The sequence below is a fragment of the Vipera ursinii genome (genome assembly GCF_947247035.1).
Source record: "Vipera ursinii genome assembly, chromosome: 7".
In the NCBI taxonomy this organism is placed as follows: domain Eukaryota; kingdom Metazoa; phylum Chordata; class Lepidosauria; order Squamata; family Viperidae; genus Vipera; species Vipera ursinii.
Window position 1 is genome coordinate 70,884,055 of NC_139521.1, and position 125,344 is coordinate 71,009,398.

At 44.9% G+C, this 125,344-nt stretch overlaps 3 protein-coding genes across 3 annotated transcripts; 1 reads left to right on the forward strand and 2 right to left on the reverse strand.

The window, feature by feature from the left end:
- Positions 1–7,057: 7,057 nt before the first annotated feature.
- CCDC158 (coiled-coil domain containing 158) lies at positions 7,058–76,201 on the forward strand (the record flags this gene model as incomplete). Its single annotated transcript, XM_083368038.1, has 23 exons — positions 7,058–7,083; positions 7,776–7,891; positions 10,349–10,596; positions 11,721–11,830; positions 12,825–13,152; positions 17,222–17,298; positions 18,747–18,857; positions 22,595–22,709; positions 26,066–26,185; positions 30,442–30,639; positions 34,187–34,744; positions 37,024–37,213; positions 43,389–43,541; positions 45,962–46,074; positions 47,080–47,238; positions 54,877–54,969; positions 56,584–56,700; positions 58,511–58,659; positions 64,283–64,342; positions 66,210–66,277; positions 66,596–66,793; positions 72,070–72,171; positions 76,125–76,201. 23 exons carry the CDS (start codon positions 7,058–7,060, stop codon positions 76,199–76,201), a joined length of 3,486 nt encoding a protein of 1,161 aa, XP_083224164.1.
- Positions 76,202–84,540: 8,339 nt separating this feature from the next.
- STBD1 (starch binding domain 1) lies at positions 84,541–90,900 on the reverse strand. The gene is made up of 2 exons (XM_083367987.1): positions 90,618–90,900; positions 84,541–85,671 (listed from the first exon to the last, which is right to left on the reverse strand). The coding sequence occupies exons 1-2, from the start codon at positions 90,802–90,804 to the stop codon at positions 84,926–84,928; spliced, it is 933 nt and encodes a 310-aa protein (XP_083224113.1). The 5' UTR covers positions 90,805–90,900; the 3' UTR covers positions 84,541–84,925.
- Positions 90,901–96,682: 5,782 nt separating this feature from the next.
- On the reverse strand, positions 96,683–121,656 carry LOC310643566 (protein FAM47E-like; the record flags this gene model as incomplete). The annotated part of the gene is made up of 8 exons (XM_083368039.1): positions 96,683–97,370; positions 111,515–111,598; positions 112,793–112,945; positions 113,901–114,074; positions 117,380–117,530; positions 117,942–118,096; positions 121,091–121,523; positions 121,646–121,656. 8 exons carry the CDS (start codon positions 121,654–121,656, stop codon positions 97,245–97,247), a joined length of 1,287 nt encoding a protein of 428 aa, XP_083224165.1. The 3' UTR covers positions 96,683–97,244.
- Positions 121,657–125,344: the final 3,688 nt, after the last annotated feature.

Below are 125,344 nucleotides of genomic sequence, written 5' to 3' on the forward strand. Positions count from 1 at the left end.
GGTTTCCATTCCTAAGATGGAACTAGAACTCACTGTCTCCTGATCATTGGCCCAAAGTCAAAATGAATTTAAAAAAGAAAAAAGAATGTAGCTGTCAAGCTGTGAAGATCACTTATGCTGTTTCAGCATTATTGCTTCTTAGCTTGCCTACAGACTCAAGGGGGGAGGGGGAATGTGGATTGCAGGTGCCAAATGGACAGGCCACGAGAACCAAGTTTACTCAAATATTGTTTACAAGAACTGGAGACTTTCCCTCATGACAACTGTCTGAAGCTTATTTGGACAACGTGACCTGCACTATTAGGAGTGGGGAGTTTCTATACTTTTAATATACTGATTTTGGCACCAATTAGTCAGAGCTAGTTTTCCATTCATCTGTGCCAAAACGCTGTACTCAATAAAGTTTTGCATCACAGAGTGAATCGTCTCAGCTGTGCTTGCTTTGTTGGGTTCGCCAGTCGGAACCATGACAGTAGCTCTCATGAGAGAGAACTGCATTCCAGGAGGGGTGATTAAAAAGTCAAGTTGGCGACCACAGTGCCCATACAAATTGAGTGGAGCTTCAATCTGCCTTTGTGAAAACAGGAGACCATTTGCCTGAGTCCAGCAACTATAATTTGCTTCACCATTATTTGTTGAACGCCACAGTTCCCACCCAATTAGCTATGCCGACTTCAAACGTCGACAATAGGAGTTAACATCATGAAGGAAAATATTCTTTTTCCTCTGGAGGCCTTCCATGCTGAGGATGTTAAGAGTGGTCACCCCAAAACAGCTGGAAGGTGCCAGGTCAGAGAAGGCTATCTTGGAGCCAGTGTCTCCTTATACACTCCTGAGGTTGATAAGATGGGGAAACAGATTGTTTTTCAATCTTGGCCAGTCCCAGAATTCCCCACTTAGCCATGGGGAATGGCAGCTAAACCAGTCTGGTTTAGTGTTTAAGGCAGGGGTCTTCAAACTTGGCCCTTTTATGACTTGTGGACGTCAACTCCCAGAATTCCTCAGCCAGGCATGCTGGCAGAGGAATTCTGAGAGTTGAAGTCCACAAGTCATAAAAGGGCCAAGTTTGAAGACCCCTGGTTTAAGGCATAGGCAAGAAACCAGGAGGCGATGCGTTCTAGTCCCACCTTAGGCATGAAACATGGCTGGGTGACTTTGGGTCAATCACCAGAAGACAGTGAGCTCTAGTGCTGCCTTAAGCGTGAAAATCAGTCCCGTGACTTTAAGCCAATCGTTAGGAGAGGGTGAGTTCTAGTCCTCTCTTAGGCATGGAAGCCAGCTGTGTGACATTGGGTAAATTTCCCAGCCCGACCCACCTCACAGGGTTGTTATGGGGAAAATAGGAAAAGGAAGGCATACAGCATGTGTTTGCCACCTTGAGTTATTTGTAAAAATAATAAAGATGTTACTTAAATAAATACATTAAAAATAAATAAATTAAAGATGCCAGAGCTGAGACTGAACTAACTATAACTGTATTAGCCATAACCAACTATACTGAGGCGTCCTTGGTGCTCTCTGAGCTGGCTTGTTTTCTTGCAGACGTTCCATGACCCTAACTACGTAACATCATCAAGGACTAGCAGTGATGATGTTACCTAGTTAGGGTCATGAAACGTCTGCAAGAAAACAAGCCAGCTCAGAGAGCACCAAGGACCCCTCATTTCAACCCTGAGCTACAATTATTGTTCTTCATGGGCTAACCATCTTGAGCTAGGCTCGAATAAACACACCTTGGAAGCCTAATCGGACCATCTTTTCCTTCCAATGTGTACTCCAGAAAATCAGGGAGGAAAGTCTTTTGCTTAGCCTTTCCTTGTTTCCCAGGCTCAATGCATTTTTTTTTGGTCAGAAGTTGTTGAAACAACTTTGCATGATTCCTCCATGTTATTCTATCTTGGCTGTCAAGCCAGTCCCTGCAGTACCACCTCCCAACAGCAGAGGCCACTGTGGTTTTGCAGGCCCTGATGATCTGTCCAGTCTGTTACTTTCCCCACTGGTCCTTCGCAGGTGAGTTGCCAGGGGGCGGGGCAACCTGCAGCAGGTGGGACACACCTTGGGCCTCGGGGAGCAGGTTCTCCCCAGTGTCCCCCATATCCTTGTTCCTCCGAGGTGGCCAAGCCTCTGGCTGAGTTGAAGGGAGATACTGTCAAGGTGGGGCAAGCCAGCCTCACCTGGGCGTCATGGGTAGTCCAAGCCATCCCCCAGTATCAGAGACCGACTGAGCCCTTTGAAGGGGTTGGACCCCACGGTGCCATCCAGGCCTGGCAGACTGCTCCAGCAGATGGGTGAAGCTTTCCAGGTGCCCACCGTCTTAGCGGGAAAAGCTCCGAAGGGCTCCTAGCTGGGATTTGAAAGGAGAAGACCTGGGAGTCCGACGGATCGCCCTCCGTAAGTCGGGATTTTGTACGAGATCTTCATTTTTCCATAGATAAACAAATACATTTTAATTGCCGAAGCGTAGCAAACCAAGCAAAATTCATATAGCAGCGAGTGGTAAACAAAATCGATATTCGTAACAGTGATGGATACAGAGAGAATATAAAGGGGGTGGGTGGGGTGGATATCGAAGGAAAAGAGAAAATCTAAGGAAAAGAGAAAATCTAAGATACAATTCAGTCCTTCTGTTGACCCCTGAATCAAGGCCATGTTGCTTCTCATTTTTAGAATACCAAGATCTTCTAAAGCAGGTGGCTTTAACCCTGGACAGCTAATAATCCGGCCCCACATGATCCCATAAAACATAAAAAAGAAATAAAGGAAGTGTGTTATTTGTATACATCAACTATATTTTATATGCAGCCCAAGACAATTTCTCTTCACTCAGCGCAGCCCAGGCAAGCCAAAAGGTTGACAGACATGCCGATTGATGAAAAAAAACACAAATAAGAATATTCTTAAAGTCAGAATAGGTTTCTTCCCCTCTTGGTTCCCTTAGCTGAGCCCCAATAATCAGAATAACAGAGTTGGAAGGGACCTGGTAGGTCATCTAGTCCAACCCCCCACCCAAGCAGGAGACCCGGCGCCATTTCTGACAGATGGCTCCTGTTATGAATAGCTGAGTGTCTCAGAGGCTTTGATTCACAAACAAGCCAATGTCATTTTGGTGTAGCTGAGTTTGGATGCCAGCTTACGTGGTTAACTTACAATTCAGTGTGTTGTGAGAAGCTAGAGAACTGAGTAGACCTAAGGTAAGTGTTCCATGAGACTAAAATTGTGAGATACAATAGCAGCCCAAAGTCGCCTTATAGAGGAGAAGAATGGCATAAAAATGTAATAAATAAATAAAGGGGAATCTGGAATGGTTGCCAGCCTTCCTTCTAACACCCAACACCAGCACATTAGCACCTCTGAATGGGTACACCTATTCATTGTTAATAGGTGATGCCTTGAAAACTGACTTTCTGAAATTAGAAACTGCCTTCAAATGACTAGACTAACATGCTCTTCTTTCCAGATAGCAGCTAAACAATCTGACACAAACTCAGCCATTTCTGCTACCACCTTAGATACCAACTCCTGGGATCACCTTTCTCCTCCTTGACCAATCACAGCCACTTTCATCATTCACCCCCTACTGTTCAATTACCATTTTCTATTATTACTATTATTATTACTATTATTATTACTATTACTACTACTACTACTACTATTATTATTATTATCATTATTATTATTATTATTATTATTATTATTATTATTATTATTATTATTATATTTTTATTTATTTAAATTTATTATAGCCTCCACTCCCATAGATTCTGGGCGCTTACAAATACCAAAAAAACCCCTCTCCCTTTTTCTTGTTTCCGATTTCCTGGCTTTATATGTAGGGTATCTATTCATTTATTGACGCACAACATCTCAGTCACTGAAGTAACCCTAGGCAATAATGTGAAAATTCATATACAGAAGTGAACGTAAGCTAGGAAAAGAGGGCCAACCCAGTGTCTTTCTATTGCACAGTGCCGTATTAATGATTAAAAGAGTGCTTGAAAGTTTCATGGTTAATGATTGTTCTGCTGTGGCACAGAGATGCTTAAAAGTGTAAGGAGCTTTTGTAAGTTCCCAGTGATGTCTTTGGATAACAGGAATACCAGGTTTCATCATGCTTTGCTTCATTGTGCTTCAGAGACCCTTCGCCAGCACAAAGATTGCAACTCGCTGAAAACTCAGATGGTTATTAGCATTTTTTTTAGCATTTAGTATTATTTAATTAAGGCATTTACACTGTCTTTTTAGACATAAAAAGTCTTAGTTGCCACGGGGGCACAATGGTTAGAATGCAGTATTCAGGCAAAAAACTCTTTCCACTGTCTGAAGTTCCATCCTGATGGGGGCTCAAGGTTGACTCGCCCTTCCGAGGCCGATAAAACGAGGACCCAGATTGTTGGGGATCCACATGCTGACATTTGTAAACTGCCCAGAGGTTGCTCTAAAGCAGGGGTCTTCAAACTCAGCCCTTTTATGACTCATGGACTTCAACTCCCAGAATTCCTCAGCCAGTGTGCCTGGCTCAGGAATTCTGGGAGTTGAAGTCCATGAGTCATAAAAGGGCCGAGTTTGAAGACCTCTGCTCTAAAGTGCTGTGGAGCGGTTTAATGGTGGTCCTCGAGTTACAACAGTTCATTTAGTGACTGTTCAAAGTTACCATGCCACTGAAAAAAGTGACTTACGACAGTTGCAGTCGTTTGATGAATTTCGCCACATTTTATGACCTTTCTTGCCGCCAGTTGTTAAGGGAATCCCTGCGGCCATTAAGCTAGTATCACGGTTGTTGAGTGAATCTGGCTTCCCCGCTGACTTGGCTTGTCAAAAGTGACCCATGATTCTGGGACCCTGGAACTGTCACTAATACGAGTCAGTTGCCAAGCCTCTGAATTTTGATCACGTGACCGTAGGGGTGCTGTGATGTCGTAAGTGTGAAAGCTGGTCGTAAGTCCCTTTTTTCGATGCCTTTGTAATTTTAAACAGACACTAAGTGAACGGTTGTAAGTGGAGAACTATCTGTCTATGGAAAATGCAAGGCCTGTGGTCATTGGGAACTGTGCAAATGATTCATAGAAATAGAGGAACTGTGCTATATTCTGGTGCCTGTGAAGTTTGGTGTCCGTAGCTGTATATTTTCGTTTATAGTGGGACTTGTGTCATGAACATCCCCCTATGTCTTTAAAAACTTTGTTCCTGAACAAAGAGATTCCTCAGGGGTAGGCAACCTTGGCTCTTTTAGGACTCATGGACTTCAACTCCCAGAATTCCTGAGCCAGCCATGCTGAGGGGAAAGGGAGAGGTTTCCAAGCTGAGCTGTGCTGGCTCAGGAATTCTGGGAGTTGAAGTCCACGAGTCATAAAAGAGCCAAGGTAGCATACCTTGCTCTAGTTCACAGGTCTGCAACCCGCGGCTCCAGAGCCGCATGCGGCTCTTTCAGCCGTCTCTCGCGGCTCCCGGTCCTCTGTCATGTGCAGTCCAAAAAAAAAAAAAGTGGGACTAAAAAAGTTCAACCAATCAATTCAAATATGCAGGGTAGGTGCATATCTCGCCTTGGCTCCACTCTTCAGTCAAACCCTGTTGTGCGCATGCGCGCATGTACGCGCATGCTCACATATTTTTTGCGGCTCCCAGTTTTTCCTTTTGTGAGGGAACCGGTTCCCAGTGGCTCTTTCACTGTTTCAGGTTGCTGACCCCTGCTCTAGTTCAATGTCTCTCTCAGCCTTTACAACTTTAAGATGTGTGGACTTCAATTCCCAGAATTCTTCAGCCAGGCTGGCTGTATTAATTAGAGCAGGGGTCTTCAAACTTGGCCCTTTTATGACTTGTGGACTTCAACTCCCAGAATTCCTTCAGCCAGCGTGCCTGGCTGAGGAATTCTGGGAGTTGAAGTCCACAAGCCATAAAAGGTCCAAGTTTGGAGACCCCTGAATTAGAGGATAGAACTTTGTGCGCCCCCTAACTTGCCAATGGAATCTGTGACAAACTGTGATAGCCACAGATGACACGTGTTTGATGGCACCGTCACTCAAATGCTGCTTTTGCATATGTGTATCCCACACCTCCTGGTTCTTCTATTTGCTACTTGTTGGTTTTAATACTTTCTTTAAAAAGAAAACAAAAGGTTACCAGTGTTTAAAATGAGAATCAGGGTGAGCCTTTGCCAAAATTTGTCTTGTGCGCCAGTTGCTCCTGTTCCTGCTTATGGTTACTCACCTTAGTTACCTCCCAATTGGGTTACAGGTAGCCCTTGACTTACAAAAGTTCGCTTAGTGACCCTTCAAAGTTAAAATGGCACTGAAAAAAGTGACTTATGGCCATTTTCCCCACACTTTCTGCTGGTTGCCAATCACACAAAGGCAGCAATTGTAATTTCTACAACAGGCCATAAGTAGCTTTTTAAAAGTATCCTAATTTTGAATGGATAATAATAATAATAATAATAATAATAATAATAATAATAATAATAATAATAATAATAATAATAATAATAATAATAGTAGTAGTAGTAGTAGTAGTAGTGGTAGTAGTAGTAGTAGTAGTAGAGTTGGAAGGGACCTTGGAGGTCATCTAGTCCAACCCCCTGCTCAGGGAGGAAACCCTGTACCATTTCAGACAATGGCTGTCCAGTCTCTTCTTGAAAACTTCCAGTGTTGGAGCACCCACAACTTCTGGAGGCAGGTTGTTCCACTGGTTAATTGTTCTAGCTGTCAGGAAGTTTCCACTTAGTTCTAGGTTGTTTCTCTCTTTGATTAGATTCCATCCATTGCTTCTTAGTTGTTAAATGGTCAGTCATAAGTTGAGGACTACCTGTATTGGTTCCTTACACTGTATTTATTGTGGATGGTTTTTGTCTTCAATGCTGCCCAACGTCGTTTTATTTGAATTGCTCAGCCAGTTAAATGTTATTAATAAATAATTAGCATTTAACAAGTATGACTTCTACCATAAAATATAAACCACAAGTATTGTAATATCTTTTTATTGACATGATTTGTCAAAACATTTATGAACTTGATTTATAATGTTGCAATAAAATAATTGTTATTTTTTTGCAGGTTTTACAAAAATGAGTAAGAATATTAACGAACTAAGGTAGTACCTGGTTTTATACTATTACAGACATTTCAATTATGATTTGCCATTAACTTTTTACTCAACATTTTTACCATGATAAGTGGGACATTAGAATAACAAAACATTTTCTCTGAACAATGAGAAACCTCCCGGACATCTTTTAAGTTTGAAATGCATTGATGCTTTTCACATTCACTTTGCATTTAGGAAACGTGTTAACGACAGTACTGTAGAGAGGTGCTCATTTTGAAAACTATTCAGAGGGATTAATTCAGAATTGGAATTTGCATGAATATAGCACCTCTCTGCTGCTCATTAAAATAGCCACATTTATTCTTAGACTCCCGTGTGTTTGAAAAAAGATGTACTTGCTTTAATAAGACAAATTTTATTTATTTATTTATTTATTTATTTTAATTCCATTTATATCCCGCCCTTCTCCGAAGACTCAGGGCGGCTTACAAGCTTAGCAGTAGCCTTCATTCTATGTATATGCCTGCTTATTAGGGCAGCTGTGTCTTTAATGCAAATCGGTCACAACTCTTTTTCCTAGTCTTACACTAAAGTTTGGGGGGAAAGACATGGCTGCTTTAATAAGGAGCAAAGAGGTGCTGTGCCGCATGAGTACGAAGTAGCTCTTCCAAATCGATTCTGCACAGTGCTAGAATCTAGTTCCTGTCCCATTTACAGTCTACCGCTTCATTGTACAGGGAAGCATTGCAAAAACAAACACAAGAAACCTTGAAACTCCAGGAAGAAGCAACCAAATTCTCTTCGGAATCCACCGGACGTCGAGAAGGAAGGTCCTCTCCTTCCAGTGCCATAGGTATGTTTAATTTGCACATATGCAAATTACACTTGGCCTTTTTTCTGCAATATTTTTTAGATTGTTGAGACTGAAACCTGGCTCACCTGAAGCAACCAAATCTCTTTGAAGATACAACACAATTTTATTTGCATGCATATAGTATATACTGGACCGCTAGCAACGTTTTGGCATTTTGTGAACAAACCTTGAGCAAAAGCAGAGCCAGAGCTTATATATCTTTAGTCTATTACCTTTCAAAGACAAAAAAAAGGCAGACATGGGAAATCACAGCATGATGTTGGAATGTTTTAGATAAACCCCTCCCTGTGACCTTATTATTTACCCCTAATTACAAGGTCAGCATGCCAGCCATACCATCTCTGGGACCTTCTTATTATTTACCCCTAATTACAAGGTCAAAAGGGACGCTGTGGCTCAGTGGTTTAGGATGCTGAGCTTGTCCGCGTAACAGCGTGAGCGCCTGTTACTCGTCCCAGCTTCTGCCAACCTAGCAGTTTGAAAGCACGTAAAAATGCAAGTAGAAAAATAGGGACCACTACGGTGGGAAGGTAACAGTATTCCGTGTGCCTTTGGCGTCTAGTCATGCTGGCCACATGTCCATGGAGACGTCCTCGGACAAGTGCTGGCTCTTCGGCTTTGAAACGGAGATGAGCACTGGCCCCTAGAGTTGGAAACGACTAGCACGCATGTGCGGGGGAACCTTTACCTTAATTACAAGGTCAGCATGCCAGCCATACCATCTCTGAGATACAGTCAGTGAATACTGTAGAAACAATTTGGTTTACTGGGGTGCAGGTTCCTGATGGGCTCTTCTCCTTGTTGCTAGTTAGGATAATTTCAACTGGCTACAAATGTTTTCTTAGAAGGGCATCTTCAGCTTTTCATAGGTTTGCTAGTGAATGCCGCTTACGTGTATGAGCGGGATACCACAAGATCATGTTACCCCCCAGAAACATTGAGTTAAATCTAGGCAATCTCTCTGTATTCCACATCAAATCTCTGTCTTTCAGACCAATTTCTTCTATAAAAAAAGCTAATAGTGATGTACCTTGCAGGATTATTTTTATCTATAGAGCGAAAAGGTGGTAAAGAATGGTCCTTACTTTATAGTAGAAATGTTGAAACCTTTTGTAAAGAGACCCTAGAATAACTTGATCATAGTATATTTTCTGAGAATTGAGTTCTATGCATAGTGCCTTGCTTATTTAGTGATACAAATATAGGCAGCCCTCACTTACTGACTGCCTCATTCAGCAATTGTTCAAATTTATGATGGTGCTGGAAAAAAAATAACTTCACGACCAATTTCCTCATTAATTGCCATTACAATCAGCACACAATAGCCTGTGCTTGACCTAGATTTTTTTTCTTCCCCCCCCCTCCTTGCAGAGTGGAGAGATTGGAGAGAAAGGGATTACAAGAGGATAGGCAGGCACACAATGGGAGAGACATCAAAAGCAATGGGGTAGTCCCAAGCATGCCTGTGGCTGGGAGCCATGAGCACATGATGCAAACAGCTCAATGTATTCCCTGCCATGTGCCTGCATATTCTCTTGTGATCCCTTTCTCTCCAATGAATGTAAGTAGAAACCTTAATCCTGTTTTTGCTAATTATTCCCACGTTGGGGTGAGCATTCTCAAGGAAAACACAACTGAGGCCAGGTAATTTCCCACTTGGCGACCACTTCTCAGTGGTGGTCCCTAAACAAGGACTACCTGTAAATGCAGTTTTCTGGTGCTTTATTAGTTGCTATGGGCTATGGTTCTGAGACTTTCACTGTTTAAGGAGTGTTAATTCCTCATTATGGCAAAAAGGAAAAAAATCTTGACGTGTGTGTGTGTGTGTGTGTGTGTGTGTAGAGAAGCTGTTATGAGCAGTTATCCCCTATCTTATCAGGTGTCGTGGTTGTGAGTATTGATTAGAACAGTAAGTAATCACTATGATTTTTTTTCATGTATTCATTAAATTTATATTTATATGCTGCCTGTCTGACTGTTGGAGTGACTCTGAGAGGCATACAGAATAATGAAAAAGCTAAATATAAAAACAGCTAATAAGAATTTAATAGAGTTTGGCATTCCCCCACCGTTATATTATTCTGTGTTTTCTTCAGTCCCTGTCAAATATAAGAGCCTTGGTGGAGCAGTGGGCTAATGCCTCCTTAAGTAACACCAGCTGCCTGCAATTAGTGCAGGTTCGAGTCCCACCAGGCTCAAGGTTGACTCAGCCTTCCATCCTTCAGAGGTAGGTAAAATGAGGACCCAGATTGTTGGGGGCAATTAAGCTGACTTTGTAATAATGCCGCTTGGGGGGGGTGTATGAAAGCCCTAATAAGCAGGCATATACATAGAATGAAGGCTACTGCTAAGCTTGTAAGCCGCCCTGAGTCTTCGGAGAAGGGCGGGATATAAATGGAATTTAAAAAAAAATTCTGGTCCATATGTTTGTTTTAGGAGTTCACATTATGACCAGCCCCAAATCATCGTCGAGTTCAAACAAGCACAGCAGTACAGACCTGGACAACACCTCGTTCAATATTCCTAGTTCATACAGTAGCCCTCCTAAGACCCAGCCTTCCAAATATGAACTGGAGATCGGGAGCCCGAGAAAATCAAGTAGTTTTTCTGGAAAAGAGCAGGTGGAGAACATCTTGGAAGAATATGCACAACAAGTCAGAGACTTGCAGAAGAAGCTAAGTGAAGTCAGTATCATGTTTGTCCCGATATCTTTGCCTGAATATATTACCTGTACCTGAATATTCTCAGGCAACTAGAGAGAACAGATGTTACTGTCCAGATTGGGACTTTTGTATGTTATAAAAAGGGGGGGGGGAACAGGGAAAAAACAGAAACGAAACAGCAGTTCAACATCTGTGCCAAGAAAAGCTGGATTGTTCTGCATATAGATAGGCCATATGTACATTTAATTTACCTTTGTTTTGTTTCTGCTATTGGGGAGAGAAACTGTATCTCAAAGATCTGCCAATTAAAGCAAAAAGCATCTTTCCTCCTTAATAGATTTTTTTTTGGTGATTAGAAAAAAATGTGAGGGTAAAAAATGGTCATGTCAGCTGCTACCTTATGCTTTCTTGTGCTTTGCTGCCCTGTGGTGACAGACTGCCATGAACTGTGGGGAAGGGAAATGAAGTGGGGAATGCTTGGGGAAGTAAAAGTAAGTGCTGTATCTCCTCGAGATGCTGCCTCAAGGTCACCCATCTGGGAGAAAGAGGGGGCCACATACTAAACTGCGCTTGGACTGACCATTGTGAAAACATTTTGATGATATTGGGACAGGTAATGAGAGATAGTTAAGGGAGGGAAAAGTAAAACTTAGGGGTTTCAGTGCGCAATTCTCAGTTCTGGCTTTGCAATAGTACAATACACTTGATCTCCAATACCTTTCTCAACAAATGGAGCCAAGGTCCGTTTCTATTTATGTAGTGGCAGGTCTGACAGGTCACGTCACCGATTTCATTGCCGTTGTAACTGCAGTCACTCAACAAGTGGTTGTAAGTTGAGGACAACCCGTAGCAGGAAAGCTCCAAGTCAGAGGTCTCCAACCGTGGCCATTTTATGACTTGTGGACTTCAACTCCCAGAATTCCTCAGCCAGCCATGGCTGGCTGAGGAATTCTGGGAGTTGAAGTCCACAAGTCATAAAATGGCCACGGTTTGGGGACCCCTGCTCCAAGTGAATTAGTTTCCTAAGGAATGTGTTCTTTCCATTTCTGTGATGCAGAAAAATCTCTCCCCTGCGTCTGTCTCTGTGGTTTCCTTTGCCCCATTCTTCCAGCCTTTATTTAATTTCCTTATTTCATCTCCTGTAGAACACAGAACAACATGAGCAACAGAAATTCGCTTTACGGCAGTCGGTTTTCGAGCTGCAGACGAATCTGGAAAATGCGATGAGAGAGAAAGATTCCCTTAATGAGTTAAGGTGAGTACTCTCATAACCCGAACCGAACAGAGTCACCATTCCCAGGTAAATCTTTCTTGCGATTACTTTTTTCTGGGTTGGCTCCAAAATGATTTAAATGGGAATTGGTGAAACGATTTTCAAGGAAGGCGAGTCTCTCTTTTTTGCTCACCTTCCCGGACAGAGAACAATAAATACTGTGGCACAGCTTCTCCTTAGCCTTGCGTCGCGGAATGTCCCAAAGGCAGCGATTGCTGGTGGAGTTTTTCACGTCGAGGAGGTTGTGGGGAGCTTTTTGTGGGATTGCTCATAGCTCTTGAACTTGTATTGAACGACAGAATAACAGGGCCCTGGTGACGCAGTGGTTAGAATGCGGTATTGCAGGCTGATTCTGCCGACTGCCAGGAGTTCGATCCTGACTGGCTCAAGGTTGACTCAGCCTTCCAAGGTCGGTAAAATGAGGACCCAGATTGTTGGGAGTGGTGGTGGTCAATAGGCTGACACTATAAACCGCTTGGAGAGTGCTGTAAAGTGCTACGGGGCGGTATATAAATCTCAGTGCTATTGCTATAACATGGAAGGGACCTTGGAGGTCTTCTAGTCCAACCCCCTGTTCAAGCAGAAACTCACAAATGGCTGTCCGGTCTCTTCTTAAAAACCTCCAGTGATGGAGCACCCACAATTTCTGGAGGCCAGTCGTTCCACTGGTTTATTGTTCTCATTGTCAGGAAATTTCTCATTTCTAGGTTGCTCCTCTCCATCCGTTTCTTCTTGTCCTGCCTTCAGGTGCTTCAAAGAATAGGTTGGCAAAAAAAACAAACTCCGCCCCTCTTCTTTGTGGCAGCCCCTTAGATACTGCAACACTGCTACCATGTCGCTTCTAGTCCTCCTTTTCATTAAACTAGACATGCCCAATTCCCGCAACCGTTCTTTGTATGTTTAAGCCTCCAACCATCTAATCCTGTTCGTTGCTCTTCTCTGCACTCTTTCTTGGTTTGAATTCTTTGATAAGCAGACGAAAGGAATCTCAATCACAAGAAGGTCAGAACAGCAGGCTGAGGGCCACGGTGGACGAGTTGCAGACTGCCAGCATGCTTCAGGAGGAAATGCTGAAGGAATCCAGTAGCCAGATTGAATATCTGAAAAAGTTGGTCCAGGGCCACGACGAGGTCTTCGAACAGCTCCGCAATCTTCTCCTGCATTACGAAGGTGGCCCAGACCAGAAGACGTATGGCTACGAAAGCTTTGCCAATATCCGCATCTCCTATCTGCCCGCTGCTTTTGCCAGGATTCTCCAGGACTTTGAAAGAGAGATACTGCATGTGAAAACCAAGTTTGCTCCAGTACGTGATTTGCCCTCTTAAGTTGCTGATCTTCACCCCAAATTTGGAAATGTACAGGTAGTCCTCGACGTATGACCGCAGCTCAGCCCAACATTTCTGTTGCTGTGCGAGACAGTTATTAAGTGAATTTGTCCCGTTTGATGACCTTTGTTGTCACAGTTGTTAACTTCATATTTGTAGCTCATCCTATTTGAACTGTGGGGTCTTTAGTGCTCTCTGAGGCTGGGTGGTTTTCTTGCAGACGTTTCATTACCAAACTAGTCAACATCATCAGCGTTACCACATGACTGATGACGTCATCTAGTTTGATAATGAAACCTCTGCAAGAAAACCACCAAACTCAGAGAGCACCAAGGCCTCATGGACCAAACTCCACAATCAGAACCACATTAATGGTAGGAAAGTAAAGCCTATCTATATACTTACTCACCACATTAGAGTCCTGCTTCAGATGAGAGATCACTATGCCTTAATTTAAAAAAAACAACAGTAACGTAAGTGGCAAGTATGTGATTCACATTCTTAACCAGTTTCATTCTGCTTCCCCTTTTGGGCAATGAAAACTATTTCCAATTTATATATATATATATATATATATATATATATATATATATATATATATATATATATATATATAGTATAACATGCCTCTTGGTCCTCCTACCATCTTGCAGAAAATGATGATATAATTAAGGCATCTCTGTTGTAAAGAAGAATGTCAGAGAAATCTCTTATATTCTTGTTGACATTTTTCTATATATAGTCTCAGAAAAATCCTTTTTGCCTGCCTGCTGACAGATGACTTTGTTATGACTAGTAAACCTCTATCTCAGACATGTCAAACACAAGGCCCAGGGGCCAGATCCGGCCCGCGAAGTGGTTTCATGTGTCCCACAAAGCCATACTGAAAACAGTGAGGGAATGGCCCCCAATGCCTTGGCCCTGGCCCAGAGACCCTCCTCCTGCTAGAGACCCTCAGATCTGTCCCACTCCTGCCCAGGCCCCCATAGGCACCCTTGATGCGAACGATGTAGAGTTGGCCATGCCCACCCAGTAGGCCATACGCACTCTAGCCACGCCCATCCAGTAGGCCACACCCACCCAGGCCACGCCCACCCGCCCCCCTGAGGGCAACCACAATGCTGATGTGGCCCTCAATGAAATTGAGTTTGACACCCCTGCTCTATCTAGTCTTAGATTCCCCCACTAAATATTTTGTAACTTCTTAGGAATCCCAGAGGCCGTGAGAAATTCCATCCCTGGGACTTTTGGAAGTCACAGCAAATAAACTTTTTATTTATTTTTATTTATTCAAATTTAGAAATGGCCCACCTCCTTCAGAAAGAGAATACAGCCCAGCTTATCAGTGGCTGTAGGTTTCAGTCCAAAGGACAGTCAACCTTCCAGAACAGAACAGTAGAGAATGATGAGGAAGATGAGTTTGACAAGTCTTTGGGACTAAAACACAGCGATATGACATGAAAAACAAATAAATAAGTAAATGAAAGCCTTCTTCAGGTTGAGTTCAAGTTCAAGTCAAGACTTCAGGAACACAACCCTGTCGTTTTCTTGGCCACGATAAAAAAATAGTTTGTCCTTGTTTTCCTCAGAGACTTCCACCCCCAATTTTCTTGCCCAGCCTTATAGCTGTGGAAGTTTCTCATTCAAATCAGAATCAGGCCCCCTTCTGTCTGGTTGATTGAGATCAACCCAGATAAACTAGAGATTGCCTGCTAGCGCCGTGGTGGCGAACCTATGGCACGCATGCCACAGGTGGCACGCAGAGCCCCTCTCGGTGGGCATGCGCGCCATCACCCCAGTCCTAGGCCTTCAAGCTGGGTTTTATAAAACCTTTTCGCTTTAGTCCTCCGCCATCGTGTGCAAAAAAAAAAGGTTCAATCCATCAATCAATTTCAACTTCTCGCGGGGGAAAATAAAAGATCTGGCAAAGTTGGAATTGATTGATTGAACTTTTTAGTCCCACCCAGTCTGCCGTTACACCGCAGCCACGCCCACCCAATGGGACACGCCCACCCAATGGGTCATGCCCACCCGGCACCCGACAATACATAAGTGGATTTTGGGTTGCCGTTTGGGCACTCTGTCTCTAAAAGGTTTGCCATCACTGTCCTAGCTGATTGATGCAAGGAAAAACAAACGGACAAAAATACGCCAGTTTAATCACCGATGTCTCTCCCTGAAGCACTTTTTGTAAGCCGAGAGCTGAAAAACTCCAGAACCCAGGCATTTCCACAGAAAACTGACCAGCCAGCAAAAGAAAAAAAATGATCTGATTCAGTTTTGGAGAATGTTGCGCCATTATTAAGTTCTATGATGCAGGACTATGAGGTCAAGAGTAGACACCCTAGGGCAGTGGTGGTGAACCTAAGGCACGCGTGCCAGCGGCGGCACTCAGAGCCCTCTCTGTGGGCACTTGTGCCGTCGCCCCAGCCCTGCCTCCCCCTGAGGCCCCCTCCTCACCAGCAACCCCGGAAGAGAGTTGCCCCTGAGAGTCGCCCCTGAGCGCGGCCCACACAGAGCAGTGCAGCCAAGGACATGGCAGCCAGGCAGCAGAGACAAGACTCCACCCTCGCACCCTGTCACGCGCAGTTGATGCTGCAGGGTGCGGGCGGAGGGCATGGCTACCACAGTGCTGCTGGGCCACCTGGGCAATCTGCAGCGGGCCGTGGAGGCGGTGGGTGGCCCTGCAGGCGGGCGAGGAGGGGCACCGGGCAGGGCGGGCCCAGCTTTTGGGCACTCGGTCGCTACAAGATCCGCCATCACTGCCCTAGGGACTTGAGGATGCTACAAATCTTAGCATCCTTTGCCAATAGAAATTGAATGATGGCTCAGCCACATCTGGGCAGCTGTTGGAAGCTGATAGTTAAAATGATGTCCTGCCAGACCAGTGGTGGTGAACCTATGGCACGGGTGCCAGAGGCGGCACTCAGAGCCCTCTCTGTGGGTACCCGCGCCATGCCCCGGAGGTGGCAACTGCCCCTCTTCAACCAACCGCCTGCTAATTTGCCGAGGTCCCACGTGGCTGAATGCATCCCGGCACGGCTGGTTTCCCTCCCCCCCAATCCCGTCCCTCCTGGCCTCGCATGCTCTCCTTTTCCCAGGCACGACCCACTGCGTCACCTCCTCAGCTGTCGGCCGACCATCTCGGAGGCGGCTTCTTTGAACTGCTGGTGACTGGCTGCGGAGCCACAGAGTGCGCCAGTCGAGGGGACGGCAGGCTGTGGCTACTGACGGACACCGTCGGCCCCCATGCGCTCACTGGCTTCTGTGGGGGGGGCAATGGTGTCAGGCAGCAGCTGCCCCAGCCCTTGCCTTGCCCCATGGCAATGGCACCCCTGCCCTGCCTCGCCTCACCCCACAGGATGAGTCTCCTGCCTACCGCCCCACCTGCCAGAGACCTCCTGGAGCTCCCTCCACCCTGCCCACCCCCCACAGGTGTCCCTCCCCACGAGCAACATGGAGGTGACCACACCCACCTTGGCCACACCCACCCAATCTTCCATGACCACCACAACCACACCCACCCAGTGGGCCACGCCCACCTGGCACCCAGCGATAAATAAATGGGTTTGGGGTTGCCGTTTGGGCACTCGGTCTCTAAAAGGTTCGCCACCACTGTGATAGACTGTGCAACAGCTTAGGCAATCGGGGGAAGTCTTCAGCAAGCAAGCAAAATCCTTGAATTTTCTAACCACTATTATCTAAGTAGTGTTTGCTATGCTGGCTAAGAATTTGGAGAGGTTGCTGTTTGGAAATAAATGCACATGGCCCAAGGAAATGGGGGTAAGAGGCCATCTTGTGCTATCTTATGGAAAGGCAGACGGAATTCCTCAAAATCACATTATCAGCCCAAGCAGTAAGATAAAAGAAATATTGACCAAGGCAGCCTGAAAATGATTGGGCATCCCAGTGTGAAAACAGTCCACAGATAGTCCCTTGTTTCATAAATGGGCCACAAAGCTTTGATTGCCGAGGAAAATATCGTACTACATAATTGTCTGTATTGGAATACTTGTCTAATTAACAACAACTTGTGACATTTTATTAGCTGGAAGAGCAAATAGATATGCTGCAAAGAGAATCACAGTCGAAAACCGAAATTTTGCTTCAGCAGCATCAGGACAGGTGCGCTGTTTCCGGTTTCTTAATCCTTAAATGCATTTTAGATTGTTTTCGTACCACTCATCCAGAATGTTCCCACAGCAGATTACAGGTAGTCCTTGATTTAAAAAATCACAGCTTGGACCAGAATGACCATTGCCAAGAAAGGCAGTCGTTGCAACCTTTTTTTTCCCCCTCCATGGTTGTTAAGTGAATCATTGCAGTTGTTGAGGGAACTGCACTGTCATTAAGTGAATCTAACTTTCCCCACTGACTCTGCTTGTCAGAAGCTGGCTGGGAAGGCCACACAAGGGACAGTGCGACGGTCATAAATACATGCCAAGCACCCAAATTTTGATCACCTGACATTTGGGGATGGTGCAGCGGTCGTAAGTGCGAGGACGGTTCACTAATCACTTTTTCTCAGTGCGTTGTAACTTCCAAGGGTCACGAAATGAACAGGACCTGTATTATGAAAAAGAAAACGTTTCATACACCAAACCATGAAATCCGAAGCAGTAAGTCAAAAGCAGAATCAAACCAGAAAGTTGAAGCTGTTATAAAACAGAAACTTAGAAGCAGGAAACAGGAAGGGGACTTGATGGCCACAGGAAGTTTTAATCAACTGATAGCTAAAAGCAGCACGGAATTTATTTATTTATTTTTTAAAATTTCCTGGTGGAAATTAGAAAAAGCCCTAAAGGGCATCTCTTGAAAAAGTTCCCAGGCCATCAGAATTGCTCCCGAGAAAGATCTGATAGAGGCCAAGCTAGACCTCATAAGAGATGGGACTTAGAAGCTCATCAAAAATTTGGGGGGATCAGGGGAGCTGTGTCGTAAAAGATAGTCAGTTCCTAGGTTGCTTAATAAAATTAAGAACCAGAGGTTTCCCCAAAGAGACCGATTATTCAATTACTATTATTAATTATTGTTATTTAGATTATTCTAGTGAAGGCGTGAACACCAGACATTCATTGTTAGAAGAGAAAGGAAGGAGGGACAGTTGTAGATCAGGGGTGTCCAACCTTGGCAACTTTAAGACTTGTGGACTTCAACTCCCAGAATTCCCCAGCCATCCATGCTGGCTGGGGAATTCTGGGAGATGAAGTCCACAGGTCTTAAAGTTGCCAAGGTAGGACACCCCTGTTTTAGAACAACACTGGGAGGGAACTATATTCTCATGGCAAATTATATCTGTTCCTATTTGCCCTATTTTGGCCTAGATTTCTAACTTGATCCTGCTAAAGCTTGGTGAGAGATAATCCACACATTAGACCACAGATGACTTATTGCTATTACTTTATGGCAGGGGTCTTCAAACCTGGCCCTTTTATGACTTGTGGGCTTCAACTCCCAGAATTTCTCAGCCAGCGTGTCTGGCTGAGGAATTCTGGGAGTTGAAGTCCACAAGTCATAAAAGAGCCAGGTTCGAAGACACCTGCTTTATTATTTGTTTCTTTTTTTAATAACAGCATTGAGAGGCTGATCGGTGACCACGAACAGGATTTGGAAGTACTGAGGGAGGCAGCGAAGGCTTCCCACAGCCACGCCAACAATATACAAAGCCAGATGGAAATCATTCAGTAAGTAATACTCTTCCGAAGAGCATCCCAGCAAATGTTCTCAAGCAGCGTTTCTCAAAAACCTGGCAACTTTAAGAGCTGTGGACTTCAACTCCCAGAATTCCTCAACCAGCACATCTAAAGCAAATGTCCCAACGCAGGGGTCTGCAACCCTGACAACTTTAAGACTTTGTGGACTTCAGCTCCCAGAATTCCTCAGCCGGCACCGCCTGAGGAATTCTGGGAGCTGAAGTCCACAAGTCTTAAAGCTGTCAAGGTTGCAGACCCCTGTCCCAAAGGACTTTTTTTTTTTCTAAAAGGCAACTAGACTTTTTGGGTTGTTGTTTTTTTTTTTCTTTGAAAATGTTTCATTTCTCATCCAGGAAGCTTCTTCACTTCCAGCTCCAGCAAAACGTTTTCAAAGGGGGGGAAAAAACACCAAGAAAATTCAGTTGCCTTTTGGAAAAAGCATCTTTGGGACAATCATGACCTGGGTAATTGAGAATCTCCATAGAAATCTAAAGCAAATGTTTTCAGGGAATTATTGCAATTGATTTGGATGGATTATGTTACTACCGGTATGAGGGTTTGACTTCTTACTAACGTTGTCTCATTAACTTTGATTGAGAGAGATCTGGACGGGGAACAGGGTTTTTTTTTCATTCTGCCTTCCCAACTTGGGTTAAAAAGAAAGTCTATATATTCTAGGGGTACATACGAATTCTGGGAGGAGAGTTCCACACATCTTGAAGTTACCAAGTTTGAAAAATACTACACTGGTGTTAGGATTTCAAGGTGGCACTTGGCTCCATCTGCAGCAGAAGCAATCTGGCTGCATGCGTTGTAATAATGTATTTATTTGTTAGTATAGTTTAGTTTAGTTTTATTATATTTATATACCGCCCTTCTCCCGAAGGACTCAGGGCGGTATATAAATATAATAAAACTAAACTAAACTAAATTTCTATGCCACCCATCTGACTGTTACAGCAACTCTGGGTGGTTGACACAGAGCATAATAAAAATATAGAAAGGCAATACAAGAGAACTTAAAATTATAGAATAGAATAGAATAGAATAGAATAGAATAGAATAGAATAGAATAGAATAGAATAGAATAGAATAGAATAGAATAGAATAGAATAATAGAATAGAATAGAATAGAGCTGGAAGGGACCTTGGAGGTCTTCTAGTCCAGCCCCCCGCTCAAGCAGGAGAACCTATACCATCTCAGACAGGTGATTGTCCAGTCTCTTTTTTAAAACTTCCAGCGATGGAGCTCCCACGATTTCTAGAGGCAAACTGTTCCACTGGTTGATTGTCCTCACTGTCAGGAAGTTTCTCCTTAATTCCAGGTTGCTTCTCTCCTTGACCAGTTTCCAACCATTGTTTCTCGTCTTTCCCTCTGGTGCTCTGGTGAACAACCTGGCCCCCTCTGCCTTGTGGCAGCCCCTCAGATACTGGAATACTGCTATCATGTCTCCCCCATTTCTTCTTTTCTTTAGACTGGCAAACCCAAGTCCTTTAGCCGTTCTTCGTATGTTCTGGTCTCCAGGCCTTTGATCATCTTATTTGCTCTAAAAGAAATTTTATATAATGACTAAAAAACTAAGAGAATGGGTGTCCTGAAGATGGGGATCTTCTCCTTACCACATCAGTCACCCCCAGCATAGACCACCCTTATTGGGGGCCCAGGCCAGCCATCAGAGTCAAGTTTTAAGGCTCTTCCTGAAGACCAGGAGTGTGAGGACGGGAGCCACAGCAGAAAAGGCTCTTGGCTACATCCAGGCACCCGGACTCTACACCGAATCAGGGGTTGTAAAAAGGAAAAAAAAAGTATGTATGTATGTTTGTAAATGTTTGTGTGTGCAGAGAGGGTTTCATTGCTGCTAATAAGCCAACATCTTCATCAATCCTGGCTTATTGTTTATGCATTTCACTGCCATTCCAGTAAGTCACTTTCAGCTATTCTGTTAGGCTCGCTGAGAGACCTCGAGACAGGTCTTTGATTTCAAAAAGGAAATAGAGAATTATTTCAAAGTCTCATGGCAGGCTGGACAAGAAGAGCTATCATTTTGCATCAGTTGAGAATCTCCAAGGTGCTTTTTCCCAAAGGCAACTGGAGGGTTTTGGTTTTTTGTTTAATTTGACAACGTTTCGCTTCTCATCCAGGAAGCTTCTTCAGTTCTGAAGGAAGTCCAGTTGCCTTTGGGAAAAAGCACCTTTGGGAGAAGCGTGACTTGGATGATTGACAATCTCCCTAGACATCAGCGGAGAATGTAAGAGTCCCAGTCTGCTCATTGGAACTCTTGCTTCAGGGATTCCAGCCAACGAATTAAAGAGAAAGCCTCACGCAGAGCGTGGTGACCTTTCTTCTGATACTTTGTCCCATGCTCCTGCCACTCGGAGGCATAAAGGACACAATGCACAATGATAGCCTGTACGAACTGACATCGAACCGTTTCCCGCTCCCCAAACGTTTATCCAGCTCTTCAGATTGCACACACATATATAATATCATATATATATCACATATACTGTATCATATCACTGGCAAAAATGCAGTCACTGCAAAACATCTATATCTCTATCTATATATCTATATCTATATCTATATCTGTATCTATATCTATATCTATATCTATAAAGGTAGGTAGGTTCCCCCGCACACGCGTGCTAGTCATTTCCGACTCTAGGGGCCGGTGCTCATCTCCGTTTCAAAGCCGAAGAGCCAGCGCTTGTCCAAGGACGTCTCCGTGGTCATGTGGCCGGCATGACTAGACGCCGAAGGTGCACTGAACGCGGTTACCTTATCTATATCTATATCTATATCTATATCTATATCTATATCTATATCTATATCTATATCTATATCTATATCTATATCTATATCTATATCTATATCTATATCTATATCTATATCTATATCTATATCTATATCTATATATCTATATCTTGAACTATGGTGCTGGAGAAGACAACAAAAGTGCGTATAGTCAAGGCCATGGTCTTCCCAGTTGCAATGTATGGCAGTGAAAGTTGGACCATAAGAAAGGCTGAGCGCCAAAGAATTGAAGCCTTTGAACTATGGTGCTGGAGAAGACTCCTGTGAGTCCCTTGGACTGCAAGGCGATCAAACCGGTCAGTCCTAGAGGAGATCAACCTGACTGCTCTTTAGAAGGCCAGATCCTGAAGTTGAAACTCAAATCCTTTGGTCACCTAATGAGAAGGAAGGACTCACTGGAGAAGAGCCTCATGATGGGAAAGGTTGAGGGCAATAGAAGAAGGGGACGACAGAGAAGGAGGTGGCTGGATGGAGTCACTGAAGCAGGAGGCGTGAGCTTAAAGGGACTCCAGAAGATGGTAGAGGACAGGAAGGCCTGAAGGAACGTTGTCCATGGGGTCGCGATGGGTCAGACACGGCTTTGCAACTAACAATAAAATATCTATATATCTATATATATCTATATATCTATACCTATGTCTATGTCTGTCTGTCTGTCTGTCTGTCTGTCTATCTATCTGTCTGTCTGTCTATCTATGCCAAAAATAGCAATAGCATTTAGAGATATATATATGCAATTTGAAGAGCTGGATAAATGTTTGGGCAGGGTAAACAGGTTTGTCAGCTTATATGTATTTTTCAAACCTCCTTGACTGCTTAGTTTGCAGCCGTTATTCTCACCTGCATCACCCCGCTGTCTGCTCCAGGATATTTTAGATTCTCATCTGGGTTTATTTCCTCTTTTTATCCTCAGAGAACAAGCCAAAAATCAGAAGTCTTTGTATTTGCGTCAGATCAGCCAGCTGGAAGGCACAATATCCCAACTGCGCTCTGAGCTACGGGAAGCAACGAGGATGTCCCAGGATAAGGTAAAGCACAACAAAAGTGTTGGTGACCTTTGAAATTTGGGTGAATTTTACCTTGCGGATTCTAAATGCAGCTCGTTTGCTAACTTACAACGGTTCATTTAGCGACTGTTGAAAGTTACAACCGCCCTCAAAAAAAGTGACTTTTGACTGTTCTTCACATTTACGACCGTTGCAGCACCCACCCACCCCAAGGTCACATGATCCGAATTCAGAGGCTTGGCGGTTGCAGTGCCCCGGGGTCACGTGATCCCCTTTTGTGAGCTTCTGACAAGCAAAGACAACAGGGAAAGCCAGATTCACCCTACAAACTTTTTACTAACTTAGCAACCGCAAGGGATTCGCTTAACAGCTGGGGCAAGAAAGGTCATAAAAAGGGACAAAATTCACGTAACAATTTTGGGCTGAACTGTGGTTGTAAGATGAGGACTACGTGTACTCTAAGACACCATAAAAATCGTCGACTTAGGACGAGTAGCTTAACAATTGTTTGAAATTTCTACGGATCTACCTGTTTGCGGGTGTGTGTGTGTGTGTTTCAAAGTTCACCTGGGAGAAAAGACAGATCTTAATGGCTTTCCAGAAGCCCATGAGAATCAGGGGTGCTCTGAATTTCCTGCAGAAACAAACAACGAAGACCTTTTGATGGTAGCTGGTTTTTCTTTTTTCTCTTTTCCGGACCTCGCTTCATATTTTGTAGAGTTATTTCCAGCTTCGCTCCTATCAAAAAGAGCGCAGAGTCTCGCTACTTGCATTCTACCTCTCAAGTGGCTTTTAACTGACATAGTAAAGGTAAAGCTTCCCCTGCACACGCGTGCTAGTCGTTTCCGACTCCAGGGGCCGGTGCTTATCTCTGTTTCAAAGCCGAAGAGCCAGCGCTTGTCCGAGGACGTCTCCATGGTCATGTGGTCAGCATGACTAGACGCCAAAGGCGCACTGAACACTGTTACCTTCCCACGGTAGTGGTCCCTATTTTTCTACTTGCATTTTTTACGTGCTTTTGAACTGCTAGGTTGGCAGAAGCTGGGACAAGTAACAGGCGCTCACTCTGTTACGCGGCACTCGGGATTCGACCCGCCAAACTGCCGACCTTCTGATCGACAAGCTCAGCGTTCTAACCCACTGAGACACCGCATCCCTTTTAACTGTCATATCAAGATGCAAATACATCCAGGACTGAATATTTTCTAAAAACGGAAGGTGTACTCTGCATCCCAGAGAATGCAAGCTGAATTCTTTTAACAGCTGCTCTGCTTCTCCACAGCTTCCCAAAGGCTGAATCTAGACACTGTGCTGTGGTGGGATTCAAATAGGTGAACAACCGGTTCTCTGTGTGGATCCCGCTTCCGGAAGTCCATTCTGGGCCTGGGCAACAAAAAAAATTAGCTACCAGTTCTGCCGAAGTGGTGCGAACCGGCTGAATCCCACCGCTGACTCTGTGACTTTAACACCAGCCACAGTTTCTCTTACCATTTTAGCAGCCTAGCTTGGTGCCGGGATTAGAAAAACAAAGGCTCCAAGGACAGCAAACATGACCTTAGGACAGAGGTCACCAACCTTTCTTGGGGAAGGGAAAGCATTTTATGCATGTGTGCCCGCGCCTGCACAGGGCCGCAAGCATACACGTGATGCAAACGGGGCGGGGCTAGCGTTTGCATGATACTCGCTAGCCCTGCCCCATTTTTGTGCACAGCGCCCTGTTTCTGCGTCCCGAGGCGCAGTAGCATCCCATTTTCACACCCTGAGGTGCAGCGTGGGCCTATTTTTGCACAGCGTGGCGGTGCGTCACCGTTTTCATGCCCTGCAGTGCGGCGGCCAGTTTTTGCACCCCAAGGTCCGGCGGCATCCCATTTTCGTGCCCTGAAGTGCGACAGCGGCCTGGTTTTGCACCCCGCGGCCATGGCGCTAGCACAAGTGGGTGTGTGAACGTTCACACATGTGCGCACTGGCCAGCCTGTGGCCCACAGGTTGGGGACATCTGCTTTAGGACACAACAGGATTAACCTGCCACCATTAGAATACCAAAATGGCACACTCAAGCTCAAGTCAAAGTACATTGCCACAGGAACAGGAAGAACCTCAATTACAAGACCCAAGAAGGTATAAAAAACCCCCACCCACTCTCAACTCCATTTTGTCAGCCACCCCAGAAAGATGCTGTGTCACTGAAGTTTCTGGCAACTAAATAATCAAGAACCGTCTTTCCCAAGCAGCCTCCATTTTTTATTTCCAGCATCTTAGCCTCCATTTTATTGACTCCCGGCTTGGACTGGACCTGAAGATTTTTCTTTCAACAGGTTGAAGGTGAAAGTCCTCCAAGTTGTGCTTGATTTGTGATGTCTTCAAAGGCGTGGCCAACTACACAAAAGTAGTTTGCAGTTGCGGCTTTCTCTAGGGCTGTGGTGGCAAACCTATGGAACGGGTGCCCAAGGCGGCACTCAGAGCCCTCTCTGTGGGCACCCACGCCATGCCCCGGAGGTGGCAACTGCCCCTCTTCAACCAACTGCCTGCTAATTTGCCAAGGTCCCACGTGGCTGAATGCATCCCAGCACAGCTGGTTTCCCTCCCCCCAATCCCATCCCTCCTGGCCTCACATGCTCTCCTTTTCCCAGGCACGACCCACTGCGTCACCTCCTCAGCTGTCGGCCGACCATCCATCTCGGAGGCGGCTTCTTTGAACTGCTGACGACTGGCTGCGGAGCCACAGAGTGCGCCAGTCGAGGGGACGGCAGGCTGTGGCTACTGACGGACACCGTCGGCCCCCATGCGCTCGCTGGCCTCTGTGTGCGGGGACCGATGGTGTCAGGCAGCAGCTGCCCCAGCCCTTGCCTTGCCCCATGGCAATGGCACTCCCGCCCTGCCTCGCCTCACCCCACAGGATGAGTCTCCTGCCTACTGCCCCACCTGCCAGAGATCTCCTGGAGCTCCCGCAACCCTGCCCACCCCCAACAGGTGTCCCTCCCCACGAGCGACATGGAGGTGACCACACCCACCTTGGCCACACCCACCCAATCTTCCATGACCACCACAGCCACACCCACCCAGTGGGCCACGCCCACCTGGCACCCAGCGATAAATAAGTGGGTTTTGGATTGCCGTTTGGGCACTTGGTCTCTAAAAGGTTCGCCACCACTGCGCTAGGGTATTTTTCCTGGCGATCTCTCAGCCAGCTCTGAACTAGATCTGGCCAGGCTTAGCTTTTTTTTTTTTTGAAATCCGCAAAGGGCAGCTAAGCGGCTCCACCTCCTTGAGCTAGGCTTTGAAGTTAAGTAAAACGAAAACTCGGAGATTCTTAGGACTCTGCATTCTGTGCCCCTCCGAGGGTGGTTTCTGAGTGTGTTTTTGTGTTAATACTTTAGATAGAAGATCTGGAGAAGCAGCTGCATCTGGTTCACTCTGAGATGACAGAAGCTCAGATTGAAAGGGATCAATACAGCCAAGAATCTGGAAACTTAGATGATGAGGTTCAGCAACTGTTGGTAGGAATCTGACACAGGAGCGCCTCAATAAAAGCGGCTTTTGTGAATCTCGGGGTTCATAATCTAGCTAAGTGGCTCAAATCTCATTGACTCTATGAGGAATTCAGAGTGTTAGATCCTACGGTAGAAGGCCAAACTCATCTTCGTGATACACGTCGTGCATTCACATTTCCAACTTCAGCGGCACTTGCTCTTGAGCCCCTCGTAGGCTACTGACCAAGTGTCGGTGGGGTGTAGGTAACGAGTTGGAAATTTACTCTCCCACTCCTCTTTGTCACACTGCTTACTAAGAGATTACTAAACTTGAATTGCTTTTTTCCACCTTTCTTCCCTGGCACACATGCAGAGAGTACATGTTCTTGACATTTATTCATTCATTCATTCATTCATTTAATCTATCGAACTTGTATGGTGCCCATCTCATTGAAGGGAACTATACATGCACCTCTTGGTATGATATATCTACTTACCGGTAGATACTTTGTTTATCTCTATAGTGGATGTTGTTAAATAAATCTTATTGGTGTTAATTGGTCAATGTTGTGTGTTTGTGTGTGTGTGTGTGTGTGTTTGTAGGATTGTTCAGGACAGATTCCTGTTCACGGGATCATTTTCATGTACCTTCTCCTAAACTCAGTAAGGGGTTTAAAAAAAAATCCATCAGGTTCAATGAGACAAATGTTGAGAATATTTCAAGTTTGCAATGTGATTTTGGGACAAGGACTCACTTGTATTCAGTCCATCAGATATTCATGTGAAAAGGAAGATAGACAGACAGACAGACAGATAGATAGATAGATAGAATAGAAAGAAAGAAAAAGAAGGAAGGAAGAAGGAAGAGAGAGAGAGAAAGAAAGAAAGAAAGAAAAAATAAAAAAGAAAGAGAAAAGAAAGAGAAAAAGAAAGAAAAAAGAAGGAAGGAAGGAAGGAAGGAAGGAAGGAAGGAAGGAAGGAAGGAAGGAAGGAAGGAAGGAAGATGTGTGAATGGGAGAGGGAGGGAGGGAAGAAGAGGAAGGAAGGAAGGAAGGAAGGAAGGAAGGAAGGAAGGAAGGAAGGAAGGAAGGTGTGTGAATGGGAGAGGGAGGGAGGGAAGAAGAGGAAAGAAGGAAGGAAGGAAGGAAGGAAGGAAGGAAGGAAGGAAGGAAGGAAGGAAGGAAGGAAGATGTGTGAATGGGAGAGGGAGGGAGGGAAGAAGAGGAAGGAAGGAAGGAAGGAAGGAAGGAAGGTGTGTGAATGGGAGAGGGAGGGAGGGAAGAAGAGGAAAGAAGGAAGGAAGGAAGGAAGGAAGGAAGGAAGGAAGGAAGGAAGGAAGGAAGGAAGGAAGGAAGGTGTGTGAATGGGAGAGGGAGGGAGGGAAGAAGAGGAAAGAAGGAAGGAAGGAAGGAAGGAAGGAAGGAAGGAAGGAAGGAAGGAAGATGTGTGAATGGGAGAGGGAGGGAGGGAAGAAGAGGAAGGAAGGAAGGAAGGAAGGAAGGAAGGAAGGAAGGAAGGAAGGTGTGTGAATGGGAGAGGGAGGGAGGGAAGAAGAGGAAAGAAGGAAGGAAGGAAGGAAGGAAGGAAGGAAGGAAGGAAGGAAGGAAGGAAGGAAGGAAGGTGTGTGAATGGGAGAGGGAGGGAGGGAAGAAGAGGAAAGAAGGAAGGAAGGAAGGAAGGAAGGAAGGAAAGAAGGAAGGAAGGAAGGAAGGAAGATGTGTGAATGGGAGAGGGAGGGAGGGAAGAAGAGGAAAGAAAGGAAGGAAGGAAGGAAGGAAGGAAGGAAGGAAGGAAGGAAGGAAGGAAGGAAGGAAGGAAGAAAGGAAGGAAGATGTGTGAAAGGGAGAGGGAGGGAGGGAAGAAGAGGAAAGAAGGAAGGAAGGAAGGAAGGAAGGAAGGAAGGAAGGTGTGTGAATGGGAGAGGGAGGGAGGGAAGAAGAGGAAAGAAGGAAGGAAGGAAGGAAGGAAGGAAAGAAGGAAGGAAGGAAGGAAGATGTGTGAATGGGAGAGGGAGGGAGGGAAGAAGAGGAAAGAAGGAAGGAAGGAAGGAAGGAAGGAAGGAAGGAAGGAAGGAAGGAAGGAAGGAAGGAAGGAAGGAAGGAAGATGTGTGAATGGGAGAGGGAAGGAGGGAAGAAGAGGAAGGAAGGAAGGAAGGAAGGAAGGAAGGAAGGAAGGTGTGTGAATGGGAGAGGGAGGGAGGGAAGAAGAGGAAAGAAGGAAGGAAGGAAGGAAGGAAGGAAGGAAGGAAGGAAGGAAGGAAGGAAGGAAGGAAGGAAGATGTGTGAATGGGAGAGGGAGGGAGGGAAGAAGAGGAAGGAAGGAAGGAAGGAAGGAAGGAAGGAAGGAAGGAAGGAAGGAAGGAAGGAAGGAAGGAAGGTGTGTGAATGGGAGAGGGAGGGAGGGAAGAAGAGGAAAGAAGGAAGGAAGGAAGGAAGGAAGGAAGGAAGGAAGGAAGGAAGGAAGGAAGATGTGTGAATGGGAGAGGGAAGGAGGGAAGAAGAGGAAGGAAGGAAGGAAGGAAGGAAGGAAGGAAGATGTGTGAATGGGAGAGGGAGGGAGGGAAGAAGAGGAAGGAAGGAAGGAAGGAAGGAAGGAAGGAAGGAAGATGTGTGAATGGGAGAGGGAGGGAGGGAAGAAGAGGAAGGAAGGAAGGAAGGAAGGAAGGAAGGAAGGAAGGAAGGAAGGAAGGAAGGAAGATGTGTGAATGGGAGAGGGAGGGAGGGAAGAAGAGGAAGGAAGGAAGGAAGAAGAGGAAGGAAGGAAGGAAGGAAGGAAGGAAGGAAGGAAGGAAGGAAGGAAGGAAGGAAGGAAGGTCAACCTGCAGTCTGAAGCAAAAGCCCAGTTTGGGACATGAAAAGGAAGATGGTAAAAGAGATGAGCAGCAAGAGAGAAAGAGGAACCTGTTCTCTTTACATCTTTCCTGCCAAAAACATCTTTCCTCACGTCTTTTGCCGGGAACCGTCGTCTATTGTTATTTCCAGCATGGGAAAAAAGGCGTAAAAATTTAAGCAATGCAGCTCAGCCCAATCTCATATTGGGTTTGTGGCTTCAGAAGCTTCATTTTGGAGAGAAGAGAATCCCCAGGAGAAAAAGACACCCTGGATCTAATCCAGGGGTCTTCAAGCTTGGCCCTTTTACGACTTGTGGACTTCAACTCCCAGAATTCCTCAGCCTGGCTGAGGAATTCTGGGAGTTGAAGTCCACAAGTCGTAAAAGGGCCAAGCTTGAAGACCCCTGATCTAATCCCAGGAGACGGCCGTGTTTCTGGCGTTACCAGCTTCTGCCTCCCAGACTAGGCAGACCGTTAGATATTTTGCTTAGCAGATTATAAATCAGACTAATTTTTCCTTTCAGCTTTATTTCCTTGGCTGAGCTTAACTTGAGAGTGAACATGTTTCGTTTGCTTAGGACTGGGCAGCTCCTAGGGGACAGGTGGTCCTCGACTTACAACAGGTCATTCAGCGACCATTCGAAATTACGACGGCATGGAAAAAAAGTGACCGATGACCCTTTTTCACAGTTGCGACCATTGCAGCATCCCCATAGTCATCCAGAATTCAGACGTTTGGCAACCGACTCGTATTTATGACGGCTGCCATGTCTTGGGGAATCATGGGTCCCCCCCTTTTTTTTGAGGCGTTCTGACGAGCAAAGTCTATGGGGAAGCCAGATTCACTTAACTGTGACTCATTTAACAACGGGAGAGTCACTTAACGGTGGCAAGAAACTTTGTAAAATGGGAAACAAAAAGCCGCTTAACCAGCATCTCATTTAACAACAGAAACACTGGGCTCCCTTGCGGTCGTAAGTCGAGGGCTACCTGTACGTCTTTCCTCCCTTTAAAAAGGGTTTTGTCAACTATTTTGTAATGAAATAAGGGAAATTTGGGTTACCTGACATCTAAATACTATGGATGTTAAAGGCTAAATTGGAACACTGTAATTGAAATTAGGTAAAATTTAAAAACAGGACGTGGATATGTATAAGTAAAAATATATTGGTAAATGTTTTAACCGATCGAGTTATAATTAGAAATGCATCAATTTGAATGTGATAGAATAAGGGACATAGAGAGGGCATTTTTTTGATGATGTGACCTGAGACATGTACGAAAGATCTTGTTACTGGACTATTGATTACCCAATCACCACGCTGCTCCCTAAATATTTGGATGTAAAACTGGAAAATTAATAAAACTTGTTTAAAAAAGGGGGGGTTGGTTTTTTTCCCCCCACCTTCAGAAACTATGAAGCTTTGCTTAACGGGCTGCTTTGCCTTGTAGGCCGAGCTCCACAAGAAAGACGTAGAGCTGAATCTGGAAAAGGAGCAGAACAAGAGGCTCTGGGATCGAGACACGGGGAGCAGCATCACCATCGACAATCTGCGGAGGGAGCTGGACAACAAAAACATGGAGCTGCAGCGCCTGGACTCCATCGTGAGGTCCTTGCAGATGGAGTGTGAGGGGCAAATTCAACGTCAGGTCAGAAAAGAAAGACGGTTCCCCACCAGAACTGAAGCTTTTCCCGAACTTCTAGAATATTCTATTTGGCCAAATTATGATTAGACACACAAGGGATTTGTCTCCGGTGCAGAAGTTCTCGGTGTAACATGCAAAGCCACAGAGTAATGATAACTACAATCATGATACCAGTAAGAGCTTGAAAACAATGGCGCAGGCCTGCCCTAGGTCAGGGTAGGCAACCTCGGCTCTTTTATGACTCATGGACTTCAACTCCCAGAATTCCTGAGTCAGCGAGGGAGAGGATTGAATTTTGCCAGATGGAAATATTGTGACTTGCCACATAATCCTTCAATCGCGTGGTTTCAGGCTCGCAAGTAGGCAGGCAAATCGGAGCATGCGCGGGGATTGTGTACCCTTCTCTCTGAAGCAAGAGCATCACTTATCTCGACGTTCTAGAACAGCGATGGCGAACCTTTTAGAGGCCGAGTGCCCAAACTGCAACCCAAAACCCACTTGTGTATCACTGGGTGCCGGGTGGGCGTGGCCCATTGGGTGGGTGTGGCTCCATTGGGTGGGAGTGGCCCATTGGGTGGGCATGGCTGCAGTCGTTAACGGCAGACTGGGTGGGACTAAAAAGTTCAATCAATCCCAACTTTGCGAGATCTTTTTTCCCGCGAGAAGTTGAAATTGATTGATTGATTGAATCTTTTTTTTTTCCACACGGCGGCGGAGGCCTAAAGCAAAAAGGTTTTATAAAACCCAGCTGAAGGCCTAGGACTGGGGCGAGGGCGCACGTGCCCACAGAGAGGGCTCTGCGTGCCACCTGTGGCACGCGTGCCATAGGTTCGGCACCACGGTTCTAGAACATAGAACAGACATGTCAAACTCGTGCGACGTATCGGAGTCCACGAATCATAAAAGAGCCAAGGTTGCCTACCCCTGGTATAGGGTTTCCTACCTGAGCAGGGGGTTGGACTAGAAGACCTCCAAGGTCCCTTCCAACTCTTATTCCATTCCATTCCATTCCATTATTATTCTATTCTATTCTATTCTATTCTATTCTATTCTATTCTATTCTATTCTATTCTATTCTATTCTATTCTAATTCTAATTCTAATTCTATTCTACAAGGAATGGCAACAACAGTCAGTCAAAAGCCAGTCAATCAACAGATGGCAGCAGTTACAAAACAGCTGCAGTATAGATAGTCCTTGACCTACGAACAGTCGCTTAGTGACCATCCAAAGTTACAATGCATCCCCCGATAGGGGTCTAGGGACGACTCGTCACAGCTGAATCACCCCAGTCATCTCACTCTGGCAGATTTGCTGCAGCCACTTCGCTGTGGGACAACTCATCATGAGGCAATTCAGCATGGGATAACTCAAGAGAAGGACAAGTGAACTGCAGTGGGCCTCGTCTCGCTTTAGATTTGAACCTTCTCTATTTAGAAGTCCTGAAGACCGGGCGCAATTCATTTGTCCTTCTCTTGAATTGTCCTGCGTTGAATTGTCCCGTGACGAGTTGGCTGTGGCGAGCTGTTCCATTCTGCCCAAAAGGTACTTACGATCCGGTTCTGAAGTTCCAGCAGCCAGGATGTTGCCCCCTCCGTTCCCCGCAGTCATGTGAACTCATTTCAGGCAGTTGGCCACCGGCCCAAATTTATAGCTATTTGTGACATCTCGTGATCACAGGACCACAATTTACAATTTTTATTTTTATTTTTTGGCCAAAAACAGGCCAAAAGCTTCTGTTTTTTCAGCATAGCGAGCAACGGATTTGCTTAACGACTGTAGGTATGCTTAGCAGTTGTGCAAAAAAAAAGTGTCATAAAATAGAATTGGTTACATGGTTGATGCACAATACGACGGTCATGACTTTCGGCCATAAAAGGCAGACTCCAATGCGTTCATAAGTTGAGGGCTACCTGTATTAAATGCCCTGCATTTAAGAATATAAGAAGGAAGGATAGCGGGAGATTAAGATGTCCCGGTGGGTTTTTATTTTATTATGAAATGTTGCTGCCGTTCAAACAAGGACTCCTTTGTCTTGGCCTCATGCCTGAAATAAACATCCATGTGAGCCAGGGAAGCAAGCTGGGGTTCTGCTGGGTCCTGCTCACAGGAAGATAAGACAAAAATGAGCAGAAAATTGTGCCATCCTAAAATGCCTTTTAGATCAGGTGGGACACATCATGTGGTCATTTTCTCAACTGCCTGCAGGGGGCAGCACGACACAGGCAGTCCCAGACTTTGGCTCACAATTGAGCCCAAAACTTTAGGTTGCTCACTGAAGCACTTGTTAAATGAGTTTTTGCCCTATTTTATGACCTATCTTGGCACTGTTGTTACGTTACGTCAGACATGTCGAACACAAGGCCCAGGGGCCGGATCCGGCCCGCGAAGTGGTTTCATGCGGCCCGCGAAGCCATCCTGGAAACAGTGAGGGAACGGCCCCCACTGCCTTGGCCCTGGCCCAGAGACCCCCCTTCTGCCAGAGACCCTCAGATCTGTCCCACTCCTGCCCAGGCCCCCATAGGTACCCTTGATGCGAACGATGTAGAGCTGGCCACGCCCACCCAGTAGGCCATACACACTTTAGCCACACCCACCCGGTAGGACACGCCCACCCAGGCCACACCCACCCAGTCCCCTGAGGGCAACCACAATGCTGATGAGGCCCTCAATGAAATTGAGTTTGACACCCCTGCGTTAAGTTAAATCATTGCAGTTGTTAAGTCAAATAAATAAATAAAATAAATAAATAAATAACCTTGTTGTTAAGTGAATCTGGCTTCCCCATTGACTTTGCTTGTCAGTAGATCACCCAAAACTGTTCACATAACCCTGGGAAAACTGCAATTGTCGTAAATGTGAACCCAGTTGCCAAAGCATGCAATTTTGATCGCATGACCTGGGGGGGGTCGGGTCGGGTGCTGCTATGGTTTTAAGTGTGAAAAACGGCCATAAGTCACTTTTTCCAGTTTCACTGTGACTTTGAACGGTCACCGAATGAACTGTTGTAAGTCGAGGACTACATGTATCCTTTTCTTTTATTATTATTATGATTATTATGTTCGGTGCACAAACCAGTCGGATGTTCAAAGCGGATTTGACATTGTTCAAGTTGGTCAAGATCTTTTTGGTTACCCTGAGTTTGTCTTCTGGGGTGTTGTTGGCTACTCCTGCCCAGTTTGGTGTCATCTGCGCCTGCTCCTCTTGCTAGTTCTGCTCCATTTGGGATCATCTCCTTCAATCATCTCCTTCAAGAGCCTTGGTGGAGCAGTGGGCTAATGCCTCCTTAAGTAACACCAGCTGCCTGCAATTAGTGCAGGTTCGAGTCCCACCAGGCTCAAGGTTGACTCAGCCTTCCATCCTTCCGAGGTAGGTAAAATGAGGACCCAGATTGTTGGGGGCAATTAAGCTGACTTTGTAATAATGCCGCTTGGGGTGTGTGTGAAAGCCCTAACAAGCAGGCATATACATAGAATGAAGGCTACTGCTAAGCTTGTAAGCCGCCCTGAGTCTTCGGAGAAGGGCGGGATATAAATGGAATTAAAATAAAAAAAACGTGGTGGAAGCGTTGGGGAAACAGTGTATATTTCTTTTCTTTTTTTCCTTTTTTCTTCCCCCCCCCCCAGATGTCTGCAATTAAAGAGAGGAACGACAGCCTAGAAAGGGAATCTTCTATCCTGGCCCAGCTAAATTCCACCAAGGATAAGCTCCATAAAACTGTCCAAGAACTCAGCGAAAGAAAATTAAGTCTGGACTCGGCAGAGAGGGTCATCGCCGAACTCAGGTCTTCCCACCTGGAGAAGGAAAGAGTCATCGAACGCACCAACGACGAGATCCAGCAGCTGCGCGGACGGGTGGACAGCAAGCGGCAGGAGTTCCAGCAACTCAAAAGCCAGAGCGAGCTCTTGCGGAGCGTGCAGTCCGACTGCGAGTCTCTGAAGGTGCAACTGATGGAGAAGGAGAAGGTGATTGAGATCCTCCAGAAGCAAATCGAGAGCATGACCGAGGTGGTAAGCCAACATGGCCGGACAGCTGGTGCCATGGAGACAGAGAAGTCTCAGCTCATAAAAGAAGTCGGCGAGAAGAAGGTCGAGCTCCAAGAACTGAAGGTGCCTAAGTTTCACCCTCTTGCTTCTTCTTAAAGGCCCTTTTTTTCCTTTTTCCATCTCGGGTAGTCCTCGGCTTACGAGCACAATTGAGCTCGACATTTCTGTTGCTAAGCGAGACAGCTTTTAAATAAACTCTTGCCCCATTTTACGACCACTCTCGACCCCGAATCACTGCAGTTGTTCAGGTCGTTTAAGCGAATCTGGCATTCCCCGTTGACTTTGCTTGTCAGAAGGTCGCAAAAGGGGATCACGGGACACTGCAGCAGTCATAAATACGAGGCAGCTAACAAGCATCCAAATTTGGATCACCTGACCATGGGGATGCTGCAACGGTTGCAAGTATGAAAAATGGCCATAAGTCGCTTTTTTCAGTGACGTAACTTCGAATGCTCACTAAATGAACTGCTGTAAGTGGAGAACTACCCATACCGCCATAAATATGAATCGGTTGCCAAGAGCCCAAATTTTGATCATATGACCACGGGGATGCTGCAGTGACTGTAACTTTGAACGGTCACTAAATGAATGATCGTAAATGGTGGACAAGCTGTCCGAGGGTTAATTCAAAGTTTTTCAAGCTAGTGCTGTCCACCTAGGTTGGGAATTTCAACTTTGGCAAATATCAGGGTTCTTAAATCTTTGATGCAGAATCCAAATCTAGACTTCCTAAATCAGGGGTAGGCAACCTTGGCTCTTTTATGACTCGTGGACTGGCAGCGGGGGTGGGGTGTTTGGTTTTTATTCCCCCCCCCCTCATCTGCTGGGTGGTTGCAGCAGGTTTTGGTCACTTCACATGACCCTGGGACACTGTGACCCTCATAAATATGAATCAGTTGCCAAGCATCCGAATGTAAATCACAAGACCCTGGCGATGCTGCAACATTCAAGCTGATCGGCGCTTCTTCTGGGCTCAGCAGAAGCACCAGGATCAGCATTGACCTCCAACTGGAGCCTGGCGCTGATCCTGGCACTTCCGCTGACCACTGACAGCCCTGCAACTCCAGCTATCTCTCGTTCAGGCTTGTGCGGTGCTGCCACCAGTTCAGCTCATTCCCCTCCCCCCGCTACCACTTTTCTAGGATGTTTGTGTACCACCTGCCAGGTACCAATGTACCACAGGTGGTACCCATACCACAGGTTGAAAAGCCCTGTACTAGATGACCTCCAAGGTCCCTTCCAACATCATCATCATCATCATCATCATCATCATTATTATTATTATTATTATTATCATCATTATCATCATCATCATCATCATCATCATCATCATCATCATTATCATTAAACAGCCTTGGTGGAGCAGTGGGCTAATGCCTCCTTAAGTAACACCAGCTGCCTGCAATTAGTGCAGGTTCGCATCCCACCAGGCTCAAGGTTGACTCAGCCTTCCATCCTTCCGAGGTAGGTAAAATGAGGACCCAGATTGTTGGGGGCAATTAAGCTGACATAATAATAATAATAATAATAATAATAATAATAATAATAATAATAATAATAATAATAATAATAATAATAATTATATACCGCCCTTCTCCCGAAGGACTCAGGGTGGTGAACAGGGCAGACATATAAAAAATACAAAAATACAAAAGTTAAAAAAAATTAAACATATGCCCAAGCTAAAAACAGTAAAAAAACAGTAAAAATATTAAAAATAACAAAAAAAATCCCAACCCATCCCCCGTCAGGCCAAGCCGGCTTGTTCAAATAAATGTGTCTTCAGATCGCGACGGAAGGAGCAAAGGTCGGGCGCCATCCGGAGCTCAACCGGCAACCGATTCCATAGTTCCGGGGTGCCCACAGAGAAGGACCTCCCCCTGGGGGCCACCAACCGACATTCTCTGATCGGTGGCACCCTGAGGAGGCCCTCTCTGTGGGAGCGCACAGGGCGGAGGGAAGTTGATGCCGCTTGGGGGGGGCGAAAGCCCTAATAAGCAGGCATATACATAGAATGAAGGCTACTGCTAAGCTTGTAAGCCGCCCTGAGTCTTCGGAGAAGGGCGGGATATAAATGGAATTAAAAAAATAAATAAAAATAAATACAGAGGTAAAGGAGAAGGAATGGCAGAATCTGGAGGTAGAGTGAAACAGGGAATCAGCCTAGAATCCCTATGTAGCCACAAGCAAACTAAATCCAACTCCCTCCTCCCTGTGAGAGCCATTGACCTTATCTAACTCTAACCAGGTTGCTGACCACTAGTTGAGATGATTCCTGTGCATAGGCTTTTAGCAACAAATTTCGCCTGTGGACCTGGTCTTTCACGCTTATTCCTGCCTAGATTTCACAAGACAAGAAAGACAGCCAGATTCGTGAGTTGGAGGCCAGCCTGAGCGACATGGAATTAGAAAAGGTGAAACTGATGAACGTGTGCTCGGAAAGGCTCCGGGTCCTGAAAGAGATGAAACTGGAGCGAGAAGAACTTGTGAATGAAATAAAAGCCAGTCGCATTGAGCTCTCTGCCCTAGCAGGTATTTTTTTGTCTTCCTTCCTTCCTTCCTTCCTTCCTTCCTTCCTTCCTTCCTTCCTTCCTTCCTTCCTTCCTTCCTTCCTTTCTTTCTTTCTTTGATTCTTTATCCTCAGCTTCCGAGACCAAGTGTTTCTCAATCTTGGCAAGTTGTAAGATGTGTGGACTTCAATTCCCAAAATTCTTTAGCCCGCTATGGGAATTCTGGGAGCTGAAGTCCACACAAGCTTGCCAGGGTTGAGAAACAAACACCTCCTTAGAGGTGCTTGGGATTTGCAGTGTTTACAATTCTCAAATGTGAATATGTGCCCAGAAGACATCAAATGGTGGGATTCTGATTCAAATTGGCACGGTGGTTAGAATGCAGTATTGCAGGTAAACTCTGTCCCCAGTCGATCCCGAGTTCGATCCTGACATGGCTCAAGCTTGACTCAGCCTTCCATCCTTCCGAGAGATTGCTAAAATCGAGATCGAGATTGTTGGGGGCAAGATGCTGGCATTGTAAACTGCTCAGAGAGTGCTGTGAAAGCACTATGGAGCTATATGTACAGTAAGTCTAAGTGCTATTGCTATTGCTATCAAATTGTCTTGTTACCAGGGTGTGGATTTCTGATTTTTTTAAACGTCAAACTGTTGATATGAAATCTCTCTCTCTCTCTCTCACACACAAACACACACACGCACGCACACACACACACTCTTTCTCTCTCTCCCTCTCTCTCCCTCCCTTGCTCTCTTTCTCTGTCCCTCTCCCTCTCTCCCTCTCTCCATCTATTTCCCTCTCTCTCCCTCTCTCTCCCTCCCTCTCTTTCTCTGCCTCCCTCACTCTCTCTCCCTCCCTCTCCCTCCGTCCCTCTCTCCTTCTCTCTCCCTCCCTCTCTCTCCATCTCCCTCTCCTTCCGTCCTTCCCTCTCTCCCTCCCTCTCTCTTTCTCTCTCTCCCTCTCCCTCTCTCTCCCTCTGTGCCTCTCTCTCCCTCCCTCTCTCTTTCTCCCTCCCTCTCTCCCTCCCTCCCTCTCTTTCTTTGTCCCTCTCCCTCTCTCCCTCTTTCCCTCTCTCTCTTTCTCTCTTTCCCTCCCTCTCTCTCTTTCTCACTCCATCTCCCTTTCCCTCCATCCCTCTCTCCCTCTCTCTTTCTCTCTCTCTATCTCCCTCTCTCTCCCTCTGTGCCTCTCTCTCTCCCTCCCTCCCTCTCTCTCTCTCTCTCCCTCCCTCGCTCTCTTTCTCTGTCCCTCTCTCTCTCTCTCCTTCCCTCTCTCTCCTCTCTCTCTCTCCCTCCCTCTTTCTCTCCCTCCCTCCCTCTCCCTCCCTCTCTCTCTCTCTCTCCATCTCCCTTTCCCTCCATCCCTCTCTCCCTCTCTCTTTCTCTCTCTCCATCTCCCTCTCTCTCCCTCTCTCCCTCTGTGCCTCTCTTTCTCTCTCTCTCTCTCCCTCCCTCTCTCTCTCTCTCTTTCTCTCTCTCTCTCAGAACTGTGTCTCTTATGCAGCCCTTTATCAGTTCACATGTCCCTTTTCCGGTCCATTCTTTCCTTGCTTTGCTAGACATCTTCTAAATAATTCAGTTGGGATTCCCAGCAGGATCTGCAAATCCTCCTCTCAGAACTCGGCTGTACACTTCCTGGAGATTGCCAGTTTAGGAGGGGCCATCAGTCAGTTCACTCAAGAGGCAAACCTTCCGTCTCTCTTCAGCCGTCTGACCTGCGCTAAAGGCTTTCCTTTTTCCAGAATAAGCCCCGTGAGCTCCGTTAAGAAGTTAAATCCTTATTGTACCTAACTGTTGTGATTCAGGGTCAGCCTGTGGGTTCGGCAGTTGGGTCGGACGACTCAGAGGAGGAGGAGGGGGGTGTTGAAGAGCTTGCTGATGATGGCCTTGAGGCTCCGCAGAGCCCTCAGCCGGGCCCCTCCCACCTGGTCACGACGGAGACCCAGCTGTGTGAGCCTGACAGCGTGGATGAAGATGACCCACAGCTGGCCCTGTTCAAGGACGCCCGACGCAGGAGGCAGTCAATCAGGAGTAAACAGAGGAAGGCAATGGGGCACCTCGGAAGGAGGCAGAGAGAAGCCACGCCCTGAACTGTATAAAAGGGGAATGCGTGGGAGGGCTGGTTTGCTGAAGGCAACCGCTTGGATAGTTCCTGTTTCATAGCTCCTGTTTCATGGTTGGTGTCTTGTCTTGCTCTGTTTTATGTTAATAAATTTGGCAGGCTTTATTCCAGCCTCTTGCTGTTTGTAAAGGGGTTGCCCCTGCTTTTGCTGCAGGGCCGGTAGCAGGCTGGTACAGAACACTAACAAGGACAGGGATGAAGAAGAAAGTTGAAAGGTAAAAAGTCAAAGCCAAGTCACGGTTAAACCAGGGACTGACCAGGATCTCTCAAATACACCATATCCACGCACTCAGGTTTACCCAGCCTCGGCGCATGAAATAAAACAGGATGCTACCAGTATTAGCTAGCTTCACTCTTTCCAAATTCTTGCTTCCCCAATTCACCAGATCAAGAATCTGCCTGGGAAGATTTTCCCCTACTTTCTATATAGGATAGACCCCAAAAAAAGAAGCACACACATGCAGACCTGAAAGCTACATTTATTAGAACAGCGACAGTAACCGAATCTTGCAGAGTCTGGATCTGCTCCCTTTCCTCTTTCTTTCATGAGAATTGAGAGCGGGCGAAGGTCTGTCTGAGGCCTTTTCAAAAACTGTTTCCCTGGCCTGGAGTCAAGTTTCATTTATCTATTGTTGCCTTAGTGGTGGTGGATCTTCCCTCAGTCCTTCCAGCTCATTCCCTTCCTTTTCTGCATGAAATGAAAAGAAGGACTAGGGGTGACATGATAGCAGTGTACCAATATTTGAGGGGCTGCCCCAAAGAAGAGGGAGTCAACCTCTTCTCCAAAGCACCTGCAGGCGGGACAAGAAGCAACGGATGGAAACTCGTCAAAGAGAGAAGCAGTAGCAATAGTACTTAAACTTATATGCCACTAGAACTAAGCAACCTAGAACTAAGGAGAAATTTCCTGGCAGAAGAACCGATCGGTGGAATGACTTGCCTTCAGAAGTTGTGGATGCTCCAACACTGGAGGTTTTTAAGAAGAAATTAGACAACTTTTTGTCTGAAATAGTATAGGGTTTCTTGCTAGAAAAGGGGGTTGGACTAGGAGACCACCAAAGTCCCATTCTGTTCTGTTCTGTTCTGTTCTGTTCTGTTCTGTTCTACTCTACTCTACCCTACCCTACCCTACCCTACCCTACCCTACCCTACCCTACCCTACCCTACCCTACCCTACTCTACTCTACTCTACTCTACTCTACTCTACTCTACTCTACTCTACTCTACTCTACTCTATTCTATTCTATTCTATTCTATTCTATTCTATTCTATTCTATTCTATTCTATTGAAACTCAAATCCTTTGGCCACCTAATGAGAAAGAAGGACTCAATTGAGAAGAGCCTAATGCTGGGAAAGGTTGAGGGCAAGAGAAGAAGGGGACGACAGAGAATGAGGTGGCTGGATGGAGTCACTGAAGCAATAGGCATGAGCTTAAATGGACTCCAGAAGATGGTAGAAGACAGGAAGGCCTGGAGGAACGTTGTCCATGGGGTCGTGATGGGTCGGACATGACTTCGCAGTTAACAACAACAACATTCTATTCTGTTCTGTTCTGTTCTGTTCTGTTCTCTCTCTATTGTATTGTATTGTATTGTATTGTATTGTATTGTACTCTACTCTACCCTACCCTACCCTACCCTACTCTACTCTACTCTACTCTACTCTACTCTACTCTACTCTACTCTACTCTACTCTATTCTATTCTATTCTATTCTATTCTATTCTATTCTATTCTATTCTATTCTATTGACACTCAAATCCTTTGGTCACCTGATGAGAAGGAAGGACTCACTGGAGAAGAGCCTAATGTTGAGAAAGGTTAAAGGCAAGAGCAAAAGGGGACGACAGAGAATGAGGTGGCTGGATGGAGTCCCTGAAGCAGTAGGCGTGAGCTTAAATGGACTCCAGAAGATGGTGGAGGACAGGAAGGCCTGGAGGAACGTTGTCCATGGGGTCGCGATGGGTCGGACACGGCTTTGCAGCTAACAACAACAACAACATTCTATTCTATTCTATTCTATTCTATTCTATTCTATTCTATTCTATTCTATTCTATTCTATTCTATTCTATTCTATTCTATTCCATTCCATTCCATTCCATTCCATTCCATTCCATTCCATTCCATATAACAAAGAATGACAACAACAGTCAGTCTTGTTTCAATCAACTTCAAAGGAGAAAACACAAAGAAACCCATCCTCAAAAGACAAGATGAAGAACCCTCTCTTCTTATTTTTTTTTAATAAGCCTGCCTGAGAAGGAAACCCCACATGCCTCATTAAATTCTCAGTGTCGCATTTTCCCGAAATTTTGGTCGTCTCTTCCCGGTATCTGGTTGGATGGATCTCTTACTCCTTTCAGTGCCTGACAGTCTTAAAATGAAATTTCCCCACTTTCATTCCTGCATGGGCATCACTGGTGGAGGTCGAGCATGGGATATCGCATGCACCCCAATGCCGGGGCACAAATGTTGCGAACTGTGTTTTTGCATTATGAAACAAGCAGGCGAGTCCAGCCATTTGTGCCGTGACTCCCTAACACAGGCAACTTCATTATGATGTTGGCTCGAGTCGTCCTCAGGTCATCCTCAAGTTACAACCATTCGTTTAGGGACCGTTCCAAGTTACAACAGTACTGAAAAGAAGTGACTTATGTGTTGTGATTCAACATCAGCCTGTGGTTTCGGCAGCTGAGTCGGACGATTCTGAAGAGGAGGAGGAGGAGTGGTTTGGAGAGCCTTTGGTGTCAGAGGGAGACTCTGATGCACCGCAGGACTCTCAGCCTGGCCCCTCCCATCTTGTTCCTCCTCAGACCCAGCTGTGTGAGCACGAAGGATTGGAAGAAGACAGTCCACAGCTGGCTCTGTTCAGGGACGCTAGGAGCAGGAGGCAATCTAGCAGAGCAGAGCAGAGGAAAGCAATGAGGCAACTCGGGAGAAGGCAATGAGAAGCCACGCCTTGGGACTGCTGATAAAAGGGGAAGGTGTGGGAGGTGCTGGTTACTAAAGGCAACCGTTTGAAGGTCTTCTGCTAGAGTCCTGGTCTGTTATTCTTGTTTAACTCTTGTTTAACCTTTTTGGTTTAAGTCTTGTTTGAACTTTTAGTTTAACTTTTGTAAATAAATTTGTTTGGGTTAGTTTCAGCCTGTTGATTATAAAAAGGGGTTGTCCCTGACATTCAAACAGGGCCGGTCGTAGTCTGGAACAGAACATGTTTTTCCACACATATGGCTATTGCAGCATCCCCATGGTCACGTGATCAAAATTCGGACACTTGGCAAATGGTTCATATCTGTGATGGTTGGAGTGTCCAGGGGTCACGTGATCTCTTTTTGCGACCTCCTGACAATCAAGGTGAGGGGGGAAGCGAGATTCATTTAAGAACCGTGTTACTAATTTAACAACGGCATTGATTCACTTAACAACAATGGCAACAAAGGTCGTAAAATGGGGCAAAACTCGCTTAACAACTGTCTCGCTTACCAACCAAAATTTTGGGCTCAGTTGGGGTTGTACGTCAAGGACTACTTGTATGCATATCTCTTTGCTGTTCCTTATCTCACATCTGCCTGACATCTAATACATCTAATTGTTTAAACCAGGGGTAGGCAACCTTGGCTCTTTTATGACTCGTGGACTTCAACTCCCAGAATTCCTGAGCCAGCCATGCTGAGGGGAAAGGGAGAGGTTTCCAAGCTGAGCCATGCTGGCTCAGGAATTCTGGGAGTTGAACTCCATGAGTCATAAAGCAGCCTAGGCCTAGGCCAGGGGTAGGCAACCTTGGCTCTTATGACTCGTGGAGTTCAACTCCCAGAATTCCTGAGCCAGTCATGCTGAGGGGAAAGGGAGAGGTTTCCAAGCTGATCCATGCTGGCTCAGGAATTCTGGGAGTTGAAGTCCACGAGTCATAAAAGAGCCAAGGTTGCCTACCCCTGGTCTAAACCTTCATCTAACTGCTGACTTCCCAACGAGTCTCGCTGCTTTGGAACTGAATTCATTTTGGGTTTTATTTACACGGAAGTAACATAACACAGGACTGCGTGACATGATTTGGTTGTTTCTCTTTGGCTGCAGAGGAAGCAGAAGTGATCAGGAATGACTACCGAGAGAAAAATGAAGATATGGAAGCAATTGTGAGCAAACTGAAAATGCAGCTGAAATCGGCTCAGATTGAATTGGAGCAAACCAGGGCCACTTTGAAGACCATGGAGGGCTCCGATGGGCATGGTAATTGTGTTACTTTCATTGAATAGAATTATTTTCTTTGTCTATGGAGATTCTCAGTCACCCAGGTCATGGTTGTTCCAAAGGTGCTTTCTCCCGACTAGAGGATTCAGGTGACCCCGAGGGCACAGATAAACCTCCAACTGGCCTCCACAATTCTCAGAGAGAGTACTAATGACCAGATGACTGCAAGGAATATAAATCCTTCCATTCCCCGCCATTCTGTCAGAACTGAAGAGGCTTCTTGGAGGAGAAGCAAAACGTCTTCAAGGAAAACACGAAGAAAGTCCAACTGCCTTTTGAAAAAGCACCTTTTGGACAATTATTTTCCTTCTTTTGCAAGGGGTAGAATGGTTAAACCTGTTAGTTTTCATCAAAGGGTTTTCATACAGATTTTCACACGGATGCTATTAAATCTGATCAGAGCATTTAGTACAGGGGTCTTCAAACTTGGCCCTTTTATGACTTGTGGACTTCAACCCCCAGAATTCCTCAGCCAGGCATGCTGGCTGAGGAATTCTGGGGGCTGAAGTCCACAAAGAGCCAATTTTGAAAACCCCTGATTTAGTATGACATTATAAGATGATTTGATTCTCAGCTAGAGACGACCACAGATCTGGAGTAGTTAAGGGACATACAAGTAGATCTCGACTTATGACTATCATAAGTCATGATGACCGTAAAGGGAGTCGACCCAATTTTACAACTTTTTTTTGTGGCTCATGCAATGTGCCGGTTGTTAAGCAAACCCATTGTTCATGTATGGGGCATTTTTTTTGCTGAAAACCAGAAATAAATGCTGGTTTTCAGCAAAAACATCATTGATTGCAATCATGTGACCAAGAGATGCTGCAAATGGCCACAAATGTCAGCTGGTTGCTAAGTGCCTGACATGTGGTCACATGACTATGGAGGTGTGTGGCTTGTTGGAACTTCATAACTGGATCATAGGTACCTTTGAGGTCTCTGTCATAACTTCAGATGGTCGCTAAAGGACTGGTTGTAATTTGAGGACTACCTGTAGTTAATGAACATTAATTAATAGTTAGCGTTCATTAGAGACTGGAAATTGGTATCTTTCCTTATCTCCAATAAAAGCAGGAATTTTGCTTCTTTGGGTAGACAGAGATCTCTAGCAGAAAATTCTTGGTATTCTCACTAAACTACAATTCCCAGCATTCCTTGGGGAAGAGCTGCCATAGACAAACCACACAAAACAGTTACAAGTTGGCAAATATAAGGATATAATAAATGGAAGCTTGCAATGGAATTTATTTTTATTCTGGGTAGGCAATACTGTAAAATGCATTGTCATTCTCTGCTGGAGTGTGTTGTACTCCTATCGATTTTTTAAAAAGCGAAGGTTCCTTCAGGTTATGGTAGATTTATAAATTCAAAATGTATGTAGAATTATGTGTAGGTTAAACTTACAGGTCTATTCCCATCATTCTGTCTCAAATTGTATGAGGCTATTTCTGTGCTGAAAAATTCTTCCAGGATCCAATCTGGGTCAATCACCGGGACCAAAGGTTTTGTCTTCTGAGTGTTTCCCTGAAAATAAGAATGGGTCTTTACCCCCCGCCTCCAAAAGAGCCACCCGATCTTATTTTCGGAGTAGGCCTTACTTCACCTCCAGCACCGACAGCCCCACCCAGCCCGTCCACTTCTTTTGGGGCCGAGGTTCTGCAGCTGCATTCAGGCCTGCATTTTGCAGTCAGGCCTTTCCAGAAGGCCTAAGCAGCCGAGTACAGAGCTATGGATTGAATCCTTAGCTTTGTGCTCGGCTGCTGAGGGCTTGCAGAACCGAGCTACAGATTGAATCCATAGCTTGGGTCTTGGCTGCAGAGGCCTTCCAGAAAGGCCTGTGACTGAGACACGCAGGCCTGGCTGCAGAAGAGGCCTCAGAAGAAGAAGTGGGCCGGCGAGGAGAGGCCTGGCTGCAAGGAAAGTGGGGGTGGGGTGGGTGGGGCAGCTCCACACTGCCACCCTGCCCTAGCTTGATTTTTAGGTGTGTGCCTCGCCCCCAAACTAGGGCTTATTTTTGGGGTAGGGCTTATATTAGGCCTACCACCCCCCAAAAAAATCAAGCTAGGGCTTATTTTCGGGATAGGCCTTACTTTCCAGGAAACAGGGTGTGGTGCCTGTTGTGTGTGGCTTTTTAGATGTTGACTGGGGTGTTGATGGCTGGCTATTAAGTTGTTGGCCATTGTTTCCTTGTGCTGCCAAGCCCTCGCCTCCTAAGTACTTGATAAGCTGGCGGTAAAGACAAAACCTCTTTGGCCCCTGTGATCGACCCACATTGGATCCTACTACATTATCCTGGGACACGTATATTCGCTTTCATTTGTGGAAAAAAACTTGCCCGTTTCTTGCCAAGAATTTTCCAATTTCCACTAATGCTCTGGAAATCTTCTCTTTCACAGCCATGAAAGTTGCCATGGGGATGCAGAAGCAAATTACAGCCAAACGAGGGCAGATCGATGCTTTGCAGAGCAAGATTAAGTTCTTGGAGGAAGCAATGACTAATGCAACTAAGGTCCAGATTGCTGAATTATGAAACTGTGATAAATGTAGCCCAGTACAATGCTCAGGCTAAACGTTGAAAGATTATTATGGGTGCAAATCTGTCTACAATATGATTGAAAGAATGAAACATCTAGCTCTAGTTAATTACCATGAACCTTATCACAGCCCCTATACATTTAATATAGGTTTTTTTGCTAAAGACCTTAACAAGTGATTCTCAACCTTTTCTTCAACACGGACCCCCTTTAAATAGTGAGTTCTAGTCCTGCCATAGCCATGAAAGCCAGCTGGGTGACTTTGGGCCAATCACCAGGAGACGGTGAGTTCTAGTCCTGCCTTAGGCATGAAAGCCAGCTGGGTGACTTTGGGCCAATCACCAGGAGACGGTGAGTTCTAGTCCCGCCTTAGCCATGAAAGCCAGCTGGGTGACTTTGGGCCAATCACCAGGAGACAGTGAGTTCTAGTCCCAGCTTAGCCATGAAAGCCTGCTGGGTGACTTTGGGCCAATCACCAGGAGACGGTTAGTTCTAGTCCCACCTTAGGCATGAAAGCCAGCTGGGTGACTTTGGGCCAATCACCAGGAGACAGTGTGTGGGGGGCTAATGGCATGATGTGAAAAAGGATAATTGGAGCAAATTTTGTAAGAAACTCCGCCTTAACATATTTTGTCTCTGAAAGTAGCTTTCAGTCACAAAACCCAATGCAGTTCCCCTGAATTCCCTTACAGAAAAAGTCAAGTGCCCGTTCCATCACAACTTAATTGAAGTCCCTCAAGATCAGGTGTATTTATAAGGTATAGTTAAAAAAAAATTAAAACGGGCACCACACACATCAAAAACAGGTGGATCTTCGACCACACGTCTGTGGGCAGCTCTTGACTTTTGTGTGGACATTCGTTGTGATACCTCATCTTTGGAAATCAAAAGCAGTGTGGTAGTTGCTGTTCCTTGTTCAAGATTCTGCAACCTTGTTTTGTTATTTTTTTTTCTCTCTCTCTCTCTTTTTGCCCACACAGGAAAAACACTACTTGAAAGAAGAGAGGATCCGATTAAGTCAAGAACTGAGCTGCATGGCTGCTTTAAACAACAAATTGGCTGGAGAATTAGAAATCCTGAAGTCCCAGGATAAACGTTTAAAAGATAAACTTCTGACAATGGAAGCTGCTCTAGATAAAGTAGGTTTCCTTAACCCCTCTGCACTTAGTCTTCGACTTACAACCATTTGTTTACTGACCGTTTGAAGTTCCAACGGCACTGAAAAAAGTTACTTATGACCAGTGCTTTTTTTGTAAAAGAAAAAGGTGCCGGAACTCACACATGTCATACAACCTGCCTTGCCTACCCTACAAGGTTCCCTCCAGAAAAGGTACCGGAACTCTGTTCTGAGCGTTCTATGACAAAAAAAGCCCTGCTTATGATCACTTTTCACACTTACGACCATTGCAGCATCCCTCATAGTCACATGATTAAAATTTAGATGTTGGGCAACTGACTCATATTTGGGATGGCTGCAGTGTCTTGGTGGTCATGTTATCACCTTTTTGTGACCTTCTGACAAGCAAAGTCAATGAGGAAGCCAGATTCATTTAACAACCAGGTTACTGACTTAACAACTGCAGGGATTCACTTAACAGCCGTGCCGAGGAAGGTCGTAAAATGGGGCAAAACAAAGCTCACTTAACAACTGTCTCGCTTAGCGACAGAAAATTTGGACCCAATTGTGGTTCCTGTGGAGAACTAAATGTAATTCTTCTTTCCAGGAATTGCCCTAAGAGAGGGATAGGCAACCTTGGCTCTTTTATGACTCGTGGACTTCAACTCCCAGAATTCCTGAGCCAGCCATGCTGAGGGGAAAGGGAGAGGTTTCCAAGCTGAGCCATGCTGGCTCAGGAATTCTGGGTATTGAAGTCCACGAGTCATAAAAGAACCAAGTTTGCCTACCCCTGGTATAGGGTCTCCTGCCTGAGCAGCGGGTTAGACTAGAAGACCTCCGAGGTCCCTTCCAATTCTGTTATTCTGTTATTCTACTCCAAAGTCCTGGTTTTCATTCTGAGATGTTTTAAGCCCTTCAGGGATGCTTGGTCTACCACATAGACCAGGGGTAGGCCACCTTGGCTCTTTTATGACTCGTGGACTTCAACTCCCAGAATCCCTGAGCCAGCCATGCTGAGGGGAAAGGGAGAGGTTTCCAAGCTGAGCCATGCTGGCTCAGGAATTCTGGGAGTTGAAGTCCACGAGTCATAAAAGAGCCAAGATTGCCTACCCCTGCCCTAAGAGAAGTCAGGTTTAGCACAGCGTGTTGAAAACCAAACAATTACCCATGGAACACTGCAGGGAGCCATGTGCAGATCTGCACACTGGGGAAACAAAACCACCACTTCATAAGCGCATGGCACAACCTAGGAGAACAAACCCATCAGGACAAGATTCAGCAGTCCATCTGCATTTAAAAGACAATGGCCACTTTTTTGAAGACTGCAAAGTCTACATTTTGGACAGAGAGGACCGCTGGTTTGAAAGAGGGTTCCAAGAGAGGCCATCAATGTCAAAACTGAACAGCCGTCTCTCAACAGAGGGGGAGGGATATAACATCACCTACCTGTCTATAACACAGTCCTTTCAGCAGTTCCAAGAAGGCCCCACACCCCTTTGCACCACTCAGGTGAACCCGAGGACACAGGTAAACCTCCAAGTGGCCTCAACAACTCTCTAAAAGAAGGCAAATGACCAGCTGTCTGCAAGGAGTATAAATCCTTCCATTCCCCACCATCCAGTCAGAGCTGAAGAAGCTTCTGGGATGAGAAGCAGAACGCCTTCAAAGAAAAACAAGAAAAGTCCCGTTGCCTCATGAAAAAGCACCAATGGATGACTGAGTATCTCCATAGACATTTACCCATAGAACAATTGGGAATGTCTGCGGAGGAAATAGAAACCAGCCAAGATGGAGGGCCCGACTGTGTGATCAAAGCTCCGCCCCTCTTTAACCTGTCCAAGGGGGCCTGTTGTGTATGTAAATAGTTAGCAATAAGCAATGAAAGAGATTGCAAACACAGTGCAGCTTTGCAAGGTTAAAAGCGGGAAAATAAGGTGCAATCATTGGACGCCACAACCAAGGAGCGGGAAAACAGACTGTTTGTATTGGTTACAGTTCAAACGCTTTCTCTATAAAAGGGCTGCAACATTTGACAGTTGACAGTTGACTTTGTGTATTCAATAAACTCGTTCATTGTTAAACCACTCTGAGTCCTCGTCAATTAGAACCTAACAACTGGCGACGAAGGTGGGATTGACAGAAGACCAGAGAGTAGGAAGAATTGTCGTGAAGGCGGCAAATTCAGAGCGAGTCATAGTCAACCGAGCGGCCGCGGCAGAATAGGAAAAAAAAAAAAAAAAATTCTCCGAATGGCGCAAATCGGGTCACTGAAGGAATTTGACCCTAACTTCCCCGAAGATTGGGAAGAATACATCGGTCAGGTCGAAGGATTCCTGTTAGTGAACGGAATCACCGACGACCGAAAAAAAGCGGCGGCACTTTTGACAATTTGCGGCACACCGGTCTACAGAATCGCTGTCGGGCTGTGCCAGCCACAACCAGTCTCCAGCGTGCCCTATGCCGACCTCCTCGCAAAATTAAAAGTTCACTTTACTCCCCGAAGGTCCGAACTCTTTTGGCGGCGCATCTTTGAAAAGAGGAATCAGAGACCGGGGGAGTCCATACAGAAATTCGTCGCTGCCGTCAGGGAAGCCGCAGTACGATGTAAATACGATAATTTAGAAATAAGAATTCGGGACAGAGTAGTACTGGGCTTGCGTGATGAACAACTACAAAACAGAATAATCGCCAAACCCACCGGCGATTTGCAGGAAGTGCTCGACGAACTTCTAACTTACGAGTCAACCGGGTATCGCGACCCCCCCCGCAGTAGCATGGCAGCAGCACCCGAGATCAACCAAGCGGGCTATGTGGACTGCGGGGAGGTGGACCAGCAGTGGGAGGAAGAGATCGCCGAAGTTTCCAGGCGATTCGGAAAGATGGCACCTAGACAACCCAGAAGCGAGGGGCCCGAATCCGCCCGCCGTCAGCAACCCGCAACTCCGCAAAGACAACCGACTGGGGCGCAACGACCGTGGCGGGACACAGCAACCAGACCGCGCGACAATGACAGCCAGAACCGATGCGGCAGCTGCGGCGGCAACCATCCCCGTGCATCCTGCCGATTCCGCACAGCGAAGTGCAGGGCATGCGGCAAGACCGGCCACATCCAGGCCATCTGCAGAAACCGCGCTCGCGACAACCGTCTGAACGAAGTCGATGTGTGGCCTGAGGGTAAGGTAACCCCTATTGCTAGTGGCAAGGAGACCCCTAAAACCCGGGTTAAAATTTCAAACCTAGGGGAGGTGGCGCGAATCAATAGGAGAAGGCAGGGAAGTGGTCACAATTTTCCGGATGGAAAATTAAAAATCACAGTCCTTCTGCAAGGGGTCCCTTGCAGAATGGAAATTGACTCAGGGGCTTCAGTGTCGATAATTTCCACTGAAACCCTTGAGAGAATTGAACAAAGAAGTGGAAAAAGACTTCCACTTAGTCCCACAAACATTCAATTAACAGACTTTCAAAAAAGTCCAATAAAAGTAAAAGGGAAGATCAGCCTTAGTGTAGAATTTAAGGGGTTTAAGGGGGTCTTAGAACTAATAGTTACAGAGGGGAATAGGACTAGCTTAATTGGGCTTAATTGGTTTCCTGCCCTGGGAATTTGGATTGGGGGAATAAATTCCGTAATTAGAAATAAGACCCTCGAATCCGTCTGCAAAGAATTTGCAGACGTATTCGATGGATCTCTAGGCAAGTACAAAGGGCCCCCCATTAATTTTAACCTAGACCCCTCGGTAAATCCAATAAGGCTAAAGGCCCGGAGGGTACCTTTTGCCTTAAAAGAAAAAATCGAGGCCGAGCTCGACCGGCTTGTAGGCCTCGGAGTTTTAGAACCCGTTGAGGGCGGCCTGTGGGAGACGCCGATTGTCACACCCCTCAAACCCAATGGGGATGTGAGAATCTGTGCCGACTACAAGGCCACCCTCAACATAGGAATGAAAAAGCACGCTTACCCGGTCCCGACGGTGAAGCAGGTCCTCGCCACGATCCAGGACGCCGCCATCTTCGCCAAGCTCGACTTGGCGCATGCGTACTTACAGTTGACTGTTTCCAAGGAGGCTGCAGAGGCACAGACAATTGTTACCCACAAGGGGGCGTTCCGAGTCCACAGACTGCAATTTGGAATTGCAGCAGCTCCAGGCATCTTCCAAGAGGTGATGGAGAGGACCTTAAAGGGCATACCTGGAGTATGCCCTTACTTCGATGATGTCCTAATAGCTGGAAAAGATGAAGGAATATTAGTAGAGCGGCTGGAACAGGTACTGGGCAGATTCAGGAAGGCTGGATTAAAACTAAAAAAAGAAAAATGTAGCATAGGGGTTAAATCCACTGATTTTTTGGGGTTCAGAATTGACAAAAGTGGAGTCCATCCTACCCCTGAAAAAATTAAAGCAATAAAAGGGGCTCCTGAACCTAGGAACAAGGCGGAGCTACAGGCCTTCCTAGGCTTAGTAAATTTTTATCACACTTTTGTGCCACATAAGGCTGCCATTGCAGAACCACTGCACAGGCTTTTAGACAAGAAGACCCCTTGGCATTGGCAGGACAAGCACCAAGCGAGTTTCCAGACCTTAAAAGACATCCTTTCCAGTAGTTCAACTGTAACCCACTTTATAGAAAATAGACCAATCTACCTGGCGTGCGATGCTTCGCCTTATGGCGTAGGGGCAGTAATTAGCCATTTAGACGCCCAAGGAATGCAAAGACCCATTGCTTACTACTCCCGCACACTAACCAAGGCAGAGCGGAACTATGCTCAAATTGACAGGGAAGCTTTAGCCATAGTGGCAGGAGTTAAAAAGTTCCATGACTACCTATATGGCAGGAACTTTACAATTCTGACAGACCACAAACCCCTGCTTGGACTGTTTACCACAGATAAACAGACTCCCCAAATTATGTCTCCCAGGATGCTGAGATGGTCCATCTTCCTCTCAGCATATTCATTTTCCCTCCAATACCGCCCAGGTAAGGACATGGGTCATGCAGACGCTCTTAGCAGATTGCCCCTTAGCACAACAGAGGAGGACCCTGCCCCAGTGGGACAAGTAATGTCCCTACAAGATATTCCTGATCTGCCCCTAACTGCTAAAGACATAGCTGAGGCAACCAATAAGGACCTCATCTTAAGGAGAGTAATGGCCTGGGTCATGAGCGGTTGGCCCAACGCCAACCCGGACGTAAAATACAGTCCATTTTTCAGAAGGAAAGATGAACTATCAGTTCATATGGGTTGCTTACTTTGGGGAACTCGTGTAGTAATTCCAGAAATCCACAAATCAGCTATTCTATTTGAATTGCATGAGGGACACCCCGGAATAGTAAGAATGAAGGCCCTGGCTAGGAGTCACTTGTGGTGGCCAGGATTGGACCAAGACATTGAGGAATGCGTTGCCAATTGCCATCTGTGCCAACGTTCCAGGCCTGAACAACAACACATCCGCACACATAAATGGGAGCTAGCTAGGAATCCGTGGTCCAGGATTCATATTGACTTCGCTGGACCTTTCCAGGGGTTAACGTTCCTTGTAGTGGTCGACAGCTACTCTAGATGGCTAGAAGTAGTACCGGTCAGTTCAGTAACGGCAGGCAGAACAATACAGGCATTAAGGGGCCTCTTTGCCACTCACGGGTTGCCGGATTTAATAGTGTCGGATAACGGGCCACAATTCACATCTATTGAATTTCAGGATTTCCTCAAGGCCAATTCGATTAAGCATAAGACTTCTGCACCCTTCCACCCCTCCACCAACGGATTGGCTGAAAGGAACGTGAGGACCACGAAGGACGCGCTTAAAAGAATCATTCGAGGGGACCGGCATCAGAGACTAGCTGAGTTCTTGTTGGCTCAACACACAACCCCTTGTTCGGCTACAGGAAAAAGTCCAGCTGAAATGAGGTGGGGAAGGAAAATCTTGACCAAGTTGGACAGACTACACCCTGACCGACTCCAACCAAACATTGAATTAGACATTCCTAACAGAACATTTGAAGTGGGGGACTTGATTTGGGCCAGGAACTACGCCCAAGGGGATAAATGGATTCCTGGGGTGGTGACTGAAATCTTAGGTCCCCTATCATACATCATTGAGGGGGAAGGGAACAGGATCTGTAAAAGACACATAGACCAGCTGAGGAAAAGATCTAGCGGGTGTGTGCCAGCTGAGGGGGACCAAAGCTCAGTAAGGGCAAACAGTACAGATAACATTAGGCCAGAAAGTGGTGTAGTGGTTGGGCAAGATGACATATTTCCTGATGCCCATCAACAACAATTCAGTCCAATTGATTGGGAACTACCCCTGCGAAGTAGGCCAGTGACAACTGAATCCCAAACACAACCTAATACACAAGGCAGTACATCTGAAGCCAGTAACCCTGAGCCCAGGTCTAGTAGTAACCAGCAGCCAAGCAGTCAACCAGGAAGAAGGGTCCCTAGCAGCCAAAGTAACAGATACCCCTCTAGAATACATAGGCCACCAAAATACCTAATGGATTTTGTAAAGAAATGACACCAACTGGGGGGTAAGGGGTGTTGTGTATGTAAATAGTTAGCAATAAGCAATGAAAGAGATTGCAAACACAGTGCAGCTTTGCAAGGTTAAAAGCGGGAAAATAAGGTGCAATCATTGGACGCCACAACCAAGGAGCGGGAAAACAGACTGTTTGTATTGGTTACAGTTCAAACGCTTTCTCTATAAAAGGGCTGCAACATTTGACAGTTGACAGTTGACTTTGTGTATTCAATAAACTCGTTCATTGTTAAACCACTCTGAGTCCTCGTCAATTAGAACCTAACAGGGCCTTTGATCACAAGAGTCAAGGCTGCCATCTTAAGTTTTGGAACTTCACCCTGCAGACATCTCTGAGAATGACAGAAATAAATACATTTGCCGCCAGAGGGTTTGCCCTGTTCCTGAGGCCCCAAACTTTGTTATTAGGACTCCAATATGGTGTGAGTGTTGAGTATGGCTTCCTTCTCTTCATAAGGACGTAGAGATGGGAAGTACTGAACTTCCAGAGGGGCTCTGCTCCTTCAGTACTTGCTTTGTGCCGAGCCAAATACCTTCCGAAGTGTGAGGTTGAAACTTCTACATCTTCTTCACCTTCCTACACGGTGGCCTCAAAATTTTAATAGTATCTCTCAAACATTGTAGATTACTGGTTTCTCAGCCTTGGCCGCTTGAAGATGTGCGGACATCATGCCAGCTGGGGAATTCTGGGAGTTGAAGTCCGCACATCTTCAAGTGGCCGAGGTTGAGAAACATTGTGGTACATGTCAAGTTTGGCGTTGAAGTTCTTCACCAAGAATTTGGTGGTCCTTATCTGGTTTAGATGTGATGGTTGGATGTGACAAGCAGACCATGAGTTGAAAAGACAGTTTAAAAATTCAGCCGTGCCTCCTAATTTAAAGTTAAAGTTAAAATGTGCTACTAGCTACAGAATTGGTACGAGATACCTAAATAAATGGGATTGAATTTGTCTTTTTGTTCGAGAGAACTAGAAACCATAGAAGAGACGGTTGGATTCGCAAATAGGGTTCCTGGTTTTCTCAAAACCAGTTCTTGATAACTGGAAACTGTCTTGAATGCTACCGATGGTACTAGATGCAAAATCCACATCACATCCCAGTGGTAAATAACCCACTCCCGATTTCATCCAGGCGTCTCTACAGTTTGCGGAGTGCCAGTGCATCATCCAGCGGCAGGAACAAGAAATGATGCGCTACAAGCTTCAGCACACGTTAGACGTGAAAGTAAGTAAGTCTTCTGCTTCGCCGATACTTTAAAACCATGTCTGAACCATTGCAGGTGGTCCTTGACTTATAACAGTTCGTTTAGTGACGTTTCGAAGTTACAACAGCCCTGAAAGAGATGACTTATAGGACTGTTTTTCACACTTACAACCACCACGGCATCCCCATGGGTCATGTCATCAAAATGCAGATGCTAGGCAACTGATTCAGATTTATGACGGTTGCAGCGTCCGGGGGGAGGGGCACGTGTTCCCCTTTTGTGACCTTCTGATAAGCAAAGTCAATGGGGAAGCCGGATTCCCTTAACGACGGTGTTACTAACTTCACAACTGCATTGATTCGCTGGCAAGAGAAGTCGTGAGACGGGGCAAAACTCACTAAACAACTGTCTCACTTAGCCACGGAGACTTTGGGCTCCACTGCGGTCATAAGTCAAGGACTACCTGTTCTATTGAGCCGTGGCGGTGTAGTGGATAGAATGCAGCACCGCAGGCTAACTCACTGTTCACTCCGGGAGTTCGATCCTGATGGGGCTCAAGGTTGACTCACCCTTCCATCCTTGCGAGGTTGGTAAAATGAGGACCCAGATTGTCGGGGGCAATAGGCTGACTCTGTAAGCCCCTTAGAGAGGGTTGTAAACTACTATGAAGCGGTATATACCGGTACATACCGTCATCTCGTTTAGTCCAAGAGGTTCCATCTCTGACTATAGGAGGAGAGATGTTACCTCCCATTGATAGAGCACGCAATCTGGGTGTCCTCCTAGATTCACGACTCAGTTTTGAAGATCACATTGGAGCCGTGGCTAGGGGGGCATTTGCACAGATTCGTCTTATATACAAATTGCGCCCCTTTTTGGACCGAGATGCCCTACGTACAGTCACCCACGCACTCGTTACCTCCCGTATTGATTACTGTAATGCTCTCTACATGGGGCTGCCCTTGAAGACCACCCAGAGGCTTCAGCTTGTGCAGAATGCAGCTGCACGGGTTGTGATGGGAGCTCCCCGATACTCCCATATTACACCCCTCCTGCGTGAGCTGCATTGGCTACCAGTTGCCCTCCGGGTGAGATTTAAGGTGCTGGTACTTACCTTTAAAGCCCTACATGGCTTAGGTCCGGGATACTTGCAGGACCATCTGCTGCCGGGAACAAATTCCCATCGTCCAGTACGCTCACACAGAGAAGGCCTCCTCAGGGTACCGTCAGCTAGGCAATGTCGGCTGGCGACCCCCAGGGGGAGGGCCTTCTCTGTGGGAGCGCCAACCCTATGGAATCAGCTCCCCCCTGAGCTTCGGATAGCCCAAAACCTCCAATCCTTTCGCCGCGGCCTCAAAACACACCTGTTCCACCAGGCTGACCTAGACTGACAGGCATTTTAATTAATTTATATTTAGTATTTTTAATTCATTTTTTAAATTCTCTAATTTTTTATTGCACTGATGTTCTCAATTTCATTTTATCTTGATTTATGTACTTATTATATGTTTTGTTGTTAGCCGCCCTGAGTCCTTCGGGAGATAGGGCGGGATATAAATCCCATCAATAAATAAATAAATAAATATACCGTAAGTCTAAGTGCTATTGCTGTTCATAAGCATATCTTTCCTCAGGAGCTGCAGGGACCAGGACACACTGTGGGTTCCTCCTCCGTGAAGCAGCGCTATTCAACCTTGCCTCACTCGTCCAGTGCGCCATCATGTCAAACATTTGCAGGCCATATAGCTCATGTAAGTACCATGTCTGCTCTGGAACACGAAACATGATGGCAGCCCTCCTAACTCTCTTCCTCCATCCTCTGTCCAGCTCCGGTGTGGGCTGCCTCTTGTCCCCCCAGTTTCTGGAATGTGCTCCCTCCTTCTTAGGAAACTACCCTTTCTGTCGCTAAGCGAAGCGTTTGTGAAGTGAATTTTGCCCCGTTTTATGACCTTGCTTGCTACACTTGTTAAGGGGGCCACCGCAGATGTTAAGTTAGCAACACGGTTGTTAGGTGAGTCTGGCTTCCCCGCGTTGACTTTGCTGGCCAGAAAGTCGCAGGAGGGGTTCACATGATCCCAGGACGTTGCAACCATCGTAAATACATGCCAGATACCGAAATTGCTGGAATTGGGTATGTCTAGTCCAGGGGTAGGCAACCTTGGCTCTCTTATGACTCGTGGACTTCAACTCTTCAGCATAGCTGACTCAGAAATTCTGGGAGTCGAAGTCCACGAGTCAAAAAAGTGACATGTATGTCTACCCCTAGTCTAGTCTAATGAAGAGAAGGGCCAGGGGTGACGTGATAGCAGTGTTCCAATATCTCAGGGGCTGCCCCAAAGAAGAGGGAGCCAAGCTATTCTCCAAAGCACCTGAAAGCAGGACAAGATGGACAAGATGGAAACTAGTCAAGGAGAGAAGCAACCTAGAACTAAGGAGAAACTTCCTGACATTTAGAACAATTAACTGGTGGAACAACCTGCCTCCAGAAGCTGTGAATGCTCCAACACTGGAAGTCTTTAAGAAGAGATTGGACAGCCATTTGTCTGAAATGGTATAGGGTTTCCTGCCTGAGCAGGGGGTTGGACTAGATGACCTCCAAGGTCATTTCCATCATCATTATCATCATCATCATCATCATTATTATTATTATTATTAATCATCGCATAGTCAGCCAGATGTTCAGACTGGATTTGGCATTTTTGTCTACCTATCGAGTCCTTACCAAGGACCTGGGATAGGCAGATGTGGATGTTTAATGGTATTACAGATATCGTTGCAGCATGGAAGGAGTTCCTAGTAAGGCCGCCTTTTGCAATTGACTAATGGCGAATTTGTCAATGCCAATGGTATCCATGTGGTGCTCCAGTTGTTTTGGGATTGCACCCAAGGCTCCTCCTCCTCCTCCTCCTCCATTATTATTATTATTATTATTATTATTATTATTATTATTATTATTATTATTATTATTATTATTATTATTATTATTATTATTTCTGGATTTTGATAACATGACTATGGGGATGCTGCTTTGTATCACTGCAGGCTTTTCTTCACTGGTTGAGAATCATGTTCAACTTTCTGAATATTCCTTCTTCTGTCTTTAGTCTTTTTAATTCCCAAACTTTTATTATTTTAGCTATATTTTATACTTTACGCTGTAGCACTCATTAATTATGTCAGTGAATCAGACGTACAACTCTTGTTCTCGATTAGATTGTGTGTGTTAAATGAATGCATTTTCTTGCAAGGAACAGAGGAACTTTTTAATTCCTCAAGATTGCAGTATCTTGAATAGTTACAGGCAGGAAAAGATCTTCTTTAAACCTGTGCTTGGAGTTCTGAGGGGGGATGAATAGTATGCAACTACCTAGCAATTTCTCAGATCTCCAGATTCTTTTAGAAAATTATGTGATGAAATACTAAACTGTTTCTTGTCACTATCGAGGGAAATAGTGCTTTAGGGAGAGGGTCCGTGTGTGTGTGTGTGTGTATGTATGTGTGTGTGTGTGTTTCACTAATCAAATCCTCATGAGTCTTTTCAAAATCCATATTTCCATTCAGATACCATCCAAACTTAATTACACCAAGGAGGATCCACTGCGAGATTTAAAACAGTTCCTTCAAGAATTGCGAAGCACAATTGATGAAGTTCCTTCTGTGATTCTTCCCAAAACAGAAAGTGACAGCGATCCTGACTTGAGCAGTACGCTGTAAGGCTATGCAAAATATTGGTAACTTCTGTGTTTAGGATCTCATTTTGGAAATGCATGATCTATAGGCAAAGGGGACTTTGCCAAGGATAATAACAGACATCAGTGGACGCCTCACCTGTGCGGAGTTTGTGTTTATCCATTGAGATTAAATTTTCCAAATTGAGCTCAGTTTGTCTTTACTTCCTGGACACACCCGTGTTGTCTTCTTGGCAACAGTGGAAAAATCACTTGCCATTGTCTTCTCCTGGGATGTTTTTGCAACTACCTCATTCAGTTTATGCCCTGGTATTTTTCATGGGTCTTTCAGCCAAGGTACAGGTAGTTCTCAACTTACAACAGACCATTCAAAGTAACCTCACTGGAAAAAGTGACTTATGACCGTTTTTCATACTTACAACCGTTGCAGCATCCCCGTGGTCATGTGATCAAAATTCAGATGCTTGGCAACTGACTCACATTTATGACGGTCGCAGTGTCCCCGGGGTCATGCGATCCCCTTTTGCAACCTTCTGACAAGCAAAGTCAATGGGGAAGCCAGATTCGCTCAACAACCGTGTTACGAACTGAACAACTGTGGCGATTTGCATAAGAACTGTGGCAGAATAAGGTCATAAAAGGGGGCAAAAGTCTCTTAAGAAGTGTCTCACTTAGCAACAGAAATTTGGGGCTCAATTGTGGTCGTAGGTTGAGGACTACCTGTATTAACCAGATGCCAACTTTGTATAACTTTTTGAAATCAATCAAGATAGCTAGATGTTGCATTCTAGCAGGATGGATGGGTGGATGGATGGATGGAAGGACAGACAGAAGGAGAGAGCTACTGTATACAGCAGACATGTCAAACACAAGGCCCGGGGGACGGATCCGGCCTGCGAAGTGGTTTCATGTGGCCCACGAAGCCATCCTGGAAACAGTGAGGGAACGGCCCCCACTGCCTTGGCCCTGGCCCAGAGACCCTCCTCCTGCCAGAGACCCTCAGATCTGTCCCACTCCTGCCCAGGCCCCCATAAGCACCCTTGATGCGAACAATGTAGAGCTGGCCACGTCCACCCAATAGGCCATACGCACTCTAGCCACGCCCACCCAGTAGGCCATGCCCATCCAGGCCACACCCATCCGGCCCCTTGAGGGCAACCGCAATGCTGATGCGGCCCTCAATGAAATTGAGTTTGACACCCCTGGTATACAGTATACACAAAGACACACATAAGGTTTAATAACCAAGATCTCCCTTTGAAGATATTTTTGTATCAGTGCTGAGAAAGTCAAAACTGTGAGATCTATTTCCACATGGAACAGAAATCTGGCTAGGTGAAGACATGGGGTCATTCAATATAGGAAAAATTCATATTAACATAGGGATGATAGGGTGATGTCAGGAAACAGTTGTTTAAACCTCTCGGATGAGTAGTAGGAGACCACCGAGTAGGACAGAGGTATCCAACCTTGGCAAACTTAAGACCTGTGGACTTCAACTCCCAGAATTCCCATGCATGCTGAGGAATTCTGGGACTTGAAGTCCACAAGTTTTAAAGTTGTCAAGATTGAACATCCCTGGAGTAGGGTATGTGTCTGAACTACAGCTCCCAGTATCACTTGCTGGAAGCCATAGCATTGCATTTAGACAAAACACCTGCACTGCAAGAAGGTCAAGGTAAACTGAGGAAAGAGAGGCAATTTCTGCCGGCTGTGCATTGCAAAAGTGAGTATATCACAGGTTTTCTGCACCTGCTGACAAAGTGCTTTGTGTTTCTATATTTATTATGGGGGGGTGCATTTTGCCTGCTGCTTGCCCTTTGTCGACTCTGGCCTGCTTCCAGATGCTATTCACTGTTAGCCCTGCTTTTCTCTTGAAGGAGTAGTAATTGGGGAAGGGTCTTGCTTGTTACTAATTGTTCCCTTTTGCTTCCTCCCCTGGCCTTCACCTACATTTTTCACATCATCTGGATTGCTTTTGAATGTGGCTTTAGAGCTTTAGAGACATGTCAAGCTCGCGACATCACGTGACGTCGCATGATGTATTGGAGCTTTTTCCCCCAAGGCCAGCAATGGGATAGGCGTGGTTTCTTCATGACGCATCTGGCCTGCGGGCCGGCAGTTTGACACCCCTGCTTTAGAGCGATTTAAAAGAGCACTGAAACCTTGTTCAGAAAGTCAGCTGAGAGTGAGACAATGGGTAACCAAACTGAAAGATCGTATGGAGCTTTGTTTTTATAAACAGGTAGTCCTCGACTTACAACCGTTAGCTTAGCAAGTGTTTAAAGTGATGTTGGGAAAAAAAATGAGGTCTGGTTCCAAGCCGGGAGAAAGATGCTGAAAATTAAAATGGGAGGCTAGCTGCTCAGAAAGGAAGATCTCTGTTTATTGATGAGCCAGAACGTAAAGTGACAACAGCACGTTTCTGGGGTGGCTGACAAAATGGAGTTGAGAATAAAAAGTGGGTTTTTATACATTCTTTGGGGCTTTGTGATTGAGATGCCTGTTCCTGTGTAAGAATATGTCCTTTAATATTTTAATGGCTGTTGCCAGATTCTTATGGGGTCGTGGCTGGCTCTTCAGGCAAGAGGGGAAATGCAAATCCTAGGTGTTTGTCTGAGCAAATCTTGTCAGTTTGGCCTTGCCAATCGTGTTGCTTATTTAGGGTTTCTGCCTGTCCTTTTGTTTATGGTTGGACTCTCCTCTTCAGGTTTCTGCTTCAGGAAGACTGAAGCTGCTTTCTGCCTTTAAGAAGACATTTCTCCTCTTCTCCTTCAGGGGAAATATTCTATTCTGCCTCTTTTTAATATTTTATTCAGGGGAACGGGGGTGGTGGTGGAATCTTCCTACAGCTGTAACAGCAGTGAAAACAGTGATTTACGAGCAGTCCTCGAACTTACAACATTGTCACATTATCAAAATTCAGGCACTTGGCAACTGGTGTGTATTTACGATAGTTGCAATGTGTTGTGATCGCGTGATTGCCACTTGCAACCGTCCCAGCTGGCTTCCAACAAGCCATGTCAAGGGGGGGGGGGAGGGAAGTAGGATTCGCTTAACGACTATAGCAATGATTCACTTGACGACTATAGCGATTCTCTTAATAAGTAAAAAGTCATAAAATCGGGCAAGGCCCGCTTAGTGACCATCCTGTTTAGCAACAGAAATTCTGGTCCCAATGATGGCCGTAAGTTGAGGACTACCTGTGTGATAACCGCAGGGAGACTTCGATATTGCACAAATAAACTACATTGAAAAAAGGATGGTTAAGCTGAAGAAGTTGGCGGAGATGGTAAAACTGACAGTTTTGACTAAAAACAAAACCTTGACCAATTTTACCTCGACTTGGAAAGCAATGTTGGACTTTTTTTGTGAGAAACTGAGAGAAATGAAATTTTGATTTGGGGATTTGATCGTTAGAATCCATATGGGATTACAGCAATAATGTAGACTCTTGTTAATTTTAGAGGAAGAACTTAATGTAGTTTTTTTTTTATTTATATCAGTACCAAAGAAAGTCACAGGTCATTCTACTTCTTCCTCCTTTAACTTGTTCTTTTTCTTTTATCTTGCTTCCTGTCTGATATTTTTCTCTCTTTTTGGGTTCTCTTTCTTCTTGCCTCTTTTGTTTGCATGCATTTTTTTTAAAATTCAGTAAGCTTAAACAAATAAACATAAATAAACCTGACAGATCACGGCCAAGGATCGCCTCCCCATCTGCCACCAGTTTGTTGGACAATTTGAGACGTGGCTAAACCTGTTGTTCAACATGCATGTCTATCCTCTCCCATCTCTATGCCATGCAAAGGAGAATAATTGACTGGTGGGTTTTGTCCCACTATTGGCTGATTTTGGTGGAAGGGCAAACAAAGCCGAAGGAATCCACCAATCACTTTCCTTCACTTGTCCTGCTTTAAAACCATAAGAATAGGACCAGAAGTCAGTCTTGTTTCAGAGCAGATTACGGTTTGGCCACCGAGGCAGCCTTTTTTTATGTCAGCTTCCTTTTCTGCTAACCTACAGACGGGTACAATAGGCTATAATGAAGCCACCACCCAGCTATGTCTTTTCCCAATCACTTCATATAAGACAGTTAAGACTACCCAAACCTGTAAACAATATGATGTATTACGTGGTATTTGCATTTTTACCCCCCATCCAGAGACTTTCCTAGCAGCAAAAGCATTGGCAGAAGATCACATGACCCCTGCAGGTGAGGCGCACTGAAATTTTGACCCGGAATATCAAAATATTGTGATTGGGCCAGATGGAAGAATGTGGCACCTTTTTTTTTTTTTTTGCATTTCTAGCATATTTTTTACGTACTTTTATGGAGTGCCAAACCTCTTTGAACATCAATGGCCTATCCAGAATGCGGTTATGGAGACAATTAAAACACGGCCTTCATTTGTCCCGCATTAAGATTACAGTCACACATACTGTGGTGTTCTTGGTGTTTCTCTGAGCTTGGTAGTTTTCTTGCAGATGTTGCATTACCAAACTCAGCTAGCACTGATGACGTTACCTAGTCTGGTAATGCAACGTCTGCAAGAAAACCACCAAGCTCAGAGAACACCAAGGACCCCACAGTTCAACCCTGAGCTTCACATACTCTTTTCTAGCACTTACAGATACATCTTACACAGTTTCTAACAGGATAGGAATTTCTCCCACAATGAAAGGAAAGCTTGTTCCAGAAACATCATTTCCCCCCAAATGCTTCCGTTTTAGAGAAGCATCAATATCTGGGTGCTGGTAATGACCTACAAAGCCCTAAATGGCTTGGGTCCGGAATATCTAAGGGAACACCTGCTGCCGGCATCATCTTCCCATCGTCCTGTGCGCCCCCACAGGGAGGGCCTTCTCAGGGTACCGCCGGTTAATGAATGCCGGCGGGTTATTCCCAGGGGAAGGGCATTCTCTGCGAGTGCGCCTGCCCTATGGAACCAACTACCCACAGAACTTAGGACTGCCCCCGACCTTCGCTCATTTCGCCGGGACCTGAAAACTTGGCTCTTCGATCTATTTGGTCCAGACTGTGGGGTTGTTAATTTAACTGGGTTTTAGATTTACTCTTGGGGCTTGAATTTAATTTGTTTTAATTGTTTTTATTTTTTGTATTCATGGTTTTAACTGCCCTGTAAACCGCCCTGAGTCCTATGGGAATAGGGCAGTATACAAATCCAATAAAATAAATAAATAAATAAACAACAACAAAAAACCCTCTAAAATGCTCCAGCAAGTCTGTTCTATTCTAGAAGAGAAAATTCAGAAATCCTTTCACACACACACACACACACACACACACACACACACACACACACACACTTACTGGCCGATGTGTCGGAAGCAATGACATCTTCTGCAGTGCATTTAGTGTCTGGTCCCTGCTAGTTAAAGAAAGATTTAGGGAAAGAAAACTGTCTTGGTTAAAGAAGATCATAAGAATGGTTTTCTCAGAAATTGGCTTGGTTTGGTTCATATTTTATACCAAAGAAACTGGACCGGTCCTGGGATTCCATGAACGTCCTTGTTTTTCCCCAAAGGAGGTTCTTTCATTGCTTTGTCCTCATTATCATACATTTATTTCATCAATAGTAAACATTCTTTGATGGCTTTCACAGTGTTCTGTCTCTCGATACAGGGATGCGGCAGTCAGAGACTTACCTTCAGAGAGGACCAGGGTCCAGGAAACATTTAGCAGGTGAGAAGTGATGCTTGGCTTGGTCCTTCAACACGGCAAAGGCATCACCTTGTCATTAAGAGTAGCATTCTAACATGACCATCTGTGGAATGGGCATGTCCAGCTCCGCCGCTTTCCAGATCTTTTTCGAAGAGTCCTTCTAAATCTCCACCGCAAATGTTGAGTATCTGGGTGGCCTTCAGGAGGAGGAAGAGAAACTCCTGCCAGTTCCACTGACGGAAGCAAGTCTTGTCTACCAAACTACCTACTTGGATTCTGCTTTAAGACCGTCAGTTTTCTAAGGCAGGGCTTTTCAACCTTTTCACTTATTGTACCACTTTTAGGATACGGCAACCTCCGAGTACCACCAGTCGCCTAGCAAGGTGCCAAAAACCCGATGACCCCAAAAAAGGGGGAAAAAGTGATGTACAGGTAGTCCTCGACTTACAACAGTTTACTTAGTGACTGTTTGAATTTACAATGGCACTGAAAAAAGTGCCCCCCAAGCCACAGCCGAGCAAGACACCTACCTGCCCGCCCGGCGGCGCTTTTCCTCCTGTCTGAGGTTTTCATTGTTGTGAGCATTTCTGTTGAGGATTCGCAGTGGGGGGGGGGGTGTTTGGTTTTTATTCCCCCCTCCCCTCTGCTGGGTGGTTGCAGCAGGTTTTGGTCACTTCACATGACCCTGGGACACTGTGACCATCATAAATATGAATCAGTTGCCAAGCATCTGAATGTAAATCACAAGACCAGGGAGATGCTGCAACATTCCAGCTGATCGACGCTTCTTCTGGGCTCAGCAGAAGCGCCGGGATCAGCACCGAGCTCCAGTTGGATCCTGGCGCTGAACCTGGCGCTTCCACTGAGCCGTGACAGCCCTGCAGCTCCAGCCGTCTGTCGCTCAGGCTTGTGCGGTGCTGACACCGGTTCACCTCATTCCCCTCCCCCGCTACCACTTTTCTAGGTGCCAATGTACCACAGGTGGTACCCGTACCACTGGTTGAAAAGCCCTCTTCTAAGGGACACATATTTCAGACAGAAAAGATCATTTTATTTATTTTTTCAACAGAAGTGGCCTTCTCTTTTGCTTAAGCTTAAGGAACCAGGCTAGAATCTAGAAGACCGTGAGTTCTAGCCCCACCTCAGGCGTGAAAGCTGACCGGGTGATTTTGAGACAATCCCAGGGGACGTCTAGTCTTGACTTAGATGTGAAAGCCAACTGGGTGACTTTGAGCTAATCACCAGGAGACTGTGAATCCTAGTCCTGCCTTAAGCATGAAAGCCATTTGGGTGACTTTGAGTCTATTACCTGGAGACTGAGCCTTGGTCACCACAGTGTAAAAAAGATGCTGAGATTCTAGAAAGAATGCAGAAAAGAAGAGCAAATATGATGAGGGGACTGGAGGCTAAAAGATATAAAGAATGGTTGCAGGAATTGGGTTTGTCTAGTTAAATGAAAAGAAGACTTGACATGATAGCAGCGTTCAATATCTCAGGGGCTGCCCCAAAGAAGAGGCGGTCAACTTATTCTCCAAAGGGCCTAAAGGCAGGACAAGAAGCAACGGATGGAAACTAATCCAGGAGAGAAGCAACCTAGAACTAAGGAGAAACTTCCTGACAGTTAGAACAATTCACCAGTGGAACAACCTGCCTCCAGAAGTGGTGAATTCTCCAACACTGGAAGTTTTTAAGAAGAGACTGGACAGACATTTGTCTAAAATGGTATAGGGTCTCCTGCCCGAGCAGGGGGTTGGACTAGATGACCTCCAAGGTCCCTTCCAACTCTGTTATTCTGCTCTCTTCTAATGTAAAGTCAGATTCCTGATCTTCTGCGTGACTCTTGAGTAACGGAGAGGCAATTTGCTTTCCTTTTTTCTTTTATTCATAGGGATGCGTTGAACTTACGTACCGCGGATCTTGAAGATCAGGAATCAACTTTCCCTTTTACATCAGGCGGTGAGCTTCTTCTTGGGCATTAAACAAGGGAAGGTCTAAGATGATGAATAATATGAGTGCAGATCCGGCAGGAAAATGTCGATCCTTGAAACCAGAGCTCACACTTATTTAAACAAGATGGTCAGGGCGAGATGGCCGTGCCTGGTTGATCGTGGTGGGTTGTCCCATTCTGCCCTGGGAGATCTGTTTAGTTGAAACTTCTCTTATGGAACTACCACGTCAACATGGGAAATGATGGTTCAGAAAAGGAAGAGGAAAAAAAACTTGGGGTCCCTTGAAGCATTCCCTTTTAACCTGCATTGTCTTTGCTACGTTTAGTGTCCCAAATCTCTACTCGCTATACCTCGTCAAAGAAACCCTCCATAGAGGATCGATACAAAGATAGGTCTCCTGTGCATTCCTTGCTAACTGCTCCTTTGGATGACCTTAAGGCAGCTCCTGTACCTTCCTCGGAACGACGGTCCAGTCTGAAGAACAACAACTCCCCAGAAGCCACAACTGCAACCACTAGTCGAAGTAAGTGGAAAATGTCTATGGAGATTTTCAGTCATCCAGGTTGTGGTTGTCCCAAAAATGCTTTTTTCAGGAGGTAACTGGACTTCCTTGTTTTTCTTTGAAGACGTTTCGCTTCTCATCCAAGAAGCTACTTCAGCTCGGACTGGATGGTGGGGAATGGAAGGATTTACAGTATATTCCTTGCAGACAGCTGGTCGTTTGCATTCTTCTGCTGCCGGCATCAAGCTCCCTGCGCCCTGTGCGTTCCCACAGAGAGGGCCTCCTCAGGGTGCCACCGATCAGAGAATGTCGATTGGTGGCCCCCAGGGGGAGATCCTTCTCTGTGGGCGCTCCGGAGCTGTGGAATCAGCTACCGGTAGAGCTCCGGATGGCGCCCGATCTTCGCTCCTTTCGTCGCGATCTTAAGACATTTCTGTTTGTACAAGCTGGCCTAGCCTGATGGGGATTGCTGGGGTTGTTTTATCTTTGGTTTTTTAATTTTTCTTGGGGTTTTTAGCACTGTATTTCCATTGTTTTTAACTAGGGCAATTGTTTAATCTTTTTTAATGTTTGTATTTGCTATTTTATTCTGCCCTGTGAACCGCCCTGAGTCCTCAGGGAGAAGGGCGGTATATAAATGTTATTAAATTAAATTAAATTAAATTAAATTTTAGAGCGGGGGTGTCAAACTACTGGCCCGTGGGCCGGAAGCATCATGCCAAAATCACGCCCACTCCAGCTCCGGCAATGGGAAAAAAAGTCACGATACGTCGCGACCTGCCACCTGATACGGTGAGTTTGACACCCTTGTTTTAGAGAGTCGTTGAGCCCACTTGGAGGTTTACTCTTTTGAAGACAGCAAAGTCCACATTTTGGACAGAGAGGACTGCTGCTTTGAAAGAGGGGGTCAAAGAGGCCATCTGTGTCAAAATTGAACATCCCTCCCTCAACAGAGGGGAAAGGATACAACATCATCTAACTCCAGTCTGCAACACAGTCCTTTCAGCAGTTCCAGAAAGTTCCATATCCATTTGCACCACTCAGGTGACCCTGAGAGAACAGCTAAATCTCCAAGTGGCCTCAACGACTCTCTAAAAGAAGGCAAATGACCAGCCATCTGCAAGGAGTATAAATCTTTCCATTCCCCACCATCCAGTCAGAACTGAAGAAGCTTCTTGGACTGAGAAGAGAAATGTCTTCAAAGACAAAAGCCAGAAAGTCCAGTTGCCTTCTGAAAAAGCACCTTTGGGACAAGTAAGTGGAAAGTAATCCTAAAGGATCTTTTGCTTCAGAAGGACACAACCAGCTCTTCCTAGCAAAGCAAACCCTAAGAAAAGTATCCGGAAGCTGCAGTTGGTTCAAAACAGGGCAAACGCTACGTTTTTATGGAAGTCTGGATTTATAACCCGTGCCACCTCACTTGAGGAGGCTGCATTGGCTGCCGATTTGCTTCCGGGTCTAATTCAAGATGCTGGTTGTCACCTTCAAAACCATACATGGCTCGGGGCCAGGTTATTTGAAGGACAGTACTTCCCCAGTTATATCTACCTGAGCCAACAGATTTGGGAGGTAGGGAATGTTACGGATCCCAAGGAGGTCCATTTTTGTGGGACCAAGAAGAGTCTTCTCTGTGGTGGCTCCTTCCCTGTGGAACATCAGCCCTGCGGAAATCAGATTGGCCCCCACTTTGACACTCTTTCAAAAGACCCTGAAGACACCTTTTTTTGCCAGCGGGGTTGGGACCCCAGAGTGATATGGAGCCCATCAGGTGGCTGATTTGATTGTTGTGCCCGGGGAGTTGAAGTCTACAAGTCTCAAAGCTGCCGCGTTTGAAAAAGATTGGTTTATATACCATGGTATAGTTAGCATGAAGGGACGCGGTGGCTCATTGGGTTAGGATGCTGAACTTGTCGATCGGAAGGTCGGCAGTTTGGCGGGTCGAATCCCGAGTGCCGCGTAGCAGAGTGAGCGCCTGTTACTCGTCCCAGCTTCTGCCAACCTAGCAGTTCGAAAGCACGTAAAAATGCAAGTAGAAAAATAGGGACCACTCCGGTGGGAAGGTAACAGCGTTCCGTGCTAGTCATGCCGGCCACATGACCACGGAGACATCCTCGGACAAGCACTGGCTCTTAGGCTATGAAACGGAGATGAGCACCGGCCCCTAGAGTCGGAAACGACTAGCACGCATGTGCGGGGGAACCTTTACCTTTACCTTACTATAGTTAGCATGCGTAAGAATTCATCGAGAGAGAAATGAAGAAGCAGTTTTTAGTGCTGTGAATATGGGGTGTTTTTTTTTCTGTCAGTGGAAACATCCCATTGTGTGTGTTTTTCTTTTCGAACAGGTGTTTCTTTCACCACCTCTACCTGTAAGTATAATTGTATTTTTTTGTTCCCCTCAACTTCCCATTGCATGGCTGTTGATTGATAAGCCTGTTTCTGGCTCTGCCTTCAGGACTGAAAAAAAACAGGCATTTTTATTTCCTTTCCCGATGCACAGAGATAATGAGGAAATAAGCATTGTGCAGCCCGGGTTGGTACAACACAACAAGTCAAACAAAAGACAGGTAGTCCTCAATTTCTGTTGCTAAGGGAGACAGTTGTCAAGTGAGTTTTGTCCCATTTTACGACCTCTCTTGCCACCGTTGTTCAGCGAATCACTGCAGGTGTTAACAACACGGCTGTTAAGTGAAGCTGGCTTCCCCATTGACTTTGCTTGTCAGAAGGTCGCAAAAGGGGGTCACATGAAGTCAGTTGCCAAGCATCTAAATTTTGATCATGTGACCGCAGGGATGCCGTAAGGGTCATAAGTGTGAAAAACGGGCATGCCACTTTTTTTCAGTGCCGTTGTAACTCCGGTCACTAAACAAGCGGTTGTAAGTCCGAGGACTACTACTAATCTACATATTTTTTTCTTGCCACTAAGTGTAAACTCCTTCTTAAAATTCATCCCTCTTCTCCAATGACAGGGATCCTTTATGGAGAATATGATCCTTTTTTTTTTCCTTTCCCCCTCCACAAGCAAAACATTTCAAGGATTTGGGCACAATTATTCCTGAAAGATAAGCGGATATCTTTATTCTGTTACTAAAGATTAGGGATTAGGATAAAAGCTGAAATCGGGAAGAGAAACCGTCGGGCGAGCTGACGGCTAAACTCCACATTTCACATTTATTAGCAATGGGTGTGGGTGGGGGGGGGACTCTCTTTGCCTCTCGTTGTTTCGGCATGGAATTTATCCCATTTCATGATAGGGACTTGCTCCCAGGAAATTTGCACCTGTCCGTTGGCTCCTGTTTCATGCAAATCTGATCCTTGGCGGCTGCCCAGTGTTCCACATGGGTTCAAATGGAAAATATTTTGTTTACCTTCATGTTTTTGCTTATGTTCTTTGGTTAAAGAAAAAAAAACCATGCAAATTTGGGACCGAAGCACACAGGATAAGGAAGCTCCAAGCTACATCACTGACATAGATTGTGTCTACATTAGTGTTTCTCAACCGTGGCAGCTTGAAGATGTGTGGACTTCAGCTCCCAGAATTCCCCAGCCAGCCATGGCTGGCTGGGGAATTCTGGGAGCTGAAGTCCACACATCTTCAAGCTGCCACAGTTGAGAAACACTGGTCTATATAAAAAGAAGGGCAGATGGGCAGAGACCAACATCACCACGTATGTTGCCTTAAGCTGTCGTGTTTTTTTTTTCTCTCCCTTAGCTGATAACATGAAGCAGTCTCAGTCCTCAAAGAGGTGGTGTAAATATTCACATATCTTTTTCACGGAAAGAGCAGTGCGTAATAAATAGTCCTCAGTTTACAACCCTTCATTTAGAGACTTTTCAAAATTACGATGGCACTAAAAAAAAGGGGGGGGAATTTAGGACTGGTGTTCGTGCTTACAGCCATGGTTGCTTTCCCAGGGTTAAAATTCAGGAGCTTAGCAACCCACATGTATTTATGAGGGTGGAAGCCAAGCAAAGTCAATGGCAGGGGGGAGGAGCTGGATTCACTTTATGACCATGCGATTCACTTGATGACAACCGTGGCAAAAAGGTCATAAAACTGAGTACAACTCAACAGTTGTGGTCGTATGTCGAGGGCTACTTAGATTTCACAGTTCTTGCTGGCAAGGACAGCCCAGGTTGTCCTTCATTTAGAATGGAATGGAATGGAATAGAATGGAATGGAACTGGAATTGGAATTGGAACTGGAACGGAACAGAATGGAACAGAAATTGGATTGGAAGAGGAGGGGAGGGGAGGGGAGGAGAGGAGAGGAGAGGAGAAGAGAAGAGAAGAGAAGAGAAGAGAAGAGAAGAGAAGAGAAGAGAAGAGAATAATAGAATGGAATCAAATAGAATGAAATGGAACTGGAATGGAACAGAACAGAACAGAACAGAACAGAACAGGAATTGGATTGGAACGGAACAGAATGGAGCAGAATAGAACAGAATAGTGGAATGGAATGGAATGGAATGGAATGGAATAGAATAGAATAGAATAGAATAGAATAGAATAGAATAGAATAGAATAGAATAGAATAGAATAGAATAGAATAGAATAGAATAGAATAGAATAGAATAGAATAGAATAGAATAGGATTCACTTAACACCTGTAGTGATTCACTTAATACTTACTCCTTAACTAAAGTTCACAACAACTTTGGTAAAAAATGGTAGCAGAATCAGGTGTGACTCACTTAACAACTGCCTTGTTTAGCAGTGGAAATTCTGACCCCTACTGTGGTCATAAGTTGAGGATTACGAATTAACTTTGTTTCTATGGGTAGTAACCTGAGCTGCTCTGCCAGTCCCAGCAATCTAGTTGGGCTCTGAAAAAACCAGGACTTGGTCAGTGTTAATGTAATGTTGTGTAGATCAACACAACTACAACTGTTCAGCTGACTTGTGCTTTTGCCTTTACCGCTGGCAGTCCTGACTGTGGATGTGGGTGCTTTTTATATCTCTTGACAGTTTACATCAAGGGTCCCCAACCTGTGGGCCATGGCCCACCAGTGGGCAGTGGGGGGTTTGCAGCCAGGCCACGGAAATGGCCGGTGAGCGCATGCACAGCGCCACTTGCGCAAGCAGCGGGTGAGAGCACACACGTGCTCCCTTTAAAATGAGCGGCAGGCACTCGTGCACACCGCTCACGCAAATGGAGCTGTTCTCACACTTCTGCTTGCTGTCCACTTATGTGGAATCATCTCCCTTCTCCCCCCCCTCCCCCATCTCCCCACCGGTCCACGAAGATGGAATCATTGGGCAGCACTGGTTTACGTGACTGGCTATTTTGTCCCTAGCGATTCAGGCGGGGGAATCCAGTGGAAGTGCTCGCAGGAAATTGCAGAACAAGATGGAGAATCTACAAAACCTTATGGAAACAATGCAGTTAAACAACCAAGGTGGGAGAAATTTGTTTGCTTCGTCCTTGCACATTTACAAACTGTTGGTTGTATTTTACCATGTGATACAATGATGTTTTGATAGCTGTGTTAGGCGTTAGAATGCTGATCTTTTAAGATGCTTTATGTCCAATGAGAGAAATGGCAAAAAAAGGGACTTGTAATATATAAATAGGGACGCGGTGGCTCAGTGGGTTAGGACGCTGAGCTTGTCGATCAGAAGGTCGGCAGTTTGGCAGGTCGAATCCCAAGTGCCGCGTAGCAGAGTGAGCGCCTGTTACTCGTCCCAGCTTCTGCCAACCTAGCAGTTCGAAAGCACGTAAAAATGCAAGTAGAAAAATAGGGACCACTACGGTGGGAAGGTAACAGCGTTCCGTGCGCCTTTGGCATCTAGTCATGCCGGCCACATGACCACGGAGGCGTCCTCGGACAAGCGCTGGCTCTTCGGCTTTGAAACGGAGATCAGCACCGGCCCCTAGAGTCGGAAACGACTAGCACGCATGTGCGGGGGAACCTTTACCTTTACCTTTTAAAGTCCTTTTGGTTTATTTGTTTGTTGATGAGGTTTTTTTTAAATTCATTTTTTCCATACCTAGAGTAGTAATTTTTCTACCAACGTGCTGTCTGACTTTACACGCTAATGCATATTTAATTCCTAATCCTTTCTTCTTTCCTCCAGCCAACGGTAAAATAAGTCCCCGGTTTGATAATAGTCCATTTCTTCTTCTTTCTTTCAGTCTCATAGCCAATCTGTCCATCTCTGCGCAGTCTAGTATTTTTTTTTAATTACTTTTTCATCTGATGGCATTCCTTCACTTTTCCAGTGTTGCGCAAATATAATTCTTGCCGCTCTTGTGCATTTTGTTACTGTGACGCAGGAAATCGCCTTGAGGATTTCTTAAAACAAGTTGATTGGCTTTGTGAGGCAAAGGAAATTGAAACCGTCCACTTTCTGAAGAATTTCCTTTTACAACACTTTCACTAGACACAACTGCCCTAGGCAAGGCTGGCCTTAACTAATACAGGTAGTCCTTGGCTTACAAGCCTTCATTTAGTGACTGAACTTACAACGGCACTGGAAAAAAGCTGACCTATGCCCGTTTGTCACACTTACAACTGTTCTTACTAGCTACGCTCACAATCGTTGCCGCGTTCCCATGGTCACCTGGTCAAAATTCAGACGCTTGGCAACTGGTTATTTACGACGGTTGCAGTGTCCCAGGATCGTGTGATCCCCTTTTGCGACCTTCTGGCAAATGGAGTCAATGGGGACACCAGATTCCCTTAACAGCTGCGTTACCAACTTAACAACTGCAGTGATTTGTTTAACAGCTGTGGCAACAAAAGTCATAAAATGGAGCGAAGTTTACTTAAACAGTCTCGCCTAGCAAGAGAAATTTTGGGCTAACTTGTGGTCATATGTCAAGGACTACCTGTATCCATTCACATAGCACCATTAGCATCCAGGGTGCTTTTACAGTACAAAAGAGCTTCAAGCCAGCTCCTAAAATTGCTATCCTCTGATAAGAAGGATCACTGTGGCACCTGTCTGTCGTGACAAAAGTCCACCTTTGAAATGGATTTATATATTAAGGTAAAGGTTCCCCCGCACATGCGTGCTAGTCGTTTCCGACTCTAGGGGCTGGTGCTCATCTCCGTTTCAAAACCGAAGAGCCAGCGCTTGTCCGAGGACGTCTCCGTGGTAATGTGGCTGGCATGACTAGACGCCAAAGGCGCACGGAACGCTGTTACCTTCCCACCGTAGTGGTCCCTATTTTTCTACTTGCATTTTTACGTGCTTTCGAACTGCTAGGTTGGCAGAAGCTGGGACGAGTAACAGGCGCTCACTCTGTTATGCGGCACTCGGGATTCGACCTGCCAAACTGCCGACCTTCTGATCGACAAGCTCAGCGTCCTAACCCACTGAGCCACCGCGTCCCTATTTATATATTACAAGTCCCTTTTTTGCCATTTCTCTCATTGGACATAAAGCATCTTAACGCCTAACACAGCTATCAAAACATCATCGTATCACATGGTAAAATACAACCAACAGTTCTGGTATTACAATCATAAAAGCCAGGTGCCGGGTGTGCTCAAGTGCCTCTAATCCAGGGGTGTCAAACTCAATTTTATTGAGGGCCGCATCAGCATTGCGGTTGCCCTCAAGGGGCCAGGTCGGTATGGCCAGGGTGGGCGTGGCCTACTGGGTGGGCGTGGCTAGAGTGCATACGGCCTACTGGGTGGGCATGGCCAGCTCTACATCATTTGCATCAAGGGTGCCTATGGGGGCCTGGGCAGGAGTGGGACAGATCTGAGGGTCTCTGGCAGGAGGAGGGTCTCTGGGCCAGGGCCAAGGCAGTGGGGGCCGTTCCCTCACTGTTTCCAGGATGGCTTCGCGGGCCACATGAAACCACTTCGCGGGCCGGATCTGGCCCCCAGGCCTTGTGTTTGACATGTCTGCTCTAAGCGTTACGGCTTGAGTCCTCTGTTGCTTCCTGAATAAAGCATATTTCTAAAAGCTTCCTGAACGTTAAAGGTTGGTAGGTAGCTCTTACACCTGGTAGGAGGAGGCTCTGGATGAGAGGACATCCTGCACAAGTCTTTTCCTATTGCCCCTCATGAGGAGTAGGGAAAAATTTATTTTTATTTATTTATTTGTATCCCAGCTTTACTATTTTTACAAAATAACTCAGGCTGGTGAACATAACTAATAGTTCTTCCTCCACCTATTTTCCCAACAACAACGGAAATGAGTAGGGCTGAGAGAGAGACTGGCCCAAAGTCACCCAGCCGGCTTTCATGCCTACGGTGGGACTAGAACTCACCATCTTCTGGTGATTGGCTCAAAGTCACCCAGCTGGTTCTCGTGCCTATGGCGGGACTAGAACTCACTGTCTCCTGGTGATTGCCTCAAATTCACCCAGCCGGCTTTCATGCCTATGGCGGGACTAGAACTCACCGTCTCCTGGTGATTGGCTCAAAGTCACCCAGCTGGTTTTCATGCCTAAGGCGGGACTAGAACTCACCATCTCCTGGTAATTGGCCCAAAGTCACCCAGCTGGTTCTCGTGCCTATGGCGGGACTAGAACTCACTGTCTCCTGGTGATTGGCTCAAAGTCACCCAGCTGGTTTTCATGCCTAAAGCGGGATTAGAACTCACCGTCTCCTGGTGATTGGCTCAAAGTCACCCAGCTGGTTTTCATGCCTAAAGCGGGATTAGAACTCACCGTCTCCTGGTGATTGGCTCAAAGTCACCCAGCTGGCTTTCATGGCTAAGGCGGGACTAGAACTCACCATTTCCTGGTGATTGGCCCAAAGTCACCCAGCTGGTTCTCGTGCCTATGGCGGGACTAGAACTCACCGTCTCCTGGTGATTGGCTCAAAGTCACCCAGCTGGCTTTCATGCCTAAAGCGGGATTAGAACTCACCGTCTCCTGGTGATTGGCTCAAAGTCACCCAGCTGGCTTTCATGCCTAAAGCGGGATTAGAACTCACAGTCTCCTGGTGATTGGCTCAAAGTCACCCAGCTGGCTTTCATGCCTAAAGTGGGATTAGAACTCACCATCTCCTGGTGATTGGCCCAGAGTCACCCAGCTGGTTTTCGTGCCTATGGCGGGACTAGAACTCACAGTCTCCTGGTGATTGGCTCAAAGTCACCCAGCTGGCTTTCATGCCTACGGTGGGACTGGAACTCACAGTCTCTTGGTGATTGGCCCAAAGTGACCCAGCTGGTTTTCATGCCTATGGTGGGACTGGTACTCATGGTCTCCTGGTTTGTAGCCAACACCTGAACCATTTTTTACAAAACCTATGTTCACCGCCCTGAGTCCTTCGGGAGAAGGGCGGTATACAAATTAAATTATTAAATTAAATTAAATTAAAAGAGAGACGACATTTGTTTTACAGACACTATGTGGTGTTAACAGCCCTTTCCTTTATGCTATTTCCAGCAATGTCCAGCATGATGAGATGCCAGGAAAAGAAAATAGAGCAAGCCAAGGAAAAAGAGAAGAAGCTCTCCAAATGAATATATGGGCGCATTTATTTATTTTTAATCCCCCAAAGAAGTATCCAGATTGCCTCTCGCCAAATGGAACGTTTTTAAGCCTCCTGTTCTTGTTAATAGTAAAAGTTGACATAGTTTTGTAATCTGTCTTTTGCTTTAAAAAAAAACCAACAACGACGACGACCGAGACTATTAGCGTCTCCGTGACTTGGAAAGGGCCACAAGCCCTGAGGTAATTCATCCCGTGCTATTGTGCACTTGTATTATTTTAGGAACTTCCAATTTGGCTCAAAATGCATCAGCTCTGGAAGGCAGGAGCTGATCAGCTGGCCAGATTCAAGCAGACGCCGTGATCCAGTTTAGCAGAATGCCATGCATGGGTGAAGAGCACATACTCTGGATTGTCTGTTCTATCCCGGTGGATTTGCGGTATCACGAGTTGCCATTCAGGAAAGCAAAACAGCACCCGGAGCCAGACACAACCATTATAGTGCTAATGAGGTAATGGCACAGCTGTTTTCTTTGCTGTGGTGCAACTCACTCTCTACGTCAGGGGTCTTCCAACGTGGCCCTTTGATGACTTGTGGACTTCAACTCCCAGAATTCCTCAGCCAGGCACGTGTGCCTGGCTGAGGAATTCTGGGAGCTGAAGTCCACAAGTCATCAAAGGGCCAAGTTGGAAGACCCCTGCTCTACGTAGACTCAACAGGAGCTGGCCCAACTCTGCAGTCCTAGCGTTACATTAAAACAGAGGGATATTTTCCAAATCACATGAAGTGATAGTACCGCTTGAGCTTGCACTGGGTGAGGCCACATTTGGAATATTGTGTCCAATTCTGCTCACAATATGCTAGAAAGAGTGCAGAGAAGAGCAACCAAGATGATTAGGGGACTGGAGGCTAAAGCATATGAAGAACCATGGCCAGAATGTCTAGTCCAGGGATCTGCAACCTTGACAACTTTAAAACTTGTGGACTTCAGCTCCCAGAATTCCTCAGCCAGAATTCTGGGAGTTGAAGTCCACAAGTCTTAAAGTTGTCAAGGTTGCAGACCTGTGGTCTAGTCTTAACAAAGACACGATAGCTGTATTCCAATATTTGAGGGGCTGCCACAGAGGAGAGGACTAGAAGGCAGGACAAGAAGCAATGGATGGAAACTAACGAAGCAACCCAGAACTAGCTGCCTGTGAGAACAATCAGCCAGTGGAACGGCTTGGCCTCCAGAAGTTGTGGGTGCTCCAACACTGGAAGTTGTATAAGATGAGGTTGGACAGCCATTTGTCCAGACTGGTATAGAGTCTCCTGCTAGAGCAAGGGGTTGGACTGGAAGAGCTGCTGATTGGACCAGATCTGGTGATCACATGAGGGCGGATCCAATTTGATTCTGTGCCAGGGATCTTGGCAACTTTAAGACTCGCGGACTTCAACTCCCAGAATTCCTCAGCCAGGCAGAGCAGATGGGTTCGGCCTTGACAACTTTAAGACTTGTGGTCTTCAACTCCCAGAATTCCTCAGCCAGCATGGGGATTCTGGGAGTTGAAGTCCACAGGTCTTAAAGTTGCCAAGGTTGGATACCTCTGTCCTACTCGGTGGTCTACTACTCATCTGAGAGGTTTAAACAATTGTTTCATGATACCAACCCTATCATCCCTATGATAACATGATTTTTTCCTATAATGAATCACACCATGTCTTCACCTAGCGCCAGATTCCTGTTCCATGTGGAAATAGATCTCACAGTTTTGAGTTTCTCAACTTGGTTATTAAACCTTATGTGTGCCCTTGCATATATACAGTAGTTCGCTCTCTCTCTCTCTCTCTCCGTCCCTCCCTCCCTCCATCCATCCATCCTGCTAGGATGCAAACATCTAGCTATGTTGGTTGATCTCAAAAAGTTACGCAAGTTTGGATCAGGTTAATCCTCAACTTACGACCACAACTGAGCCTCAAATTTCTGTCGCTAAGTGAGACATCTGTTAAGTGACTCTTGCCCCATTTTATGACCTTTTTTGCCATATTTATTAAGTGAGTCCCTACAGTCGTTAAGTTAGTAACATGGTTGTTAAGCAAATCTGCCTTTCCCTTTGACTTTGCTTGTCAGAAGGTCGTAAAACGTGATCATATGACCCCGGGATACTGCAACCGTCCTAAATATGAGTCAGTCAGTTGCCAAGCATCTGAATTCTGATCACGTGTCCCTGGGGAGGCTGCAACGCTTGTTAAATATAGCTGGCTGGCTGAGGAATTCTGGGAGTTGGAGTCCACAAGTCTTAATGGTTGGCAGGTTTGGAGACCCCTGCTCTGCGCTATTGCAGGAATAACATAGAATTGCAGGGAAGAAAGGCAAGGAATTGGTGACTCTCCAGACACTGGACTTGGAGAATTAGCAGATGAGAGGACTGGAAAACATCTAAGCTGCCGGTTCCTTAGTTCTGCTTGGGAAAATTCCTCCTTGCTTCACCCATCAAGTTTACATTTGATCTGGTTTTTTCTCTCCATTGTGAAATAGCTCTTTGCTATACATAGGCACGCTCAGTTCTTATGCAGACTTTGGACTCTTAGTTAGCTTACTCAGTGATTTTATAAACTTCACCTAAGTAAACAGTGCCCCTTTTCAGATGATTAGGAGGCCAGGGCCTCACCTGTTAACTCAATCCCAGTATTCATCCCAGTCTCCTTTGAAATAATTACGGTCACCTAAGCGAAAGTTTTCAATTCAGTACTCTCTCTCTCCCTCCCCCCCCATTTTTATGATCAGCTTGTCGTGCAAAAGCAGACATGTTTAAACATCAGTGCAGGAACCTTGGCTCGTTCAACGTCTTCAGCAGTTTAAAAATAAATCCAAAAATGATAAGCACGCCTGCGATATTATACGCCTGCCTCTCCTGCACACATCTATCTCTGCTGGGTTGTATGTGTGCGCTTGGAAAAGTGCATCCGGTTTTGGTCGCCACGCTATAAAAAAGATGTTGGGACTCTAGAAAGAGTGCAGAGAAGAGCAACAAGATTGATGAGGAGACTGGAGGCTAAAACAGGTGAGGAATTGCAGGAATTGGCTATGTCCAGTTTAATGAAAAGAAGGAACACTATAGCAGTGTTCCAATATTTGGGGATCTACCACAAAGAAGAGGGGGGGGTGTCAAGCTATTCTCCAAATTACCTGAAGGCAGGACAAGAAGCAACGGATGGAAACTCATCAAGGAGAGAAGCAACCTAGAACTAAGGAGAAATTTTCTGACTGTTAGAACAATTAACCAGTGGAACAACCTGCCTCCAGAAGCTGTGAATGCTCCAACACTGGAAGTTTTTAAGAGGAGATTGGACAACCATTTGTCTAAAATGGTATAGGGTCTTCTGCTCGAGCAGGGGGTTGGACTAGATGACCTCCAAGGTCCCTTTCCAACTCTTGTTATTGTGCTTAAAATGTTCAGCATCCCCCTTTTGCAATAGTGGAACCTTCTGTATCCTAAGCATTAATTAATCACTTGGTAAGATGAAAGCAGAGTTAATAACAATTTAAAACGGCAAATGTTTGAAAGCAAACTACGGCATGCCCGAACTGAAAGTCTCAGGGCCGTAACAGCTTGCCCAAGGCCTATTTTATTCCAGTCCTCCTGCAAAATGATTGGATGTGGAATCAAAATAGGATCAGATTTAAATGGGTGCAGTTTCAGAAGATATCCCGTACCTCTATCCGTTTCGGGAGCTACAACCCGGTTCCCATCATGAAACTGAATTAAGCACGGCTATTGGAATTTCCGATGACTCACACGGAAAAATAGGCCATCTAGATTGGAAAGGCTGTCAGCATGGATCTGATTATAATATCTCTCTAAGCGATTTAAGCATTCTTCATATGTTGCAGACAGATGTTTAACGGCAAGGGCTGTGTTATTTTAGGGATGGAAGAGGGAGATGAGAAGGACTTCTGCCAATCAAACTCAGATTCTGAGCTGTCTGGCCCAGACTGAGGGGTTTTAATTTTTATTGGGTTTTAGTTTTAAATTTTGGGGACTTTAATTAATTAATTGTTTTAACTGATTTTAATTTTTGTATGTTATGCTTTTAATTTTCCCTGTAAACCGCCCTGAGTCCTACGGGAATAGGGCGGTATATAAATTTAATAAAAATAAATAAATAAATAAATAAATAATTCTCTCTTGCAGATGTCTATTTTATCCGTACAAGCAGTCCCCGATTTACAAACGTTCATTTAGCGACCGTTTGAAGTTACAACGGCACTGAAAAGTGATTTATGACCTTTTTTCACACTTATGACTGTTGCGGCATTCCCCCGTGGTCACGTGATCAAAATTCAGACACTTGGCCACTGGTTCATATTTATGACGGTTGCAGAGTCATGGTCTCCTTTTGCATCCTTCCGACAAGCAAAGTCAATAGAGAAGCCAGATTCACTTAACAACCATGTTACTGACTTAACACCTGTAGTGATTTACTTAACAACTGTGGCAAGAAAGGTCATAAAGGTCATATAGGAGCTGTGACTAGAGGGGCCTTCGCCCAGGTTCATCTGGTGCGCCAGTTGCGACCCTATCTGGACCTGGATGCCTTGCGTACAGTCACTCATGCACTTGTGACCTCTCGTTTAGACTACTGCAATGCTCTCTACATAGGGCTGCCCTTGAGGACCACTCAGAAGCTTCAGCTGGTACAGAATGCAGCCGCGCGAGTTCTTTTGGGGGTCTCCCGATACTCCCATGTTACACCTCTGCTCCGTGAGCTGCATTGGCTTCCAGCTACCTTCCGGGTAAGATTCAAGGTGCTGGTAATGACATATAAAGCCCTACATGGCATGGGTCCGGATTACCTACGGGAGCACCTACTGCCGGCGTCAACTTCCCTCCGTCCTGTACGCTCCCACAGAGAGGGCCTCCTCAGGGTACCACCGGTCAGAGAATGTCGACTGGTGACCCCCCAGGGGGAGAGCGTTCTCGGTGGGCGCACCAGTCCTTTGGAACCGCTTACCGGCTCAACTACGGATGGCCCCCAACCTTCGCTCCTTCCGACGTGATCTAAAAACTTATCTATTCGAACAAGCCGGCCTGGTCTGATGGGTTTGGGGTTTTAACATTGTTTTTAACTAACTTACTACATTGGGCACAATCATTTAACTTTAAATCTTGTATCCTGTATTCTTATTTTTATTGCCCTGTACACCGCCCTGAGTCCTTCGGGAGAAGGGCGGTATATAAATCAAATAAATAAATAAATAAATAAATAAATAAATAAATAAATAAATAAATAAATAAATAAATAAATAAATAAAGTGGGGCAAACCTCACTTGACTGCTGTCTCACAACCCTCTCACTTAGCAATGGAAATGCTGGCCTCAATTTTCGGCTGTAAATCAAGGACTACCTGTATTTTATCATTCCGTATAAAGAAAATATCCACCCTATACAGGTGGTCCTCGACTTAACAGTTCATTTAGCGACCGTTCAAAGTTACAGGAGCACTGAATGAAGTGGCTTTTGACCATTTTTCACAGTTACCACCTTTGCAGCCTCCCCATGGCCGCATGATTAAAATTCAGACGCTTGGTTCATATATATGACGGTTGCAGCGTCCCGGGGTCGTGTGATCCCCTTTTGCGACCTTCCGACAAGCAAAGTCGATGGGGAAGTCACATGCATTTAACAACTGGGTTACCAACTTAACAACTTCAGTGTTTCACTTAACAACTGTGGCAAGAAATGTCATAAAATGGGGCAAAATTCACTTAACGAACTTCTCACTGAGCAGCAGAAATTTTGGGCTCAATTGTGGCCTTAAGTCAAGGACTTAAGATTGTTGGGGGCAATTAAGCTGACTTTGTAATAATGCCGCTTGGGGTGTGTGTGAAAGCCCTAATAAGCAGGCATATACATAGAATGAAGGCTACTGCTAAGCTTGTAAGCCGCCCTGAGTCTTCGGAGAAGGGCGGGATATAAATGGAATTAAAATTTAAAAATAAATAAAAAATAAAATACTTCCTGTAATATACTCTACCGCCCCCCCCCACCCAATGCTAAAAAGAGTCCATTTGCTTTCCAACAGACAAATCTTCTAGCTGTAAGAGAAAGCAGACACTCCTGCTACCTTCCTATTTGTAAGGGAAGCCTCCTGGTTAAAGAATCACACACACACACACACACACACACACACACACACACACACACAGAGAGAGGGACCTTGTTCAAACTAGTCCAGGGATCCTTGACCTCACTCACGGTTGACCAGGCTGGCTCCCTGCATTAGATTTAATCATTGGTTGAACGAGAATCAAAGCAGTTGGAAGTAGTATTGCACGCTAACAATAGAGTATTCGTGCTTTTCTGAGCACTCTTATCCCATTTTGAGGGAGGTTTTGTTGGAAATGCAACCGCCGGGGTCGGGGGGGGGGGAAATGCTTGGTTATCACTGGCACTTTATTAATAAGCGTAACAGAAAAAAAAAACAATTGGCTGCCCTTTTGCTGATCAGCTTTGTTTTACAGAAGGACACGGCGCATTTCAAGATCTGTTTATATATAGGTAGTCTCTTGACTTACGACCACAGCTAAGCCCAAAATTTCACAAGGCAGTCGTGAGACAGCTGTTGAAGCACCCCAGGGCAGGGCAAGGAACGAGGGATGGAAACTCATCAAGGAGAGAAGCAACCTAGAACTAAGGAGAATTTTCCTGACAGGTAGAACAATTAACCAGTGGAACAACCTGCCTCCAGAAGTTGTGAATGCTCCAACACTGGAAGTTTTTAAGAAGAGACTGGACAGCCATTTGTCTGAAATGGTATAGGGTTTCCTGCCTGAGCAGGGGGTTGGACAAGATGACCTCCAAGGTGCCTTCCAACTTAATTCTAACGTAATATTCTGGGTCTTTATGATTGTTGGACATAAAATAATAAGAAGCTTCGTGGAATGCAGAAAGGCAACAAAGAAGAGATAACATTAAGAAAAGCTAAGTGATATTTTAGAGAAAAACGGAACTATGCAGTGTTAATAACTGCCAAACTGGATTTGGTTTATTGCTTAAATCAGCTAATCAGGAATTTCAAGTAAGACCTAGTTTAGAGTTCGGCAATTGTATTTTTTATTATTATTATTTTTTTAAAAAAAATTAGCAATTTCAGGGAAGTGATTTCAATCACTCGGTTCCCATTTATGTCAGTTCACACAAGTACGATCGCACAACTACTAAGCACATCAAGAGCATTTTAGTTTTCTTCCAAAATGCAAGTCAATACATTCAGGATCAATTTAACTTTTTTTACTTACAAAGGGAAAAAAGCCTCCTTCAGTTCAATATATCTGGGACAGGGCATGGATACATTATAATTATTAACTGTAAACTAACATACCTGTACAGGTAACTGCATTAGCCACGTTATTTTTAGAAACTCAGTGTTTATTTTTTAAAAAATACATCCAGGTTAACTTTATTTGAAGTCTATTAATTTAGCCTAATCATCCTCTTAAGGGAGGCGGTGGCTCAGTGGGTTAGGACGCTGAGCTTGTCGATCAGAAGGTCGGCAGTTTGGCGGGTCGAATCCCGAGTGCCGCGTAGCAGAGTGAGCACCTGTTACTCGTCCCAGCTTCTGCCAACCTAGCAGTTCGAAAGCACGTAAAAAAATGCAAGTAGAAAAATAGGGACCACTACGGTGGGAACGTAACAGCGTTCCGTGCGCCTTTGGTGTCTAGTCATGCCAGCCACATGACCACGGAGACGTCCTCGGACAAGCGCTGGCTCTTCGGCTTTCAAACGGAGATGAGCACCGGCCCCTAGAGTCAGAAATGACTAGCACGCATGAGCGGGGGAACCTTTACCTTTACCTTTTAATCATCCTCTTAACCCTTTTCAGTAAGAAAACCAGCAGGTTTCATAGTCATGAAAGATAGTATTAAAACGGTGAGAGTTTAATTTTCTGCCTCTTTTATACAAGCGCTACTGTACTTTAATAACACACCTAAAACTGTGTTGGGTGCAGGACAGAACTGGCAAAGGACAATTTTCCGAGATCAAGCGAGTTGCGGATATATGTGCCCTCCAGCAATGCTCAGAGAGAGCGTCTTCCAGACAGAATAAATCAAGACACCCCTTTTTAAGCACCCAAAATATAAAGGCCAGCCATCTTCTACGTCGAAAGTTGAGGCTGTGTGTTAACTTATTCTACTGCACCAAAATGAGTTGGAAATCAATGTTTTTTTTCTTTTCCCCCTTTCCCTACACTCTTTTGTCTTCCCCTTTCCCTCCCTTACTTTCCCATTATCTTCATTTTTCTTTGTGTTTTTGTAGTATATAGTTTGATATGCTAAAATATTTGAATTCCAATAAAAGGCTTTACAGGGAAATATATACATATATATGTAGAAAGGCCAGCCATCATTGTAAAAGTCCATCTTTATTGCTTTCTGATGCAGTCATAATAAACTAAGAATATTTTAAAAGAGTTACAGAGCAGTTGAACCATCCCTTAAGTTCAGCGTCCCTGATTCACACACCTGTCTCTTCACACAATATAATGTCAACCCTGAGAGTTGAAAATGTTTTTATTTTGAAACATTGCCCACTAAGTAGCTAATTTGTTTGCTGTTAGAGAGTTGTTGGCTTGATTTCATTTGAAGAACATGTTCCTATCTTAAAGCCTAGCAGAAGAAAGACTGGCTATGAGGCAGTCCTAGTAAACACACAGCAAGGAGATGCACACACTAAGGTCAGTAAGTAAAGTTGGAGAAATATACTCATACGTTCAATGATACCCCCAGGACTTATGGGCCACCTGATCTTCATGTTCAGTTACTAGCATTCGGTTGGCACATTCTTCCCATCGCACAACCTTGCCACTTTCCAGCAAGACAAACTTCCACTCAACGCTGGCATCAAACGGTAGAACCACAGAGTCTGACCAGAAGCCATCTTTGTCACACCTGAGGGGTATAAAATGGCTCCACTGGCCTAGACACTCGTGGTCACCTGTGATCGCAATCTGCTGGGCTTCCGAATGAGTGATGTAGTGGACACGGAAGACCACATGGACAGTCTGAGGCAGGGGAGTTACCGCCGCGATTCTCTTCACTTGTTCCAAGTCCTTGTTGCCAGCGTCATCTGCACGAGGTTTCCTGGTGGCCTCAGCTTCTTCACGATCCAGAGTTTCTGGACCCAGGTCTTGGTCGAATTTCTCCTCAGGCTTATCACCAGACTTGTCTCCTTCGGCTAAAATCCTCTCATCACGCGGTTCCATTTTGTGGCTTTGGGGTGGCTTGGAGGCTCTGTTCGGGTGACTGGTTGCTTCGCTCCTTAGATATTCTGAATAGTTCACGAACGGGATTACAGGATCTTTGACCACTGGTTCTATTTCAGGAGGCTGTATGAAGCCGTCAGGGATGTGGTGACCTCCTGGGGGTGCAACATGGTTCTCTAGTGGCTCCTGTGGACTGGACACACAAGCTGGTTTTGTTTCCGAAAGGACACAGTCACTGGTTCTCTGCAACGGTTCTAAACAGAAAGGATATATTGTTAGTCTCAGTTCTACATTCCTTGTACGTGTCCTTTTGTGCACCACGCCACGAAATCTTTAAAGCAAGGAAAACATCCTTACTGATGATTTAATCCCACGCAAACTGTACTTTTTCTCCTGACATGGAACTCCTCAATAGAGATTTGGCTTTTGTGCTCAGTGGCAACAGGGATCGGCAAGAATTTCGTGTCTAGCAGCAAAATCCACAACGGGTTCCCCCCGACACCTGATTTTCAGAACCTTTTGCTCTTTTTTTAAATAATCTGTATAATATAAATGCACTGTAAATGCTAGCGTGAATCCCAAAGGTGCTTTTCCCAAAAGGCAACTGGACCTCCTTGGTTTTCTCTTTGAAAACATGTTGCTTCTCATCCAAGAAGCTTCTTCGCTTCATTGAAGAAGCTCCTTGGATGAGAAGCAAAATATTTTCAAAGGAAAAAGATCAAGAAAGTCCAACTGCCTTTTGGAAAAAGTATCTTTGGGATAACCATGACCTGGATGATTGAGACTCTCCATAGACAGCTAGTAGTAGTAGTAGTAGTAGTAGTAGTAACAACAACAACAGAATAGATGAGAAAGAACTGGAGAAGATAACAAAATACAAAGACCTACAAATAGAAATAGAAAGACTGTGGCAAAGGCAAGCAAGGGTAGTACCAATAGTAATATGCGCCTTGGGTGCAATCCCAAAACAACTGGAGCACCGCTTGGACGCCATCATCGGCATTGACAAATTCGCCATTAGTCCATTGCACAAAGCAGCCTTACTAGGAACTGCTTCCTTCCTGCGACGATATCTGTAATACCATCCAACATCCACATCTGCCTATCCCAGATGTCCTTGGTAAGGACTCGACAGGTAGACAAAAATGCCAAATCCAGTCTGGAAATGTGGCTAACTGTGCGAATAATAATAATAATAATAATAATAATAATAATAATAATAATAATAATAATAATAAGAAGAAGAAGAAGAAGAAGAAGAAGAAGAAGAAGAAGAAGAAGAAGAAGAAGAAGAAGAAGAAGAAGAAGCTAGAATTATAAGCTTGAATGAAAGTGCTTAGGAATTGTTTCTAGGTAAGATACTTCTTGACTGCACATTAGTGAGTAACCAATGGAAATTTCAATGCTATTTCCTGGGCATGAGTGAAACTGCAAGATGAACACCAGACCAGCACACAGAAGGAAAGCTGCAAAAATAGTCTAGCAAATGCCACCAGCCCTTGCAAAGGGCGGATATAGTTCCACACCCTCCTTTCCAGACTGTTCCTGTCCCAGTAAGATGCCAATCTGTACACCAAGCCAGCTGGCAAAGGAGAAGCTATTGTGATGTTAAGGCTTCACCACAGCTGAAATGCCAAGAAATTGTGGACTGTTGCTTAATTAGAGTTTCTTTCCTTTCACCAATCAGCTCCAAATATTAGCCACAACAAAAAAAAATACAAGCAATCAACTACTCAAGCAACTACAGTTAGTCCTCTACTTACAACAGTTCGCTTAGTGGCCGAAGTTACAACAGCACTGAAAAAGGTGACTTGTGACCATTTTTCACACTTTCGACCGTTGCAGCCTCCCCGCGGTCACGTGATCGAAATTCAGACACTCGGCACCTGCTTATGTCAGAGTTGCAGTGTCCTTGGGTCACGTGGTCCCCTTTTGCGACCTTCTGACAAGCAAACTCAATGGGGAAGCCAGATTCACTTAACAACTGTGTTACTAACTTAACAGCTGCAGTGATTCACTTAACAACCGTGGCAAGAAACTGGGTCAAAACCCATGTAACCAATGTCTCAGCAACAACAATTTTGGGCTCAACTTTTGTCATAAATCAGAGACTCTCTGTAATTAATTATACTAAATGTACTATCTTTAGCGAACAGTTATTTTCCACATTTATTTTCCAGTTGGGAGCTTTTCCCCTGCGTTTATTTATTTTTAACTTTGCAGTAAGGGTTTTCTCCCATTATAGTCTTGAAACTGATTGATTGGGGCTCTGTTAAATGTTAAGAGCAAAGGCTCTTTTTGGCTCTGCAATGAATAAGCATAACGGCTAGCAGGGCGCTGGCACAAGGGAGCTAAAAATAGCTGAAGGCCAGTTTGCATGGCCTGTCCATATATTCGGCAAACAGAGGCCCAAATGCCAAGGATTCCCGTGGGGCCTGCAGAACTGATGGCAGCCTGTGCACCGCGATCCACAGAAAGGTCGCACAATCTAAGACGATACTTTGCATAGTTGCCCTTCTAATAGCTATAAGAATCCTGCCGAGGCGCCATTGAATAGGCTGGCCAAAGGCATTTTAGCTGCCTGATTCAGGGCCAGCAGCCTCCATCCAATCTTCTTTTATTACCAAGAGCATGCAGCATCTCAGGCTCCAAAACGGGTGTCCAAGCTTGGCTGCTTTAAGACCTGTGGACTTCAATTCCCAGAATTCCCCAGCCATGGAATTCTGGGAGTTGAAGTCCACAGGTCTGAAAACGTTTGCCAAGCTTGCTGTAAAAAGCACAAACCATCTACCTGCAACTTCTCTCACTCTTTCCCACGCCAATTTTCTACAAATTGCCAGCCTGCAGGCAACGTTGTGAAGGTTCCCACAAGCACGTAGGCAATATTATCCTCAGCCAAGGACTGATGGGTTCGGGTGGCCCCCTCCAAAAAAGGTACTTTTAGAGGGAAGAGTTTTGAAGGAGTAGAGGAGGGTGCAAGGAGAAATACAGTAGGAGCCTGCAAAGCTTGCACAACAGCAGGTTGTGTAGTTCACGAATGGGGGCAATGCAAGGCCTGGATGAGCCAACAGGCGTTTGGATGCAGTCCCACAGCCATTATTAAGGGCAGCCTCCCCCATCATCTACTGTAGCAGCAACTCTTATGAAATATATTGAGGAACTAACTTTACAGAAGTTATTTTGCCTTTTGAAGCTGCACCGATTTTATTACCAGCAGAGATTTCGGCAGACCCTCTCCCCCATGTCTCACCCCATCCCACCCCCACCCACCCCCCCTCAATACAGAAGTTTAAAACGTTTTCGGGTTTAACAGCTCATTCTGGCTGCATTCACACAACCCACTGGGGGAATCGAATTCTCCCCTTGCGTTTTTTTTCCCCTGACCATCATATTTGGCACCAAATACCAAACGGGCCGGGGTTGTGTCATATTCCACCATATCCCCACCCCACGGTTAGCACTAATATTTCTAGCACTGATGGTGTTACCGAGTTTGGGTATTGGAGGAACGTCTGCAAGCAAGCGATCCCAGAGAGCATCCAGGACTCCTCACTAATATGTCGAGCAGGGCTTTCGCCTGACCCGTTTGAGGTGGTGGTGGTGGTGGGAAATCGTGTGAAAGTGGCATGTCCATGGGGATGCTGCAACTGTTATGTGAAAATCCATCCATCTCTATCCATCTATGTCTACCTATCCAGCTCTATCTATCTATCTATCATCTATCTATCTATCTATCTATCTATCTATCTATCTATCTATCTATCTATCATCTATCTATCTATCTATCTATCTATCTATCATCTATCTATCTTTTTCTTTTTTTCTTTCTCTTTCTTTCTTTCTTTCTTTCTTTCTTTCTTTCTTTCTTTCTTTCTTTCTTTCTTTCTTTCTTTCTTTCTTTCTTTCTTTCTTTCTTTCTTTCTTTTGTATTTCTTGTTTTAAATACCCTGTAAACCGCTCTGAGTCCTTCGGGAAAGGGCGGTATATAAATCCAATTAAATAAATAAATAAATGAGAGGGGGTTCCCACTAGCACTCAATTGGGGAGGGGGGGGTGTTTCAGGACCAAATTGTCCTGGTCAGAGCGAGAAGGGAGCAGGAATAAAGGCAGAAAGAGACGCCGGAGACCGACCCAAAGACGCCTGCGGGGCGCGCGCCCCTCTCCAGAGCGCCCGAGGCGCGTAAAAGCGCGGGAGGTTTCTGAGGCGAAGCCGCTTCTTGAGGCGCTGAAACCTCGCTGGAGGTTTCCAAAAATAGGCCGGACCATCATTTGACAACCCCCCCCCCCACCCGAGCAAGAGGGTTGGGCAAGACGACCTCCGAGGTCCCTTCCAGCTCTCGGGGTCTGCGCTCTGCCCCAGAAGAAGCGGGCCGGCAGAAGGGGAAAGGAAGGGAAGGAAGGAAGGAACCAAGTTGGATGGAAGGAAGGAAAAGGAAGGAAGGAAGCAACATAAGGAGAGAAAGGAAGGAAGATGGAAAGAAGGAAGCAAGATAAGGAGGGGGGGGGAAGGAAGGAAGATGGAACCAAGTTGGAGGGAAGGAAGGAGAAGGAAGGAAGGAGGGAAGCAAGATAAGGGAGGGAAAGAAGGAAGGAAGATGGAAGGAAGCAAGAGAAGGAAGGAAGGAAAAAGATATAAAGAAAGAGGGAGGCAGGGAGAGAGGGAAAGAAGGAAGGAAGTGAGGAAGGAAGGAAGGAAAAAGATATGAAGAAAGAGGGAGGCAGGGAGAGAGGGAAAGAAGGAAGGAAGTGAGGAAGGAAGGAAGGAAAAAGATATGAAGAAAGAGAGGGAGGCAGGGAGGCAAAGAAGGAAGGAAGGAAGATTGAAGGAAGGAAGCGAGGAAGGAAGGAAGGAAAAAGATATGAAGAAAGAGAGGGAGGCAGGGAGGGAAAGAAGGAAGGAAGGAAGATTGAAGGAAGGAAGCGAGGAAGGAAGGAAGGAAAAAGATATGAAGAAAGAGAGGGAGGCAGGGAGGGAAAGAAGGAAGGAAGGAAGGAAGATTGAAGGAAGCGAGGAAGGAAGGAAGGAAAAAGATATGAGGAAAGAGAGGGAGGCAGGGAGGGAAAGAAGGAAGGAAGGAAGATGGAAGTAAGGAAGGAAGAGAAGGAAGGAAAGAAAAAGATACGAAGCAAGAGAGGGAGGCAGGGAAGGAAGGAAGGAAAGAAGGAAGGAAAGGAAAGAAGGAAGGAGGGTGGACGGTACCTTGGGCTCCGCGCGTGTCCCCCTTGGGCTCCTCCGCCGCTTCCCGCCCCCCCTCGCCGCCACCGCCGTCGCGGCCGCTCCCGAACCACAGCCAGCTCATGAAGGCGGCCGCCACCGCCGCCAGCAAGGCCTGCCACAGCCCGGCCAGGAGCCCGCCGTCCTCGCCCTCCACCCCGAGCCACGCCATGGCCGCCGGAGCAGGAGCGGGAGCAGCAACCGGCGCTCGAGGCGCTGCGCGGAGCCCGAGCGAGGCAGGGCCGCGCCCTCCCGCCCAGCAGCCTTATAGGGGCGGCGGGAGCGAGGCGGGCAGCACAGCCCAGGCCGGGGAGGAGCCTGGCGGCCAGCGGGACGCCCCACTTGCGAGCGGCGGCGGCGGCGGGAGGCCGTCGAGCCGGGAGGTTCCCCGCTCTCTTGCGCCCTCGGGAGCGGAGCGCGACCTTTGGATGCCGACCAGCTGCTCGCAGCCCCAAAGCGAAAGCAAGCGCCGCGGGCGAGAGAGCATCTTTTACACCGGGGCTCGCTTTCTTTTCCGCGATCCGAGCGATCCCTCCCCCCCTCGAAGCAGAAAAGCGCAACTGGCGAGCCGCGAAAAGGAACTCTTTTGAGTTAAACCAGCATGGATGTCTGCCAATTGGTGTACGTTCAAAGTGACAATAAAGTTATCCTTTGATGTTGTTAGTTGCGAAGTCGTGTCCCATCGCAACCCCATGGACAACGTTCCTCCAGGCCTTCCTGTCCTCTACCATCTTCTGGAGTCCATTTAAGCTCAGGCCTCCTGCTTCAGTGACTCCATCCAGCCACCTCATTCTCTGTCGTCCCTTTCTTCTCTTGCCCTGAACCTTTCCCAGCATTAGACTCTTCTCCAGTGAGTCCTTCCTTCTCATTAGGTGGCCAAAGTATTTGAGTTTTAGCTTCAGGATCTGACCTTCTAAAGAGCAGTCAGGGTTGATCTCCTCTAGGACTGACCGGTTTGATCGCCTTGCAGTCCAAGGGACTCGCAGGAGTCTTCTCCAGCACCATAGTTCAAAGGCCTCAATTCTTTGGCGCTCAGCCTTTCTTATGGTCCAGCTTTCACTGCCATACATTGCAACTGGGAAGACCATGGCCTTGACTATACGCACTTTTGTTGACAGGGTGATGTCTCTGCTTTTTAGTGTGCTGTCTAGATTTGCCATGGCTTTCCTCCCAAGGAGCAAGCATCTTTTAATTTCTTGGCTACAGTTATCATTATTTGCAGACAAAACTGCCGGGCTCTTTAATGGCCAGGCCTGCTTCTTGGCAGCTGGGGTGGTTCCCCCGCAGGCGGATGGGCTTAAGCCGCTTAAAAGGGCTCGCGGGGGGCGGAAAGCAGAGCGGCTGGTTGCGGGGAAGGAGGCTTCGGTTAGCCCGGCGACGGGTTGCTTGCAAAAGGTGGAGGGGGGGGAGGGGGGGTGTCTCGCAGCTCGGGATCTGCCCCTGGATGGCAGGACAGTTGCAGCAGCCTTGGTCGACTTTGCTGCCCCCTCGTGGCCACCTGGAGCGTTGCAGGCAAGGCCTGAGCTTTAAACCCTCCACCACCACGGTGTTTATTTTATTTATTTTTATTTTAATCCCATTTATATCCCGCCCTTCTCCGAAGACTCAGGGCGGCTTACAAGCTTAGCAGTAGCCTTCATTCTATGTATATGCCTGCTTGTTAGGGCTTTCACACACACACACAAACCAAGCGGCATTATTACAAAGTCAGCTTATTGCCCCAAACAATCTGGGTCCTCATTTTACCTACCTCGGAAGGATGGAAGGCTGAGTCAACCTTGAGCCTGGTGGGATGCGAACCTGCACTAATTGCAGGCAGCTGGTGTTACTTAAGGAGGCATTAGACCACTGCTCCACCAAGGCTCTGTTGTTGTTGTTGTTAGTTGCGAAGTCATGTGTGACCCATCGTGACCCCATGGACAACGTTCCTCCAGGCCTTCCTGTCCTCTACCATCTTCTGGAGTCCATTTAAGCTCACGCCTACTGCTTCAGTGACTCCATCCAGCACCTCATTCTCCGTCGTCCCATTCTTCTCTTGCCCTCAATCTTTCCCAGCATGAGGCTCTTCTCCAGTGAGTCCTTCCTTCTCATTAGGTGGCCAAAGGATTTGAGTTTTAGCTTCAGGATCTGGCCTTCTAAACAGCAGTCGGGATTGATCTCCTCTAGGACTGACCGGTTTGATCGCCTTGCAGTCCAAGGGACTCGCAGGAGTCTTCTCCAGCACCAGAGTTCCAAGGCCTCGATTCTTTGGCGCTCAGCCTTTTTTATGGTCCAACTTTCACAGCCATACATTGCAACTGGGAAGACCACAGCCTTGACTATACGCACTTTTGTTGACAGGGTGATGTCTCTGCTTTTTAGTGTGCTGTCTAGATTTGCCATGGCTTTCCTCCCCAGCAGCAAGCATCTTTTAATTTCTTGGCTACAGTCCCCATCTGCAGTGATCTTGGAGCCCAGGAAAATAAAATCTGTCACTACCTCCATTTCTTCCCCATCTATTTGCCAGGAATTGAGAGGGCCAGATGCCATGATCTTGGTTTTCTTAATGTTAAGTTTCAACCCAACTTTTGCACTCTCCTTCTTCACTCGCAACGAGAGGCTCTTTAGTTCTTCTTCACTTTCTGCCATTAGAGTGGTATCATCTGCACCACCACGGTGGAGCGTCCTTAATAGTCCCGATGGTGTTTTGTTGTTTTTTTTTCCCAAGAGGCAGCTGGACTTCCTTGTTTTTTTCTTGGAAGACGTTTCGCTTCTCATCCAAGGAAACTTCTTCAGCTCTGACTGGATGGTGGGGGGAAAATGGAAGGATTTATACTCCTTGCAGACGGCTGGTCATTTCCCTTCTTTTTTTTTTTTAGAGAGTCATTGAGGCCACCTAGAGCAGGGGGTCTTCAAACCTGGCCCTTTTATGACTTGTGGACTTCCAACTCCCAGAATTCCTCAGAAAGGCAGAAATAGAAACCTAAGGAGAATGTTGACATTGTTTTGAAACTTTGGCAAAGGGGTAAAAAAAAATTAAAACAGGAAAAGATTTTCTAAAGAGGCTTGTGTGGGAACGGCCAGAATTTGGTTTCCCAAGAATTTGTTTTCTCACCCTTCAGCCTTTCCAGACCCTCCTAATGAGCCTCCCTGTTGGTTTCAGTGAGAGCACACTCTCCTGGCTCACAGGAGGGCTGGCATGTGGGAGGTTTGGGAAACGCTGTGATAAAGCCTTCACATGCATCTTATGGTACCTTGTTTTTGTATGATCTCAGAGGCACCTGAGAAATTTTCTCTGTGTATCCAATTATCTATGTATGCTATTTTGTATGAGACGGATGGAGTTTTTGTAATGTTGGAGGGGAATAAAAGTTCAGCAGGCAGTGCTCAAAGGGGTTCATTTTCTGGAGACGAGGCTGCCTGGCTGGTTCAAAGCTGTCTATCGACTCAGGTCTGAATTCCTGTCCCTTCGTCCAAATTTCTTTCCCCTTCAGCTTGTTGATTCAGCATGGATTGAAAGTCTGATTTGGGTGTTCTGCACCTTATTATTATTATTACTATTATTATTATTATTATTATTATTATTATTGTTGTTGTTGTTGTTGTTGTTGTTATTGTTATTATTTTTATTATTTTTATTATTTTTATTATTGTTATTGTTATATTATTATTGGTAGAGCACAGTGTTTACAGCAGAGGCCTCCAACCTTGGCAACTTGACGACTTGTGGACTTCAACTCCCAGAATTCCTCAGCCAGGCATGCTGGCTGAGGAATTCTGGGAGTTGAAGTCCACAAGTCATAAAAGGGCCAGGTCTGAAGACCCCTGACCTAGAAGGTTTATCTGTGTCTTCAGGGTCACATGAGTAGTGCAAACGGGTGTGGAGTCTTCTTGGAACTATTGATAGGACTGTGTCCAAGAATTTCCAAGAAGGCTCCACAGCCATTTGCACCATTCCAGTGACCTTCCATTCCCCACCATCCAGTCAGAGCTGAAGAAGCTTCTTGGATGAGAAGCGAAACACTCTTCAAAGAATAACAAGAAAGTCCAGTTGCCTCTTGGTTTAAAAAGCACCTTTGGGACAACCATGATCTGGATGGCTGAGAATCTCCACAGACAGCATGCTTAATAGACTTCTCTGAAAGATGGGGTGCCCGATTTGCACCATTTTAAAAGGCAGCTCAGCGTTGAACTGTCACCATTCTCCAGTCTGGGTGTCTGATGGTGCAAGATCAGAAATATTTTGCTGGGGGACTAGAAAAATCGAAGTAGAATGAAGGCAAAAATCAGGGAGAGGCACACAGCTGGAGCTGGAGTTGACAGAACAGTTTCTCAATCTTTTAAGATTTGTAGACTTCAACTCCCAGAATTCCATGCGGTCTGAGGAATTCTGGGAGTAGAAGGCCACAGGTCTTGGAAACTGCTGAGACTGAGAAACGTCTTTGTAGAACCTTTTTGAGGCTGGTATGTGACAGGAATCTAAATTCTTGACCTGTTAGAACTGGTGGCTTACCCACAATTTGTAACCTAAGTATAAGTGTTGAGTTGCAGCAGATGGTAAGAGTTAGCTAACTTCATCTGAGCATGGAAGCCAACCTGGACATACTTAGAAACATGGTCTTACATGTAAATCATTTTAAATGACTGTCTTTAATGCAGAGCTTGATAGATAAATCACTATTAGTAATCCTTGACTTACAGCCATTCTTTTAGTGACCTTTCAAAATTACAACAGCACTGAAAAAAGTAACTCATGACCGGTTTTCACTTGCAACTAGGGAATCAACCTATTCTCCAAAGCACCTGCAGGCAGGACAAGAAGCAACGGATGGAAACTAGTCAAGGAGAGAAGCAACCTAGAACTAAGGAGAAACTTCCTGACAGTGAGAACAATTAACCAGTGGAACGACCTGCCTCCAGAAGCTGTGAATGCTCCAACACTGGAGGTTTTTAATGGACAGCCATTTGTCTAAAATGGTATAGGGTTTCCTGCCTGAGCAGGGGGTTGGACTAGTCCTAGTGGACAATCCCTTAAATATGAGCCAGCCGTTTGCTGCAGCTGCCAAAAAAGCCAACACAGTTCTAGACTGCATTAACACAGAGATAGAATCAAGATCACGTGAAGTGTTAATACCACTTTACAAGGCCTTGGTAAGGCTACACTTGGAATACTGCATCCAGTTTGGGTCATCACAATGTATAAAAGAAATTTGGGACTCTAGAAAGAGTACAGAGAAGATCAGCAAAGATGATCAGGGGATTGGAGGCTAAAACATATAGGGAACGGTTGCTGGAATTGGGTATGTCTACTTTAATGAGAAAGACGAGGGGGGACATGATAGCAGTGATCCAATATCTCAGGGGCTGCCCCAAAGAAGAGGGGGAGAAACTTCCTGAGAGTTAGAACAATTAATCAGTGGAACAACCTGCCTCCAGAAGTTGTGAATGCTCCAACACTGGAGGTTTTTAAGAAGAGATAGGACAGCCATTTGTCTGAAATGGTCTAGGGTTTCCTGCCTGAGCATTGCAAATAGCCACAACAATTGGGATTAAATCTGTGGTCATAAATCATTACAGTCGTTAAGACCTGATTTTACATTTTTTTGTGGGGGTCATTAAGCAAACCATTGTAGCTGTTAAGTAAAATGGTTTAAGGCACTAGGCTAAAAAGCAGGAGGCAGTGAGTTCTAGTCTCGCCTTAGGCATGAAAGTCATTTGTGTGACTTTGAGCCAATCACCAGTGGACGGTGAGTTCTAGTCCCGCCTTAGGCATGAAAGCTGACTGGTGACTGGTCCAATCATTCTTTCTCAGCCCAACTCACCTCACAGGGTTGCTATATAAGAAGAGAATAATAAAACTGATCTACATTACAAGCTTTTTGAAAGGAATCGTGTGAATGTTCTAGGACAGGGGTAGGTAACCTTGGCTCTTTTATGACTCGTGGACTTCAACTCCCAGAATTCCTGAGCCAGCCATGCTGAGGGGAAAGGGAGAGGTTTCCAAGCTGAGCCATGCTGGCTCAGGAATTCTGGGAGTTGAAGTCCACAAGTCATAAAAGAGCCAAGGTTGCCTACTCCTGCTATAGGGAAAATAGAAGGAGGAAGGTATGTTGGATATGTTTGCCATCTTATTTGTAAAAATAGCGAAGGTGGAATACAAACAAACAAATAAAGGAAGGCAAAATGCTCTTCTTTTCCCCACAAACTAAAAAAATACAACAGCCCGCTTTAGGGAACATGTGAGAGTCAAGCAGAGATAACCAAAGAAGAACTTTTATTAAACATTCCCAGCATGAAAACAAAATATGTGGAATTTTCCCATTCTGTTTGTAAATGTTACTTCTATATTTAAAATTAATTTTCTGCTAACACATACTAGTCTGGGAAAAAAAAACCTTTCCATCCCCCACTTAATGCATAAGGCCAGTCATTTCATGGCTGAGCTTGTTCTTATGTTCCTTTAATTTTCTTGGCTTATTTCTCTCTGCATTTGACTGTGGCTGACTCAACAGCTGCTAAGGAAGATGAGTGGGAACATACAAGAGCTCTGTATGATGGGTGTTTTTTTTGTTTGTTTTTTTTACTTTCTTTCACAAAGGTTAAAAACTTTCACCAGTGGAGCAGAACAGAAACTTAAATGGTTGCGGAAGACTGTGATCTAAATTCTTGAAGGATCTTCATTGAAAGCTTCCTGGATAGAAGCTCGCTGTCTTCAGCTGTTTTATCAGAATGACCTGCAGCCAACATCTGCAGAAGAAACTGAAACACAGAAGCATAAGCAGTACTTAAAATCACACAATTCTCTCGGTCAGATACACACAGCTCTGTATTCCATGAGTATCATATATCACAGCTTATTACCTTATGAGATGTTCACAATCCCCTCTCATCGCTCACTGTGACATCAAACACAGTAGCGAGAACAGGGCTCTTCAAACTTGGCCCTTTTGTGACTTGTGGACTTCAACTCCCAGAATTCCTCAGCCACGCCTGGCTGAGGAATTCTGGGAGTTGAAGTCCACAAGTCATAAAAGGGCCAAGTTTGAAGAGCCCTGACCTAAAAGATGAACAGGTCAACACAAACAGGTTACACTGAGCATATGTTGAATTCACAGCCCTGAAAATATTCTTAACTCCTTTGTCCCTAACCAGCTTGGCAGTAATTGGGATAAGGAGAGTTGTGTGACCCAACAAGAATAGGATTATCACAAGTTCCTCACTCAGTTTTACACTTTTGGAAAAGCCCTAGTCATTCTTCAATCCAGAGAATTTTAAACAAATCACTATCGGGATTCAATCCTGAATATTTCTGATACTTACCAATATTTGCACAGGAATTCATATGAGAACAGCAGTAGCTCAAATAATTTGGTGGAAATGGTTAAGAAGATTTAACCCAAGCATAGAACGTTCTTCTCTCAAATAACATTTGATTGTTAGTATGTAATATTCTACTCCAAAGATCGAATGGGTCGATCCGGATAACTACTACTGCGTTCAATTTCTACTCCAAAGTTAGGAGGCAACCTAATGGAAACCAGATCCCCCTCAAAGACCTAGCCAGATTGAGATCCAAGTATTGGCAATCAAGTCTCAAGTTACTGCTTTTAACTAAAATACAGGCAGTCCTCAACCAACAACCACAATTGAGCCCAAAATTTCTGTTGCTAAGCGAAACAGTTGTTAAGTGGCTTTTGCCCTATTTTATGACCTTTCTTGCCACAGTTAAGCGAAGCATTACAGTTGTTAAGTTAGTAACATGGTTATGTGAATCTGGCTTCCCCCATTGACTTTGCTTGTCAGAAGATCACAAAAGAGGATCACGTGACCCCGGCACACTGCAACTTCCAAGTGTCTGAATTTTGATCACATGGCGGTGGGGATGGTCATAAGTGTGAAAAATGGTCATACATCACTTTTTTCAGTGGCATTGCAATGATGATGATGATGATGATGATGATGATGATGATGATGATGATGATGGAAGGCACTCGGTCGTGTCTAGATTACAAAGCTAGACACGACCGAGTTGCTAAATTAATCCACTGGGCATTGTGTAAAAAATATGACTTGCCTGTGTCCAAAAAGTTGTGGGAACATAGGGTGGAAAAAGTTGTCGAGAATGAGAGGGTGAAGATCTTGTGGAACTTCTAAATACAGATTGCCATTTGGAACACAACACGCCAGATATTGCAGTTGTAGAGAACCGAAGTGTACAGCTGATTGATATGGCTGTACCAGGAGAGTTGAAGAAAAAGAACTAGAAAAAATTACGAAATACCGCGACCTGGCCACCGAAACTGCATGATTATGGATGAAACGTGTAACAGTGATACCCATTGTCATCGGGGCACTGGGAACGATGCCCAAAAACTTTGCAAAATACATCAAGAATTTGCAGCTTCCTGCAATAACTCCAGCAAAGCTACAAAAAACTGCGCTACTCGGAACATCTTACATTTTAAGGAAATACCTGGTTGATACCTAGGATCAGGGCTTTTTTTTCTCATAGAACGCTCAGAACGGAGTTCCGGCACCTTTTTTGGATGGAACCTTGTAGGGTAGGCAAGGCAGGTTGTATGACATGTGTGAGTTCCGGCACCTTTTTCTTTTACAAAAAAAGCACTGCCTAGGATGCTGGCAGCAGCCCGTGTCAACCATTAGTGCCAGTCAATTTGAGTGTTCAGTTGACTGAGTTTCACGTTTTATGAATAAAAGTTTTATAATAATGTTGGAAGGCACCTTGGAGGTCATCTAGTCGAACCCCCTGCTCAGGCAGGAAACCCTATACCATTTCAGACAAATGGTTGTCCAGTCTCTTCTTAAAAACTTCCAGTGTTGGAGCATTCACAGCATCTGGAGGCAGGTTGTTCCACTGGTTAATTGTTCTAATAGTCAGAAAATTTCTCCCTAGTTCTAGGTTATTTCTCTCCTTGGTTAGTTTCCATCCTTTGCTTCTTGTCCTGCCTTCAGGTGCTTGGAAAATAGCTTGACTCCCTCTTCTTTGTGGCAGCCCCTGAGATATTGAAACACTGCTATCCTGTCACCCCTGGTCCTTCTCTTCATTAAACTGTAACTTGAAATAGTCACTAAATGTATAATCTAACACAGAGGTCCCCAAACTTTTGGGCACCAGGGACCGGTTACATGGAAAGAGGTTTTTTCCGCGACTTGGAGGGGCCGTGGTTTTGTGTGCTGCCTGCATCCCGTGGATGGGGCTTTGCTTGTTTGTGCGGACCGGTTGCTGGCATGCTGTGGCCCGGTACTGGTCCATGGACCAGGGGTTGGGGACCCCTGATCTAACATTTCTGGAAAATCCATGTCTTGTAAAAATATCATTGTATTTCACCCAAAATCTCAATGGAATCGAGAGGCGATCCAAAATGAATAAATTACCCAAATAAATAAGTAAAACAATGTAGGCCAAAGACTCTTATTTCCTTGCAATGACAAATTCCCCTGTTTTTCAAAGGTTTTTTTTTCTTTCGGTTTCCCGAAACAGCGCCGATAAAAGCATTTGGCCTTGCACTGACCAGAAGTAATATGGAAACTGAACGAGATTGTTGTTTTCAATTTTCAAGTCAAAGAGGGAAAGCACCATCTTTATGAAATCTCTTGGATGTAAACTGAACTATGAATTGCTTTCCATTTATTTTTATCTTGATGGTTCCTCGTTCACTACTATTATACAGGTGGTCTTCAACTTAACGAATATCTCACTTAGCAAAATAAATTTTGGGCTCAACTGTGATCATAAGCTGAGGACTATCGGTACTACATTTTGGCCTGTAGACTTGCCTATTCATCTGTCTACTACAAGAGTCTTCAAACTTGGCAACTTTAAGACTTGTGGACTTCAACTCCCAGAATTCCTCAGCCAGGCATGCTGGCAGAAGAATTCTGGGAGTTGAAGTCCACAAGTCTTAAAATTGCCAAGCTTGAAGACCCCTGATCTACTACTTCCTTTACAGTTCACAGATTTTAATCTATGAAAATCTGACTGTGCCAGACAGTAAAAGAGGTAAAGCTTGGTCTTGAAGGCCACATAGAATATCCGTGTTACTTTCCTGACAATAGTGAAGAAGTAGCGTGTCGTTTCTCTCTTCCGTGATCTTTTTCAAAAGCCTCCCGTCTAATCAGATTTCCTCATGATTTCTCATTTAAGTTCTAATAAACTTTTCCTCTGCTTCTTAACTTTTTTTCCCCCAAGCATGATAAAGTTGGTTAAATAGTGCTCCCTGGTGGGAGAGTTGGAGATTCCCAAAGTTGTTCCGAAAACTTTGGGAAAATTTCTTTCAACCTTATTTATCATGGATGAAGGCAAATACACACGTCCCAGGATGATGTTGTTGAAGGATCCAATCCGGGTTGTTCACCAGGATCAGAAGTTTGGTCTTCCGATCTTTCGGACTTATGATGGAGCGCGCCCTCAGGAAACTTCTCTCTCATCAGAATGTGTCCCTTATTTATTTCCGTGTCCTAGACCAGACTTTCTCAGCCTGGGCAACTGGAAGATGTGTGGACTTTAAACCCCACGATGGATTGAAAAGAGGATGGAACTGGCAGAGATGGTGAAGCTGACTGCATTAATCGTGCACTCCATCACTGGAGGTTTTTAAGAAGAAACTGGACATATGTCTGAAATGGTGTTGGTAGGGACTCCTGCTTGAGCAGGGGGTTGGACTAGAAGACCTCCAAGGTCCCTTCCAACTGTGTTATTCTATTCTATTCTATTCCTATTCTATTCTATTCTATTCTATTCTATTCTATTCTATTCTATTCTATTCTATTCTATTCTATTCTATTCTATTCTATTCTATTCTATTCTATTCTATTCTATTCTATTCTGTATTTTATTATTCTATTCTATTCTATTCTATTCTGTATTTTATTATTCTATTCTATTATTTATCCTATCCTATCCTATCCTATCCTATCCTATCCTATCCTATCCTATCCTATTCTAGGACAAGAATGCACAGAGTTTGGGAAGCAGCTTCTGGACTTTCTGCATGAAAGAGAGAAAAAAAGAAACCTTGACTTTGGGTTTTGACAATTAGAAGGGTTATTATTATAGAACTAGCTAGAGGTTATTGTTTGCAGTAACTACCAAGTTGATATTACAACTTGGACTTCCTGTGGTGATGCTGCGCTGATGGCGGCTTTCTTCTGGCTGCCAGCCCTGTGATTGTGTGAAAAGCGTGGGGAGACAGCGAAAATCAGCTGTCCCGTGGCTTGAAAACCTCTCCCTCAGGAGAAGAGGGGGAAGGAGAGTTTCCCTCGGGTAGAGGTAGAGCTCCCCTAGGTAAAGGTTCCCCCGCACTTGCGTGCTAGTCGTTTCCGACTCTAGGGGCCAGTGTTCATCTACGTTTCAAAGCCGAAGAGCCAGCGCTTGTCTGAGGATGTCTCCGTGGTCATGTGGCCGGTGTGACTAGACGCCAAAGGCGCACGGAACGCTGTTACTTTCCCACCGTAGTGGTCCCTATTTTTCTACTTGCATTTTTACGTGCTTTCGAACTGCTAGGTTAGCAGAAGCTGGGACGAGTAACAGGCACTCACTCTGTTACGCGGCACTCGGGATTCGACCCGCCAAACTGCTGACCTTCTGATCGACAAGCTCAGCGTCCTAACCCACTGAGACACCGTGTCCCTTAGAGCTCCCCTAGACCTCCTTAATTTTTTGGAGGTCGGAGGGTGAGAGTTCCCTCGGAGCCCAAGGCTTCCTCCGCACTCCAGGACGCCTTTGCTCTGAGCTTTAGGAGCAAAGCAAGACGCCACACCCACATCTGCATTTTAAAGGGACTTGTGAGTAACTTAAAGCAGACAGTGCTGACCAGGTGAAGTTAAAATTGCAAGTGCTGGAAACTTTAACTCGGGGAGAAATAATCTTCTCCATATTTTAATTTGACTTAAAAGGGAAAAAAATGGCGCCGGGATGCTGTTGCTTTGTTTATTTTGAACCCATCAGATAATAGATTAAAGGTTTCTATACATATGTTGAAAGAGCAATTTAATATGTTAATGGGCTGATCAGATGGCAACTAATTTGCGTTATGCGGAAACATAATACGTTTTGTAATGCAAACAAGCCTGGTAGGTGGTTGGCTTATCAATTAGGGAAGAAACAGAAATCAGGTATTATAGAGAAAACAGAATATAAAGGTAAAGAGGTATATCAGCAAAAGTTGATTAAAAAGAGTTTTTTAAGATTTTTATACAAAATTATATGCTAGTGAAAATATACAAGCTTTAGATATAGATAAGTACCTACAGAGGCAGCACATTTTCCTAGACTTTCAAATGAACAACGAAAGGAGATGAATTGTTTAATTACTTCTGAGGAAATTATTTTAGCAATTAAGTGGGTAAGGCTCCTGGTACAGATGAATTATCAGCAATTTATTATAAAACATTATCTGTAGAGATGATAGAACCATTAAAGGAACTTTTTAATAGTATCCAGATTGGAGGAGAAGTGCCTCGTCTTGGAGACTGGCTTTTATATCGCTGATTCCAAAGGAGGACCAAGACCTTACCCAGCCTGAGAACTATAGACCTATATCGCTTTTGAATACTGATTATAAGATTTTTTCAAAAATATTGGCAAATAGATTAATGCAAGTTTTGAAGCAAATGATTCATAGTGATCAGTCTGGATTCATAACTGGAAGATATATGATATATAATGTAAGACAAATTGTTAATTTAATTGAGTATTTGGATAAGAACAACCAAGTCCCTGTGGCATTGATATTTTTGGATGCTGAAAAAGCTTTTGATCAGTTGAATTGGCCATTTTTATTGAAAGTTGTTGATAAAATGAATTTTGGGGATAAATTTTTATCTTCTCTTAGGGCTATATATCAACAACAATCGGCACAAATCATAATTAATGGGGGATTAACAGAGGCATTTAAAATTGAAAAAGGTACAAGACAGGGATGTCCACTATCGCCATTGTTGTTTGTTTTAACATTGGAGATTTTACTGATCAAAATTCGTGAATCAACTATAATAAAGGGAATAAAAATAAAAACAGAATGATTATAGGTTGAGAGCTTTTGCGGATGACTTGGTTGTGACATTATCTCAACCGATTTAATCGGTTATAGACTTGATGGAAGTTATAACTCAGTATGGGAAAGTTTCTGGTTTTAAAGTAAATAATAATAAGACTAAAATATTATCTAAAAACATGACTATGAAGGAAAAGGAAATGTTAGTTAAATTGACAGGTTTTGAAATAGTGAAAAAGGTTAAATATCTGGGAGTATATATTACAGCTTCTAATGTAAAATTGTATAAAAATAATTATGAGATATTATGGTTAAAAGTACAAAAGGACTTAAACAATTGGAAAAAATTACAATTATCTTTGTTGGGGAAAATTGCAGCTGTTAAAATGGAATGTTCTACCAAAGCTTCTCTTCTTGTTTCAAATGATACCTATTTTGAAAAAAGATGCCAATTTGGATGAATGGCAGAAGGGTATTAATAAATATATTTTGGTGGGGGAAAAAACCAAGAATTAAACTTAAGATCTTACAAGATGCACGGGAAAGAGGAGGACTTAAGGCGCCTAATTTGAAATTATACTATGATGCGGTGGTTTTAACACTGGTTAGTGATTGGCTTAATTTAACAAATAAAAGTATACTTCATCTTGAGGGATGGGACTTATTATATGGGTGGCATGCATACTTAATTTATGATAAAAAAGTTGACAAGGCTTTTTTTTTTATTGAAAAGTTTTAAAATACAATTTTCCTTTAAGAATCCCCCCTTCCCCCTCCCTCCTCCCCCCCTCCCTCCCCCCCTCCCCCCCCCCGACTTCCCAGAGCTAAATACAAGGTATATATATAAAAAGCAATCATAAACAATCATATATTAACAACTATAAACTCTAAAATCCATCACTCTCTAGCTTATATAGGATAAAACAAGCCTTAATAATATTGAATATGTACCGGTATAAAAAGAAACTAAGATAAGAAAAAAAAACGAAAGAAGACTTATTCAAATGCTACATAAAACTTCTTAACCCTATACTTGTTCTGGATAAACTCAATCCATTTTGTCCATTCCATAATATAGCGTTCTTGCGAATGATCTTTCAAATAGGCCGAAATCTTCGCCATCTCTGCCAGGTCGGAAACCTTTAAAGTCCACTCTTCTATGGTCGGCAGTTCCTCTTTCTTCCAATATTGGCCTATCAAAAGTCTTGCCGCCGTAATTAAGTTCAACATCAACTTAATGACAAGGCTTTTAAATCTCATATTTTGAGAAGTGTTTTATTGCGTGTCTGGAAAAAGTATTATTATAAGTTAAATGATAAAATACCAATCTGGGGGATTCCTGGACATGCGATAGAGGGTGTATCTATGGGTGTGAATTTGGATATGATTTCTTATAAGCAATTACTTAGATTGGTAGGGAATGACTGGCAATTAAAATCGTTAGCTGAGTTAAAGCAAGAAAATATTGTGCAGTCTTGGTTTCAGTATACTCAATTGTTAGCTAGGTGGAAGTTACATCAAAAGGTTGGTATTACATTAATGGATGAGAATTTGGTAAAACAGATTAAAGATCAAAATCGAGCACATATAAAGAGAATTTATAATGCTTTAATAGAATTGGATTCGGAAATGGAATTAGTTTAGTTTAGTTTTAGTTTTATTGGATTTCTATACCGCCCTTCTCCCTAGGGACTCAGGGCGGTTCACAGGGCATATATAAATAGGTATACAAAAATTAAAAGAGAATTAAACCATGTCCAATTAAAATACAGCAATAAAAAATAATAAAACCAATTAGAAAACCCATATTTCCCTTCAGGCCAGACCAGCTAACTCGAACAAGTGGGTCTTCAACCCGCGACGGAAGGATCGGAGGTCCGATGCCATCCGGAGCTCAACCGGCAGTTGGTTCCATAGTGCCGGGGCACCCACAGAGAAGGCCCTCCCCCTGGGGGCCACCAGTCGACATTCCCTGACTGGAGGCACCCTGAGGAGGCCCTCTCTGTGGGCACGCACAGGGCGGAGGGGAGTTGACGCCGGCAGCAGGTGGTCCTCGAGGTATCTCAGACCCATGCCATTAGTTAAAGATTGCATGGTAAAGTGGGCCCAAAATATTCAAGAACCAATTCCATTGGATATATGGGAGGTAATTTGGGTCAGAAATGTAAAATTTACCCAGGCCCAAAATTTAAGAGAAAATTTTTATAAAATGTTTTATAGATGGCATCTGGATCCTAAAAAGTTGTCTTGTATGTATCCTAATTTACAGCCCAAATGTTGGAGATGTGGCAGTTTGGATGCTACTTATTTTCATATCTGGTGGACTTGTAGAAATATAAAAGCTTTTTGGATTAAGATTTGGTGGAACATTCAAAAGATTTTCAAGAGAAAGATAAAGTTTACTCCACAATTATTTTTATTGGGTGTTATTATAGATTGTGATACTAAAGAAACTAATTTGATGTTGAATTTGATAACAGCTGCAAGGTTATTGGTAGAGCAATATTGGAAGAAGGATTGCTTGCCTACTATAGAAGAATGGACGCTTAAAGTGTCAAATTGAGCAGAAATGGCTAAGATTTCTGCTTATTTGAAGAAGAATCACAAGAAAGATACATTTCGGTCTGGAGAAGATGGATAGATTATATTCAGAATAAATATGGGACTAAAAAGTTCCATTTAGCCTATGAGTAAATTTTAGAGTATTATTATTAGTTTATTATAGTGGAATTTTTATTAGTTTTAATTATATGATATTATTATTATTTTTTGTATTAGTATTGTTTAACAACTTGGATATTGTATTGTTTAATAATTAGGATATTAATTTGTTTATGTTTTTATTATTATTATGTTTACTTTTAATTTGTTTATATTTATGTTAAAGGGGAGTTAAAGCGCATTATGGACTTGGTTATTTATATAGTTGGTTAATGTTAGTTAGATTATGATTATTATATTTGTAACCCTGTACTCAGCTCTGGGAAGTGGGGGAGGGAGGGGGGTTTAGGGGGGGTTGGTTTTGGGGTTTATATTGTAAACTTTTATAAAACTTTTCGATAAAAAAAAGATATTACAACTTTACTATGTATCTTAAAGGTAAAGGTAAATGTTCCCCCGCACATGCGTGCTAGTCGTTTCCGACTCTAGGGGCCGGTGCTCATCTCCGTTTCAAAGCCAAAGAGCCAGCACTTGTCCGAGGAGGTCTCTGTGGTCATGTGGCCGGCATGACTAGACGCCAAAGGCGCACGGAACGCTGTTACCTTCCCACCGTAGTGGTCCCTATTTTTCTACTTGCATTTTTACGTGCTTTTGAACTGCTAGGTTGGCAGAAGCTGGGACGAGTAACAGACGCTCACTCTGTTACGTGGCACTCGGGATTCGACCCGCCAAACTGCCAACCTTCTGATCGACAAGCTCAGCGTCCTAATCCACTGAGCCACCGCATCCCTACTATGTATCTTACAGCACTGAAAAAAGTTGGAAGTCACTGTTTATTTCTTTCCCCCCTTTCCCTCACTTTATCCCCTCTATTCCCTCTTTTTTCTGTTTTCCATTGTCTTTATTTCTGTTTGTATTTTATATTAAGAAAAAAGCATTTAATGATGATCATGACAGATAGATAGATTGATCGATCGATCGATCGATCGATCGATCGATAGATAGATAGATAGATAGATAGATAGATAGAGGGCTTTTTTCTCATAGAACGCTCAGAACGGAGTTCTGGCACCTTTTTTGGATGGAACCTTGTAGGGTAGGCAAGGTGGCTTGTATGACATGTGTGAGTTCTGGCACCTTTTTCTTTTACAAAAAAAGCACTGGATAGATAGATAGATAGATAGATAGATAGATAGATAGATAGATAGATAGATAGATAGATAGGCAGATGTGTGGACCTCAGGTCGCAGAATTCCCCAGCCAGCTATGCTATGCTGGGTGGGGATTTCTGGGACATGAATTCTACACATCTTCAAGCTGTCAAGATTGAGAAACACTGGTCTAGACTGTGATCTAATACTGTATAATAGCTGAGATAGCACTACAGCCAGAATGACATTCCTAGGAGAGATAGGCACTACTCTTCCTTAATCTATTGACAGAAAATATGTGTGTACGATAACTAATCTGCAAAGTGACCTTTAAACTATTTGTGGGTGTAATATATGTGGTCTGGATGCCTGCTGCCTTTGGGGTAGTATGTTTGTGTGTGGGTGTGAGTTCTAAGACGACAAGAGCTGCTAGGTAAAAGGTTATCTCTTCTTATCATTCTAGCCTTTCTTTGCTTTTTTTCTAAGGAACTTTGCAAATATTTACTTAATGCTTCAAGAATCAGCCTCATAACAATTCTTGCCAACAGATTCCTTTCTTAGTTCCATGCATGTTCAGACTCTTAAAAGTCTATGTACTTTATGACAACAACAACAATAATAATAATAATTGTCCGTCGCAGAATCAGGCTGGATTTGGCATTTTTGTCTAAATAACGAGTCCTTTCTAAGGATCTGGAATAGGCAGATGTGGATCTTTGATAGTGTTACCGATATCGGCGCAAGAATTCTGTCAGAATCCATTTATATCATATTCATAAATGTATGTCGAAAACATTATTCCATGGATTCTGCCATCTCCCGAGGAGGAAGGAAGGAATGTGGATTCAGCCTGCCTTAGGCATTTCAAAGATTCAGAGAAGCCTTTTGAACTGGGGGAACAAAAGGGAGGGTTAGGGTAGGAGGCACCTGGCTTGTGTCTCCTTTTGAATTTGCAAGGAAAAGAGCAATAACCATAAAAATCCAAAGTTCCTTTTCCCACGAAAGGGATGACACTAAATGATGGGGGGGCTGACCAAATGGGGTTAGGGAAGGGGGGTTGAACAGGGAACTCTTTATAAGGTTTCAATTTGTAGAACAATATTAGATCCTGTCTTGTATTCCCACAGCCAAGCATGTCATAGTAAAGATTTCTTTTTGGACTAGAATTGGCTCCAAGAGTTTTGTCTTCCTAAGACGTGGTTTGGGGTGGGTCCTGACAAATTCCAAGTGAATCCATCTTTTGCAGTTGATTGAATGGTGAATTTGTCAATGCTAACGATGTTCAAGTGGCGCTCCAGTTGTTTTGGGACTGTACCTAAAGAGCCTGTGGCTATTGGGACTACCTTTGTTTGCTTCTTCTACAGTCATTTTATTTCTATTTGCAGGCCTTTATATTTTGTTATCTTCCTCAATTCTTTCTTTTCTATTCTGCCGTCTCAAGGTTACTGCCACATCCACTAACCAGACTTTTTTGTCTTTCTTATTGACAATTGTTAAGTACGGGGTGTTATTGTGATAGGCGCCTGTCTGTTTGAATTCTAAAGTCCCAGAGCAATTTAGCCTCTTCATTTTCTATGACTATTATTATTGTTATCATTTAATCTTCAATTTGATTTAAAGTCTGGGACCGGTAAAAACGTAATAGTTCAGGTCTTAAACAAGGACCTAAGAGCTGTTAAAGTAACATCTAAGTATATAAACAGTTCTGAGTACAGTAGGTTTTTTTTTGCAAAGTCAGAATATTCAGGTCTAATAACTTCAGGATTTCCATGCATCTAGCCAACCCTTTGGGAATTGATCCACGGGCTCCTATTACTATTGGTACAACTATTGATTTCTCCCTCCACAATCGCTCAACTTCAATTTGTAAATCGCGATATTTTGTTATTTTGTCTACCTGTTTCTCTTTATTTCCTGCATCACCTGGTATTGCAACATCAAAGAAACAGATTTTTTCTTTTCTTTTCCACAATAGTGATGTCAGGCATGTCTGTCTGTTTGGATCTGAAAGTCCCACAGGATCGTGACTTGCTCATTGTCAAGAACTTTGTCAATCTGGTGTTCTCAGTAATTTTTGTTGCATTTGAACCCAAACGTCTGGCAAAGCTTCCAATGTATGATTTTGGCAACTTGATTATGACGCTGTAGATAATCAGCCAGTGAGATTTGGCTGCAGCTACTGATAAGATGATCCACATTCATCTTTCTCATTGCATAAGTGACATTTGCTGTTATTGACATGCTGAATTTTTGCTTTCGTGCAGTTGGTCTGCAAGGCTTGTTCTCGAGCAGCCAAAATGAAGGATCATTTTCTTTCTTCAGCACCCCAGATCTCAACCAGCTCCATGTTAGCTTTGTATCTATCTTTCCTTCAATGTCCATCAGGTATTGATTGTGCATAGGCTTCTTTTTCCAGTTGGAAACTCAATGCTCAATGGTTATTATTGTTGTTGTTGTTAATCATTAGTCATTATTCACAGTCTGGGACTGATAAAAGCTTAACAATTCAAGTCCTAACCAAAGACCTAAGAGCTGTTAACAGTTAAGGTAATGTCTGAGTATGTACGCAGTTTTGAGTAAGGTATAATAATAATAATAATAATAATAATAATAATAATAATAATAATAATAATAATAATATAATAAAATAATAAAATATAATAATAATAATAATAATAATAATAATAATAATAATAATAATAATAATAATTTGTTTGCCACCCAGCTCAACACAAGGCAACTCTGGGTGGCAAACAAATGCAAAAGACTGAACTACAAAATACCAATCCTTACTGCAACTTAAATAAGGATTTTAAAAAGGACAATTTAGATTAGTTTGTGGGGCGGGGTTTTCCCAAAGCTGTGAAGCCTGTTTGGTCAAAGGCAACAGGAGAGCTAATTCATCTGAGAAGATCAAAGGGCGAAGCTGTGAATCAAAAAAAGCCCTGGTTCAGTCTTCCCTCTACATCAATCAGTTGAATAGGTGACTTGAGTAAACCATATAAGAAGAGAATAATAAAACTGATCTACATTACAAGCTTTTTGAAAGGAATCGTCTGAATGTTCTAGGACAGGGGTAGGCAACCTTAGCTCTTTTATGACTCGTGGACTTCAACTCCCAGAATTCCTGAGCCAGCCATGCTGAGGGGAAAGGGAGAGGTTTCCAAGCTGAGCCATGCTGCCTCAGGAATTCTGGGAGTTGAAGTCCACGAGTCATAAAAGAGCCAAGGTGGCCTACCCCTGTTCTTGGGCCTACTGAAGGGAAATTTTAAGGAGGAGAATCGCAAAGTCTTGCCCTGTCATTGTTTCCACCCCCCCTTTGGACTGAAAACTCCTAATGGCTGGTTGTCTTTTTGCTTTCTCTCAACACCCTCATGTTTCTCTTAGAGCAATCCATGATGTAAAACTACTAATGTGGGAATGAACAAAGTGAGATTCAAAGTAGAAGCAGACTTTGATTAATAGTTTGTTATTCGGTCTTACCTGGAAAAACGAGATGTTGAGCAGGTACCACAAGTATGTTAAGTTTTATAAGGTCTCCTGCCTTGCTCAGGGGGTTGGACTAGAGGACCTCCAATGTTCCTCCCATCCCTGGGATTCTATTACATCTACAGGCAGTCTTTGACGTACGACCGCAATGGAGCTTGCATCAAGCGAACCAATAATTATCTATAGGCATGGTTTTGCCAGAAAACAGGATTGCTGGTTTCTGGCAGAACCATTGTAAAATGCAGGCTTATGACCTTGGAATGCTGCAAATGGCCATAAATGCAGCTGTGTTGCCGGGTACCAAAAGTACAGTCAGGTGACTGCAGAGGAGACCCGACCGTCAGAACTTTGAATTCTGGGTCATAAATCCCCTTTTTTGAGTCAGTCATAAGCCAAGGATTGCCTGTATTTTCAAACGGCTAGAGGCCACCCAAACAGTAGGCAGGCGAGCAGACAAGTCACAGTAGGTTTGGGACCCGGGCAGCCACCAATTTAACCACTCTAAGGTAGACAGAATGCCACTGCCTCCATTGGCTTGTGGGGAGCCCAGATCCAATATGGGATCAGATCCAAGGAGTTCACTCACCTGAGGCTTCCTGTAGCCTTTTGTTTCAAGGAATTTTTCAAAGGCATACGTTCCATGCAGTGACGATTCCAATTCTGCCTCAGCCTGCAAGAGATTTTGTTCATTTTCCATGTCAACAGACTACTTGAGTTAAGAATAGAATAGAATAGAATAGAATAGAATAGAATAGAATAGAACAGAACAGAACAGAACAGAACAGAACAGAACAGAACAGAACAGAATAGAATAGAATAGAATAGAATAGAATAGAATAACAGTTGGAAGGGACCTTGGAGGTCTTCTAGTCCAGCCCCCCGCTCAAGCAGGAGAACCTATACCATCTGAGACAGGTGAATATCTAGTCTCTTCTTAAAAATCTCCAGTGATAGGGTGCCCATGATTTCTGGAGGCAAGCTGTTCCACTGGTTGATTGTCCTCACTGTCAGGAAGTTTCTCCTTAATTCCAGGTTGCTTCTCTCCTTGATCAGTTTCCAACCACTGTTTCTCATCCTTCCCTCTGGTGCTTTGGTGAACAACCTGGCCCCCTCTGCCTTGTGGCAGCCCCTCAGATACTGGAACACGGCTATCATGTCTCCCCCATTTCTTCTTTTCTTTAGACTGGCAAACCCAAGTCCTTTAGCCGTTCTTCGTACGTTTTGGCCTCCAGTCCCGATTATAGACATATCCCTTTGAACAAGCTGGCCTGGCCTGATGGGATGGGGTTGGGTTTTTATTACTTTTAAATGTGTTTTAACCTATTGTAAGAGTCGTGGGCACTTTGTTTAATCTTTTTTAATTTTTGTATTCTGTCTTTTTAATATGTATTGCCCTGTTCACCGCCCTGAGTCCTTCGGGAGAAGGGCGGTATACAAATAAAATTAATATAATATAATATAATATATCTTTGTTGGAGGAGGAGGAGGAGAAGAACTGTGGGGTCCTTGGTGCTCTCTGAGCTTGGTTGTTTTCTTGCAGACGTTTCATGACCCAACTAGGTAACATCATCAGTGCTAGAAGGGAGTGGGATTTGCAGAGGAGGAGGAGGAGGAGGAGGAGGAGGAGGAGGAGGAGGAGGAGGAGGAGGAGGAAGACTATGACTATGAGATACTTGGCACTCTCTCAGCTTAATGGTTTTCTTGAAGATGTTTCATTACCAAGTAACATAATCAGTGCAGTGTTAATAAAGAATGAAAAAACAGTAAGCTTAAAACAGGCCTAAAACACACACCAGATGTAGTGAGGAGATTCAACACGGAAGGGAGCCAGCAAAGAATACAATATGGAATGCTGCAAAGTTACCTTTTGGACAATCTTCTTCCTGGCGTTCAAGAAGATTTGTAGAGATTCAGGAATTTCTTCCTTCTCCGTTGCTCGCTTCTTTTTCCATGTCTTTGGGGGAAGGTACCAGGCTCCATATTTAATCTTTTCCCATTTGGGCTCAGAAGGGGTTAGCTAAAGACAAGAGATGCCAGACTTGTTTTTCCAACAATTATAATTCTGCAATTATAATACCAAGCAATGATCGAGGATGTCTCCGGATCAATGATCTTTTAGTTCGTCAAATGTTTGGGTTGCACAGAATAACAAGAGTTGGAAGGGACCTTGGAGGTCTTCTAGTCCAACACCCTGTGTAAGCAGGAAACCCTATAACACATACATGTATATATATACATACATACATACATACACACATATATATACATATACATATATATATATATATACATATACATATACATATATATATATATATATATATATATATATATATATATATATATATATATATATACATATACATATATATACATATATATACATATATACATATACATACATATATATACACATATATGTTTTCTGAGGTTTTCGCGGGTGTTTGTATGTGGATCTTTGGTCATTCGGGTTTTTCCCCACGTAGAATTGAAGGTGTAAGAGCAACGTTTCGACGAAATCTCATCCGTCATCCTCAGGCTGGTGGCTTCAGCTTCGTTAATATATACATATATATACATATACACATATACACATATACACATACACACATACACATATGTGTGTGTGTGTGTGTGTGTGTGTGTGTGTGTGTATATATATATATGTCAGACAAATGGCTGTCCAATGTCTCTGTAAAAACCTCCAGGGATGTAGCAGGTAAGTCGTTCCACTGTTTTTGGGGAGGTAGTTACTGGCCTTGCTGAAATCTCACGAGACTACCTGCGGAATTCTGGGAGTTGGAGTCCAGACACATGCTGGCTGGGGAATTCTGGGAGTTGAAGTCCACCCATCTTGAAAATTACCGAGGCTGACAAACCTGGCCCACTTATTATTATTATTTTGTGTGACACGCACATTATCGAATCGCCTCAGTGTCTGTTACCGTTACCGTCATTTTTGCTCTCCTTACCTTTGTGGGACTCCTTTTCCGGTACCGATGTCTCCCCAGATATTGTCTCAGCTCTGCTGGTATATGATACAGCTCCACTATTTTAAGGGGTAGGGCTGTCTTGATATCTGTTTCATACCTGGTGTCAAAGAGCTTCATGATAGTGTCTTCGTCAATATTGTATTTTTCTCCTCCCTGGGGATAGTAAACGAAGCACATACCTTCAGATAACAGTGCAAACACTTTTCGGTTGTGAGCTTGAAAAACAGTCACAAGTCACTTTCTTCAGTGCCGTTGTAACTTGGAACAGTCACTAAATGAATCGCTGCAAGTCGACGATCGTCTGTATTGTTCTCAGTCCATACTGTACTTCAGTTCTCTTTTGTCTTTGAACACTGTCCCGTAGTCGGATTACTGTGACGCCTGCACTGGAGGCCTAGCTTAAGTCAAAGTTGTGTGTTCTTCTTTAAAAGACCTTTAAAGCAGGGGCCTCCAACCTTGGCAACTTGACGACAAGTCAGTGGCGTAGCGTGGGTTGTCAGCACCCGGGGCAATTTGCGCCCCCTAACCCGGTGACGTCATGGCACCGCCGAAAAGACGCGCCCCGCAGCGGCGTAGACTTTCCAAGAAGAGTTGCGCGCATGCGGGATGCTTCCGGGTCCCTCTCGAGGGCGGCTGGGCGGGGCTCCGACCTGCAAGAGCCGCTGCATTCAAGCTCGCACGTGAGCCCCGCTAAATAAAGCCACGCATGTGCACGAAGCTAGGCCAGCCGGCCGGCGGGTCCGTCTTCGCTCGGCCAAGCCTGCCGGGGCGCCTGCGGGGTGCTTGCGGTTGGCCTGAGCCTGGGCGGAGAGTTGGGCGCTTCTATTTATTTTATTCAGTTTATGTGGCCGCCCATCTCACCTGCCAGACTCGTTTCGCTTTGCAAGAAAGAGCAGCTCGAGAGCGGAGCCAAGCCGACTCTGTGCAGCCCTTGGGGCTCCCTGAGCAGCTCAGTGCGAGCGTGCCCCCCAGATGTTGCGCCCGGTGCGGCCGGCCCCCCCTGCACCCCCCATGCTACGCTACTGCGACAAGTCCACAAGTCGTCAAGTTGCCAAGGTTGGAGGCCTCTGCTGTAAACACTGTGTTCTACCAATAATAATAATAATAATAATAATAATAATAATAATAATAATAATAATAATAATAAGGCAAACTTGCTTTTATATATGGGTCAAAAATTGCTGAGGGCATCCTTCTTTCCCCCCTGTCCTCTACTGTGGCTGTCACAAGAGTCTTCTATGACTCATGTGCAGGACACCCAAATCAGACTTTCAATCCATGCTGAATCATCAAGCCTCTTTAGAAAATCTTTTCCTATTTCCTCTTTTTTAATTTTTTTTACCCCTTTGCCAATGTTTCAAAACAATGTCAACATTCTCCTTAGGTTTCTATTTCTGCCCTTCTGATTTCCAAATTAGTTTCCAAGGCTACTTCTGCTTAATGGGTAACCAAAAGAGAACCGTGATAAGACGTGACAGGAGAAAATCAACGAACCTCTGACCTGAGGAAGTTGGTTCAAAAGTCTAGTATTTTCTAAGAGTTCATTGTGTTAGTGTCAGACAGGAATAATAGTTACAGGTAGTCCTCGCCGTACATCGGTTCATTTAGTGACCGTCTGAAGTTACAACGGCACTGAAAAAAGTGACTTACGACTGTTTGTCACACTTAAACAACCGTTTCAGCATCCCCACGGTCACGTGAGCAAAATTCGGACGCTTGGGAACTGACTCATATTTACGAGGGTCGTAGCGTCCCGGGGGGTGGGGAGATGTGATCCCCTTTTGCGACCTTCTGACAAGCCAAGTCAATGGGGAAGCCAGATTCACTTAGCAACCGGGTTACTGACTTAACAACTGCAGTGATTCACTTAAGAACTGTTGGCAAGAAAGGTTGCAAAAGGGGGCAAAAATCACTTAACAAATGTCTTGCTCAGCAACAGAAATTTTGGGCCCAATACAAGTGTATTGGGTAGAACAGGGGTCTTCAAACTTGGCCCTTTTATGACTTGTGGACTTCAGCTCCCAGAATTCCTCAGCGTGCCAAGGGCCAAGTCTGAAGATTCATCCAGATGCTTTCTTATTGTCTTTATTTATATATTTATTGATGGGATTTATATCCCGCCCTATCTCCCGAAGGACTCAGGGCGGCTAACAAGAAAACATATAATAAGTACAGAAATCAAGATAAAAATGAAATTGAGAACATCAGTGCAATAAATTAAAATTAGAGAATTTAAAAAATGAATTAAAAATACTAAATATAAATTAATTAAAATGCCTGTCAGTCTAGGTCAGCCTGGTGGAACAGGTGTGTTTTGAGGCCGCGGCGAAAGGATTGGAGGTTTTGGGCCATCCAAAGCTCAGGGGGGGAGTTGGTTCCATAGGGTTGGCGCTCCCACAGAGAAGGCCCTCCCCCTGGGGGTCGCCAGCCGACATTGCCTAGCTGACGGTACCCTGAGGAGGCCTTCTCTGTGTGAGCGTACTGGACGATGGGAATTTGTTCCCGGCAGCAGATGGTCCTGCAAGTATCCCGGGCCTAAGCCATGTAGGGCTTTAAAGGTAAGTACCAGCACCTTAAATCTCACCCGGAGGGCAACTGGTAGCCAATGCAGCTCACGCAGGAGGGGTGTAATATGGGAGTATCGGGGAGCTCCCATCACTACCTGTGCAGCTGCATTCTGCACCAGCTGAAGCCTCCGGGTGGTCTTCAAGGGCAGCCCCATGTAGAGAGCATTACAGTAATCAATATGGGAGGTAACGAGTGCGTGGGTGACTGTACGTAGGGCATCTCGGTCCAAAAAGGGGCGCAATTGGTATATAAGACGAATCTGTGCAAATGCCCCCCTAGCCACGGTCGATGGTATCAAAAGCCGCTGATAGATCTAATAGAACCAGGACAGAGGAATAACCTCTATCTCGGGCCCGCCAGAGATCATTCACTAGCGCGACCAATGCCGTCTCCGTGCTGTGCCTGGGTCTGAAACCCGATTGGTACGGATCTAGATATTCAGCTTCCTCCAGGTTCAAAGGGAGCTGTCGTGCCACCACTCTCTCAACGACCTTCGCAAGGAAGCGAAGGTTGGAGACAGGACGGAAGTTGTTTAAAACAGCTGGGTCCAGTAGTAGAGGCCCGCTGTTATTTTGCATTTTGCTTCAACACCACCCTTCTTCCATTCGAAAAATTTGCTTGTCATCACTCTGCATTGCTGTTGTTGTTCAGTCGCTAAGTTGTGTCCAACTCTTCGGATCGCATGAACCATAACACACCAGCCCCTGCCCCCAGCCCTCTGTCCTCCAGTGTCTCACAGAGTTTGCCCGTATTCATGTAATTAAATGAACAGTTGTAAGTGAAGGACCACGTATATAAAGTTATCAAATGAGGGTTGTGTGTTCGCTTGCTGCGTTTACACTGCCTGCTCAGTTGTGGGAGTGGTTTTCATTCCAGTTATTTTTACTTACCATTGCATTAACCCATTCACAAAATTCCTTTGTTACCCGCTTGACGTTTTCATCCAGGGGGGGAACATAATCTATTTTGGCTGCCTGTTGTCTCTCCGCCACCTCTTTCTTACTAAACCAGGTGTAGGGGTTCTTTTTTTTATGCATCCAGCTGCAGATACAAAAAGGGTAGAGTCTGTCGTTAAATGAATGAGACAAAAATAAAACCAAGAAAAAAAATAATACCTAATTGCTAGAGTACTGGTAGTCTTTGACTTACATCCATTGGCTTAGTGCAGGGGTAGGCAACCTTGGCTCTTTTATGACTCGTGGACTTCAACTCCCAGAATTCCTGAGCCAGCCATGCTGAGGGGAAAAGGAGAGGTTTCTAAGCTGAGCCGTGCTGGCTGAGGAATTCTGGGAGTTGAAGTCCACAAGTCATCAAAGAGCCAAGGTTGCCTACCCGTGCCCTAAACGCTGCCCCTCATTTGGCTACAGCATGGGAATTGGATCGCCTAATTTTTGTATTTATTTATTTCACTTTTATTTGTCAAATTCGCATTTTGCTTATTTCACTACTCACGGAAGGGTGGAGCTGTAGCTTCTCTTTGGGGGCACATCATACTTCACACGATATTGAGTAGGCGAAGGGATAGACGCATCCTCTGTCCTATAATCTGGGGACGTTCGAGTCAGCTGCATCCCAGGGTCCAGGAGCTTCATAACATCATCAAAAAGCTGTGAGGGTACAGCAAGAAATGACACTGTTTTTCCTATCTGAACAATCTCAAATTTGGGATGGGAGGGGTGGGGTGGGGAAGCAGAGCAGGGTGCGAATAAGCAAAATCAGAGGGCCATTGCAAAGAGCTCGAGGTTTTTGCTACAGGTTCCATTGTGAGAAAGACACTGAATTATTAAAGACATATGAAAATGAGCCTTGGTGGAGCAGTGGGCTAATGCCTCCTTAAGTAACACCAGCTGCCTGCAATTAGTGCAGGTTCGCATCCCACCAGGCTCAGGGTTAACTCAGCCTTCCATCCTTCTGAGGTAGGTAAAATGGGGACCCAGATTGTTGGGGGCAATAAGCTGATTTTTTAAAAATGCCGCTTTGGGGGGGGGCAAAAACCCTAATAAGCAGGCATATAAATAGAATGAAGGCTATTGCTGAGCACTTTGATTTGTGCTTTAAATTGTAAGCCGCCCTGAGTCTTCGGAGAAGGGCGGAATATAAATGGGATTTTAAAAAAATAAAATAAAACAAAGAGCTTAGGTCACAGGGGTAGGCAACCTTGGCTCTTTTATGACTCGTGGACTTCAACTCCCAGAATTCCTGAGCCAGCATGACTCAGCTTGGAAACCTCTCCCTTTCCCCTCAGCATGGCTGGCTCAGGAATTCTGGGAGTTGAAGTCCACGAGTCATAAAAGAGCCAAGGTTGCCTACCCCTGGCTTGGAAGGGACCTTGGAGGTCTTCTAGTCCAGCCCTCTGCTCAAGTAGGAGACACTATACCGTTCCTGACAAGTGGCTGTCCAGTCTCTTCTTAAAAGCTTCCAGTGATGGAGCATCCACAACTTCCGGAGACAAGCCGTTCCACTTGTGATTTGTTCTCACAGTTAGGAAGTTTCTTCTTAGTTCTAGGTTGCTTCTCTCCTTGAATGGCTTCCATCCATTGTTCCTTGTCTTGCTTTTGGTGCTTTGGAAAACAGGTGAGCCCCTTCTTCTTTGTGGAAGCCTCTCAAATATTGGAAGACTGCTATCATGTCTCCCCCCCCGTCCTTCTTTTCACTAGACTAGACATACCCAATTCCTGCAACCGTCTTTCATATGTTTTAGCTTGTTCAGACGTTTAAGGACTTCTGTTTCCTTGACTTACCAACACAATTTAGCCCAAAATTTCCATTACTAAGCAAGACAGTTGTTCAGTGAGCTTGTCCCCATTTTGCAACCTTTTTTTTGCCACCGTTATTAAGCGAATCAGTGCAGTTAAGTTAGTAACACAGTTAGGTGAATCTGGCTTCCCCATTGACGTTGCTTGTCAGAAGGTTGCAAAAGGGGATCACGTGACCCCGGGATACTGCAACCATCATAAATATGAGTCAGATGCCAAGCATCTGAATGTAAATCACATGACCACAAGGATGCTGCAGTGGTCATAAGTGGGAAAAACAGTTATCAATGCTCTTTTTGTACAGTGCTCTTGTAAAAGTCAAGGATCCTGAATCCCTGTAGGGTATACTGTATGTAGATAGTCCTCAGCTTATGAGGACTTAACAACTGTTGAAAGTTACAGCTGTTCCTCTCCCACAGCTACTTACGACCTGTTTTCAAAATTACAACTGCCCCATCGACACACACAAACACACACACACACACACACACACACTGCAGTCACATGATCATGTTTTGAGCACTTGGCAACTAGCTCACATTAATGGCCCCTTACACTGCCTTGCAGGCACGTGACTGCGATTTACATTTTTTTGCTGATTTCTGGTGTTTACTTCCAGTTTCCAGCAAAAAACAGCCATTGGGGAAAATGGTTTCCCGTAAAACAACCACGTCAGTTGCTTAACAACTGCTGTAAAAATAATGGTTTTAACTTTGAGGCAGGTTGTGTATTGCCTTGACTTATGCGTGAAATTAAGGGGTCAGTTGTGGCCATAAATTGAGGACAATCACCTGAAGGCAGGACAAGAAGCAACGGATAGAAACTAACCAAAGAGAGAAGCAACCTAGAACTAAGGAGAAATTTCCTGACAGTGAGAACAATTAATCAGTGGAATGACTTGCCTCCAGAACTTGTGAATGCTCCAGCACTGGAAGTTTTGAAGAAGAGATTGGACAGCCATTTGTTTGAAATGGTATAGGGTTTCCTGCCTTCGCAGGGGGTTGGACTAGAAGACCACCAAGGTCCCTCCCAACTTTGTTGTTGTTATTACTACTACTACTATTAACTATCATTGATTACCGGTAATAATGAAAGAGAAATTCATTTTATTGCATTTTTAGACCATTTGGTCTAGTGGTTAAGGTAAATCAGGAAATTGCAAGTTCTAATCCTGCCTCAGGCATGAAAGCCAGCTGAGTGGCTTTGGGTCAGACCTGTTAAGGAATTTGTTGTGCAGGGTCTCCTTGTGCTACCAAAGAGTTGCACAGACAAGGAAGGATACTGAGAGCAGTAAAAGTCACACAAGAATACACTGAGTTATAAAAACAAAAAGTAGTTTACTTTAAGGTGGTGTAAGAACAAAAATGCACAGTCAAAAATAAACAGTCCAGGTTATACACAATAGCAACAGTCCAAGAAGTAATCCAAACTACAAACTCTTCTTACCGATCCAGAGGTCAATACACAGTTCAGGTTACAACAGTAGTAAACCAACAGCAGAGCAAAAACAGTAGCAGTAGAGAGCAGTGAATTCAGAGAGAGAGAGAAGCTACGTTCCTAGCTTCCTCTTATGGCCATGAGAACACTTACACACCCATTGGCCAATTAACTTCTTAAGGACATAGCATTATGGTTAATATATTTTCAACCCAACATTGTAGGCTAACACCATATGCCTAACAAGACCCACATTCTCTCTCAACCCATCCCACCTGACAGGGTGCTCGTTTTGAGGAAAATAGGAGAAGGAAAGTGTGTTGGATACGTTCACCACCTTGAGTTATTTGTAAAAAAAAATAATAAAAGGCGGGATACAAAATAAATGAATGAACAAGTTCATTTTACCTCTGGAGGCACACTCTCTTCCAGATGTGGATAAAGTGCCAGTGGGTGTTGCAGCTGGGTACACTTGGTGGGAGTAACGTTGTCTGCCTTGACTTTCTGAGGTGTAGGAAATCTGGAGTGAATCGCTTTGCGCTTACTCAGCAAGTCTCTGGATTTGTAAGGGACAATCTGTGAAGCATCCAGTTTCTTATGCTGTAGGATTATCGGGATGGGCCCTTTTGTGCCCTGAATTATTATGTTGTCCGAAGGTGGAGGGCAGCCACTTCTGAAATCATCCAGGCCGTTTTTCAGGAATCTCCATCGCTGAGCGTTGAGAGAATCAGAGAATCTCTCTTTGTTACTGGCCTGTTTTTGAAAACACTTGGAAGGCAATCTTTGTTTATACCTGGGTGGAAAGAGGCATGGCCAGCATTTTAAAGCAAAGGTCTCTGGGCTACAATAGTTCTAAAATGAACTGGGAATTTCCTAGCTTTCCTTACAATATTCAGTTCATCAACATTTGTTTGTGTTTTGCCAAAGGATGTGCAGGTAGTCTTTCTTGGGCAACTGCCTTACTTAACGACCATTCACAGTTACAACAGTGAGGAAAAGAAACTTTGCGACCAATACAAACATTGATGACCTTCGCAGATCTATAAATCCGAGTTTAAATATGGTGAAGGCAGGAGACACGGTTACCTAGAGCAGGGATCTTCAAACTTGGCCCTTTTATGACTTGTGGACTTCAACTCCCAGAATTCTCAGCAAGCATGCCTGGCTGAGAAATTCTGGAAGTTGAAGTCCACAAGTCATAAAAGGGCCAAGTTTGAAGACCCCTGACCTAGAAGCCCATTAGCAAAAGGCGGCGTTGTACTCCTCCTTGTTGCCTGTTTCTTGACCCCTACCTTCAACAAACCGGATTGTCCAGATTCACACTACACCAAGAATCAAGTAAACAATACCCTGGTGAGGGAACTGGTAAAGCAGACAAATCAGCTAACGGTAAACAATAGCCTAATCAAGGAATCACCAAGAACACTCCCGCCAATGCCGACCAGGCAAGCCACTAATGTATAAAAAGGAGAGCAAACCTTACTTCTTTCTAGCACTGATGACGTTACCTAGTTTGGTAATGAAATGTCTGCAAGAAAACCAGCAAGCACAGAGAGCAACGAAGTCCCCATATAGTTCAACTCTGAGCTACAAATATTCTCTGTTATCAGGGCTATCATCTCTGGATTGCAAAAACTAGACAATCCCTAGATGTCAGCAAAGAGCTGCTTTTCTTAAAGTAAGTTTTCTTGAAACCTGACAAGCTCCTTTAAGGCCCGGGCTTTTCAACCTTTTCACCCATTGAACCACTTTGAGGATATGGCAACATCTGAGTACCACCAGTTGCCTAGCAAGGTGTCTAAAACTTTATGACCCCCCCCCAAAAAGGAAAAAAAGTGATGAAGTACAGGTAGTCCTCGACTTACAACAGTTCGCTTAGTGACTGTTCGAAGTTACAATGGCACTAAAAAAAGTGCCCCCGAAGCCACAGCCGAGCAAGACACCTGCTGCCTGCCCGGCAGCGCTCTTCCTCCTGTTCGAGGTTTTCATTGTTGTGAGCATTTCTGTTGGGGATTGGTAGCGGGGGTAGGGTGGGGGTGGGGTGTTTGGTTTTTATTCTGCCCCCCCCTCTGCTGCAGGTTTTCGTCACTTCACATGACCCTGGGACACTGTGACCATCATAAATATGAATCAGTTGCCAATCATCTGAATGTAAATCACAAGACTCTGGAGATGCTGCAACATTCCAGCTGATCGGCTCTTCTTCTGGGCTCAGCAGAAGCACCAGGATCAGTGCGGCTATCCAGATGATTAGTGCTTCTTCAGGGCTCAGCAGAAGAACTAGGATCTGTGCCGAGCTCCAGCTGACAGTCCCGAAGAAGCGCCGATCAGCTGGAAAGCGGCACTGATCCTGGCGTTTCCGCTGAGCCCTGACAGCCCTGGAACTCCAGCCATCTCTCGCTCAGGCTTGTGCGGTGCTGCCACTGGTTCAGCTCATTCCGCTCCCCCGCTACCACTTTTCCAGGATGGCCGCGTACCACCTGCCAGTTGCCAATGTTCCTCAGGTGGTACCCATACCACCGGTTGAAAAGCCCTGCTTTAGGCTTTTCAATAACCTGGTGGATGGTCCTTGACTGAATTTGTTAGAATCTCTGACCTTGTGGGGTCATTGGTGCTCTCTGAGCTTGGTTATTTTCTTGCAGGCATTTCATTACCCATCTAGGTAATAGCATCAGCACTAAAAGAGAGTGGGTTTGCTCTCCACTACAACACAACCAATGCAAGAATGTAATAGACCAGCATGGCTGGCTGGGGAATTCTGGGAGTTGAAGTCCACAGGTCTTAAAGTTGCCAAGGTTGGGGACCCCTGCAATAGACACTATATAGGATAAACAGGCAGAAGTCTAGTACAGCACACTCCTGAACACCAACTAATAGTCAAAAGACATGATGAAAATTTAATTTCACAACACATGGACAGACCTAACCATAGTTTCAACTGGGAAACTGAGCATCCTAGGCCAAGCCGAGTTTCTAATCTTGTCCTGCATCCAGATGTCAAAATAGGTTAGTTTGGTTACAGTGGAGGCTTTAGTGCCAGCCAATTGTGGTTTATTCAAATAAACCATGTTTAAGCATTTTAATTTAGCTCACTGTTTTGAAGCCAGCTTTAACTAGGATTGAGTCAGCTTTCAAGGTCATACGGTTCCTAAAATAAGTTCTAGAGAGTGAATGTTCACCATGATGCTTTTTCAAAATAGACATCCCATCCTTGTCACCTGCACACTTCATCGGCTTACTGTTACTTGCTCACCAAGGGGCAGGATATATGTTGACTGGCATTAGGGCAAGCTCTTGCAACAGCTGACCAAAGGGATCCAACTCCCTCTGCTAAAAAGGACAGGGTAGTGCTAAGGATGCTTGTCTCCCAGCAACAGGATGCTTGAGTCAACCATTTGTTCTGGTTGCTAGGAGACAACAGCAAAGCAGTGGCGACCATAGAGATCAGCAACTGCCACACTAGTTTGGGCCTACTTGCTTTTGCTAGAGAAGCCTCCTCAACACTGATGTTTCCTAGATGTGTTGGAACAACTGTTTCCTGAACTAAGCCATGGTGGCTGCCGAGTGGGAATTCTGGGAAATGTAGTCAGCCTTGCAGTCAAAGACAAGACCTCCCCCCTCCCCCCAATCCTTTTGCAAACCTGGATGCTTTATTTACTTGCTGGGCTCATAGGTGGCTCCAACTGAAGAACTAGCAGCAGCTATATCCTGTCAAGCACTTGGATTAAAGATGATGCATCAGAATAAAATCAAAAAGGCCCCAAGGATCCTCAGCAATTCACACGTAAACATGCCCCTGCATAGGAAAGCAAAATACAAATAGTCCTTGACGTATGTCCACAAATGACCCCCAAATTTACATTGCTAAGCAAGGCAGTCGTTATGTGAGATTGGCTCCATTTTACGACCTTTCTTGCCACAGTCTTTAAGTGAGTCGCTGCAGTTTTCAAGTTAGTAACACGGTTGTTAAGTGAATCTGGCTTCCCCATTGACTTTGCTTGTCAGAAGGTCGCAAAAGGGGAACATATGACCCCGGGGCCCCTGCCACCGTCGTAAATATGAGTCAGTTGCCAAGCGTCCAAATTTTGATCATGTCTCCATGTTGGTGCTGCAACGGTCGTAAGTCTGAAAACTGGTCATAGGTCACTGTGGTAATTTTGAAAGGTCACTGTAACAAATGGGTATAACTCAAGGACTATGTGTATACTTTCATAAGGTAAAAGGTAAAGGTTCCCCCACACACGCGTGCTAGTCGTTTCCAACTCTAGGGGCCGGTGCTCATCTCCGTTTCAAAGCCGAAGAGCCAGCGCTTGTCCAAGGACGTCTCCGTGGTCATGTGGCCGGCATGACTAGATGCCAAAGGCTCACGGAACGCTGTTACCTTCCCACCGTAGTGGTCCCTATTTTTCTACTTGCATTTTTACGTGCTTTTGAACTGCTAGGTTGGCAGAAGCTGGGACGAGTAACAGGCGCTCACTCTGTTACGTGGTACTCGGGATTCGACCCGCCAAACTGCTGACCTTCTGATCGACAAGCTCAGCTTCCTAACCCACTGAGCCACCGTGTCCCATACATTCATATGAAAGTACAAACAATCAGCGTTTACATTCTTTGATGCACTTGCTTAGTAGGCCACAGTGGCGTCCTTTGCTCCTGGACTGA

Excerpts from the sequence above, each read along its gene's own strand:
- STBD1 (XM_083367987.1), bottom strand. The coding sequence starts at position 90,804 with ATGGCGTGGCTCGGGGTGGAGGGCGAGGACGGCGGGCTCCTGGCCGGG. Across the intron at positions 85,672-90,617 it reads GGACACGCGCGGAGCCCAAG|AACCGTTGCAGAGAACCAGT; the intron begins GTACCGTCCACC and ends CTTTCTGTTTAG.